This window comes from Pinus tabuliformis, chromosome 6 (assembly GCF_031772625.1).
Source record: "Pinus tabuliformis cultivar Carrire ecotype Pingquan chromosome 6, CPIR1, whole genome shotgun sequence".
NCBI classification, from domain to species: domain Eukaryota; kingdom Viridiplantae; phylum Streptophyta; class Pinopsida; order Pinales; family Pinaceae; genus Pinus; species Pinus tabuliformis.
This window is the reverse complement of record NC_142292.1, coordinates 750,586,828-750,731,006: the sequence shown is the minus strand read 5'-3', so window position 1 is coordinate 750,731,006 and position 144,179 is coordinate 750,586,828.

The following is a 144,179-nucleotide window of genomic DNA, read 5'->3' as shown; positions in this document are numbered from 1 at the left end:
AACTCGAGTGGCATCTCGAAACAAATAAAGCAAGTGTGAACAGGCAAGCAGCTGATCCGCTTGCCCAATTGCAACAGAGCGTGGAGGTCCTGAAGATAAGCCGTGAAGCCGATATATCAGCCAAAAACATGCAACTCCAAGAATTGCAGCAAGACATGGAAATACATAAGGAAGTTCCTACTACCGAGGAATTTGTTAAAGAGGCACTGGAACTGAATTCCCTCCTGATGAAACAACAAGAGCACTTCTACCAAAAGATATCACACAATACTCCTTATCTGATCACTAGCGACCAACTAACAGATAAGGCAATCGACTAGAGAACTGATTTTGCTGACCTAAACACCAGAAACTCAGAGTTCATTGAATGGCAGGAAACATAAGATAGAAGGAAAGCCAATCTGCCTAAGATTGGGGAGACACACAAAGACATTATTTTCATGGATTGGGAAGTGAGAACCAAACAAGCTGAGATAGCAGTGGCAAGGGAAGCTGGGGTGTCAAAGAATATAATCAAGGCGGTGAACCACACTTTGTTTGTCACCAACTTGGTAAAAGAAGGCAATCTAAAAGAAATGCCTGATTTAGGTGCTTTGCATAAAAGCTGGTAGGTAAAGGTAGAGACTCAAAGGGAAGCAATCGTAAAATTGACCAAGACTGACTCAGATTCATATTGGCAATACCTCGTCAAGCTGCACAGCCAAATCATGACCCTTAACTACTCACTTCATTCGACTCAGTAGATGTTGTCATCTCTCACCTATGCGATTTTCGCAAGACAAGTCAAGACACATTTTGGGGCACCTCCTCAACTCAAACCAATGACCGATATATGTGATTTGAAGGACAAGCTGGCAGACAAAAAATCATCATCTTAGCATTTGCTCGTCAAGCCATTGTTTATATTTAGAGTTAGTTAACCAGTTAAGAGGAGGTTGTTTGAAACCTCCTCAAAGTTTTGTATAATCTATTTTTTCACATTAGTTAGAATAGTATTTATACCCTTCTCATGCATTTAGAGAAGGGTCCATAATTTTATCAAAAACATTTTCAAAGAATGCACTTTTGTAATCTTGTGAATGCTTTGGTGAAATTATGGAACATGATCGTTTCTTTTAGATATCATACTACTTTCCTTTGTTGATGCACTATTGTGTTCTTGGGAGAAAATTTGATTTGAAGAAAGGATTTGATCCATGTCATTAGTCAAATGAGCAGAACTTCGCACATATGGTACTATTATCTTGTATGATTGATTCTTTTTTTTTTAATTAGTGACAACACTTTACTTTCATGAATTGTATGTGAGATTTATCCTTTCTGTTAAGCGTTAATTGCACTATTGTATGATGCCTAGTTGAAATTGTTGAGTTTCATATATAACTCATCATATATGCGATGTATTTTATAAATTTCCTTTACTAACTATTTAGTCAAAGAAATTATCTTTATACGTTATCATCTCTATTTATGCGTGATTGATTTTTATTATCACATGTTAAGCAGATATCTTTGTAGATCGCATACCACACAGAAATACCCGTGTTTATATTAGAATAAGTTAGTTAGAGATTTGCATGATAGAATAGGGCATTTAGATTATCATTATTCTATTGCAATCACTTGTGAAACACCCACTCTCATCTTAAAACCCACACTGGGAAACTGGTCCTATTATCCCCATTCATAGCCACCACTTTAAACAGAAAAGGAGTTGTCTTAAGGTCCGGATCGGGTGGTTATCCCCCATGTTGGGGCAGCATAATTCTAAGGCCGCAACATTTTGGCACTAGAAGGAGGGCCATCCAACTATGAATGGAATATAAACCTAAAGATCAATCGAAAAACATTCATAAGAGTCAAAACCCCTCCACAACTTCTACACCTTCTAGATCTCGTTCAGAATCTCCTGATCAGAAATCTGAAGTTATAGAAACATCTCCCTCGTCTCCTGAAGTAGTAAGACAACCACCTTCCCCAGATTACACTCCCGAGTCTCCTGAAGTCCATTCTTTGATATATAAATTGGAACAGATATCCATTTCTGTCGAGAAACCAGAGAGGCCCGAAGTTTCTAAAGAAAGTACTACTTCCTTATTACAACAAACTAGTGTATTAACTAGATTGCAAAGTGAAAGGCTTGGAGTAACCCCTTTTGAATTCCCCATCCCTCTCCGATGTAGGAAAGTTACCTCACCAAGATCTGAATCGGATACTAGTGAGATCACATCACCTTTCCATGCATGCACTTCCCCATTCACTTCTACTCAATCCACAACTTCTCAACTATCCACTTCACCAATTAGTACTGGTACTAGTAGTACTAACCAAGTAGTAAGTTCTTCACCATCTATACCTACTTATGGACTGACCTTCCCATCTTCTAAGTCTCCAAATCAAGTTATGTCCAATCAACCCACCCAACCTTGGACAAACCCCAGTGATGTCCTAGTTACAAATCCAAATGCACTCCCAGCAAACCTAGAAAAATGGCTACTGAAGTACAATCCCAATGATGGTCTTCCGGTCAAAGAACATCTAAATAACTTTATGTTAGCCATGAATCTTAATGGAGCTGCACATGAAGATTTTGTAATCACACTGTTCCCTTATACCTTCCAAGGATCTTCTGGATCTTGGTGCTTTTCCATTCCAGCAGGTTCAATTAGGGGTTGGGATACTTTTCAAGAGGCATTTCTTGAAAAATTTGGTGATGATAGGACCATAACATCCTTGATCAATGATCTTTCTAACTTAAAAGCTAATTTAGATGAAAGGATCAAAGACTTCAAGTCTAGATTTAACAAATTGCTAAATAAAATCCCAACAACCTCAAAGTAGTAGATGTACAAATAGAATGGTACATATCATCTTCCTTCTAATATTGCGATTTTCGTAGATAGAGCCAATAAGGCTACCCTTGTAGAAAACATGAAAGAAGCCCTTTCTGTAGAAAGAAGGATTATAGCTTTGGAAAAGAGATCACAAACAGACGAGAGGAAGTCAAATAAAGTAACATTTAAGGATGATTGTAAAAATAAATCTTTAGAGGACCCTTTCAATCTTGAAGGCCTTCAGAAAGTGTTAAAAACAATGTCTAATGAAATGGTTGAAATCAAGGAACAAGTTGCAGAATCCTCCGCTCCCAAGAAACCTTTTCACTCTTTTAAAAGGAAACTTTCTTCTACATCACAACCCCCAAACACCATTTCAAATGCTAAGTCTGATCAAGAAGCAGAAGAAGTCTCACAGACCGAAGAGGAAGCTGAAACGAAAGAAGAAGTTGAATTAAATGGAATGTAGGTTTTCATCCTCCCATCTGAACAAGAGGCACAAGCTATTCCCGTGACTACAAGAAGTAAAAACTCTCCTGACATGTCTATCACAAATCAAAAACAAAAAACTGCTACTCTTGTAAAGGAGAAAATAGTAAGTAAGAAATCTAAGACTAGTCAAACCGATCCTATTCCTCTTCATCCTCCAAATACTTCAAAAAAATTGGTAATCTCAGACACAGTGGAATACAATATAGTCGAAGACATGAAAAAGACTAGAGCAAACATTTCATTGCATGAACTCACTAAACTTAAGCAACAACATAAAATTTTATTAAGAGAGTTAAAAGCAGTTCCTATATCCCCTCTACCATCTGTTGTAGTTACCCAAGCTGCTTGTGATATGGGAAAACCTCCATCATCTTCCAACAAAGTAGATCCTTCAGATTTATTCCAAATCACTGATAGATCTATTTCTCATATTCCTCCATTTCTGCTTGCTTACGAAATTTTCAACAATAATTTTCATAACTGCCTTGTTGATTCAGGAGCCTCTTCAAATATTATGCCAAGAGCTATGTGCACCAAATTGAATATTACACCTCGAAAATCTACAGTACACATAGTTTAATTAAACAAGACAAAAGTAGAGGTACTTGAAGAAATAGAATCAATTTCGATTAGGCTTTCCTCTAAGCCAAAAGTTTCCCAAATAATTGATATTTTGGTGGCTGATATCCTTGAATTTTATGGTTTAATATTAAGTAGGGATTGGTCTAAAATGTTGCATGGTTACTTTGCAACTGATTGGTCTCACATGTGTTTTCCACATAATGGTAAACCAAACCAAATCAGGGTAGACAGAGAAAAGTTCATGAAATATGCAGTCACTAACCTTGAGGGAAGTAATGAACCTGTTGCCTTCACCAACAACATCATTGGAAATTACTCGGCTGAGTCATTTTTGGGATCTTTTAATGCTCAAAGGTCTCCCTTTCCAAATAATGCCATAGTGTCTCATATAGAAAAATTTTCACTAATAGATGATTCCAAGTGTGTATTTTTAGTAGATAAAATTTCAAATAATTTTTGTTCTGGACTCTCTATTTTGACGGTTCCAAATCTGAAGATGGTGCAGGTGCAGGATGCATTTTGATCAATATGCAAGGAGAGAAAACCATGTTAGCTTGCAGACTTTAATTTCAGTGCACCAATAATATCCTTGAATAAGAAGCATTGATCCAAGGATTGTATAAAGCCATTGGCCCTAATGTCAAATATCTGCAATTCTATGGTGATTCTGAAATAATTCTGAAGCAAGTAAGAAATACAATTCATTGTGTCTTTGGGCACCTTAAACATTATCAACCATTAGCCAATCTTACTTCTCACTTCTCTGCTTTTAACATTTCTTCAGTTCCTAGACTGCAAAACGCAAGTGCTAACTTGCTAATGTGGCATCCAAGCTTATACCCTTGGAAGATTTTAGTCTAGAAAGTTTTCAATAGAGTTAATATTTAGGCCATCTATTCCCGATAATGTAACAAATTGGAGAGTATTCAATAACGATGTGGATACAGTTAATTTCCTTACATCAGAAGGGTCCTATGAGGAACAGATCATAGATGAACAAAAGCATGATATGCAAATTAAAAATCATCAGAGTCAAAACCCAATCCCGAATTTTGTAGTTAAGATGGAATAGATTCAAGAAAGTTACTAAATCCAAAACTCAAAGTTCTACTTTGATATTTGAAGTAGTAAACGTAGGGTCAACCGATAAACCTAAAAATGTCAATTAAGGTCTCGGCCTATCATCAGAAGAAAGAATATCATTCATTAGGTTGTTGAAAACATACAAAGGTGTCTTTTCTTAGGATTAAGTAGATCTCAAAACCTATGATACCTTTGTGATTCAACATACCATACCTATGACTTCGAATGAAAAGCCAGTTCAATAGAAGCTTCACAAAATTCACCCATACCTTGAGAGTCAAATCAAATCCGAATTGAACAAGCTTTTGAAATCCAAAATAATATTCCCCGTTAGACACTCTAAGTGGGTATCAAATATGGTGCCTATAAGGAAAAACAATGGTGATATTAGGATTTGTATTGATTTTAGGAACCTGAATAATGCTTGTCAAAAAGCTAACTTTCCTTTGCCTACCATGGCGCAGATATTGCAATTAGTTGCAGGTTCCAAATTAATGTCTTTTCTAGATGGATTCTCAAGATATAACCAAATTCTTGTACATCCAGATGACATATTAAAGATAACATTCAGGACCAAGTGGGGAATATACGCCTATCAGAAGATGCCTTTCGGACTCATTAACGCAGGTGCTACATTTCAACGTGCTATGGATATTGCTTTTAAAGGTCAAATTAATAAAGCAGTTGTTATTTACTTAGATGAAATCATAGTATATTCTAAGGATAGGAACGATCATTTAAGTGACCTGAAGCACATTTTTGAAAGATGCAAGAAATATGGAATTTTCTTAAATCCAAAAAAAAATTATTTTGCTTTACCAGAAGGCAAACTCCTTGGGTTTATAGTGTCCAAAAAATGGATTTACATTGATCCCGATAGAGTCAAAGAGATCGAAAAGATTCCTCTCCCACATAACAAAAAAAATATGCAATCATTCCTAGGACAAATTAATTTTGCATAAATATTTGTTCCAGGCTTTTCACAGATCGTCTTACCCCTTTAGACAATGATACAAAAAAATGCAATTTTAAAATGGGGCAAACATGAAAGGGAGTCATTTAAGTTGATTAAAAAAGCCATTATTAATGCTCCTTCGCTGACAACTCCCAACTTTCTCAAACATTTTCTATTATATACTTTTTCATCCGATACATCATATGCAATAGTTTTAACATAGCTGAATGAGGAAAATTTCGACCCATCCATCTCTTTTTTCAGTTCTAACTTGCAAGGTGCCGAGTTAAATTATTCAGCTATGGAGAAACAAGCATTTGCTGTTTTTAAAACCTTAAAACATTTCAGACCTTTTCTTCTCAAAGGCCATACAAAGATAGTAGTACCTTACCCTGCAGTAAGACAATTATTAATCCAAAGAGAAGTAGGGGAGAAAAGAGCCAATTGGGTTACTGCGCTTCAAGAATATGATGTAGAAATCTAGCCAGCTAAAATTGTTAGGGGCCAAGGTTTTTGCAGGATTTAACAAGAGCTTCCTAGTTATCAACAAAAGAAGATCAAGGTAATGAAGTGAAAATATCATATGTAATCCTCAATGATACACAATCACAATATGCTGATTTGAAATTTTATTTGAAGAACAGATGTGATCCTATGCATCTTACTTATAAAACAAAGTGTGCCTTAAGGTTGAAATTAAATCAATATGAATTAGTCAATGGTTTATTGTTTAGAAAAACTTATGATTCAATATTGCTAAGATGCTTGGAGAAACCTCAAGCTGAAAAGGTCATGCAGGAATTACATGATGGACCAGCTAGAGGGCATTTCGGAGGAAATACCACAGCTCACAAAATCCTGCATGAAGGATATTATTGGCCAACAATATTTAAGGATTCACATGAATATGCAAGAAAGTGTAAAACTTGTCAAACAACAGCCAGAAGAGAAAGGAATCCAGCATTCCCTTTGCAACTAGTAAACATCCAACAACCATTCGAACAATGGGGAATAGACACAATTGGTGAGATTGTTCCTAACTCTTCCAAATAGCATAGATTCATACTTACAGCTACTGATTATTTACAAAATGGGTAGAATATATCCCCCTAAAGATAGCTAATAAAGAAAGCATTACAAAATTCATTGATCAATACATAATTACCAGGGTTGGCTTACCCTCAACTTTAATGTTTGACAATGCATCTTACTTTTCTGGAAATGCAATGGTAGAATTTGCTCTAAAGAGAGGTTTTAAATTAAAATATTCAGCCAACTATTATCCACAAGGTAATCGATTATTAGAATCAATGAGCTAAAACCTCATCAGAATTATCAAAAGGACTATTAACCAAAATCACAGGAATTGGCACAAAGCGTTAACATTTGCTCTATGAGCAGAAAAAATTACACAGAAGGCCTCTATCGGTTCTTATCCTTTTGATTTAGTTTATGGAAAAGAGTTTGTTCTTCCCACAAACATAGAAATCCCATCTCTTTCCCTAGTTCAATTCATCGATGAAAACCCTTCTTCTCTCCAAGCTAGATAATTTCAGATTCTTAGACTTGAAGAAGAACGAGAAAAGGCCAAAGAAACCCACTTCCATCATCAACATTTACTTAAAGCCTCTTTTGATACAATCTCTGCCAGCCAAAAAACTTTTGGAGTATGTGATTCGGTTTTGAAATGGGACAAAGCAGGCGAGGAAAAGGGTAAACATACCAAATTCCAAAGACTATGGCTTGGCCCTTTTCAAATCATTGAGAAAATTTGACAATCAACGTTTCTTCTACAAGACTTGTCCGGTAAGAAGGATTCTTTCCTATTAATGGGAAAATCTTGAAAAAAAGACTTTTCTTAGAAGATAGCCTCTTTCAATTTTGTATCATATCGCCTTTAATATTCTTAGGAAAATAAAGGTTAAGTAGTGTTTACTTTTCGCTTGTGAAAATAAAATCTTTGATAATTTTTTCGATTTTTCGCTTCTATAAGTAAGTAAAGGTTAAAAGAAATAATTAGGACATTTGAGTACCAAAGTAAACTTGATTTCTTTGGAAAAACTTGATCTTACTAAAAAACATTTATTCTATGAACAAACTCTTATCTTTTTAGAGTATGAATGTTTTGTTATTAGTCAAGAAAATAATGTTTAACCTAGTAAGGACTTTCTATAGATGAGTATCTTAAAACTCTTTCATTATCATCCAAAACTCTTAAAAGAGCCACTGATTCACCCCATCTTAGAAAATTTTCCTTTTTCAGAGTGTAATTATAAAATATGCAAAACTTAGAAGATAAAAAGTCTCATTACGAGCTTGTTTACCATGGTCATAGGGAAATAATTAAATTGATATTACCAATACTGCATATCAAAACAGGGTAATAGCCAATGATCTCATTGATCAGAAGACAAGGGGTCTCATAAAGAGCCAGCTTGTTCAGTTTAGTTACAACCAGTGAATGGCATTGTCATTATTAGGTTACCAAGCCTAGACGATGTCTTTTAAGAAACCTAAAAGAAAAGATTTTATTAAAAAGGAAAAAGGGACAAGATCCAAGTGAGATTCAAATCAAGTGAATATCATTTTGAAATTTTAAAATTTCTTCAGGTGGGACAATGAATAATTGTTGGTTAAAAGATAACCCTGTCGAGGCTATGAATGCCTGCTGGCAGCAGAGGCTCTATCTATGATAAATGAGTAAACACCAAAAACTAATATGTAGAAAACACCCGCTATATTACTTTAAATCTTATTATTGACTGATGTAAACATTTATATTTTTATCATTACAAGAGTAAAGTAATTTAATAAATAGATTGAGTAAGTGATTACGATTCTAGAGAAATCTTCTTTACTTTATAACTCATGTAATTATTATTCCTATAACTTTCATTACTTTGAATTGTTTAGAAATTTTAGAAAACTACTCAGAGATAACTGGTTCTCCCAAGTGAATCGCCAAATGTTGTACTGTGAAACAACCCCCCCATTTATGAATAACAATAGCTAAGGTTAGAGATATAAATGGGTACCCTTTTTAAATTTTTAGTCATAGGATAATGAAACCTAACTTTAAGAAATTTCCTTAAAAATATCCTGCAAAATAACTCAAGGATGTGATCCTCATCGCAAATCTCAAATCGCGCTTTTCCATGTGATGATCATAAAACACCTTTAAAAAATTGTGATGCGTGATCAAACCTCCTACTGCGATATCCCAATCAAAATCACCTTGTTATTTTGCAAATTGTAGTTCACAAAAATCACGAGTAATTAAGTTATGCCACTACGACATCCATGAACGATTTGCAAAATGCGATATTGCGACAATCACAATCATATTTCGCCTTATAGAGCAAACAATGCTATATTGCATCCTTTTAAAGATTGCGATGTGCGAATAAGAGCGGTGAGTGTGTGAAATAATTGTGTTTTAATATAAAAACAAACGAATTGACAGGTTAATAAATTTTTAGCGGCCCGAGGAAAGGTAATGATTTTCCAATATATGAGTAGTTAACATTGAGTATCTCATTTAAACCTTTCTCAAGATCTAAAGCCATTTTAGAAAAGCTTTCATTCTTAATTGCTCGACACCGTCTGCGCTAATATATCTTTTCCATTTTAGGAAAGCTACAAAAGACATGTCATTGAGGAAGGTGATGCAGAATCAGAAAAATCAGAGCATTGTTGAATCCAAGTTTACAAAGATGGCTCCTATATTCACTAATACAGTCTGCAGCGCGGACGGAGGAGCAATAGGTTGGGAGGTCACATACAATAGGTTTGAGGATGATCATCCCAAGATTACTGTCACAAGAGAAAAAATTGATTCAACAAGACCTTTGGGACTTCAATTTAAGGATGTTGCATCTTCTTTCCTTCATAGGATAGGAGCGAGGGCTAAAATCCTTTCATACACTGATATGATCAGGTGGATGGTCGAAAACCTCACCACTGAAGATAGGAAATTAAGGAATTCAAGAATGGAACCCATGGGGTCATTCAGAGTAGAGGACCTGAAGAAAATGTACCATATACCTAACCCTCAGGATATATATGACGAGACATACGTGGCCAACTTTGCAAAGAAGAACCAAGACCCCTTTAAGCTAATTCAAGGCTGGAGAGTATTGGAGAACAAATTCAAATTTGACAAATCTGGTATGTATGTTATAGCCTCTTTGGAAAAACCCTACAACTATGCAGCTTCTATGTTATGTAGACTATATGGGTTACCCAATAATTCTAAGTTTTCCATAGAATGGATTCCTCTGATTGATGTTTGCATTAATTTGCACATCATGAATTGGGCCACCATCCTATCTGATAACCTAGCCAGCATCATTACCGAATATCGATAGAAGAGATCCTCCTCTCTAGAGAACCTTCCTCCGTTCTATATTAGTTCCTACATTATGGACGCCATCTGCTTCTGCACTACATTTCCAACCATGAGTTGGAAATGGACCTTACAGGACCCCTACCCTATCCATCTCAGTCATAAGCAAATATGGGAATCCCATTATATAACCCATTTTTATAAAATATGTCATGCTATTATTTTTCCCCTACATCAAATAATTTTCAATAAGAAAGCCCCCAAGTTTTCCCAAGAAGCCGCTACAGACCTTCTAGCTGTCTACAAATATTTTATTGAAGAATGGTTCAGCTATATTAGGGTTTTTGGCAATATAGCCGACCCACATGTCCTTCCTTTGTATGTTTCTGATAAATTCCTGGCAAGGGAAATCGCCCACCAAACCATGGGAAAAGGCCTAACTAAAGTTCTCAAAGAAAGAAAGAAGTTATTATGGCCCTCTTTTCCTGTCAAGTGAGGTTCTTTTTCTTTAGCAAAATTTTAATCACACGATTAAGGAGTCAGTAAGCATGGAAGCCCTTAGGCTTCATACTTTTCCGAAAAGGCAATTTGATCCAAAGAAGGTAGCATATAACATCACTACTATGGTAAAGATCACCATAAAACCATGAGGATAACGATTTTGAAGACCTGTTACAGTCGACTGAATCCTTCGAACAAGTGTTCGAATGGGCTAAAGCCAACCTGAGTCCTGAAGATTTTGAAAAATTTTGGGAATTCAAAAATGAAAGGCTCGAAGTAATCCCAATGCACTTGTTGAAGATCGAAGATAAGCCTACGCCCAGTGTGACTATTAACAGTGAAGGACCTAGTTCTCGCATAGAATCTCAGGTGAATACTAAGAAGACACCAGTAACAAGGAAGGCCAAGACACAAATAATACAGTAGAGTCCAGCAGGAAGTTAGCCGAGAAACAAGTTATGAGCACCCCACCTAAAGAAATTAGTTCAGAGGTCAAAAGCAGCAGTTTGGAGTAGGAGTGGGATCATTTTAATCAAAAACTGCAAGACACTCCCAAAATGACAGATACCCAAGAAACAATGGAGTGTCAAACTCCTCTACATATTTAGGAGAATACAGAGTCCAAGTCTATGGATGAGTAGTCCAAATCCATGGATGAGTAGTCCAAGCCTATGGATGAGTAGGTGACAACATCTTAGCAGACTGAGATTATCCCTGCTCTGCCCACATCAATGATCATCTTGAAAGTGAATGAAATCCCTCCACTTGATGTTTTCTATGGCCCACTCCATAAGGTTGTAGTAAGAAGATAGAGGAAAAGGAAAAGGGTAGAAACACCCGAGCTCCCACCTGGAAATGAGCCAATGGACATAGTTTGGAGGGACATTCCTTTCAACTAGATGAGAACTTGACTAGATTGTCACAATTCACCGGAGCATATGCAATGGCCACCATGGACAAATCTACTGAAGTCTCTACTTTGTTGAGAGAAAAGGAGGAGAGGATTGTACAACTCAAGCAGCAGCTTGAAACAGAGAAATCAAGTGTGAATAGGCAATCAACTGAGAAACTTGCCCAATTGCAACAGAGGATGGAGGTCCTGAAGATAAGCCATGAAGCCGATATATCGGCCAAAAACATGCAACTCCAAGAATTGCAGCAAGCCATGGAAAGATATAAGGAAGATCCTACTACCAAGGAGTTCGTTAAAGAGGCACTGGAATTGAATTCCCTCCTCATGAAATAGAAAGAGAAATTCTGCCAAAGGATGTCACACATTACTCCTTATTTGATCACTAGCAACCAGCTAACAGATAAGGCGATCGACTTGTTAGTTCTAGTCTTTGCAGCCTGTCACCAGAGATCAACATGAGCTCTTACTATGTCTGGTTTTGTTAGATGTTTTGCACATGATGTTCAGCACAAAACATGTCACAAGTGTGTCCATCAGAAGAAGCTCAGAAAAATATTTCCAATGGTATATCACACTTCCATAACCAGTTTCTAGATTAGAAGATATGATCAAAATGAATGAGTGATTCTTGGTTATGCATGTTTTGAGGTCAGTTGTTGCGCACAATGACAAGTTTAGTACAAAATCAGTTTCTGAAAGAATGGTAAGGAATTTTTCAAAAGTGAAAGAGGTTTTTGTTCATCACATATCAAATAACAAAAACCTCCTTCAGTTTATGCACAAGTGCTACTATGTGGGAGATATACAGTGATATTTGGAGCCTACATTTAAACAAAGCAAAATTTTCATATTTTTTACTGTTTTAGTCATTTTAGTACGGGGCCATTTTACAACAGATGGAAATTAATTTTGAGAAACCCAAAGAGGTTTTTGTTAAGCTCAAGCCATATAACAAAAATGTTTTTTAGTTTATTCACAGGTGTCATGGATTGGGATATGTGACTAGATCTTTACAGCTCATTTTCACAGATTTAAATTTTTAATGATTTTCTGTTTTAGAGATGATTTTGTGGAACATATTGCGAGCATCTGGAAACGAATTTCCCAAATTTGAGATAGGTTTTTCTCCAGAATGATCTTATCTACAAAAAATTCTTTCCGTTTTGTAACAGGTGCATTGGTTTAGGAGGTACGAGCTCATCTTCAACACCTATTTTCAGAAATTCGGCCCAAGTTTAATGTAACTGATTCTATTTTGAAGAAAATGGTTGAGCTCAATCCCTTAGTACAAGGATGAGCAAATGTATATATTTTATGAATTTTATAGTGTAGGGGTTGGATTTTGGTAGAAGGTTGGACTCTTGAGAAAGTATTGAGCTTCATTGTACATTCATATTTTCATTTTGGCTAAGGAATTAAGACCAGGATTTGCAGCACTCTTTGGGATTCATGTGGCAATTTGTCTTGGTACAGTGCTTCTATTTGTAATTGTGATTTTTTTTATGTATGCCATTATCTATCTTATTTCTTCTGAACTAAACAAACAAGAGTGTAAGTAGAATTCATTGAAAGTGCAATGCTCTACTTGAAGTTTGCTTTAGTTATTTGATGTTTTCAGCTGTTTGGGGAGGATACATGATTGCTCTTGCCCTCTTCAACGCCTCACCTATCTATTCCTTCCATCTCACTAAAATTTTAGTGCCAAAACGATTTCTTACCTTACCCCATTGAGATCTTTGCAGAACTGAGCCTCAATCCCCGCAACCCCAAATGTGCCTTTCCTTTTGAGCCAACAAAACCCCATTTTATCAAATCAAACTCTTTGGCACAGATACCTACCCTAAAATTAGAAGATATTTCAGTCATCTCAAGCCCCATAGATCATTATTTGCTAAGATTGATCCGGAGAGAACCCTCTCCTGACCTGGTAGGGCTAGCTACCAGGCTGAGCGTGGTTTGATGTTGGTCTTGGATCGTACCTTTTTAGCCTGAGGTAAATCTAGGCACTAACATAGTGGCGAATCCATTGGGAAAGAAATTTTATTACCATTGTTTTGTTTTATAGACTACAGACGGAGTCTGAAGATTAGCCAGGTAGCCTTTGAAACGCTTTTGCTTTGCATCAGCGAAAGTAGATAAACGCCGCATCAGTCAATCTTCGGTCTAGTCTTATAAACTAAACATCTGACTTGAAAATTGCCCGAGTACCATGTATCATGTTCAGATTTGATTGTTGATGGTGGGCAACAGTCAGACACATATGAAGGCTGAAACATTCACCTGGTGACTCCAACTCAATCCAGAGATTCCAGTGCTCACTAATCCATTCATGCACTAAAATAAAATGGTAGGGTATGTGGCAGACCCTATGTTTTGTGAAGCTTTAAAAGAAGTTAGAGATCAGTTAGTGGATATTGAAATTGATGAAGTATTTTTCATTGCCATGCTTCAATGTTTGAGATCTCCGAAGTTTCCTCGTAAAGCTAAAATTGGTTTCTTTGAGTTAGTTGTTGAAAAAGTTGAGAAGGAGATTCAGTATTTAAATGGTCAGATCTAATCATATGAATTCTGAGATCCCAAAAAGTTCTTAGAAACTCTCCCTCCTTCAAAACAAGAAATAATAGAACTGCTCGTGGATGTTTGCATTGAGAGTTTGCAGTTGGCGGTATGCGTTGAGGAGTTAGGGTAGCAAACAGAGTCTGGCTTCTTTGATCCTATTGTCACATATATGGAGTATTTTTTCAGTTTGAATGATAAGTCAGATTGTCTTTTACATAACCAGACTTGTTATGTGCATGTATGGCTGTCAACATTTACATCTGTGTCCTGGTTGAAGCATTTTCAAGCAGCATCCTTGTCACAGTTACTTTATTGGTTGATATGGAATTACAACATTACTTGATCTATCAATTTTGCAGCAAAGTGGGTTAGATTTGTACATAAATAAGCTGCCCGAGGTAGCATTTCAATTTTCGGTATTTGTTTATGTACAGGTTGCAATATGTATATGTTTTTGGATTCATATGAGTTGTTTTGGGTTTGCAGTTGTTTGAATCCATGCCCAATGGATGAGACACTTGGTCAACAGTGTTCTTAACACCTCCAAGGAGCTGCCATCCCCAATGGAGCCGATGTTAGTTCCAGTCTTTGCAGCATGTCACCAGAGATCAACATGAGCTCTTACTATGTCTGGTTTTGTTAGATGTTTTTCACATGATGTTCAGCACAAAACATGTCACAAGTGTTTCCATCAGAAGAATCTTAGAAAAATATTTCCAACGGTATATCACGCTTCCATAACCGGTTTCTAGATTAGAAGATATGATCAAAATGAATAAGTGATTCTTGGTTATGCATGTTTTGAGGTTAGTTGTTGCGCATAATGACAAGTTTAGTACAAAATCAGTTTCTGAAATAATGGTAAGGAATTTTTCAAAAGTGAAAGAGGTTTTTGTTTATCACATATCAAATAACAAAAACATCCTTCCGTTTATGCACAGGTGCTACTATGTGGGAGATATACAGTGATATTTGGAGCTTACATTTAAACAAAGCAAAATTTTCATATTTTTTACTGTTTTAGTCATTTTAGTACGGGGCCATTTTACAACAGATGGAAAGTAATTTTGAGAAACACAAAGAGGTTTCTGTTAAGAATACGCCATATAACACAAACCTCTTTTATTTTATTCACAGGTGTCATGGATTGGGATATGTGACTAGATCTTTATAGCTCATTTTCACAGATTTAAATTTTTAATGATTTTCTGTTTTAGAGATGATGTTGTGGAACCGATTGCGAGCAACTGGAAACGAATTTCCAAAAATTGAGAGAGGTTTTTCTCCCGAATGACCTTATCTACAAAAAACTCTTTCATTTTTATAACAGGTGCATTGGTTTAGGAGATACGAGCTCATATTCAACACCTATTTTCAGAAATTCTACCCAAGTTTAATGTAACTGATTCTATTTTGAAGAAAATGGTTGAGCTCAATCCCTTAGTACAAGGATGAGAAAATGTATATTTTTTATGAATTTTATAGTGTAGGGGTTGGTTTTTAGTAGAAGTTTGGACTCTTGAGAAAGTATTGAGCTTCATTGTACATTCATATTTTCATTTTGGCTAAGGAATTGAGACCAGGATTTGCAGCACTCTTTGGGATTCATGTGGCAATTTGTCTTGGTATAGTGCTTCTCTTTGTAATTGTGATTTTGTTTATGTATGCCATTATCTATCTTATTTCTTCTGAACTAAACAAACAAGAGTGTAAGTAGAATTCATTGAAAGTGCAATGCTCTACTTGAAGTTTGCTTTAGTTATTTGATGTTTTCAGCTGTTTGGGGAGGATTCATGATTTCTCTTGCCTTGTTCAATGCCTCACCTGTCTATTCCTTCCATCTCACTAAAATTTCAGTGCCAAAACGATTGCTTACCTTGCCCCATTGAGATCTCTGCAGAACTGAGCCTCAATCCCTGCAACCCCAAATGTGCCTTTCCTTTTGAGCCAACAAAACCCCATTTTATCAAATCAAACTCTTTGGCATAGATACCTAGCCTAAAATCAGAAGATATTTCAGTCATCTCAAGCCCCATAGATCATTATTTGCTAAGATTGACCTAGAGAGAGCCCTCTCCTAACCTGGTAGGGCTAGCTACGAGGTTGAGCATGGTTTGATGTTGGCCCTGGATCCTACCTTTTTAGCCTGAGGTAAATCTAGGCACTAACATAGTGGTGACCATACTAGGGACTAAATTATTTGTTTGTTGGTATTCTTCATTTTGTAAACTACATACAGAGCCTAAAGATTAGCCAGGTAGCCTTCGAAATGCTTTTGCTTTGCATTAGCGCAAGTAGATAAACGCTACTTCAGTCAATCTCCGGTCTAGTCTTATAAACGGAGTATCTAACTTGCAGATCACCCCAATACATCTGAGAATTATAAGCTTTTGGATGATAAGTTTAGGATTTGATAGGTTGAACAAGTTGTTAATATCCTTTTGATTTCTTGGAAATAAAATCACACTGGCTTCCAGAAGACATACCAGAACAAATCCGGATCCTGATCCCCCTCCTATCTACGAAAATCCCAATATTATTCCAAGGATTCGCCAAGGAAGTTCTATCATTCCCGTGTTCAAAGCTCAATCGTGTCCTATTGATTTTGAGTATCTTGAGGATAAAGAATTTGATGAGCAGTTTGAGTTGTCTTTGTTTGAAACCAAATCTGAAAGTGTTGTTGCCTCGACTGCCTTAAATCCTGAGTTTGTTCGAAATCTTGAAACTGAGAGGGCCAATAAATCCATTGATGATTATATCTTGAATCGGCTCCAGACTTCAATTGTGGCTTCTAATATTGTTGATTTTCTAGAGACTACTTCTGCAACCCTTGGGTCATTCGCAATTGCGTCTAGTTCAAGAATTCCCACCGAACCTCCTTTCATTCCTACCCTTCCCCCATAACCTACTATCTTTGATCACAAATCTACAGTCATATCGCCTCCATCTACTCCTTCTACTCCTAAAATACCCAAGATTGCTTCACCACCGCATACACCTCCTCGTACTCCCCATACATCAGCTCCACTTACTCCCTGAGCATCACCAAGACCGATTGCCAATCCACCAAGAGCAATGGCTGCTCGTTTTTAACCTCTTGTGCTACCTCAAAATCTGGATGATATGCCGGCCGATTATCAAAGTAAAATTCCTTTGTTTGATGGCACTCTTCATGGTGTCATAGCTCAACAACATGTGGACGAAATGACATATTTCTGTGATCTTCATGAGATTGATGCAGAAAATAGCCATGAGGCTGTTTGTACAAACATTTGGTGGTGAAGGAAATGGTTCAGGGCCTTGCCGGTTGCAAGCGTCACTTCATTGGCCGATTTTCAAAGACAATTCTTAAACCGCTAGGAAGTGAAGAAAAATCCTTTGCGGATCCTTTCCGAGTATGAGCACATCAAGCGGAATGCTAGTGAGTCTGTTCAAGATTATTGCATTAGATTCAATTTAGTTTACAATGCAATCCCATATCACATAAAGCCACCCATGGGGCTCACCTTGACTAAGTTTCCACGGTTTTGACACTCATATGGCTTACCAATTATGAAAAAGGGATCCAGCTACTTTAGAAGACATGCAAAAGATTGTGGTCAGCGTTGAAGCAAATCTGCTAGCCAAGAGAGCTAGAGCAAGAGCTGAAAAGAAAGTCACAATTAAAGAAGAGTCTTCCTCGTCAGATCAAGTGCTTCGAAAGGTGGAACAAATGCTAGATAGAACGAAACTTGACAAGCCTGAACCACAGATCAGAAATCCTAACTTTCATGGCCAGCAACAACCCCAATATAGGATCAAACAAAGAGAGCAGCGAGCCCAAGATCAAACAGCACAGCAGCAAGTGCAGACACCTCTCCAACAGAATGTTGTACTTGGTCCGGAATCAGAAGAGGAGGAGAATGTGATTGGAGAAGAAAATCATTTCTTTACGCCCGATGACATGCCAATTTACATCACTGAAGATGAGGAGTATTCCGAGAATCCAGCTGAACGAGGGGATGAAAATTTTATTTTGGCAAATGAGACAGTGCTTGAGGAAGAGTCCGATGATTACCAAAGAGGATTATGAATGCTTTGTCGGCTCAGCAGCGGAAATATTCACTTCGAAACAGAGATGTGCCTGTAAATCCAATTCAGAAAAGGAAGGAGGCAGCAGCCTCAAAGAATGATCCTCCTAATGTGCAGAAAAAGGGAAAAGAGACAGTTGATCCTAGCAGCAGCAAATCGACATCAGCAAGTGAAAGACCAAATCAGCCCAATGTGTTAAAGGAGAAAACGGAAAAGAAATATGTTCCAGTAAAAGAGGTAGATAAAGTTTCAGTTTTTAACTTAGAAAATGAAATTGCTAAGTTGAAAATATCCATTCCTTTGACCGAGCTAATGAAGAACAACAATTATAAAAGTCAGGTGTCTAAAATTTTGAGCTTAGATCCATCTTCAGACATGGTAAATGTGGAGGATGACAGTCCCGAGTTTATCTTTAGGCCAGCGTTAGAAGGTCAGTCCCAAGATAGTGAGGTTGCTCTTTTCTATATCAGTCTCAGGGTGCATGACTTTGTTTTACATAATGCTATGTTTGATTCCGGGGCTTCTCATAATCTTATGCCGAAAGCCATCATGGAGAAATTGGGATTGGACATCACTAGAAAATACCATGACCTTTACTCTTTTGATTCTGGTAGAGTAAGGTGCATTGGTCTTATCAAAGATTTGGTGGTTAGTTTGGCTCAGATTCCGGCTAAAAATGTTTTGATGGGAGTGGTGGAGGCGGATATACCTCCTAGATTTGGCATGCTTCTTTCCAGATCTTGGGGAGCAAAGATTAAAGGGACAATGCAACTCGACTTCTCCTATTCTACGATTCTCGTGTTCGGTCAGATGAGGAAATTATACCGGGATCAGAAAATGAAGTATATGATCACTATCAAGGAGAAACCGGTAAATCATCCAATAAACTATGTACATACTAATCTAGAGTCATTTGTTTTGTATTCAAATAGTTTTAATGATGTAAATAATCAGCTAGTGGAAGTAGAAGACATACCTGAGATTACTGAAAATTTTAGAGAAGTCTTGAGACAAGAACGGAAAAGACTTGATGGCACCACTGAAAAATCAACAGTCCGACAACAGCAACAGAATGATGGACAACAAGGTAAAGAAAAAGAGTTTTAGCATTTGGAAGAGGATGAAACAGGCCTATGGAGTATGGACTTTGATGGCGCTGTAGGAAGGGAAGGTGTTGGAATTGGCATTTGGATACGTAGCCTAGTTTTTTCCCCAAACAAAGTGCCGAGTAATGTAAGGGTCTACACTTATAAATTAGCTTTTGACTGTTCAAACAATGAGGTTGAAAATGAAGCGTTGATTACTGGTTTGAAAGTGCTTAGAAAATTAAATGCTAAGAGGATTTCAGTGTATGGCGACTCCGAGTTAGTTATCAAGCAGGTGAAAGGCGAATATCAAGCTAAGAATCCTCAAATGCGGGCCTACCGCAATGCAGTGTTGGATATCTTGAAGGTATTTTCTGATTATACTATCACTTGTGTGCCCCGTGCTCAGAATGTCATTGCAGACTCACTTGCAACAACAACAAGCAATTTGAAGATTCCTATGAACTCAAACAACAAGTTTGAGATTCACGTAAAGCATCGCCCAATTTTCCTAGACAATCAAAGGTATTGGAAAGTGTTCCAAGATGATGATGAGATCGATGAATTTCTACAAAACAAAGGTAAATTCAAGGACATTTCTATTGACATGGAATATGATGATGGTGATGAGAATATGGAAGTCAATCAGATGGAAGTTTTGCAGCTCAAAGACAACATCAAATTCCCAAACCCTAATTATTGTCCCAAGAGCTTCATATCACCATTCGGCTGAGTGTGCCATTATTCAGAGGGTTGTCATCATCATGTTAGGTTCCAATGGGTCATTTTACACCTTGTTCATGCTTCAATTGCGCCTAGGTAAGGTTCATTTCCCTATCCTAGGGTTTTGAAGGAAATTTCTCTTGGATGGCCAAATCATCAACAAAACTTATATCCTAATGTTCCTACATCTTCCCCTATCCTTAATGTACCTTATTAAACACTTCCCATCACCGGGATCCCCCAAATTCCTCATTTTCGCACAAACCCTAGTTTCTTGCTACCCCTTGGCAATTTTCTAGGCTAGACCTGTGTTTTGCCCTTTTGCACCCCTTCCCCTCACTCAATATTTGAAATTCCACTTTCCCCTCCTTCCTAACATCTCTCCCTACTTCCCAAATTTTTCTCAAGAATTTAGAAGCCCCTTATCCCCTTCATTTCGACAAATCCCCTGTTCCACACATCGGGATAGGTTTTACTCCAATGATGTTTCTGAGCAATAAAAGATGAATTTGGGAAAACGAAGAGAGGTTTTTGTCCAAAATAGGCCAAGGAAGAAAAAAATCTTTTAGTTTATTCACAGGTGTCATGGATTGGGATATGTGACTAGATCTTTACAGCTCAATTTCACAGATTTAAACTTTTAATGATTTTCTGTTTTAGAGATTATTTTGTGGAACAGATTGCGAGCAACTGGAAATGAATTTACAAAATTTCAGAGAGGTTTTTCTCCAAAATGACCTTATATACAAAAACCTCTTTCAGTTTTGTAATAGGTGCATTGGCTTAGGAGATACGAGCTCATCTTCAACACCTATTTTCAGAAATTCGGCCCAAGTTTAATGTAACTAATTCTATTTTGAAGAAAATGGTTGAGCTCAATCCCTTAGTACAAGGATGAGAAAATGTATATATTTTATGAATTTTATAGCGTAGGGGTTGAATTTTGGTAGAAGGTTGCAATCTTGAGAAAGTATTGAGCTTCATTGTATGTTCATATTTTCATTTTGGCTAAGGAATTGAGACCAAGATTTGCAGCACTCTTTGGAATTCATGTGGCAATTTGTCTTAGTACAATGCTTCTCTTTGTAATTGTGATTTTGTTTGTGTATGCCATTATCTATCTTATTTCTTCTGAACTAAACAAACAAGAGTGTAAGTAGAATTCATTGAAAGTGCAATGCTCTACTTGAAGTTTGCTTTAGTTATTTGATGTTTTCAGCTGTTTGGGGAGGATTCATGATTTCTCTTGCCCTCCTCAATGCCTCACCTGTCTATTCCTTCCATCTCACTAAAATTTAAGTGCCAAAATGATTGCTTACCTTGCCCCATTGAGATCTCTACAGAATTGAGCCTCAATCCCCGCAACCCCAAATGTGCCTTTCCTTTTGAGCCAACAAAACCCCATTTTATCAAATCAAACTCTTTGGCACAGATACCTAGCCTAAAATCAGAAGATATTTCAGTCATCTCAAGCCCCATAGATCATTATTTGCTGAGATTGACTCGGAGAGAGCCCTCTCCTGACCTAGTAGGTCTAGCTACCAGGCTGAGCGTGATTTGATGTTGGCCCTGGATCCTACCTTTTCAGCCTGAGGTAAATCTAGACACTAACATAGTGGCGACTCCACTGGGGAAGAAATTTTATTATCATTGTTTTGTTTAATAGACTACAGATGGAGTCTGAAGATTAGACAGGTATCCTTCGAAACGCTTTTGCTTTGCATCAGCGAAAGTAGATAAACGTTGCTTCAGTCAATCTTCGGTCTAGTCTTATAAACGGAACATCTGACTTGAAAATTGCCCCAGTAACATGTATCATGTTCAGATATGATTGTTGATGGTGGACAGCAGTCAGACACATATGAAGGCTGAAACATTCACTTGGTGACTCCAACTCAATCCAGAGATTCCAGCACTCACTGATCCGTTCATGCACTAAAATAAAATGGTAGGGTATGTGGCAGACCCTATGTTTTGTGAAGCTTTAAAAGAAGTTAGAGATCAGTTAGTGGATATTGAAATTGATGAAGTATTTTTCATTGCCATGCTTTAATGTTTGAGATCTCTGAAGTTTCCTCCTAAAGCTAAAACTGGTTTCTTTGAGTTAGTTGTTGAAAAAGTTGAGAAGGAGATTCAATATTTAAATGGTCAGACCCAATCATATGAATTCCAAGATCCCAAAAAGTTTTTGGAAACTCTCCCTCCTTCAAAACAAGAAACAATAGAACTGCCCATGGATGTTTGCATTGACAGTTTGTAGTTGGCAGACTGCATTGAGGAGTTAGGGCAGCAAACAAAGTCTGGTTTCTTTGATCCTATTGTCGCATATATGGAGTATTTTTTCAGTTTGAATGATAAGTCAGATTGTCTTTTACATAACCAGACTCGTTATGTGCATGTATGGCTGTCAACATTTACATCTGTGTCCTGGTTGAAGCACTTTCAAGCAACATCCTTGTCACAGTTACTTGATTGGTTGATATGGCATTACAAAATTACTTGATCTATCAATTTTGCAGCAAAGTGGGTTAGATTTGTACATAAATAAGCTACCCGAGGTAGCATTTCAGTTTTCGGTATTTGTTTATGTACAGGTTGTAGTATGTATATTTTTTTGGATTCGTATGAGTTGTTTTGGGTTTGCAGTTGTTTGACTCCATGCCAAATGGATGAGGCACTTGGTCTACAGTGTTCTTGACACCTCTAAGGAGCTGCCATCCCCAATGGAGCCGATGTTAGTTCCAGTCTTTGCAGCCTGTCACCAGAGATCAACATGAGCTCTTACTATGTCTGGTTTTGTTAGATGTTTTGCACATGATGTTCAACACAAAACATGTCACAAGTATGTCCATCAGAAGAAGCTCGGAAAAATATTTCCAACGGTATATCATGCTTCCATAACCAGTTTCTAGATTAGAAGATATGATCAAAATGAATAAGTGATTCTTGGTTATGCGTGTTTTGAAGTCAGTTGCTGCGCATAATGACAAGTTTAGTACAAATTCAGTTTCTGAAAGAATGGTAAGGAATTTTTCAAAAGTGAAAGAGGTTTTTGTTCATCATATATCAAATAAAAAAAAGGTCCTTTAGTTTATGTACAGGTGCTACTATGTGGGAGATATATAGTGATATTTGGAGCCTACATTTAAACAAAGCAAAATTTTCATATTTTTTACTGTTTTAGTAATTTTACTACGGGGCCCTTTTACAACAGGTGGAAAGTAATTTTGAGAAACCCAAAAAGGTTTTTGTTAAAAGAAAGCCATATAACAAAAACCTCTTTTAGTTTATTCACAGGTGTCATGGATTGGGATATGTGACTAGATATTTACAGCTCATTTTCACAGATTTAAATTTTTAATGATTTTCTGTTTTAGAGATGATTTTGTGGAATAGATTGCGAGAAACTGGAAATGAATTTCCCAAATTTGAGAAAGGGTATTCTCCATAATGAACTTATATACAAAAACCTCTTTCAGTTTTGTAACAGGTGCATTGGTTTAGGAGATACGAGCTCATCTTCAACACCTATTTTCAGAAATTCGGCGCAAGTTTAATGTAACTGATTCTATTTTGAAGAAAATGGTTGAGCTCAATCCCTTAGTACAAGGATGAGAAAATGTATATATTTTATGAATTTTATAGTGTAGGGGTTGGATTTTGGTAGAAGGTTGGACTCTTGAGAAAGTATTGAGCTTCATTGTACATTCATATTTTCATTTTGGCTAAGGAATTGAGACTAGGATTTGCAGCACTCTTTGAGATTCATGTGGCAATTTGTATTGGTACAGTGCTTCTCTTTGTAATTGTGATTTTTTTTATGTATGACATTATCTATATTATTTCTTCTGAACTAAACAAACAAGAGTGTAAGTAGAATTCATTGAAAGTGCAATGCTCTACTTGAAGTTTGCTTTAGTTATTTGATGTTTTCAGCTATTTGGGGAGGATTCGTGATTGCTCTTGCCCTGTTCAATGCCTCACCTATCTATTCCTTCCATCTCACTAAAATTTTAGTGCCAAAACGATTTCTTACCTTTCCCCATTAAGATCTCTGCAGAACTGAGCCTCAATCCCCGCAACCCCAAATGTGCCTTTCCTTTTGAGCCAACAAAACCCCATTTTATCAAATCAAACTCTTTGGCACAGATACCTAGCCTAACATCAGAAGATATTTCAGTCATCTCAAGCCCCATAGATCATTATTTGCTGAGATTGACCTGGAGAGAGCCCTCTCCTGCTGAGCGTGGTTTGATGTTGGCCTTGGATCCTACCTTTTTAGCCTGAGGTAAATCTAGGCACTAACACGACCAAAGAACCGAGTTTACTGATCTGAACACTAGAATATCAGAGTTCATCGAATGGCAGGAAACATAAGATGAAAGGAAAGCCAATCTTCCTGAGATTGAGGAGACACACAAAGACATTCTTTTCATGGATTGGGACGTGAGAATCAAGCAAGATAAGCTAGAAGTGGCAAGGGAAGCTGGGGTATCAAAGAATATAATCAAGGTGGTGAACCACACTCTATTTGTCACCAACCTGGTAAAGGAAGGCAATCTAAAAGAAATGCCCGATTTAGGTGCTTTGCATAAAAGTTGGCAGGAAAAGGCAGAGACTCAAAGGGAATAAATCGCAAAATTGACCAAGACCGACTAGGATTCGTATTGGAAATACCTCATCAAGCTACACAGCCAAATCATGACCCTTAACTGCTCACTTCATTCAACTCAACGGATGCTGCCACCTCTCACTGATGCAATTTTCGCAGGACAGCTCAGGACACATTTTGGGGCACCTCCTCAACTCAAACCAATGACCACTATATGCAATTTGAAGGACAAGCTGGCAGACAAAAAATCATCATCTTAGCCTCTTTTCGTTAAGCCACAGTTTATTTTTAGAGTTAGTTAACTAGTTAGGAGGAAGGTTGATTGAAACCTCCTCAATTTTTTGTATAATCTATTTTTGGACATTAGTTAGAAAATATTTATACTCTTCTCATGCATTTAGAGAAGGGTCCAGAATTTTATCAAAAACATTTGCAAAGAATGCACTTTTGTAAGTTTGTGAATGCTTTGGTGAAATTATGGAACATGATCATTTCTTTTAGATATCAAAATACTTTCCTTTGTTGATGCACTATTGTGTTCTTGGGAGATAATTGGATTTGAAGAATGGAGTTGATCCATGTCATTAGTCAAATGAGCAGAACTTCGCACATATGGTACTATTATCTTGTATGATTGATTATATTTTTGTTTAATTAGTGACAACACTTTACTTTCATGAATTGTATGTGAGATTTATCCTTTTTGTTAAGCGTTAATTGCACTATTGTATGATGCCTAGCTTAAATTGTTGAGTTTCATATATAACTCATCATATATGCGATATATTTATAATTTTTTTTGATTAACTATTTAGTCAAAGAAATTATCTTTATACGTTATCATCTCTGTTTATGTGTGATTGATCTTTATTATCACATGTTAAGCAGATATCTTTGTAGATCACATACCACACAGAAATACCCGAGTTTATATTAGAATAAGTTAGTTAGAGATTTGCATGATAGAATAGGTCATTTAGATTATCATTATTCTATTGCAATCACTCGTGAACCACCCACTCTCATCTTAAAACCCACACTGGGAAACTGGTCCCATTATCCCCAGTCGGAGCCACCACTTTAAACGGAAAAGGAGTTGTCTTAAGGTCTGGACCATGTGGTTATGCCCCATGTTGGGGCAATAGAATTATGAGGACGCAAAACATTAATATATTTTATTTTCTGACTTGGACTCTTCTAGTTCTTTATCTAACTGATTTATTTTGATGTGAAAAAGCTTAGAGTCCTCAACTTTAGGTGCTTGGGAAGGGTTGAGGGCTTGATCGGTTGTAGCTTTATATTCTTCTAGAAGCTTGACATGGCATTCCTCTTTTTCACAAGATTCCTCCTTGAAAAAATCTACTTGTCTAAGTGCTTATTTAAACTCTTCCTCTTTAAGTCACAAGGATGTATCTATCTTCTGCAGGTGGGTCTTGACATCTTTCTTTTTTTCGAAATATTGGATTAAAACATGTGATTTGTGATATAGTATTTTTAGAATGGCTTGTAAGACTTTGATTTCGTTCTTTTTTTCTTCCAACAACTTTTTAATTGGCTCAATTTCTTTAGGCTGACCAGACTATCAAATCATTGTATCTTCTTATTGTTTAATCCAGTTGGTCTTGGTTCTTAGAGCAACTTGCGCTATATGTAACTAGTTGTACAGCTTTTCAGACATTGCTTACATATTCCTATTTCCTGTTGTTGAATCAAGCAATCTTCTAGCGATAATTTCTCTTGCTTTCCGATGCAGATTGATAACATCCATATCTAATACTTTTCCCAAATTAATGGGTAGGGAAGAAGTCTAGGCTCCTAGCATCTGTTGATTCTCTCTGATTTCTGGCTGAACAACTGTGAGGTTTAGAGTACTTGTTTCAAAATAAGTATTAGAGATAAATCTGAGTCCACCCATGGAAACTATGTCTTTAAGTGTTGTAGCTTTCGCTAATTGAGACTATTAAGATAATAAATCCAATTCTATACAAGTTTTCATTACCGGTCTCACTTGTGTGAAACTATGTTTGATGTGAAGGGCCTACAGTCCTGAATCCCTAGGCCTAATGGCATCGTTGGTGTTGCGCAATAAAAAGGGTATTTTTAACCTCTATTTACCCTACATTAATTATCAATCTAGGTACGATTTGTTATCTCAAGAGTGTACTTAGTTTGACGTGGTCACTTGTCAAGAGTAATGCTAGTAGTATAGTGCTTTTACAAAAGTAAATAAATGCTGGAAACAAACTCTAAATGTAATGGCAAGAAACTGAAATTCTTTGTAACTAAATCATGCATTTAAGAAACTATAGTGCTCATTAGTCAAGGATGTAGTGATGATAACTCTTTCCTTTGTAAACTGATGCAAATGAAAAGCAATCAAGGAGAAGATCTCCAATCTGGGAACTAGACAGCAATAGTCACTGTTCACTACATTTGTAGACCATTCTGTTCACACCAAAGAAATTACTTGAAACGACAATTCAATTAATAGAAAAAGGAATAGAAAATAATCTATTAAAAAGATCGAACAACAAAGCTTAACTTACAGGAATGAATTAAGCAGTAATCGTAATCTAAAGGTATTAAGCAGCAATCTTTAACTAGTAAATGAATTGAATAGCAAACCAAGAATGGAATAGCAAGATTAAGTAAGTCTATGAAATATTGAATATGAACTAAATCAAATGTAAGCACACAATGAATCTAGAATGATGGAATTAGTAATCTGAGTTTAGCATAATAAATATTAACCATAGTTATAAGGGAAAAGAAATTGTAGTTACAATGGGACGGTAATCCGAATGAACAACAATCACAATTAGAGGTAAACCATAGCTAAATGAACAACAATACCAATCTGTAAATGAACAGTAATGTTACACAATGACGTCAATCTATAAATGAATAGCATAACATTTCGGTTGCAAATGATAACCTTACTATTCAAATACAAATTAAATATAACAGAGCCAGTAAATGAAATGACAAGGAACATCATATTACTGAATGAAGCAAGTAAAAGAAATCAAACCACAAATGACTTGTAATCAGAAAATAATGGTACAGAAAGCAAGTGATCCACTAGGGCTAGGCGTTTAGCCACCAGGGATGCACTGTTGTGGTTACTCCAGAATCAAATACGGAAGAACAACGAAGTTTATATATTAATCATGAAAACAGAGTTACAGTAATTGCTCTTGAAAGAGAGTCGATGATCAAAGTTCAGTTTGCAATAGCAAATTCTATAAAACAATAATAGTCTACCCCTTGGGCTAGCAGCACTGCCCCTTTTTATAGTGGCTAGGTGGAAATACCAAAGATACAGATATTCTTAAGGTAGCGATCCCTCAGGATCAAAGGATCCTGAGGGATTCGCCATATCATTATCCTTCAGTTATCTTTGTCCTCTTGCACTGATATGGCGTTTCTTCTTCCTTTTCCTAGTCCATGCGCTTCGATCTCGATTGCCTCATCTAGATGTGGTTCCCTATCAAGGGGACAACAGTTGGTTTTGCCTTGTCTTTTCCTCTGAAATGGCGATATTCCATTTTCTTCATTTTCTGCATAGAAAAAGGTAATAATTAGTTATTTTACGTTAATCACAAATCTCTTTAACTTGATCATAATCCTTTATCCTATACCCATCTTAGAATGTAAAGAAGTTATGAATTAAAGGAAAAGATAAAGAAATAAGTGGCAATTACGTACCTTTTATAATGCTCAACACCCCCCCTGCTTACCCTTTTTCATGCCCTCATGAAAACATTGTAATTGACATGCAAGGCAGTTCAGGAATAGGCTGGAGAAGGATTTTCAGTTAGTGGTCTAAAACCATGATTTCTAGCTAAGACTTCAAAAATATGCCCTGTGTGACCTTCAGGAAGCTCATATAAGGCTCTATATCCTGGTGCAAGATACCAGATTATTGGACTTTGGAACCTACAGCCTAACCAAGACGGGCCTTCTCTCAAGATGAGGTCACCATAGATAACCAAGCGATCAACTGATGCAAATGAAAAGCAATCAAAGAGAAGATCTCCAATCTGTGAACCAAACAACAATAGTCACTATTCGCTACAGTTGCAAATCATTCTGTTCACACCAAAGCAATTACTTGAAACGACAATTCAATTAACAGAAAAAGGAATAACAACTAATCTATTAAAAAGATCAAACGACAAACCTTAACTTACAGGAATGAATTAAGCAGTAATCGTAATCTAAAGGAATTGAGAAACAATCTTTAACTAGTAAATGAATTGAACAACAAACCAAGAATGGAACAGCAAGCTTAAGTAAGTCTACGAAATATTGAACAACAAACTAAATCAAATGTAAACACACAGCAAATCTAGAATGATGGAATCAGTAATCTGAGTTTAGCATAATAAATATTAACCATAGTTATAAGGGAACAATAGTTGCAGTTACAATGGGATGGTAATCCGTATGAACAACAATCACAATTAGAGGTAAACTATAGCTAAATGAACAACAATACCAATCTGTAAATGAACAGCAATGTTACTCTGTAAACGAACAGTAATGTCAATATGTAAATGAACAACAATGTTACACAGTAATGTCAATCTGTAAATGAACAACAATGCGATATGATTTCAGAATGAACAACATAACATTTCAGTTGCAAATGATAACCTTACTATTCAAATACGAATTAAATATAACAGAGCCAGTAAATGAAATGACAAGGAACAACAGATTACTGAATGAAGCAAGTAAAAGAAATCAAACCACAAATGACTTGTAATCAGAAAATAATGGTACAGAAAGCAAGTGATCCACTAGGGTCGGGCCCTTAGCCACCAGGGATGCACTGCTGCAGTTACTCCAGAATCAAATACGGAACAACAACGAAGTTTATATATTAATCATGAAAACAGAGTTACAGTAATCGCTCTTTAAAGAGAGTTGATGATCAAAGTTCAGTTTGCAACAACAAATTCTATAAAAAAATAATAGTCCGCCCCTTGGGCTAGCAGCACTACCCCTTTTTATAGTGGCCAGGTGGAAACACCAAAGATACAGATATTCTTAAGGTAGCGATCCCTCAGGATCAAAGGATCCTGAGGGATTTTCCATATCGTTATCCTTCAATTATCTGTTCATCCTCTTGCACTGATATGGCGTTTGTTCTTCCTTTTCCTGGCCCATGTGCTCCGATCTTGATTGCCTCGTCTGGATGCGGTTCCCTGTCAAAGGGACAACAGTTGGTTTTGCCTTGTCTATTCCTCTGAAATGGCGATCTTCCATTTTCTTCATTTTTTGCATAGAAAAAAGGTAATAATTAGTCATTTTACGTTAATCACAAATCTCTTTAACTTTATCATAATCCTTTATTCTATACCCATCTTAGAATGTAAATAAGTTATGAATTAATGGAAAAGATAAAGAAATAAGTGGCAATTACATACCTTTTCTAATGCTCAACACGCCCCTCTACTGAGCCTTCTTCATGCCCTCATGAAAGCATTGTAATAGACATGCAAGGCACTTAGGGAATAGGTTGGAGAAGGAGTTTTAGTTAGTGGTCTAAAACCATGATTTCTAGCTAAGACTTCAAAAATATGCCCTATCTGACCTTCAGGCAGCTCATATAAGGCTCTATATCCTAGTGCAGGATACCAGATGATTGGACTTCAGAACCTACATCCTAACCAAGACGGGCCTTCTCTCAAGATGAGGTCACCATAGATAACCAAGTAGTGAGCAGCTAGCTTAAAATTCTCATAATTGAATGGCTCTCTATTTTGGATATTCTGATTAGAAGTCTGGTATCGGAATTTGGCTGCTACTATGGCAAGGTCTTTGATGGTTAGGAATTATTCTACCCCTCGCCGAATGACTGCTGTGTGAATAGGTCCCAATGTCTAGATCACACCCTCAGTTCTCATTAAGCTCCTATGTTTATTCCATAATTGCAATGGGTTTCTAGGTTCACCCCTTACCCACAGATCTAACCCATTCTGTTGTCTTTGGAATATATTGTAGGCTTTAAGCCACCTTATTTGATTGAGAACAAAAGAAATAAATGCCTGAAGCTGGATATCACCCCAAAAGGGGCTAGGGTTCTACTCTATTTCTCCATCTAACACAAGATTGTGAAAATAAAATCACATAACAATCGCTGAACTTTCACCCCGTAATGCTTACAACAGTTTATGAAATCATCAATGGTTTTTATCTCTATAGGCACTCCTGCCCTGACAGCCTTAATTTTCAATTGTAAATATATTTCCATAAAAAACAAAGCATAGTTTTTGGCGGGTGCTCTACACGCTAGAACATCAGTATACAAAGAGCATAAGGTATCCATTTGATGCATAACTATGTCTAGTCTATGGGTTACCTTTTTGAATTTTTCCTCTGCTCTTCACCATCCATCGAAGGCATGGCTTTCCGATGCATTAATGTTCTTTAGCTGCTATTGTAACTTCTAGTATTTTTCTTGAGGTATAGTTTCCTCTGTGAGTTTCTCTATCATTTGTTGGGCTTGTGACAAATATTTTTGCAAAGTTACTATCCTCGGGTCATTATACATTATGACAATTTTGGGCTGGACATCTACTTAGATATCCTTATTGCGACATATAGTTTTTATGGTCTAAGTTTCCTTCTCACGGACTGTTCGGTTGGTCATAATGCTAGAGGACAGTGCCTCTGTCTGGACTTCCTTATCACAGGCCGGTGTGTTGTCCGTTTGTGCTTTTGCATTTGCAACAGCCAAATGTTGTTCCTTGCAATTCTGAATAACAGGTTTGAATTGAGTCCTCTTGGTCTTTTTCTTATGGGGTTTTTCCTGGGCGGCTGCATGCTTTGCCCCAGGGGTTCCTTTTGAGTTCTTCCCCATTTTTAAGACTCTTATTTGTTGTTGAAGTTGCTTAATTATGTTAAGCAATCTCTGTTGTTCCATTCGAAACTTTTTAATTTCATCTGTTTTCTTAAAAGGAACAATCATTTATTTTCACAAGCATGTGCTTTGTACTTCAGGTATTGTACCTTCGCCTTGGCCGATTTCCATGTTTCCTTCTTGGACCACCTCTTCAGTGTTTAGCTGATCAGGTTTTTCAGGGGTAGAAACCCTAGTTTGTTCTGTTGTCTCCTAGGAAGCTTCTTCTTCTACCTCTTCTTCATCATGCAATTCTTTGGGTGTATTCTAACTGGGAACATATTGTTCTTCTTCTTGCTCCCCGTCACTCTTCTCCCTAGATACACTCTTATCATGAGCAGAGTGATCCTCTTCTTCTTCCTCCTTGTCACACATTTCCTCGGATGCACTTTTATCATGAGCAAAGTGTTCCAGCAGCCCTTCTTCGGTATGGGGGTTGAGTGGGCTATGAGGTTGGACATACTCGCCATATTGGCCAAAATTTGGGCCAATTCATCTTCTTGCAGAGGATTTTGCAGTGGAATTTTGCTGTGTTGCTCTGTTTCCTTCCCTTCTTCCTGATCAGATTGCTCAGTCTCCTCCTCCGGTTCTTCTTCTTCGTTTCCTTCTAATTCTTCTTCATTTTCCCCACCTTCAAGCTATGGGGGTTGCTCATCTTCTGAATCATGTATTTCCACAAGCTGGCTAATGTTTCCATGGGAATTTCCCAGCATTCCTCTGCTCCTTGCTAATCTGACAAATTGTCTTCGTTTTGGTGGTCTACTTGATGTGCTAGCAATATGCTTTCATTTTGGGGCTGGCAAGGCTAGTCCCCCATCTATCAAGAAAATCAATTCTTCCCAACTACTCTACTATTGCGCAAGACTGTAACTGACTATCAACTGAATTAAACCATGATGGCTTACTACTAACTCTACATGTTGAGATTTTCTCATACTTCGGGAAACATCATGTAATAAGAAATTTAAGAATGCAGGCAAATTCACAGCACATTTTTGCTTTAATACGGTTAATAGTTTGAGATGGCGTGGTCTTACCACGTCTTTTCTGCCATCGCAAGTGATGTAGCTTTGGATAATTCTCGCCAATTCTACCCAAGGCTCTCCCAGGATTGGCGGCAAGACTCCTTTTCCTTTAACAGTAAGGTTCTGCCCTTCGTCCCTGAAGATGGTTATGGCATCTCGCAGTCTCACCTTTCTCAGGATCCATACAGATCCAACGGCTGGCAGTCCTAAAACTTCAGCAATTATGTCATCTGTGACTGTTATCTGTCTCCCTCTCACCATGGAATGATTTTCCTGCAAATTCTGCAGAAATTCAATTGCCACCATCTCATTAGATTGTTGTAGACAGTTAAGGTAGGCTATCCATCCTGCCCTTGCTAAGATTTCTCGTGCAGCGTCAGAGACCATTAACACCTATGGCTCACTACGAATTGATCTTCCTCCCATCTTGTTCATGCTTAGCACACTGTAAAAACACAAAGACGACAATGGAACAGCAAGCTGTTTAAATTTTTAGCTCACGGTTAAAAAAAAAACACAGAGAAGATGATGGAATAGAAAGTTGTTCAGACTTTAACTCACTGCTAATTTTTGCAGAGAAAAACACGGAAATGGCATTGGAACAACAAGCCATGCATATTGGGAAACACAATACCGTTAGACTTGCTATTCTCGAGTTTTGGTGAAGTCATAATACCTCCGAATAATGAGCTGACACGTATGCCAGTGAATTATGGAGATCACCTGCGCCCCCCTGTAATGTGATAGGCCATCCTCGTCCGTCAAATAAAAGCACGCTAAACTGCAATCATATAGTGGAATAAAGGAACATCGTATAGATATATGACATGTTTACCAAAATGAGCAGATTATCAAAATTGTGGCGTATGATGGAAATCACTAATAAATATGGAAATGCCATGATATGATGTGAAAAATAAAGGATAGGACAACTGACGTGAATAAAAGTTCTTATGCAGTCATTATCCACTTTAACCATCATGATTGATTTGTAAATGATTTTCATGTATCAAAGGTTCAAAATGGTTATATGACATAATCTCATTTGAAATCACTATAAAGATATAAGAAGAAGGGTTTATAATGACTATTGGTGTATGAGAAATATGACTTCAATACCATCAACAGAGCTCTGTTGCCCACAGGTGTCCATAACCTTGACAGAGTTGCTTATTTCACCCTTGGAACCATAATCCTTTGTGTATGCCTAGGAAAGTGTTGTGCAATGTCAGAATGGAGGCCATTGTGCTGGCTTGGTAACCAGATGAATCACAATGCCATTCACCAGGAAGGAGTGAAAGGTGGACAAGCCGGCTCGTGATGAGACCTCCTGTTCCAAGGACTTTTTATTTTTCTGATGTGCCTCTTGGATCATATCCCTAGTGTGGTGGCCATAGTGGGAATGCCACTTCACTTTCTTCCTTATGATCATGGTAGGCTGGCTCTTGATGAGACCCCCTATCCTTCATCTGACAAATCATGTTAATAATAATATAGATATGTATCTTTTCTTTTTCTTCTTTTCTTTTATATAACACTTGCCTATTTATATACAAAGGGTGGCTCAACACTTCTTAAGAGTAGGGATGGTGGAAGAAGTTTGAACATCTCAATAGAGAAAAATATGCCCTTATTCTTATTCAATAATAATGATCAAAGAGAATTATGGGGATTTAGAAAGAACCATCATGATAAAAATAATCAATCACATTGGTATTAGTGAAAATAAAGACAACAAAGTGATATAAATAGTTGTGTCCTTTCCTCTTTTCTCTTATCAATTCAAAGCAATTTCTTTTAAAGATAACGATTTTTCTTTGGTTTGTTGATTTCAGTATCCTCTAGTTTTTGTATTCTTGCATAAATGTATAGTTGTGCCTTAAATGACCATCACTCACAAAAATCCTCTAAATGGTGAAACACACATACACACAAAAAGAAGAAAAATGCACTCAAAAAGTGTTGTTCTTTAGATGGAACAGCTGCTATTTCTTTAGAGGGACAACAAAATAATATTTGCACACAAAAACCACAATTCCTTTAAGAGAAACAACAAGCAAAAGGAAAAAAACATACTCAAAACTATTGTTCCTTGAGAGGAACAACAGCTGTTCCTTAATCGGAACAACAAATAAAGGAAGCGCAAGCAAAAAATGTGGAAATTTTGTTCCTTCGGAAAAGAACAAAAAAAAATTAAAGTGTTGTTCCTTCTGAAAGGAACAAAAAAAAAAAAAAGTGTTATTCCTTCAGAAAGGAACAACAGAAAATGAAAGTGTTGTTCCCTCGGAAAGGAACAACAGAAAATGAAAGTGTTGTTCCTTCGGAAAGGAACAGTGAAAAACGAAAGTGTTGTTCCTTCGGAAAGGAACAACAAAAATGTGGATGCACTGTTCGTTCAGAAAGGAACAACAAAATGTGAAAGTGTTGTTCCTTCGGAAAGGAACAACAAAAATCTGAAAGTTTTGTTCCTTTGGAAAGGAATAGAAAAACGTAAAAGTATTGTTCCTTTAGAAAGGAACAACAAAAAGGTGAAAATGTTGTTCCTTCGGAAAGGAACAACAAAATGCGAAAGTGCTGTTCCTTTGGACAGGAACAACAAAATGGCGAAAATGCTGTTCCTTCAGAAAGGAACAACACAATGCAAAAGTGTTGTTTCTTCGAAAAGGAACAACAAAATGAAGAAAATTTTGTTCCTTCAGAAAGGAACAACAAAATGCAAAAGTGTTGTTCCTTTGAAAAGGAACAGCAAAACGGCGAAAATGTTGTTCCTTTGAAAAGGAACAACAAAATGTAAAAAAATTGTAGAAATGTAGAAATCTGTACAGAAAGTAATTTACACAAACAGAATAGCAAAATTTATGTACAAAATTTAAAAGCAATCAAATTACTTATTGAACCAAAGGTGAGGAAGAATTCTCTTCCTCAGCCAAAATCTGCATGTCAGAATCTTCCTAGAGTTACTAGTAGAAGGATTCCCGAGTAAGCGGTTTATGGTACAGTCGCACTCAGTGGCCATTTGCTTTAAAGGTATGTCTAGATCTATCAATAGTAGTCAAACTAATGGTGCCATTGTCATGCACTTGCTAGATTTCATACAGTCCAAGCCAGTGAGTTTGAGGTTTTCTCGGAAAATCTTGAAACCTGGAATCGTATAGGAGTGCCCAATCTCCTTCGTGGAAGATTTTCTTTTTGATCAGGGTGTCGTGCCATTTTTCTCTCTGCTGTTGAATTAATGCAGTATGTTGAAGAGCCAAGAGCCTAATTTCATCTAGCTCGTTGATTTTCTGTACTCTATTAGTCTGGGCCTCATTTAATTCTATACTAACTTCTTATGCTATTCTTAGCGTTTGTATTTCAAACTATATTGGAAAGATGGGTTCCTTTCCAAATACTAGCTGATATGGTGAATAAACGGTGGTGTTTCTCCACGTTGTTCGATATGCCCACAAGGCTTCCGGCAATCTTGTAACCCAATCGCGTCTCTGTGACGCAATAGTTTTTGTTAATATTGCCTCTATCACTTTATTCGTGCTCTCTACTTGACCATTTGCCTGTGGATGATACAGAGTGGTAAGCTTGTGCTGAATATGATAGTTTTTTAATGTTTCAGCAATTTTATTACCTGCAAACTGTGGTCCTCCATCCGTGATTATGTCTCTTGGGAGGCCATATCACACAAATATTTGGAACAAGAAATGAATGACAGAGTCCTCTGTAGCTCTTGGAAGTGCCTCTGCTTCAACCCATTTGGTAACATACTCTGTTGCTACCAAAATATATGTTTTCTGGTTTGATGATGGGTTGATCAGACCAACAAAATTGAGTGCCCAATGCTCAAATGGTTCGATTACTAGCTGTGGGTTCAAAGGAATTTCGTTGGACTGTCCAGGGCGTCCTGCTCTTTGGAAACTATCACAGGCTTGAACAAATTTCTTCGCGTCTTTGAAGATTGTGGGCCAGTAATACCCTGTTTGCAGAACTTTGTGACTAGTTCTTCGATCTGCGAAATGTCTACCACATGGTCCATCATGACAGGCTTTCAGAATGTCAAATATTTCATCTTCATGGACGCATCTTCTGATGTGCATATCTGCCCCTGTATGAAATAGGTAGCCCCCAATCCAAGAAAATCGGGTACTATGTTGCACAATCTGTTTTCGTTCATTGGGGGTCAGATGTTTTGGTAATTTTCCTACCGCTAAATAATTTGCAACATCAGCATACTAGGGCGTCTTGACAGTAACAGCAAATAAATGTTCATCTGGAAATTGATCTTCGACTGCTGCTACGTCCACTGGCTTCGGCATTCGTGAGAGAAAATCAACTACATGATTCTCTTTCCCAGGTCAATCTTTTATTGTGATGTCAAATTTCTGCAATAAAATCAACCATCTTGTTACTCTACCATTTGTAATTTCTTTATTTGCTAAATATTTTATGGCAGTGATATGTATATAAAACAACAGGATATCAAGTGATATAGTGCCTAAATTTATTTATAGCAACATGTATTACAGCTAAAAATTCTTTTTGAGTAGTTACAGTATAATTTAGCTCAGCAGGAGACAAATTCTTGCTAATATAATATATTGCGTATGGTTTTTTGTCTTCTTCTTGCCCAAGGACTACTCCAATAGATGTGTCCAAAGCATCTGATGAAATTTGAAATGGCAGGTCCCAATTTTGGCCTCTGAGCACTGGGGCTGTTGACACAAGCTTTTTCAGATCCTCAAAAGCACGGTCACATTTATCTCTCCAAACAAAATCAACATTCCCTGTTAGTGCATATAGAGGTGCATCTATTTGAGAAAATGTTCTATAAATCTCCTATACTAACCAAAAAATCCAAGAAAACTGCTTACCCCTATTTTTGTGGTAGGAGTAGATATTAGCAAAAGTATTTGAATTTTGGCCGGATCTACCTATATTCCAGCTATGTTGATGCCTCGAAAATTGCTGCATCAACATTTCGGGAAAACCACCCAGTCCGGACCTTAGAGGCAGCTCCTTTTCTGTTTGGTGTGGTGGCTTCGACTGGATATAATGGGACCAGTTTCCAAATGGTTTGTAAATAGGATGGATGAGTGATTGATCTTCTATTATCTAATGATAATGATGGATGATTTATTCTAAAATGCAAAATTATAAACAACTAATCTATCCTGGGAAATTTCTACTTTAGTGAAACTTTTGATGATCCTTATCCACAAATAGGCATATAGATGACTCCACTTATAAGTAAAGACATTCATTCATATGATAATTACTTTGTTCAGGTAATTGAACTAATAATTAAAACATTATTACACTTTTCCTCATATATCATTGACATAAATACGATTGAAAGAATAACATTCCTTAAACATTCAATAGTGATAAGTAAAAGGACTGCTGTTAAACCACATACATATATCTAATGATAGCAATAATTGAGTAAATGTTGATTCATATAAAAGAATAGAACAAAGACATAGGTAATAGTACCATATTCAATTTGAATCCCCTCCAACATCAATCACATTCAGATCCATCTTTCAACTTAGAAATACTCTCACAAAAAGCAATAATGCGTATCTTATCAAAGCATTCTTCATTAAAATTCACAATATAGGCCCAATCTTTATTAAAAAAATATATTGGAAGCACAATAGTGCAACTCCCGTTTCAAGTTTTGATACAAAAATTGAGGACCCTTTCTAAATACATGAAAGGGTCTATAAATACTTATTAACTAACTAACTACGAAATAAAAATGCTGTGAGGTGGTATAACCAAATCATGAAAATATCCTTGAAATAGACATGCTTGCAGTCAGTAGAACGATTCACTGTTTCGACTGATTATCCTTTCGCTTGAGCTGGCATATAGCGAGCATTGGTTTCAATTCTGGAGGGTGACTCATAGGCGAATGCAGTTGGGCTGAATACGTAGCATCATTAATTTTAGGAATTATGTAACTGATTGCATCGGTTAAACATTTTATTGATGCCTTTCGACTATGGGGTTTAACCAGGAAGAACCAAAAGGTGTCCCAAGTTAAACTTTGGATGCCCGCGATTAATCTCTCCTTCTTTGCTAATTCCTGTTTGCATTTCTACTCCAATGCTTCAGCTGATAGCAGTTTACCTGGGGTACATTCTGAAATCAAATACGACAGATAAAGTGTACCATTGATTAATTCAATCAAATTACTAGTTGTTGATCTACATCTTGAAGCTGCCCGCTCTGCTTTCATCAATTGAGACTGTCATTCCAAGAAAAGAATTTCCTTGTGCGATTCTAGAATTTGAGGCAAATTTGTAGCTTGTCCCTATTTGGTTTCTTTCCAAGCAAGAAACCCTGTTAATGTCTCATTGGCCTGCTTCAAATGATTTATCAACCATTGATGAAGAAATCTCACAGAGGGGTTCAACAAGAGAAATATTATGACATAGTAAATTTAATTGATTAATCAATGATTTATTTGATCTGGAGCACTTCGGATTTGAATTATGCTATTTGAGGAAAGCCCTTGAACTTTTCTATTTGTTGTGACAGTTGAGCGATTTGATCATCTTTTGTTTTGCTCAATTGTTTGTTCATTGACTTCAGCTTGGCCAATGCTAAGGATAATTATTCTTTGTTTCTGAACTGCACTTTGGTCTATTCTCTGCTTCTCCTTGAGCAATTTCTCATTTAGCTGGTTGTTTAACTACTGTTGCACTGCTAATTGCTACTCTAACTACTCTATCCTCTGCTGCCTGTTGAATACCTGTGTCTCAAGTGAAACAATTGTTTGATCTTTTTCTTTGAGTAAATTGCTGACTGTTATAGCTCCAAATCTCACTCCTATGGTTTGTGATGTTGTACTCATGGCCTAGGGCAACCCCTCCTTCCAGACCTGGTCCTAAAATTTAAAAAATAGTGTTTTATCCCTTATACGCGACATTGCCCTGAGTTAAACGTGTGTATACGCGGGTCTGTGTATATCCAACCCACGTGTATGTATTAAAACACTTAAAAAAATATAAAATTCCTTCTTTTCGGGCGGAGATCACGGGTTTTACCTGCTGATCACCTGTTAGTGCCCGTGGCCCAACTGTTCCCAACCAACTCCTAACTAAAAAACTACTTTGGAGATGGTATAAAAAGACCTCAAAGGGAAGACCTAAGGGAGGAGAGAATAGAGAGAAAGGTTATTATGCTGAGATTTTCCCCTTGACCAGGTCTGAAGTCCCTTGTGCCTTCTGCACTTCCCCCATTTTGTACAGGAAACCTTTGTTTCCTTGTGTGTTGATGTTCATCCACCATTTATGACATCATGGAGAGAGTCATGGAAGGAGTTTTGTTAGAGGCTTGATGCTGGAACAGATCCGGAAGGAAGCTTTGCTTGGAGCCTGCTGAAGGTGACTCAGGTGAACATATTCCTTTTTATGTACTTTATTTGTCTATAATAAAAAGAAACACATGTCTTGGTTCCCGAATTGAATCTTCTTTATGTTAATGATATTCATGTTTTGAATTCGTGTGTAAATGGTTGTTTGGATTTCATAACTAACTACCTTTCTTTGTAACATGAAGATGGTTTCTTTATAAGTTTTTGTCCATGTACTGCTGTGTTCTTTGAATTGTTTGTTTTGCAGGACAAAAGAGAAGAAGGGAACTCCAAGAAGGGTTTGGACCCTAAAGGCCTTCTCAAACGTAGGACCGAAGGTACGTACCCTTATCATAGTATTTGCTTATAATGGCATAAGGGTTGTATGAATGCATGTTTCTTTGAATAGACAACTTTCAGTCTGCTAGGGTTTCACCCAAAAAGCCCTAGGGGAGTAATTCCCTCTACTAGAATTGGCGACTCCACTGGGGACAACACTCTTGTTGTTCCTAGTTTGGGTGTTTTTCAAGCCAATCAGGGCTCAGCTACCTTGTCTGCTTGTTGTTACTGTCTGGTCTGCTCTTGAACTTTAAGCTTTGCCAGTTTCTTCAGTTTGTCTTTTTTATTTTTCTTGAAGCTTTTCATATACGCTGTTTTTCTTAGATACAGAGGCATATATACGCTTGTTTCTTTGAGTGAACCCGCGTATACGCAGGTTTCCTCAAACACAGTCGCGTATACACGCAATCTGTACTATAGTACAGTCGCGTATATATTCCAAATTTCAAGATTTGTGAATCTTTTTGGCCTTTGAAGGTTTGTCTGGTGGTTTGAGTCAGTCTGAAACAGTCATTTTCCAGTATTAGTTATTTGTTTTACAACGAGCATCTCGTTCTGAATTCTCTCTGATTATAAGGAGTGTTGGTCTTGTTTTTTGTTGATTGTAAGCGTCATTGTTTTTGGCTAAAGCACGCAAGATTTCTTGCTAGGAATCTTGGCTGCTCTGTTTCATCAGGGTAGGAAGATTGTATTCAATCTTTGTGTTAATATTGCTTTTGGTGACTTTTTGTTTGCTTGACAAAATCGCTTTGTGACCATCTGCTTCTTTGTTTCATGAAAGTTGTTGTTTGACACTTTCTTGGAATTTGTCTTTTTGATCTTTTTGGTTTTCATTGCCAAGGCTTTCATTGCTGCTTTTGATTGTTAAGAGCGATTTCAAACACATTTATTTTTGTTGGGTTTTCATCTATTGAGTGGTGTTGATTCTCAAAAGTGTTTAATTGCCTATTCTTCAATCACAAGTTTCGGTGTTCTTGAGAGCATTTTTTGAAAAGACTTTTTGTTTGTTGCTTTGAAGAAAATCTTAGTTTTTCTTTCTTGAACTTGATTTTCATTTGGTTTCCTTTTAGAGAAGTGAAAGTGCTTTATGTTTGTCTTAGAACTTGTTTTTAGTGTTTAGACGAAATGAATGGAAACATTTCATATTCCATCTAGGCATCTTAAGTGGCAAGATAAAGTTTGATAAACAAGCAACTTTCATTTTTGTTTTTAGAGTAGTTTTGAATCTTGCATCCACATATAGTTGTTGCATTAGGATAGATTTGCATCCCTTTTAGGCATACATAGCTTTGTTAGCTTTTGTGAGTGTGAAGTGTGCATTAACGAAAAGAAAAGAAAAATTTGTTTTATTAGAAGTACCTCTGAACCCTATAGAAATTACTCTTCATCGAAAAACGAAAAAGTGCATGCGCATGTAGTTAAGTTTTTATTAATTTCTTTTGCGTCAAAAAACACCACTAGTTTCCTTCCGTTACCTTGTGACTTAAAGAACAGCCTAATAAAATCAAGTGCTAACTAAAATTCACTAGAAATTTTTGTTTTAGTCAGTTACACCAACAAGATTAGGATTTTAGGGCCTTGGATTAGGTGAGTGGAGAGTTAACTCTCCAAGGCCATATAAACATCAAACATAGGAGTCTGAATAACGAGAGAAAATCCAATAGCGTTAGCAAGACCAGGAAAGTTCCGGATCTGGGAGTTAAGAATGAGGGTCTGTGAAGATAGGGAAGAGAGATACCCCATCTCCTACTTGTCCGAACTTACCTCACGACTGTTCCGCCTGGCTTCTGCGACGAGTTGGTATCCATAGTTGCTTCTCCTAGGGAACTACATAGGTGGCTGCGGAGGGGAATCCCGTGGCACTTGAGGTTGACGTTGCATCACTCTCGACAGTACTACTGGAGGGCACCCTTGAGAAGCTTGGGGGCTTGCACCGGCGCAGGCTGTTGTTAGGAGGTCAGCGTAACTTCCTCTGATACCTTCCCTGATAGGACTGGGCCCTCATCATCCCAGACTATCTTCGGAAGGCCCCTTCTTTCACTTTCTCATATTTTGGTGTCCGGTCTTAATCACCCGGAGCGGAAATACTTAGAAGTTGTTTGACTGGCTTTATCTTTAGGGACTTTATCCATAGTAGCTTCCGAGTATGCCCCAGCATATTGAGAGAGTTTTGTGAGGTCTTCGGAAGGATTAACTTCCTCTCTCCATACCACATTAGCCATCTCCATTTGTGCAGGTAAAAGAGAAGGTTGATCAAGCTTTCTCCTTTTCCTTTGTATTTTTACTACAGCCCTGTGCTTAGGGCTATAGAAGACATCTAAAGGTGGTATTTCTTCTACATGTAGTATGATTTTATTAGATGGATTCTCTGGAATTATCTCCATATCCTTTTGAGTGATTGGTGGGCCACTGGTTCCTTCAGTTGGAACTGTATTAGTTGCTATTTTGTGACCAGTTGTCACTTTAGGTGTGCTAAATTCTTGTAAATTCTTAGTATTGCTTATAATGGAATCGAACTGCTACCATTCTTTAAGAAGCTTGGGATCAATCTGAGTATCTGTATCTGTGAATTGACTATCTTTTCCTTGTCTCTATTCATGTTCCTTTTCCTTTTCGGAGACCTCTTTGGAAACCTTTTCGGAGACCTTTTCGATATCAGAAGTCTTACCAGTAACTATTTGTTCAGTCTGAGTAGATGACTAGACTATAGGAGCTATGACTAAGAGCTCTAAAGGCAGATTTTGCAACCTCTGTTCTCTAAGCCTATTAAACACTTCCAGTCTTTCATCTTGATATTTGATTTTAGCCAATGCTTTGACATGAAATAGTGATTTAGATGAGGAAAATAGATCATCGAAGACATCATCTTCATGATCAAATTTGGCAAGCTTGGCTTGGTCAAGAACATTATAGGCCACCTTTCTGGGATCATATTGTCTATTAGGAATTGTGGCAAGCTTTAGTGTTAACAATTTCTCTGTCTCCTTCTCTGTGTGCTTGTAATCATGAAGAGTGAAAATGTCGCACCGTAATGGGAATGTAGGCCATACTTGTTTCTTATAATTCTTAAGGGTTTTGGATGTCCCATCTACTGTTATCTAATAAGCCACTTCCCGAGTTAACAATTTATCGGGCACATACAGGGGAAGGACATGGGGTTTTGTATTGCTACCAAAAAGCCTTATATAAGTGAATTTGTCCTCCCCAAACCAACTTCCCACTGCTTTCAAATCTGTCTCTGTTTCTAGAGATATCCGAGGAGCAGGCTTATAAAAAATAGAGTAATAAATAGGCAAAATAAAACCATTGCATATTTTATACAGGTGATTTTTGTAATTGGCCTTCCATAACTACTCATGATAGATATGTATTGCTTTGCGGTCTACGAGGGTCCATCTCCACCCAAGCAATGGAAATTCAAAATTAAAACAAATAATGTCCATAATGAATGCACTATAATAGAATGGGGGAATGGTCCTAGTAGTATGATATGCATTTGCCCTATACTCTAGAATTGTTGTGGCTAGTTTATTAGATAAAATATTGGCCCAATCCATCACATAGCCATTGATTGCAGCCTCCATTAGAGGGACCATTTCTATAGTAAATTTAGCGGAGTCATGTATTCCCCACATTCTACACATCATAGCTCTGGCGTAACAATAAGGAGAAGCCAATGAGTCTACAGAGTACTTACCTGATGATTCATGCTTGTGCTTTTCAGAAAAGTTTCTCCACTGCTTAATCGGGGCTGATTCTGACTCGTTTTCCTTTGCAAAAGCTTCTAAGAATGCTTTATTGTATCGCTTCTCAGGCTCAAGTAAGTGATACATTTTCCTTAGATCCTCTGGCTGAAACGAGCCAAATATCCTCCCGTCAGTTGTGCAAAAGGTTCTGTTTGTAACTGGAATTTTTTCCACCACCCATCTCACGACATCAGTATATGGGAGGACTTTAGCTCGCACTGCTATTCTGTGAAGAAAGGAGCATGCCAACTCTTTAAGAGTTCCTTCAGACTTATTAGTTGAATCAGCCGTGGCTTCTTTGGATAATTCTTCAGGCTCTTCAACTTCAATCAGATTATAGATACTCTCCCAGCTAGTGTTTCCTAGTCCGAGACACGTTGTGTCTGATATCAATCCCTTTTTACTCGGTCCTGGATCTTTTGCTGGAGGAGCTGCTGTTGCAGACTTCTTAGATTTCTTTCCCATTTTCTTCAGATTTTTGGTTTCAGCGGAATTCTACACAAGTGATTAAAAAACCGTGATACAGAGAAATGCTGCTATAGACCAATATGATAATGAAAAAGAGTTACATCAATTGGCAGGTGATAATGGAATATAGTTAAAGTTTGTCGTGTATGAAATCTAAATAAAAGATATACCCTTAACTGCTTCATTGAATAGCCGTTTAACCTGTCAATCATGGTAAATACAGTTTTAAATGCCCATCATGTCGTTTATATGCCAAATGATTAATTCAAGCGTGCCTTAGATTTCTTTGATGGATGATCAATGATCGACAATTGGGAATGTCAAGGGGCAAGTTATAATATTTGCTTTAAATATCTCCGATCACCAAAAGGTGATATAAGGCATGCAAACCATTTTAAATATGTCTTCGAGATGTGCGCCTAATTAATATATTGCAATCGGGAATGGGCTCAAGCTTTCTTGTTTTGTCACTGTGATTTCGCCAATTGCCGATTGCGATATGCTTTATCGCATCGGAGGTTTTGAGCATTCCTTTGTTTATGTGTTGAATTGTTGTTGTCATCATCGATTTGCCGATTGTGATATGATTTATCGCATCAGAGGAACGAAGGGGCTTGAATATATTGCACTTGGCGTTTGGCTTCTCTGATTCCCGATTGCGATTGCCTTTTTGGATCGGAGAGAATGGATAAGGGACTTCGTGGCTTTTGCATATGTTTCCTTTGTTATTGCGATATGCGATCTTTCGATCGCTTTATCGCAATAACGAAGAGTTTTATAATATTTTTAAAAGTCACGCTTTATTTTCATTCAAAAGGCTTTTATAATAATTATTTACCTTAAGCCTTTTCATAAGGGTTTTTTCTTATGATGGGTTAATACCAATTTTATTTATTAACACACAAATCTTACCTAAGTTGATTTAAAGGGACCCATTTCTTATTTAAAATTTTATATAAGGATTTTATAAGAAATGGGGGTTGTTGTTTAGCACAATAATTGATGATTTACTGGGAGAAACAATTATCTCTGAGAAAGTAATATAATACTTTAACTTTCTTGATCTGAAAACCTTAACTGATAGAGAAAATCTAATATAACTAGATAATCATAAATTTTGAACATAATGATAAATATTTTTGCTATCTCTTTCTTTAATTAAAACTAAATACATTCTAAGCTTTAAATAAACCTTAATTGGTTGATAATGATAAAACAAAATACTTTCCCAACTTAGCTTTTATAATGACTCCTTTATCATAGGTAGAGCCTCTGCTGCCAGCAAACGTCTATAGTCTCGACAGGGTTACCTTTTAACCATTAGATCATTCATTATTCCATCCATTTCAAAGTATAATTAAAAAGAATGAATTCAAAAGATATGTTTCCACATTTTTTGTATTGCATTTTCTTTTTCCTTATTTTGTAAGATAAAAATCCATTGTCCTGGTTTGGTGGCCAGCTATTGACAATGCCATTCACTGGTTGTAATTTAACTGAACAAGCTGGCTCGTGATGAGACTCCTTGTCTTATAATAATAAGCCATTACCGTGTTTTAGTATGCAGTATTGGTAATGTCAGTTCAACTATTCCCCCATGATCATGGCAAGCAGGCTTGTAATAAGACCCCTTATCTTTTATATCAAATATATTTTAGAATTACACTATGAGTAATTATAAACTTTGATGAATGGGATGAACAATTTTCTCCTTAAGAGAATATGAATGATAGGAATAGTTGAATATGCTAAGATTGAATCAATCTCTATTTTGTATTGATAACCATTTTTAGGCTTCTAAAACTTTAAAATGATTTACAGTATTTCTAAGTTTTGAGAAGATTTCACAAAAATAAAATGGGGTTTTCAGAATCTAATTATACCTAATTTTCCTAGAATCTTCTTTTTCCTTCACGGCTTCCATTTCTTAAAAGTAAATATTAAAACTATTTTCTTTTGATTAACTTTTTCCATATAGCAAAGACCAATGGAAGGCTTTTTTACCACTTTATTTTAAACAAACTAATTTATTCACACAAATCTTGTTGAAAATTGAATATTTGTAAAGGGAGAAGGGGTTACCTCCTCAATTGAAGAATTTTTTCAGAATAAGGTCGTTGATAGGAAGAGAATCTCTCTTTCCTGATAGATCTTGAAATATGAATGTAGAAGGGCCTATCTTCTCGCTGATTTGGAATGGTCCAAGCCACATTTTCTGAAACTTAGTGTGTTTTCCTTTATCCTCATGGGCTTTGTCCTACTTCAAAACTAGATCACCAACTTGTAAATGTTTTGAACTCGTTGAAGTTGCATCAAAAGATGACTTAATAATCTGTTGATGTTTTGCATGTATAATTCAGGCTTTCTCCCTTTCTTCCTCTAGTTTCAGGATCTGATCATGTCTCACTTGGAGAGAAGATGGGGGAGTTTCCTCAATAAATTGTACTAAGGCTAGTGATGGAAGTACTAAATTTGCTGGCATGACAGCTTCCTTTCCATACACTAGATTAAATGGAGAAGTGCCTATTGAGGCCTTTTGTGTTATTTGGTCAGCCCATAGTGCAAACGTCAAAGATTTATGCTAGCTTTTATGATGTTGCTCGATAGTTCTCTTAATGATTCTGATGAGATTTTTATTGGTAGATTCTCCTAAACCATTACCCTGAGGGTAGTAGTTTGCAGAATATTTCAACTTAAATCCCATTTTGATAGAAAAGTCAAATATAGAAATACCAGAGAAGTAAGATGCATTATCAAAAATAAGAGCGTTTGAGACACCAAACTTGGTAATGATGAACTGATCTATAAATTCTGTTGATTGCCTAAGAGTTTGCTGTCTTTAAAGGAATTGCTTCAACCCACTTAGTAAAGTAATCAGTGGCTTTAAGGATATACCTATGTTGTTTGGAAAAATGTGGCATGATTTTTCCAATGATATCCAATCCCCATTGTTCAAAAGGTTGTTCAACGTTGACTGGTTGCAAAGGGAACGCTGGCTTCCTTTTTCTTCCACTATTAGTTTGACAACTTTAACATTTCCTTACATATTCATGAGTATCTCTGAACAAGGTGGGCCAGTAATACCCAGCACGAATGATTTTGTGGGCTATTGTATCAACTCCAAAATGTCCTCCTGCTGGCCCATTGTGTAGCTCCTGCAAGACCTTTTGCGCTTCAGGTTTTTCTAAGTATCTTAACAGAATTGAATCATAATTCCATCTAAACAATACATCATATACAATTATGAAGTTTTTTTCTTTCGGTCTTATAGCATGTTTGTTTTTATTGGAAAGATTAGAAGGATCATATCCATTTTTCAAATAGAAAATCAAATCTTCATATTGGGATTCAGGATTAGAGGTACTTATCTGATTGATTTCCTCAGTATCTTTTGTACCTTCAGGTTCCTGAATGTTAGAAGCTCCTGCCAACAACCTGCAAAAACCTTGGCCTTTGACAATCTTTGCTGGTTTTATTTCCAAGTCATATTCTTGTAGTGTTGTGACCCAATTCACTCTCTTTTCTCCTAATTCCCTTTGAACTAGTAATTGTCTTACTGCTGAAAAAGGGACTATAACTTTTGTGTGAGCTTTTAAGAGAAAGGGTCTATAGTGTTTGATGGCTTTATATACATCAAAGGCTTGTTTTTCAACTTCCGAGTAATTAAGTTCAGCACCTTGAAGGATTGAACTATAAAATGAGATTGGTGCTTCCAAGTTTTGATCGTTAATTTGCATGAGTACTGCTGTGTAAGATGAATCAGATGCAAAAGTATATAATATGAAATGATTTGAAAAATTAGGAGTGCATAAAGCAGGGGAATTTATGATTGATTGTTTAATGGAATCAAATGCCTCTTTTTCTACAGGTCCCTATTTAAACACTGAATTTTTCTTAATCGTGGTTTGTAATGGTAAAACAATCTGTGAAAAATCTGGTACAAATATTTTTACAAAGTTGATTTGACCTAAAAATGATTGTATGGATTTTTTATTATGAGGAAATGGAATATCAAAAATCTCTTTAATTCTATCTGGATCAATATAAATCCCATCTTTTGAAACAATGAAGCCCAAGAGTTTACCTTGGTCAAGAGCGAAAAAGGATTTCTTAGGATTGAGTGAAATACCATACCTTTTGCAACGTTCAAAGATTTGTTTCAGATCATGTAAATGACTTGATATTTTCTTAGAGAATATAGTAATATCATCTAAATAGACAACTACTGATTTATTGATCAATCCTTTGAATGCTATGTCCATCGCTCTTTGGAATGTAGCTCCAGCATTGATTAACCTGAAAGGCATTTTTTGGTAGGCATAAGTTCCCCACTTAGTTCTGAAAGTAGTCTTAAGTTTGTCATCAGGGTGTACCAAAATTTGGTTATACCCTAAAAAACCATCTAAGAAGGACATCAATTCAGAACCAACTACTGAATGGAGAGTTTGCTCCATTGTTGGTAGAGGGAAGTTATCCTTTTGACTTGCTTTGTTAAGATTTCTAAAATCAATACAAATTCTAATGTCACCATTTTTCTTCCTAACTCACACCATATTGGATACCCAATTTGAATGTCTAACAGGAAAAATTATCTTAGCTTTCAAGAGTTTGTTTAATTCAACTTTTATTTGACTCTCTAAGTTAGGATGAATCTTCCTTAATTTTTGTTGTACTGGTTTTTGTTCAGAAAGCATTGGAATTGTATGCTGTATGATAGATGTATCATATGTTTTCAAATCATCATATTTCCAAGCGAAGACATTTTTATATTTATGCAATAATCTAATGAATGTAATTCTTTCTTCTGAAGAAAGTCTTAATCCCAAATTGATGTTTTGTGGATTGTCCTCAGTACCAAGGTTTATTAATTCAAATCTCAAAGTTGAACTTTGAAGATTTGAATTAGTAACCTGTTTAAACTTGTATTTGATGTCATAAAGATCTTCAAGCTTGACCACTGGTCTAGGTATTGAGTTTTCTTCAAGATTTTCCTGCATTTGAAGGTCATGGTCATTCTCATCAATAATTTGATCATCATAGGATTTGTCAGACGATAAGAAATTTAAGATGTCTTCATCATGATTGAACACTCACCAGTTAGTGACATTATCAGGAATTGATGGCCTAAAAATTATTTCTACTGAGAATCTATCGGGACTGTAATCTTCAGATGGAAGGAGCTTAGAAGCAACATTAGCTAGCAAATCTGCTACTGCATTCTGGGATCTAGGGATGGGAGAAATATTAAATGCCAAAAATTGAGATATTAGGTCTTTTACCAAGGACTGATAGTGTTTAAGGTGACTAGAGAGGCAATGAAGAGTATTGTTAGATTTTAAGCTTCTGTGGTAGTTTTTTGCAGTGGCATGATCCGAATTATCCACAGTTTGGTGCTCATTCTGTCGACGTTTCAAACCCCAAAGGGGTCCATCATCAGGACTAAATTAGATAGAATATGAATGAAAGCTTATTGAGAGAAGAGTCTTCTGACCTGGGTATAAATAAACCTAGATCCCTAATTTTTATAAAGAAACCGACATTTATATATATGATTTCTTATTTATTTTATTTTTATTTTTATATAATAGTTCTATAAAAAAAAAATATTAATTAATTTATTTCTTCCTATTGTTTTACCTCGAACCTAAAAATATTTTAATTGATAAGTTTAATTCATAAATAGGATTAATTAATTTATTTTATAATTCCTTTTAATTGTTTTTATTTTTATTTTTATTTTATTTAATTAATTTGAAATTAATTGATTAATTAATTAATTTAATTTTAATTAATTGTATCCAACTTTCTTTATTATTAACTTTATTTATTGTTATTTACCAATTTTTCTATCTAGCCCTAATTTTTAATTAATTAATTAATTAATTTATAATCTTTTATTTATTTATTAATCAAATGTTAATCTTAGGTTATTATTAATTGTTTTAGTTTATAAATTGACTAATTTTATTAATTTTTATTTAGAATTAATTAAAATCAATATAATTAAACAATTAAATTAAATTAATTAATTTTGATTTAATTAATCTAATTAAATTTAATTTTAAAATTAATTAAGTAATAAATTTATAATTCTTTCTATCGTTTTATTTTTATTAATTAATTTAAATTTAATTGATTAATTGATTAATTATTTAATTTTTATTTTATTATTGTTATTTATCATTTTTCATTCTTTAACTTATAAAGCCTTATTTGTCTAATTAATTAATTAATTAATAATCTTTATTTTATTTTAGTTAATTTTCTAGCTTATTATTATTTATTTGAGTACTTTTATTTAATTTCTATTTTTATTTAGAATTAATTAAAATTAATTTAATTAATATAATTAATCAAATTAAAATTAATTTAATTTTAATTTAATTTAATTAATGTTGACTTAATTAATTTAATTTTAATTTAATTCCTCTAGATGAAGCTGTTCATGTTATAAAGATGGCCACCGATCCTGAAACAACAAAGCTTGCAGAAATTTGTTTACGGTCCACTTTTTTCAGTTTTCAAGATCACTATTATGAACAAATATCTGGAGTCGCCATGGGTTCCCCACTCTCACCTATTGTCGCCAACTTATACATGGAGTACTTCGAAAGAAAAGCCCTTGACTCATACCCTTTGAAGCCAGCTTGGTGGAAAAGATTTGTTGACGACACTAACCTGAATTGGACTCATGGTAAGGCGGAACTGGAGAGGTTTTTCAATCATCTTAACTCTATATCTTCCGAAATCAAATTTACTATGGAGCTTGAAGAGAACGGTAAGATCCCCTTTCTTGATGTTCTGATCAGTAGAAAAGAGGATGGTACTTTGGGACACCAGGTCTATAGAAAGAAAACTCATACTGATAGCTATCTTCATGCTGACTCTTACCATCATCCTTCCCAAAAATCTGGCGTCTTAAACACTCTAGCTGTTAGGGCTTTCAGAATTTCTGACCCGGATCACCTAAAAGAAGAGATTGAACACTTAACCTCTGTCTTCAAAAGCCTTGGATACAAGGAGTGGAGTATCAGGAAAGCTATAAGAAGAGCTCAGGATAAGGTCCTCTCCAAGCGTCCTCCTGAAGACAAGAAAGAAAATCATGGGAAAGTTTACCTTCCATTCATCCAAGGGATTACAGATAAGATTGCAAAATTTTTAAGGAAGAATAACATAAACACTCAATTTACAACATGTGGAACTATAAGGCAAATGATGAGGTCGGTTAAGGATAACATTGATCGTCAACAACTCAAGGGTGTGTACAAGATTGATTGCTCTTGTGGCAAGAGTTATATTGGGGAAACAGGTCGGTCTCTGAAGATAAGACTAAAAGAGCACGCAGCTGATATAAAGAATGAGAGGTCCCGTACATCAGCCCTTGCAGAACACTCGTCCAAAACCAAACATCATATGTGTTTGGAAGACGCTAAAATTATTGCAAGAGAGGATAATTATCATAAAAGAAAAATCAGAGAGGCCATCGAAATCATGAAATTTCCTCAGAACCTCAACAGGGACAATGGGAGTGAAATCAGTGGAAATTGGCTTCCCCTGATCAGACAAATAAACCCCTCCATGGAGTATCAAGGATTTTCATATTAATAAATTTAATGAATTAATTTAATTAATTAAATCAAAATTAATTAAATTAAATTAAAATTAAATTAATTAAATCAAAATTAAATTAAATTAAAATTAAATTAATTTTAATTTGATTAATTATATTAATTAAATTAATTTTAATTAATTCTAAATAAAAATAGAAATTAAATAAAATTACTCAAATAAATAATAATAACCTAGAAAATTAACTGAAATAAAATAAAGATTATAAATTAATTAATTAATTGATTAATTAGACAAATAAGGCTTTATAAGTTAAACAATGAAAATTGATAAATAACAATAATAAAATAAAAATTAAATAAAAATTAATTAATTAATCAATTAAATTTAAATTAATTAATAAAAATAAAACAATAGAAAGAATTATAAATTTATTACTTAATTAATTTTAAAATTAAATTTAATTTGATTAATTAAATCAAAATTAATTAATTTAATTTAATTATTTAATTATATTGATTTTAATTAATTCTAAATAAAAATTAATAAAATTAGTCAATTTATAAACTAAAACAATTAATAATAACCTAAGATTAACATTTGATTAATAAATAAATAAAAGATTATAAATTAATTAATTTAATTAATTAATTAATTGAAAATTAGGGCTAGATAGAAAAATTGGTAAATAACAATAAATAAAGTTAATAATAAAGAAATTTGGATAGAATTAATTAAAATTAAATTAATTAATTAATCAATTAATTTCAAATTAATTAAATAAAAATATAAATAAAAATAAAAACAATTAAAAGGAATTATAAAATAAATAAATTAAACCTATTTATGAATTAAACTTATGAATTAAAATATTTTTAGGTTTGAGGTAAAACAATAGGAATAAACAAATTAATTAATAAATTTTTTTTATAGAACTATTATATAAAAATAAAAATAAAATAAATAAGAAATCATATATATAAATGCCGACTTCTTTATAAAAATTAGGGATCTAGGTTTATTTATACCCAGGTCAGAAGACTCTTCTCTCAATAATATTTCATTCATATTCTATCTAATTTAGTCCTGATGATGGACCCCCTTTGGGGTTTGAAACGTCGACAGAATGAGCACCAAACTGTGGATAATCCGGATCATGCCACTGCAATGAATAATATTTCTGACTTGTTTTATAACAATCTCCGAATCACCGAACACTTTCAAATATTGAACTTTAAGACCAATTGCTTTATAAAGTCCTTGAACCAAGGCTTCATATTTAGTCGTATTGTTTGTGCATTCAAATTCCATCCTACATGATAACATGGTCTTTTCTCCCTCGGGACTCACTAAAATACATCCTGCTCCTGCACTTTCACTAGATTTAGACCCATCAAAATATAATGATCAAAACAAAGATTTATCTACAGTTTTATTTACAGTTTCCTCAGCAATTTTAACACACCTTGATGTATCTGTTTGAGAAATTTTTTCAATTTGAGATGTGAAATTATTAACTGAGAAGGGTGATGGTTGAGCAGTAAAATTGCCAAAGAATGATTCAGATGAGTAATTCCCCAAAATGTTATTATTGAATGCTATTGGTTGATTTTCTTGTTCAAACTCAATAATGACCAATCGGTGGAAATATGCCCATGAAGTTTCTCAGACCAGTCTCTACTCAAAATCAATCCATAGAATTAAGGTATATCAATGATTAAAATATCAATTCTCTGAACCACTCGTGGATCAGCTGATAACCTGATAGTAACTGAGTTGATTTCTCCTAAAACCTGGACCTTAGTTCTATCCAACTGAACAATATGAATTGCAGACTTTTGGGGTTCTATGTTTAGTTTGGAACAAACCGAAGTTGGCATTCTGTTCGAAGAAGCCCCTGAGTCAATCAAACAATTGTGTAGATTTCTATTATAGATCTCGTAGGTTAAGAGAAAAGGAGGAGTATGGGAATTTGATCTGTCTCCAATTAAAACAACATCAATAGCTTCTACTCTACCAGGATGTGGTTTACCTGATTCATTGGCAGCTTTGGATAGTACAGCATTAGGAAGAGGAGAAGATGGTACCGCATCTAACTCCTTAAGCAGCAACTTTTGTTGGTGTTTGAGTTTACTGAGTTCAAACATTGTAATATTTGCTTTTGTTTTCTTCATGTCTTCAATAATGTTATAGTCCATAGAGTCTGTAACCACTAATGTTTTAGCTGTTGTAGGTGGATTTGAAACTGATGGCTGATTTTGAGAAGGTGGGGTTGGAGATTTCTTTGTGGGAGTTTTCTCTTTTGTAGGAGTACCTGTGTTTCTTTTCTTTTGATTTATTTGAATAGGTTCAGAAGTACCTTTACTCCTGGTAGTAACTGGGAAAGCTTCCTGTTCATTTTCTGTATCGAAATTAGGTAAAATGAAATCCCACATCCCATGGCATTCAGCAGTTACTTCTTCTTCAGTTTCTTCAGATGACAAGACAGTCTCCTCTTCTTCATCTTCTTCTGGATCTGAGTCTACATTGGATATAGCATTTGGTGGCTTTGATTCAAGTTTCTTAAAGTTCCTAAATGGCCTTTTTGTTGAAGTTTCAGCTACCTGCTTTTTGATTTCTACCATTTCATTTGACATAGTTTTAAGAACTTTTTGAAGACCCTCCATATCATATGGATCTTTAGCCATTTTCTTCTTTGAATCATCTTTGAAAGAAACCTTTTTAGATTTTCTGTCTTCAAGAGCAGCTTTCTTTTCTAAAGCGGTAATATGTTTTTCAACAACAATTGCCTCTTTCATGTTTTCTGCTAGAGTAGGTTTTCCAGCTCTATCTACAAAGATAGCTATGTTTGAAGGTAAAGTTGTTATATACCATTCACTTCTAACTTGTTCGCTAGGTTTGGAGGCAGTTGGGATCTTATTCAAGAGTTTATTAAACCTAAAATTGAATTCCTTTATAGTTTCTTTGGATTCTGTCCTAAGATTTGAAAGATCATTGATTAATGTCACTACAGATCTATCATCACCGTATTTAGTCAAGAATTGTTCTTGAAAAATATTCCAACTAGTAATGGATCCTGATGGTAAAGAAAAGTACTAAGACCCAGTTGATCCTTGTAGGGTATAAGGGAAAAGCCTAACAACCACATCTTCCTCTGCAACTCCCTTTAGATTGACTAATAACATAAAGTTGTTAATATGTTCATCTGTTGGTATTCCTGCATCTGGATTAAATTTTGGCAACTATTTTCAGGGTGTGCTGGCAATGGATGCAAAGGTGGCTGCACCAGGACTGCTCCATGGGTTTTGTGCCATTGTCAAGATAGTAGATGATAATGCCGATGAAGTTCTAGATGGTTGGGAAAGGGCAAATATTGAGATTCTAGAAAGTTGTGAAGCTGATGTTGAAGTTCATATTCCCTGTTGAACAAAAATTTGTAATGGAGGAGTGGATGGTTGACTTTGCAATGGAGAAGATGAAATGGAGGACGATGATGAGATTGTTTCACTATCAGATCTTTTAGTTGTTTTCCTTGCCCTTTTCCTTTTAGGTAAAGGTAACTCAGTAGGTTCAATACCAAGCTTTTCACTCTGAAGTCTAGTGAGGGGGTCAAAGGGAATGAATTGCGAAGTCACACTACCTTGAGATACCTCAGATTTCTGTGGGGATATTGAGAAGCCTTGAAGTTTATGGATAAGAGACTGTACTTCAGGTGATTCAGTCCTTAATTTATCTGAGATATGTTGGGGTTGAGCAATGGTAGTTGTCTCCTCTTCTTCTTGTTTGAAGACTGGAGTTCCAGCATGCAAAGGAGAAGTTGGAGGTGAGGTTGAGGGAGATTTACTCTCGGAATGGGTTGTAGGTTTGTTTTGGGAAAACCACCCGGTCTAGACCTTAAAGGCAGCTCCTTTTCCGTTTGGTGTGGTGGCTCCGACTGGATATAATGGGACCAGTTTCCCAATGGTTTGTAAATAGGATGGATGAGTGATTGATCTTCTATTATCTAACGATAATTATGAATGATTTATTCTAAAATGAAAAATTATAAACAACTAATCTATCCTGGGAAATTTCTACTTTAGTGCAACTTTTGATGATCCTTATCCACAAATAGGCATATAGATGACTCCACTTATAAATAAAGACATTCATTCATATGATAATTACTTTGTTCAAGTAGTTGAACAAAGTAATAATTAAAACATTATTACACTTTTCCTCATATATCATTGACATAAATACGATTGAAAGAATAACATTCCTTAAACATTCAATAGTGATAAGTAAAAGGACTGTTGTTAAAACACATACATATATCTAATGATAGCAATAATTGAATAAATGTTGATTCATATAAAATAATGGAACAAAGACATAGATAATAGTACCATATGTAATTTGAATCCCCTCCAATATCAATCGCATTCAAATCCCATCTTTCAACTTAGAAATACTCTCACAAAAAGCAATAGTGCATATCTTATCAAAGCATTCTTCATTAAAATTCAGAATATAGGCTCAGTCTTTATAAAAGAATATATATCGGAAGCACAATAGTGAAACTCCTGATTCAAGTTTTGATACAAAAATTGAGGACCCTTTCTAAATACATGAAAGGGTCTATAAATACTTATTAACTAACTAACTACGAAATAAGAATGTTGTGAGGTGGTATAACCAAATCATGAAAATCTCCTTGAAATAGACATGCTTGTAGTCGGTAGAATGATTCACTGTTTTGACTGATTATCCTTTGGCTTGAGCTGGCATATAGCAAGCATTGGTTGCAATTCTGGAGGGTGACTCATATGTGAATGCAGTTGGGCTGAATACGTAGCATCATTAATTTCAGGAATTATGTAACCGATTGCATCGATTAAACATTTTATTGTTGTCTTTTGACTATGGGGTTTAACTAGGAAGAACCAAAAGGTGTCCCAAGTTAAACTTTGGATGCCCGCGATTAATCTCTCCTTCTTTGCTAATTCCTGTTTGCATTTATGCTCCAATGCTTTAGCTGATGGCAGTTTACCTGGGGTACATTCTGAAATAAAATTAGACAGATAAAGTGTATCATTGATTAATTCAATCAAATTACTAGTTGTTGATCTACATCTTGAAGTTGCCTGCTCTGCTTTCATCAATTGAGACTGCCATTCCAGGAAAAGAATTTCCTTGTGTGATTCCAGAATTTGAGGCAGATTTGCAGCTTGTCCCTCTTTGGTTTCTTGCCAAGCAAGAAAGTCTGTTAATGTCTCATCGGCCTGCTCCAAATTCTGTCTTGCTTCAACTGATTTATCAACCATTGATGAAGAAATCTCACAGAGGGGTTCAACAAAAGAAATATTATGACATAGTAAATTTAATTGATTAATCAACGCTTTATTGATATGGAGCGCTTTAGATTTGAATTCTGTTGTTTGAAGAAAGACCTTGAACTTTTCTATTTGTTGCAACAGTTGAGCGATTTGCTCATCTTTTGTTTTTCTCAATTGTTCATTCATTGACTTCAGCTTGGCCAATGCTAAGGATAATTCTTTTTGTTTCTGAACTGCACTTTGGTCTATTCTATACTTCTCCTTGAGAAATTGCTCATTTATCTGGTTGTTTAATTGCTGTTGCGCTACTAATTGCCGCTCTAACTACTCTATCCTCTGCTGCCTGTCATATACCTGTGCTCAAGTGAAACAATTGTTTGATCTTTTTCTTTGAGTAAATTGCTAACCTCCAATGCTTTATCCATAGTAGCTTCTGAGTATGCCCTAGCATATTGAGAGAGTTTTGTGAGGTCTCAGAAGGATTAACTTCCTCTCTCCGTACCACATTAGCCATCTCCATTTGTGCAGGTAAAAGAGAAGGTTGATCAAGCTTTCTCCTTTTCCTTTGTCTTTTTACTACAACCCTGTGCTTAGGGTTGTAGAAGACATCTAAAGGTGGTATTTCTTCTACATGTAGTATGATTTCATCAGATGGTTTCTCTAGAATTATCTCCATATCGTTTTGAGTGATTGGTGAGCCACTGGTTCCTTCAGTTGGAACCATATTAGTTGATGTCTTGTGACCAGTTGTCACTTCAGGTGTGATAAATTCCTGTAAATTCTCAGTATTGCTTATAATGGAGTCGAACTGCTACCATTCTTTAAGAAGGTTGGGATGAATCTGAGTATCTGTATCTGTGAATTGTCTATTTTTTCCCTGTCTCTATTCCTGTTCCTTTTCCTTTTCGGAGACCTCTTCAGAAACCTTTTCGATATCAGAAGTCTTACCAGTAACTATTTTTTCAGTCTGAGCAGATGACTAGACTGTAGGAGCTGTGACTAAGAGGTCTAAAGGCAGAGTTTGCAACCTCTGTTCTCTAAGCCTATTAAACACTTCCAGTCTTTCATCTTGATATTTGATTTTAGCCAATGCTTTGACATGGAATAGTGATTTAGATGAGGCAAATAGATCATCAAAGACATCATCTTCATGATCAAATTTGGCAAGTTGGGCTTGGTCAAGAACATTATAGGCCACGTTTTTAGGATCATACTGTCTATTAGGAATTGTGGCAAGCTTTAGTGTTAACAATTTCTCTGTCTCCTTCTTTGTGTGCTTGTAATCATGAAGAGTGAAAATCCTGCACTGTAATGGGAATGTAGGCCATACTTGTTTCTTGGAATTCTTAAGGGTTTTGGATGTCCCATCTACTATTATCTGATAAGCTAATTCCCGAGCTAACAGTTTATCGGGCACATACAGGGGAAGGACATGGGGTTTTGTATTGCTGCCAAAAAGCCTTATATAAGTGAATTTTTCATCCCCAAACCAACTGCCCACTGCTGTCAAATCTGTCTCTGCTTCTAGAGATATCCGGGGAGCAGGCTTATCAAAAATAGAATAATAAATAGGCAAAATAAAACCATTGCAGATTTTATACATGTGATTTTGGTAATTGGCCTTCCATAACTACTCATGATAGATATGTATTGGTTTGGGGTCTGCGAGGGTCCATCTCCACCCGAGCAATGGAAATTCAGAATTAAAACAAATAGTGTCCATAATGAATGCACTATAATAGAATGGGGGAATGGTCCTAGTAGTATGATATGCATTTGCCCTATACTCTAGAATTGTTGTGGCTAGTTTATCAGATAAAATATTGGCCCAATCCATCACATAGCCATTGATTGCAGCCTCCATTAGAGGGACCATTTCTATAGTAAATTTAGCGGAGTCATGTATTCCCCACATTCTACACATCATAGCTCCAACGTAACAGTAAGGAGAAGCCAATGAGTCTACAGAGTACTTACCCGATGATTCATGCTTGTGCTTCTCAGGAAAGTGTCTCCACTGCTTAATCGGGGCTGATTCTGACTCGTTTTCCTTTGCAAAAGCTTCTAGGAATGCTTTATTGTACCGCTTCTCAGGCTCAAGTAAGTGATACATTTTCCTTAGATCCTCTGGCTGAAATGAGCCGAATATCCTCCCGTCAGTTGTGAAAAAGGTTCTGTTTGTAACTGGAATTTTTTCCACCACCCATCTCACAACATCAGTATATGGGAGGACTTTAGCTTGCGCTACTATTCTGTGAAGAAAGGAGCATGCCAACTCTTTAAGAGTTCCTTCAGACTTATTAGTTGAATCAACCATGGCTTCTTCAGATAATTCTTCAGGCTCTTCAACTTCAATCATATTATAGATACTCTCCCAGCTAGTGTTTCCTAGTCCAAGACACGTTGTGTCTGATATCAATCCCTTTTTACTTAGTCCTAGATCTTTTGCTGGAGGAGTTGTTGTTGCAGACTTCTTAGATTTCTTTCCCATTTTCTTCAGATTTCTAGTTTCAGTGGAATTCTGTGCAAGTGATTGAAAAACTGTGATACAGAGAAATGCTGCTATAGACCAATATGATAATGAAAAAGAGTTACGTCGATTGGTAGGTGATAATGGAATATAGTTAAAGTTTGTCGCGGATGAAATCTAAAGAAAAGATCTACCCTTAACTGCTTCATTGAATAGCCATTTAACCTGTCAATCATGGTAAAGATGGTTTTAAATGCCCATCATTTCGTTTATATGCCGAATGATTAATTCAAGCGTGCCTTAGATTTCTTTGATGGATGATCAATGATAAATCGCAAATCGGCGATCGGGAATGTCAAGGGGCAGGCTTTAATATTTGCTTTAAATATCTCTGATCACCGAAAGGTGATATAAGGCATGCAAACCATTTTAAATACGTTTTCGAGATGTGCACCTAATTAATATATCGCAATCGGGAATGGGCTTGGGCTTTCTTGTTTTGTCACTGTGATTTCGCCGATTACCGATTGCGATATGCTTTATCGCATCAGAGGTTTTGAGCATTCCTTTGTTTATGTGTTGGCTTGTTGTTTTCATCGCCGATTTGCTGATTGCGATATGCTTTATCGCATCGGAGGAATTAAGGGGCTTGATTATATTGCACTTGGCTTTTGGCTTCTCCGATTCCCGATTGTGATTGCCTTTTCAGATCGGAGAGAATGGATAAGGGACTTCATGGCTTTTGCATATGTTTCCTTTGTTATTGCGATATGCAATCTTCTAATCACTTTATCGCAATAACGAAGAGTTTTATGATATTTTTAAAAGTTACACTTTATTTTCATTCAAAAGGATTTTATACTAATTATTTACCCTAAGCCTTTTCATAAGGGTTTTTTCTTATGATGGGTTAATACCAATTTTATTTATTAACACACAAATATTACCTAAGTTGATTTAAAGGGACCCATTTCTTATTTAAAATTTTATATAAGGATTGTATAAGAAATGGGGGGGTTGTTGTTAAGCACAACAAGCCGCTGAGATATAATGACCTAGGATAAGTCCTTCTGTCGTCATCATATAACACTTTTCATGGTTCAAGCAGAGCCTTGTGGCAATACATTGTTGCAACACCTTTTCCAATGTGTCTAGTGCTGGGTCGAAATCATCTCCGTATGGTGTGAAATCATCCATGTATACTTCGAGCCCTTCATTTATTAAATCTGAAGAGATGTTGAGGATGGCCCTTTGAAATGTGGCATGGGCATTGCATAGGCCAAGGGGTAGGACTCTGTAGGCAAATGTTCCCCAGGTATAGGTAAAAATAGTTTTGTCGTGGTCTTTAGGGACACTTTGAATCTGATTGTACCCACTGAAGCCATCTAAGAAAGAAAAGAATTTCTTTCTTGCTAATGTATCTAATACCTGGTCAATGAATGGAAGGGGAAAGTGGTCTTTCTGGGTTGCTTTGTTTAATTCTCTATAATCTACACAAATCCTCCACTTTCCATTCTTCTTTGGAACCACTACTAGCAGAGAGACCCATTTTCTATCGGAGATTGGATAATTAAAGTTTACATCCAAAAGATTTTGTAATTCAACTTTCATAATGTCTTTTAGGTGAGGGTTGAGTCCCTGTTGGGGTTGGCGAACAGGTCTCGCATCCTTTTCTGTATAAATGTGGTGCATACATAGCTAGGGATTGATTCCCTTCATGTCCAGATAATCCCATGCAAAAGCCTCCTTGTATTTTCTTAGTAGTTGGACCAACTTTTCTTCTTGTTCAGGAGTCAAGTTATTATTGATGTTTAAGGTTTTTCCTAGCTCAATCTCTATAGTTTTGCTATTTGAAACAGAGGTAGTGGGTATTTTTTGATAATGAGTGTCTTTGAGAGGATCTTATTTTAGTTCATTGTCAAATGTTGCCTCTATCATGCGACATTGTACGTGGGATCTTGATTCAGCTTGGTTAATGAAGTTGTTAATAACATCGTCCTCTATTTGATCTTTAAAATCGAGGGCATCTTCTATGGTTAATGGGGATCTAATGTTTTCTGTGAGGTATGATACATGATGTTTGTTAGTTTTTATTATTGTTACACTTGGCTGGGCCAGAGGGTATAGGGCTAGATTCTTGATATTACTCCCTCTAGTTATGGTCATACTGCCTTATCGGTAGCCAATGTAAGCATCAATGGTCGCAAGCCAAGGTCTGCCTAAAATTAACGGATGTTCATCGAGTTAGTTTTCAGGGTTTATTATTAGAAAGTCGGCAAGATATTCCCAAGAATCAACGGATACCATGACATCATGTAGTGTACCTTTTGGCCTAACTACTGATTGGTCAGCCAGTTCTAATAAGGTGGAGGTTGGTTCTACTGATGTAATGCCTAGTTTTTGACAAGTGGTGGTTGTTAAGATATTAATTGTAGCCCCTAAATCAACTAAGGAATTTGAGAAGGTTTGTCCATTGATTTGCACTGTCACTATTGGATTTCCTGGGTCTTCATATTTGACAGGTGCTTCTCTTCCTAATAACAGATCAGATAGGGTGCCAACTACTTGGACTGTTGGGTTATTTGTTATTCTCCTCCTTGGTTTTTTTATACATAGCTCTTTGATGGTCTTTTCATATATTGGGATATCTTGGATAGCTTGGAGGAGTGGGATTTTTATGTACAAATTCTTTAGTTCTCCCAGAATATCAAAGTCAGGATGTTCTATAGGGCACGATATGATTAATCATTCTGGGAATGGATGAGAAGATGTGGTTGCTTGTTCATGAGTATGTTGTCTGACCACATCTTCTTCCTGTAATGATTGTTCTGCGGGTAACTGATTTTTAACTTGAACATTTTTATCTCCCTCGATTTCTATAATGTGCCCAGACCTTAATTGAAGGTCGTTACACTCCCTTAGATTGGTTTCTAGTTCTGGTGTTTTAATTATTTGAACGGATTGAACTGGTCTGTTATTTGGGTTCAGGTTGGGTTGGGCTGGGAGTTGCAATCTTAAGTTGGACTAGGGATTTTTTTATAGTGATGGCAGTGTAGGTTGAGGGAGTGGAATGGTTCCTACTGGCTGATTCATCGATCTTTTCTAGTTCGTCTGCCAGGCTTGACTCTGGGAAGTGGGAGGGGACCATTATGTTGGATATGCATTGTTTTGCCAATATGAGGGAACGTAGGGAAAATTTGGCCAATTAGATTGGCTTGCTTGATTTGGCCATGGTGATGATGAAGGAAATGGTTGTTGTGACCAGTTTGAGAAGGGAGGTTGATTTTCCCACATTGTATTGTATTGCTACGCATGATATTGCAGGGGCTGGAAAGAAGAAGATGGATTGGGGAACATACCTGATTGACACGGCTGCCATTGACGGCGCTGATTAAGTAGGTACACTAGTTCTGGTTCTTCTTCCACTTCTTTGTATATTGCTTTCAAACCAGGAAGTGAGGGGCAGTTCTCTGTAGAGTGGTATTTTGTACAGATAGCGCAAACTTGGACTGCATCTAGCGGGCACTCTTTGTGGCTGTGTTTCTTTCTGCATCTAGGACAGAATATTGCTAGATTTTACTCTGCTTCTGCTTGTTTCTGTTTTCTTGCATAATATCGAGCTACGTTGTCAGAGTCCCCAATATATCAGTTTTGAAATTCTCCAGTAAATTTTCGATTTCTATGCGAGTTACTCCTTCTCCAGAGATCTTGTTGTCCCTTGTAAAATTGTCATGTTCCGCTGGTTTTAGCCTTGTGTTGCCTCGTGAGCTCTTGATACATAAATCAATGATGTTATCAAAATCTTCTTGATAGATGTCTCATTTTCCCATAATATTTAGTGTTTCAATCCATTATCCTTCATGCCTTTAATTAATGTTGTTTTTAATACATTGCCAGGTAAGGGTAATGATGCATAAGGAGATCTTTGAAGATTATACTGAAAATGTTCAACATATTCTTCCAGTGTCTCATTAGGTCTAGCTACCATCTGAAATATTTCATCCTTTAATTCTCTAGACCTACAATAATCCTGATATTTCTTCAGGAAGGCACCTTTCATTTGATCCTAGTCATTTATAACACCTCCACCTAACCACATAAACCATTGTAAAGCAGCTCCTTTTAATGTAGAGGGAAATAATTTCAGCTTTTGGGGATAGGTGGTATAGTCATATCCCCTACACAGCACATCGAATTCAAACAAAAATGCATCTAGATATTCCGATGTTAGGCCATGGAATGCGGGGATGTGCTGGAGAGGAATGGCCTTCATAGGTGCATTAACTACAGTATCTACACTGGGATATTACAGTGTGGAGGTTTGGGGGGTTTGCTAGTTCTGGGCCATTTGGTCAAATATGTGCCAGTAACCTTCTGGGATTTCTAGGAGGTAATTCCTAGGCTGGCTAGAAGGAGCAGGAATGGCCTTAACAACACTTCCTTTGTCTGGGATGATGAGAGTTCCTAATGTCTGGGGGGATTTTAACTCTTGAAGTTCTTCAACTTCGTTCTGGATGATTTTTACAGCACTTCTCTTATCTAGGCTGCTTAATGGCTTAATTATTCCAAGAGGAGATCTTGGTTCTTCAGTTTCCCCTGTTTCTCCTCTCCCTTCGCAGAGATTACTAAAGTTCCCTTCTTGTAATGATTTTGGGCTAGAATTCTCAATTTCTTGAGAATCTTGCTCCTCTGTTTAGCTGTGCACCTCAGCAAAGGCTACAGATGGTGATTTTGTGGTCTGAAGGGAACTAGTAGGTTGTCTAGAAGCAGCTTTTCTAGGTCCTACTGAAGGCTGAGATTCTACTTTTTTAAGGATTTCGTCTATAAAGGTCGATCAGCCAAGGGTCACCGGCCCCTTAGATTTATCAGGCTTGGGTAGTGGTTTATGATTCTTTTCAGGCTTTTTCTGCTTAGTCATGCACACAAATGAAATGTTGATTTCTACTAAAAATAACAAAAAATCTGTAGGAAAGCGGGCTGGGGAGCAGGGCTGTTACATGCTCTGTATGCAGGTTCTTAGCTTCCATTTTTAAAACCCAATTCTCTCCTAGAAGGTACTTACACTACTCTCAAAAGAAACAAATGGCTATACTCTTCCCCAACAACGGTGCCAAAATGTTGAGCAGTAAAAAGGGCCTTTTTAACCTCTATTTATCCTACATTAATTATCAATCTAGGTATGATTTGTTATCTCAAGAGTGTACTCAGTCTGAGGCCGTCACTTTTCAAGAGTAATGCTAGTAGTATAGTGCTTTTACAATAGTAAATAAATGTTGGAAACTAACTCTAAATGTAATGGAAAGAAACTGAAATGCTTTGTAACTAAATCATTCATTTAAGAAACTACAACAATCATCAGTCAAGGGTGCAGTAATAATAACTCTTTCCTTTGTAAACTGATGCAAATGAAAAGCAATCAAAGAGAAGATCCCCAATCTAGGAACTAGATAGCAATAGTCATTGTTCACTACAGTTGTAGATCGTTCTATTCACACCAAAGAAATTACTTGAAACGACAATTCAATTAACAGAAAAAGGAACGGCAACTAATCTATTAAAAATATCAAACATCAAAGATTAACTTACAGGAATGAATTAAGCAGTAATCATAATCTAAAGGAATTGAGCAGTAATCTTTAACTTGTAAATGAATTGAATAGAAAACCAAGAATGGAAAAGCAATCTTAAGTAAGTCTACGAAATATTGAACAACGAACTAAATCAAATGTAAACACACAGCGAATCTAGAATGATGGGATCAGTAATCTGAGTTTAGCATAATAAATATTAACCACAGTTATAAGGGAACAACAATTGTAGTTACAATGGGATGGTAATCCAAATGAACAACAATCACAATTAGAGGTAAACCGTAGCTAAATGAACAACAATACCAATCTATAAATGAATAGCAATGTTACTCTGTAAACGAACAGTAATGTAAATCTGTAAATGAACAAAAATGTTACACAGTGATGTCAATCTATAAATGAATAGCAACATGATATGATTTCAGAATGAACAGCATAACATTTCAGTTGCAAATGATAACCTTACTATTCAAACACGAATTAAATATAACAAAGCCAGTAAATGAAATGACAAGAAACATCAGATTACTGAATGAAGCAAGTAAAAGAAATCAAACCACAAATCACTTGTAATCGGAAAATAATGGTACAGAAAGCAAGTGATCCACTAGGGCTGGGCCCTTAGCCACCAGGGATGCACTACTGTGGCTACTCCAGAAAAAAAAAAAAAAAAAACGGAACAGCAACGAAGTTTATATATTAATCATGAAAACAAAGTTATAGTAATCGCTCTTTAAAGAGAGTTGATGATCAAAGTTCATTTTGCAACAACAAATTCTATAAAAAAAACAATAGTTCGCCCCTTGGGCTAGCAGCACTGCCCCTTTTTATAGTGGCTAGGTGGAAATACCAAAGATATAGATATTCTTAAGGTAGTGATCCCTCAGGATCAAAGGATCCTGAGGGATTCGCCATATTGTTATCCATCAGTTATCTCTTCATCCTCTTGCGTTGATATGGAATTTCTTCTTCCTTTTCCTGGCCCATGCGCTCGGATCTCAATTGCCTCGTCTGGATGCGATTCCCTGTCAAAGGGACAATAGTTGGTTTTGCCTTGTCTTTTCCTCTAAAATGGCAATCTTCCATTTTCTTCATTTTCTGCATAGAAAAAGGTAATGATTAGTCATTTTACGTTAATCACAAATCTCTTTAACTTTATCATAATCCTTTATCCTATACCCATCCTAGAATGTAAAGAAGTTATGAATTAAAGGAAAAGATAAAGAAATAAGTGGCAATTACATACCTTTTCTAATGCTCAACATATGGCTTGTTGCATCTCTTTACTCAACTATTCTATTTCTCTCTCAAACATCTCAGTATCAACATCATCCTCTTTTCATTTCACCCATCGTGGTACTTCAATTGGAACTTTTTCCGACTTCCTTTTGTTGTGGAGACTAAAGGGCCATGAGTTGATAACTTCATACACTTTTCCTACATGTGTATTTTAGTGCATATTGGAGAATTGAAAGTTTTTCCTTTATTCTCTGTAGGCGCAGGTGATACTTCTTGTGCGAGATCATACATAAGCGATAATACATTTACCATCTTTTATGATTTAGGCGTACTTTCATGTATATAGGCTGAAAACCTTGCTTTTTTCTTCAATCCTAAGATAATTCCCAGGGCATCGTAATGCCAAATGTTGTCATGCAATAATCTAAACGATACCATTTCCATTTCCAAGGAATTTATAACATTCTTACTTTTGGAAATTAAAGGTGTAATAACATAGGGATAACTGAATAACACTCCTTTTTTCTTAGAGATGAAATGCAACTCATTTACAACAATTTTCTGTCTGAGTACTTCAAAAGAAAACAACAAGGGTGAAACATATTTTGGTAATTGAAAAGGCTGCTTTTCAAAGCCATATAGACAAATTAAAGTGAAGTTATGGCACAAGAACCAACTTCCTATACTTTTTTCTTTAGTAATTTTGAGTGTTCTTCTTTGTTATTCTGAAATTATGTCTACGTTTGCTTCAGTCAGATTAATTTTCAAATGATAAGTGAAACAATCTATATATTGAGCACATGAATTAGGAATATGCTCCAAATAGATTATATTTTTCCACTTATAAACTTCCTTTTCTTTATTATTTAAGTCTGTAACACTCAAGAGGAGCTTGGTAGACAAAAAGTAAGAAGGGTAATTGAACAAGACTAAATGAATCAAATATGTGCAATGAAGGCAAGAGCTAAATGGAATGGCAGTAGAAAGGTCAACCATGATGGATTAGATCAGGTATTTTGGAAAATTAATCACCTAATAGTATGTTTGGAGAGTGACAAGTCGAATGGCTAAGAAAACATATTCATCCATTTTCGAGTCATCTACCAACCCAAAAATAATAGAAAAAAGAGAAATCGATGTCTGATAAAATGGTTTCAATGAATTGATCAGGATGGGAAATTGCAATTTTAACTTTGGGTCAGGGATTTCAAACAAACCCTTCAATTTTTATTTTTTTTCTTCCTTAGACCAAATAATGAACTCTTAGCCTAACCCTTTATCCGTTATATCAATTCCTTGGGCAAGAATGCCGAGAATTTTGGAAATTATTTCTTTGTTTAGTCTCAAGAAGGTCTCGTGGTTCAACTGAGAGAAAATAGCTTGTTGCTCAATCTCGAAGTGCTCGACAAGAAATAAAATTGATTGTGGGTTAAAATGAATCGAAGGAAGCATAGTGTCTAGAACCCCAGAATTTATCATACATAAATCGTCATTTGATGCACTCGAGGAAGAAGTTAAGGTTCTTTTAAGTGTAATAACATCCATCAGATAGACCTTAGTATCCTAGACTCCAGCTAATTCATTAACCAGAGCTTCTCTAAAGGATGACTCAGAAATTATAAACACTTGCAACCAAATTACCAATCAGATGAAAAGCAAAGAAGGTGAAGAAAACTTACCAGATTGATAGAAAAAAAAATCTAGGTCCTGAGCTTGCCTAAACGTTAGATTTCACCACTAACGAGCTCTTCAAATGACACACAGAAGCAAAAGGAAAAGACGAATGAATTAGGGAAGGTTGGAGGCATTAGGATTAAATTAAGTTACAAAATTAATTAATTCCATGCAACACCCGTCATGCAGTGATTAGAGGATCCGATGACCGAAAAGGTGGGTCCCACCCATTTGCCATAGGAGTATGATTAAAAATCGAGCAAGTACGAAACTGACGACTATAGATGATATACAAGTGGGACGACTGAGATCGCATCAGTTCCGAGGGAGGTGTTATCTCCCTCACATATTTGGACCCAATGTGAATAAAAAATCGTCAGATCGGCTCAATTTTAATAGTGGTGATCTATCAGGTGGGAGGCTAGCTCTTAACTTCTACACATATTCAAATGTGATAGAATGAATCGAGGTGTTGATTTCACATTGAACAACTAAGGAGTTAAAAATTAATTTAGGCTTACGTCAATCATGGATTGAGGAAAGATTAAAACCCATGTGTAATTTAACCCAATGAATTACTTTTTGTCATTGATCTCAAAAGGGAGTAAACTAAACAAACACATCTATGAGCTTGATACTATCTGCCCTGATCACACCGAATTTAAAGGTCTTTTCAGCTAAGTCCATCATTATTATCTTAGGGGGTTTAGAAAGGGGTGAATTTCATGTATAACACAGGCTCCATCTAGGGATGATACTTCCTCACGGAGAATCAAGAATGAAGATCAGGTGCCTTCAAATTGGGTTATGGAGTTTGAAAGGAAATGACGACAAAGAGATTTCTGATGAGATAGATCTGTACTAAAACGAACTCCATATGGTCGTGGCACGAACAAAATTTTGGATATGTGATATTAAAAAGATGAGGAATCAATGCAAGAATGATGTGAAATAATTACACGGGATGTAACAAAACTGTCATCCTAAGTACAAGCCATTATCTATGACTCTTTGCAGTAAGTTAGTTTTGCTCCATAATGGTTGATATTGTAGGAGGAAGCGGGGGGAGGCAGAGACTCTTCATGAAAAATTGGATAGGATACTATGTTTTCTAGCAGAAATGGATGAGTGTGTGATGTGAATTGAGGACAAGATGGATCTCCTTCCTAGAATTTACAATACCGTCCAGGAAGTGCACGTAGGGGAGGCTATTGGAAGCACACCTCTTGTAGATTCTAATAACTTTGGAAAAGGCATAATCCATGTTTTGGATGGATATTTTATTTTATGTGACATTAAGTAGCTCTGCATAAGAAACTACATTATGATATCAATTTTTGTACAAATTATAAATATGATGGACCTATATGACTTGGATTTTGTTGGTTTAATGGATTATGAATTTTGAGCCCACACCATATTATATACATCGACTCGTTAAAATATAATTTGATCATGATTTGTTTCAAAAAACATTTTTGCTTTAAATAATTTAATGTTTTAATGATTTATTGATGTAAGTGGAGAGTTTTGCATGGTTAAAGGAAATGAATTTCCCTCCTATTCTCGTTAGTAACTTAAATGTGATATTTCCTTTATATTTTGCATTGGTTACTTTTACATATATGTGTGTGTGTTAAGATAATAACTCTACAATTTATTAATTGTGAAATAGCTCATAAGGAAATTCACATAGGTTGAGCAACGAAGCACCAAGACAGGGCTATGCAAGTTAATAATTGAGACATAATTATTGTCGACTGGAGATATGATATAGGTTACGTGATTCATATATCCATGATACTACTCATGTGTTGTGGCAAAGAATTTATGAACTGAAAAAATATATAAATCATAAAACTTTTAGAACACCCCTTCACGGTAATTGTCAAAGAACATTGCTCCGTTGACAACGAGAGTCCATAGCCCCAACAGAGTCATTCACTGTTTCACAATTAAGGTCCCCCCCGACTTATTTATTCTTGCAATTGTGCTTTCTAGCGAGCTTCAACTTTTAAATTTCCATTCCTTTGTAAGCATAGTGATAAGAAATCACATTTGGTAATCCCAATGCCACTAGTGTCGCTTCGCTACTAGCGAGCATCCATAGCCCTGACGAAATCACTAACATACCCCACAAAAATCACAACACAAGGGAGTGGGTAGATTACGCACTAGATAACTAGTACCACTGACTTTTATCCACTTCCAAAGAGCATCCATAGCTTCGACAAAGGTTCTCAACATACCCCACTCTAAGAAGGGTAGGTTATAGATTGTGAAGAATAGTCTGGTGGTGGAACTATACATGAAGGAGGAAGAAAATTCATTTTATAGCCCCAAGATGAAAAGTCACAAAAACCTGAGAGATCTAATAGGATTTTAAAAGACACGTAGTTGTATAGGTGTCCTCAAGGGACTATAGGTAGTGTTCATAGGGCGTTAGATATAAATCTTGACTGCTAAGCTGCAAAACCGAAAGGTTCAACCCTTAAAACTATACATGATTAAATGTTTGCAAAGTAATTGTATAAATATTGCTCATGATTCAAGTTTCATTATATGAATATAATAATCTTATATACAATATTATATAAATTTTATTATTTATTTTTTGTTTATTTATTTATATATAATTGTTTGGTCAATTTAGTGATGTCTAAATTGCAACTTTTAAATGTCAACCCGGGGCTCGTAAGCTGATGAAGTGAGGTGTACTATATGTACTTAGGTAACCGTTTTCTTAGTCTTTTGCCGTTTTTAGCATTTTTAAGTTTGTTTTCGAATATATCTTTCCTACTGTGATGTGATGGAAATATAATAAAGCAAGTGAAATGTGGATGATTGTGGTGATCTCTAAATGATTTCTCAAAACTTAAAAAGTATTCTACAAGAAAGCTTGAACAACAACTGCAATAAAATCAACTCTTAAAGGAAAATAAAGACATCAAATAAAGGACTAATGACATCGGCCCAGTATCTCTGCTATTGAATGAAAATGAAAATGAAATCTATATTAAATTCAACTAAAAGTAAGAACAACTATCTCACACTATTTCAACTCTTCAACTTAATCTTCTCTATGAAAAGATATCATGAAATGTTAAGCAATGTGAAATCTAAGTGAAACTACATAAAAGAGACTAGTCACAATACTTTAACTTTCTCTTAACCTTTTGCCTTTTAGCTGAATTTATCATGTAAGAAACAGTTATGGATAAGTCAAGTAATGTGAGTTCTAAAGCAAACTAAATCAAGCTATACTAAGTGATATTTTGGCTCCCAATAAAGTTATTTGATTATGGAAAAGGAACCATCAATAGATGAACAACTTGATATCTAAGAGCAGAAAGTAAATTTGCAAGTTAAAGAAATGACAGTAAGGAAAATCAAAACTGCAAAACAATGAAGGTCAGCAACATAGACAAGATGATCACGCATGCCACTAGTTATGAAAAGAAAAGAAGGAAAACTGTCCCGGGCTTGCCTAAGAAACCTGCATAACACACTGATCAGTCATGAACATAAAAGTGCAGAAATGTAAATCAACAGAAATCAAAGTTTATGTACAGCTAATATACATGTTGAAAAGAAATAAAAACGTAGCAATTTAAAAGACATCTGTACAGCTAATATACAGGAAACAAGAAAAAGAAATGCAAGAAATTAAAGGTTACTGTACAGGGCTTCAGCAAACAGGGGCCCTCTGCCTACTTCAGCCGGTTCAAGGAGCAGTTATACGCTTAAATGCAAAACAGTCTTCTCATGTATTGACAGCAAATGTAAAAGTACAGTGGGGAGCTCAAAATTACATTAAAAACGATTACAAAACGATTAACTCTACAGCATTCAAGGATGCTTTATTTATAAGGAGAAAGCAAACTACTTTAACGAGATCTATGTTATTCAACCAGCTGTTTAAAAACACGTGAATCCTCTGTGTCCCCGGATCTAGGTAACTGTCATCGTGTTCATTCAATCTGGAGAATATGGCTGTTGGATTCGTGCTTCTAGATTGTCTCCGTGGCTGAGGATGATGCCACCTAGCTTCACGTGCCCAAAAATAGAGCAACGCAGAGCCGTGCCACCGCTGAACACTTCTGTTGACCGGTATTTGCCTCCTCGTTGATCGCGGGCTTTTATGGATGTTCTGGGTGATCTGGAGGGACACGTGCCATGTCCTTGACCCCTGGAACTTGCCCATGTGGCTCATCTTCTCAGAGGACACCTGTAACATATCGTTTAATAAAACAACTGTGGAATCCTGTGCTGGCTGCAGAAACCTGGATCAGCTGCGGAAACCTGTGTTGGCTGCGGAAACGTAGCACTCTGAACCAAAATTCTAAACCAAACAACAGTCATTAGCATAGTTAGAAAACCATGTAAAAAATCCTAAAATACAATGATTTAATCAACTTGGTGGATGAAATGAGTGGGAAAAGGAGGCTGAGAGGTGTATGGGAAGGTATAGGTTCAAGGCTCTACATACCCCCACTGTGAAGGTGTTGCATGTCCTCATGCAACCAAAACTTAGTTCTTTTCCTCAATCCATGTGCTCTGATGCTTCTGCAAGAACATCTAGCCTTCTTCTCTTTCTCCTTGATGCCAAAATGGTCCTTGGTTTCTTAACTAGACACCTGAACTTCAAATTAATCAATGCCCTGCTCAGCTTCTTACACTTTTTCTTCAACTTTCTCTTCTTCTTCTGCCACAGTCCTAAGTGAAGCATGGTATTGTCATGGACAATCTTGTCCACTTTACTTTGCTCTTTTAATGCTTCATTTTCTTGTTTAATGTGCCTGTTTAGGACTTCTAGCTCAAACACTTCCTATTTTAAAGACTTCACTTGTGCATCAAGTGGCAAGGTAGTGCTTGTTCCTGCAGCTGATTGTTCCAAGGACTCTAAGTAGTTATATGCTTCTTGCTGGGTGGAATCTACCTCAGGCGTTTTTCTCGGCCTGAACTCAAATTCTGGTAAAGGAGGACCGTTTTCTCTTTCCAGCTGAAAAGGACTTTCCTCACGTGGAGGACTTGCCTCAATGTCTTGCTGAGCTGGACCTTTTTCAGGTGTTCCTTCACCTAAATCAATAAAGTGTGATTGTTTTTCTTGGGTTACACTTTTCTTTCCTTTGAGCCTACTGCTCCTCCTCACATGTGGACTAGTGCTCTTTTTCTGTGCACTCTGTTTTTCTTTTTGTTTCTTTGTTGAGGCAGCAGCTTGAAGATGTGCTAACCTTTCTGCCAAAGTTTGAGATTCTTCATCTATGGATGGTTCAGTGGATGGATAGGTGTTTTGAATGATTACTTTGCCCTTATCCTTCTTTTGTTTCTTGTTTTTAGCTCCCTCCTCTTCTTCCTCCTGAACAGTTTCCTGAGTGTCTACTATAGGAAGGTCCTGGGCTGTAACATTTCTTTCTTTCCTCCTACTTCTTTTTGGGATTTTTGGGAAACTGCTGGCAGAGGCTTCAGTCACTTCTTGGAAGTGATTTCTGATCAAAAACTTTTCCCAAGTATCGTTATTATTTTTCAATTGATCTTCAATGAGAATTCTGATGAGCCCGTGATGGTAAAGGTGGGATTCAATATGGCCTACATGTTTCTGAACAGTAGAGCTCATTTTCTTCAGGCTTGCTAACAGAAAGTAAGGTAAATTAAGGGCATGGCCTTCCATAAAATTCATCATAATCCTTGCATGATACATGTACATGGTGCCAAAACGACCCTCGCATGTAATAAACTTCTGAACAAGTAATAACAGCGTAGACCATTCTTCTTTGATTACATGCACAAGAATTCCTTTAGTAAATATAGAAGTATCCATACCTGGGTTTTTGAGCATGACTTTCCATCCTTGATCATCCAGACCTCTGTTTTTAAACCATCTGTCTCCCTCTTGTGGTAAACTGGTTGCTGCTGCTATTGTGGCCTCTGTTATTGTAAATTTCAAGTCCCCTACCTCCACTACGTGTCCATTAAAGGACCGAGCAAAGGTTTTAGTGACTTCCTTATTATAACCTCTGAACTTTTGAATAAATTTCAGCCACTTTTCTTTCTTCAATGACTCCTTCATCTGCAGATACCCCTCCAGGTATTTTGGGCCCTCAGATTCAACTCTAAGTAACTTTCCCATTCTCGGCTTTCAACCCCGGCTGAAGATGTTACTGTGTGTGGACGTTCGAGGGAAAAACGAGCTAATTACGGAATTCTTAAGGTAAGTGGAGTGGCCGTAATCGAAATGCAAAGCGTATGCAGTGACTGTAATCAGGGTTTAGAGCAAAGCTATGGAGGTTGCAGCGGAAATGGAGAGCAGAGAATGGTATGAGCACCGAGGTAAGTAACAGTCACGGGTTTAGCATCAAATGCATGCGGGAGTGAAGTGATAAATGGGCAGTATAATGGCTGAGTCCTTTTGAATCGGTTGGCTTGCGTACACGTCTCAACGTTGGCTGCGGAAATTATGGTGGAGGAGAGCCGTAGTACAGTAGGTCACTTCTTCCACGGACGGCCAATAAATGAAAGAGCAACCCCATTTCAAGTTTGAATTAATAGTGATTATGGGACCGTTAGAAAGGAATGAGGTGGATGGATTATCATCGTGGAAGAGGAGTGATATGGATCTTGTCGTATCAAATCATTGTATTTAGTGGAATTTGCATGATCTAATAACTATGCATACAATGACATTAAATTGTTATTTGGTAGAGATTTTGATCATACCTTTGGAAGTTTGCCATTTGTTGATTAAGGCTTCTGACCCATTATTGCTCTTTGATCTTGCAGATGCCTCATATCTTTGCTGCCTTTGGTGATGATGATGCTAACCTTTGACTGTGATTTTTTTTTTTTTGAAAACAGAGTGCTGCTGGTTGTAGAGACAGAGTGATGCTGGCTGCGGAAATCGTTTCGAGCTGCGGAAACTGGTTCTAGCTATGGAAACGGTTTCCAGCTGCAGAAACTAAGACAACACCCCTTTAACTGCACAAAGATAGTTAGAAAAAGAACTAACTGAATGAAATAGTCCTGAGAGGGACTTTTATTGATGGAGTGGAATGAAATGAGTGGAATGAGATGGAAATGAAGTGGAGTGAAGTGGAATGGAGATGAAGATGAGATGGAGGTGAAGATGGAAATAACAAGTGAGATTTTTTTTGGAAAATATAGAGTGTCAGGTGTCCCTGATTTTCACTCTACATTTTCTGTATAAGACTGCCAATCTATGATTGGTTTTCAGGCTTATACAAAAGATTTTTTTTCTCTCTTTTTTATTTTTTGTTTTGTTTTGTTTTGTTTTGTTTTTTTTTTTTTTTTTTTTTTTTTTTTTTTTCGACTGAAAGAAACAAAGACTAGGCTGATGGAGGAGAAGGATTCTTCTCCACCAGCCTCATTGCAGAATTTTCTTGAAGCATTTTAACAAATTCCTCCTTTGAGAGTGGCTTGTGGTAGACTTTCAATCGGTGGCCATTCACAATGAGAGGAGTTTGAAACTCATCAATAGTCTTGACTCGAACTGCTCCATTGCTAAAGACTTCATCAATCTCATATGGTCCAAGCCAATGAGTCTGAAATTTCCCTTTGAAGTCTTTAAACTTGGAATCAAACAGTAACGCCCAATCTCCCTTTTGAAACTCTCTCTTTGATATATCTGTCATGCCACTTAGTTCTTTGGTGCTGAACTAGATCAGCCCTTAAAATTGCATCTTGTCTTATTTCATCTAGCTCATTCAGCTGCTCCATTCTGTGCTTTTGGGCTTCTGATAGATTCATCCCCAACTGAACTGCCATCTTGAAGGTCTTGACTTGAAACTCAATGGGGAGCAGGACTTCTTTCCCATAAACAAGTTCATAGGGAGAATGTCCTGTTGTATTCCTCCATGTAGTTCTATAGGCCCATAAGGCTTCAGGAAGCCTTTCTGCCCAATCTCTTCTGTGGAGATGAACAGTTTTGGTGATGATGCTCTCAAGAACTTTGTTTGTGGATTCCACTTGACCATTTGCTTGCGGATGGTACGGAGTAGATTTTCTATGCTTGACTTTGTATTCTTCCATCAGCTTTTCCATCAAGTTAGATGTAAATTGACTTCCCTGATCTGTCACAATTTCTCTTGGGACACCAAAACGAGTAAAAATATCCTCAAAAAGAAATTGAACAACCGAATTTTTAGTGGCAGAAGGCAATGCCTTGGCTTCTACCCATTTAGTAACATAATCAGTGCAAACCAATATATACTTCTTTTGTCTAGATGGTGGATTAATAGGTCCAATGAAATCTAAAGCCCATTTTTCAAAGGGTTCGATGAGTACCTGTGGCTGTAATGGCATTTCATTTGAAAGAGTTGGTCTCCCAACTCTTTGGCAGCTGTCACACCTTCTAACATATTGTTTTGCATCTTTGAAGAGAAAAGACCAATAATATCCTAAAGAAAGGATTTTATAGGCCGTCCTCTTGTCAGCAAAGTGTCCACCGCACGGTTCATCATGACATGCCTTAAGGATGTCAGGCATTTCATCTTCCCGAACACATCTTCTGATCACATAATCTAGCCCTATTTTGAACAATTCATTAGAAATCCATGAATAATTTGAACTCTCCTGAATAATTTTCCTTTTCTCATTAGGAAATAAGTGTGGAGGTAGCTTCCCTGTAACCAAATAGTTAGCAATATTTGCATACCAAGGAGTTTTAGTAGTTACTGCAAACAAATATTCATCTGGAAACTTATCCTCTACAGGAGAATCTTCGTTAGTATTTTGGATTCTAGACAAGAAATCAGCTACTGTATTTTGTTTCCCTGGTCTATCTAACACAATAATATTGAATTCTTGTAAAAGTAAAAGCCATCTTGTAACTCTTCCATTAGTAACATGTTTGTTCATGAGATATCTAATTGCAGAATGATCAGTATGGACAAAAGTTTCATAACCTGTTATATAATGTCTAAACTTGTTGATTGCATGCACAACAGCTAAGAACTCTTTTTCAGTCACAGTATAATTTAATTAAGTGGGAGTCAAATTTTTACTGGTGTAGTAAATGGCATAAGGAACTAAATCCTTTTGACCCAACACAGCTCCTAGAGCTGTATCTGAAGCATCTGTAGAAATATGGAAAGGAATTCCAATTTGGCCCTCTCAAAATGGGTGCTTCAGATATTCTTGTTTTTAAAGTTTCAAATGCAGATTGACAGTCAGGATCCCAATTGAATTCACAGTCTTTTGTAAGTAATTTGAAAAGCGGAGATGCTATCTTAGTGAAGTTTTCAATAAATCTTCTATAATATCCAGTAAATCCAAGAAAACTTCTAACATCTTTTTGACAATTTGGAATAGGTAACTTGGAGATGACTTCAACTTTTGATCTATCAACTTTAATTCCATCTCCTGAAATATGATGTCCTAAAACAATCCCTTCAGTAAACATCATAAAACATTTTTCATGACTTAATGAAAGATTTGTTTCTTTACATCTTATAAGGACTTTTTCCAAATTTTCTAATGCCTCTTCAAATGAATTACCATAAACTGTAAAATCATCCATATAGAACTCTACACAATCATGAATTAGATCAGAAAAGATTCCCAGTACTGCCCTTTGAAATGTTGCGGGTGCATTACATAATCCAAAAGGAAGTACTCGGTAAGCAAAAGTTCCCCATGGACAGGTAAATGTGGTATTGTCCTGATCTTCAGGTGCTACCTGAATTTGATTGTAACCACTAAAACCATCCAAAAATGAGAAATACTTTTTGCCTGCTAAAGTATCTAACACTTGATCAATAAAGGGCAAAGGAAAGTGATCCTTCAAAGTTGCTTTGTTCAATTCCCTGTAATCAATGCAAACCCTCCATTTACCATTCTTTTTAGGTACTATAACCAAAGGAGAAACCCACCGGCTATCTGAAATGGGGTAAATGAAGTTTACATTAAGTAACTTTTGGAGCTCTTCTTTCACTATCTCCCTAAGGTTTGGATTCATCCTTCTTTGAGGTTGTCTGATTGGCCTACTATTTTCCTCAATGTAGATGTGATGAATGCAAGTCTTCGGGTCAATACCTTTCATATCGGTATACTCCCATGCAAATGCAGTAGAATGTTTTTGCAAGACTTTGGTTAGCTCTTCCTGTTGTGATTTTTCCAAGTTTTTGTTGATATTCAATGTTTTTCCTGGAAAAATGTCAATGGCAGAACTACCAAATTCTTCCATAGAGAAAAGAGACATTTGTCTAGATGATAGACACTCAATGTCAGAATCCAACTGAAATTGTGTGTGGTCATATTCTGAAGATGGTTCAAAGTTTTCTAATGTGTTCAGAATTTGACTATCTTCACTGATCTCAGAAATGGTAAAGATAGGTTGTATAGTATCTTCATCATCAACCCACTCATTATCTCCTATTTCTGTAATTTCTTTTGCTGGAGGATACAGATTGAACTTCTTTGTCGAATTACCATCAGAAATATACATATCCCCAGACCTACAACTTATGAAAGCATCAGCTGTGGCTAGCCAAGGTCTTCCTAAAATAAGAGGATGTCCTCCTAGATTACTCTTGGGAGTTAAAATCATGAAATCCACTCAATATTCCCAAGAGTCTAGGGAGACTGGAATGTCTTCTAATACACCATCTGGTTTAATAATTGATCGATCTGCAAGTTGCAATAAAGTAGGTGTAAAAAGAAGGTTAGGAAGTTTTAGCTGTTCCATAGTTTGTCTACTCATGATGTTGATAGCAGCCCCTAAATCAATCAAAGTATTTGGTATTTCTACCCCATTGATATGTGTTTTGACAATTGGACTACCGGGATCTACATATTTCTGCATAGTAATTTTTCCCATCATGATATCTGCAATTTTCCCTACCAGGTGGATTCTTCTAGTATCTCTTGGTTTCCTTCCTGGTCTTTTAAGACTCAACTCCTTTATTGTTTTTGCTAGAATAGGAATCTCTTTAATGGCTTGTAACAAGGGAATATTAATACAGACATTCTTCAATTCATCTAGAAAATTATAGTCAGGCAACCAAATCTGTTTTTCCACTCCTTTGTCAATTTGTAATCTTTCAGGAAAAGGAGGCGTGGATAAAGATGCAGGTTGCTCAACTATGGGAGTTGTGGGGGTTAATTCTTTTTCTTTTTCTTTTTGAGTGTTTGGGTTTTGAAGAGATGCTTCAGAACCCTTATTGGCTTCAAGAGACTCTTCCTCAAAAATGCTTTGCTTTTGAGCATTTATAGAAGGTTTATCTAGGACTCTACCTGATCTGAGTTGTACTTCATTGAGAGGAACAATCATATAGGTAGGAAATTGTTGACCTTCCATCATGTAAGCATTTTGAGGGTTTTTATTATTGGGGTTTGGCAATGGCTGAGAAGGAAGTTGGTTTGACTTCTGTTGGAATGGAAGCAAGAGTTGAGAATTTGGATTCTGTTGAGAAGGTTGTTGTTTTTTTTGTTGTGGAAATGGCAATGATAGTTGTGGATTTTGATTTGGAAGTTGTGGAGCTTGTTGGTTTTGAAAAGATGGGGGATATTGATAAAATTGAGCAAATCTCCCATAAGGATTTTGCATACCTTGTACCCATGATTGAAAAGGATTTTGAGGTTGGGACCAAGGTTGTTGCCAAGGATTCCAATTTGGTGGGGGTTGCAAATTCATAGAGTTGCTAAACCCTTGATTTTGTTGCCCCTGCCAAGGTATCCTTGCAACAAAACAGAGAGATTCGATTGTATTTGGATCTTCTTGAAAGACAGCTTTGAGCCCAGGAATTGAAGGACAATCCTTGGTCTCATGATTCTCTGAACAAATTACACATGTTTCTACAACTTTTGCATCCAAGGGAAATTCCCTTAGAGCATGTTTCTTCCTACACTTTGGGCGAAAGATGGCCAAAGCCTCAGCTTCTGCTTTCTGCTTATTGTGAATCTTAAGGGTGTCTAGTTGCTCACTAATACTCCCTAAGATATCAGTTTTGAATTCATCAAGCATGTTGCCAATCTCAGCCCTACTTACCGATCCAGTTGTAGATTTATTTGCTCTGATGAGAGAAGGATCTCTAGGCCCTTTTTGAGTTTTAGATTTCCCCCTTGAGAGATGGACACATAATTCTGCTATATCAGAAAGTGGAAGTTGAGATATATCTCCCTTTCCCATCATGTTCAAAATATCTATCCATTCATCTCTAATGGCTTTTAATAAAAGGGCTTTCAAGGTCTCCTCATCCAAGTTACTCATTTTTGCTCTTTTCAGGTTATATTGAAATCTTTCAAGTAACTCCTCCAAGTTTTCATCTTCTTTTTGCATCATTTTGAATACCTCATCCTTGTGATTAGTGGGCATACAATAGTCCAGGTACCTATCCAAAAATTCTTGTTTCATATCATTCCAAGACCTAATGGATTGAGTGAGTAATCCCATGAACCATTTCAAGGCTGCTCCTTTCAATGTTGAAGGAAACAATTTGAGTTTTTGAGAGTCTTCCAAATAATCATAAGTTCGACACACTACCTCAAACTTAAATAGAAATGTTTTAGGGTCCTCATTCCTGAACCCATGGAAGTTTGGGAGGACAGATGGTGAGATGTTTTTCATTGTGGCTCGGGAGTCCTCATCGACTATAGGAAACCTGAATGAGTTATCCCCATCCCTATTTCCCCCAATGTTACCTCTACCTCCTCCATTGTTTCCTCCTCCTCCTCTACCTCTACCTCTACCAAATCCAGTTGCTCCTTCCTCTGTCATGGTAGTTTCCCTGGAGACTTCAGAGTCTTTTGGTTCTTCTACTAAGGGTGTATGAGAAGGAATTTCTCCCTCTTCTTCAGATGATTCTACTTCTTCAATTACAGTTTGTCTCTCTGTAGAAGGAAGGAAAGGATCTCTTTCTAGTTCAGATTCGATGGAAGGTGTAGGAGAGTCGACTCCTGCCTCTTGAATTCCAGGAATCCTAGGGCTAGGAGTGTAAGTTGGAGATGATGGAGGTGTCTCTTGTCTATTCCTTGAAGTAGATGGAGTTGTAAAAATTGAACTTTTGGCTCTAGCTAAAAACCTTCCCCTAGAATCTCTTGCTCTATGCATGTCATTTTTTTTTTATTTTTTCTTCAAGTCGGGCTAATAATTCTCTTTCTGATCTTCCAGGTCACTCTAGGTGCAAGAAGAGAGCATACTCAAGAAACTATTAAACTAATAACTTTCTCTTTTCTGATCCTCCAGATCACATTAAGTGCAAGAGGAGATCATACTTTGAGATGTTATCAATTTTCCTTCCTTGAAATTTTCTTGTTTTTTTTTTTAAGAATTTGGCTACCTAATTTCACTTCCCCGGCAACGGCGCCAAAATGTTTGGTCAATTTAGTGATGTCTAAATTGAAACTTTTAAATGTCAACTCGGGGCTCGTAAGCTGATGAAGTGAGGTGTACTATATGTACTTAGGTAACCGTTTTCTTAGTCTTTTGTCGTTTTTAGCTTTTTTAAGTTTGTTTTCGAATATATCTTTCCTACTGTGATGTGATGGAAATGTAATAAAGCAAGTGAAATGTGGATGATTGTGGTGATCTCTAAATGATTTCTCAAAACTTAAAAAGTATTCTACAAGAAAGCTTGAACAACAACTGCAATAAAATCAACTCTTAAAGGAAAATAAAGACATCAAATAAAGGACTAATGACATCGGCCCAATATCTCTGCTGCTGAATGAAAACGAAAATGAAATCTATATTAAATCCAACTAAAAGTAAGAACAACTATCTCACACTATTTCAACTCTTCAACTTAATCTTCTCTATGAAAAGATATCATGAAATGTTAAGCAATGTGAAATCTAAGTGAAACTACATAAAAGAGACTAGTCACAATACTTTAACTTTCTCTTAACCTTTTGCCTTTCAACTGAATTTATCATGTAAGAAACAGTTATGGATAAGTCAAGTAATGTGAGTTCTAAAGCAAACTAAATCAAGCTATACTAAGTGATATTTTGGCTCCCAATAAAGTTATTTGATTATGGAAAAGGAACCATCAATAGATGAACAACTTGATATCTAAGAGCAGAAAGTAAATTTGCAAGTTAAAGAAATGACAGTAAGGAAAATCAAAACTGCAAAACAATGAAGGTCAGCAACATAGACAAGATGATCACGCATGCCACTAGTTATGAAAAGAAAAGAAGGAAAACTGTCCCGGGCTTGCCTAAGAAACCTGCATAACACACTGATCAGTCATGAACATAAAAGTGTAGAAATGTAAATCAACAGAAATCAAAGTTTATGTACAGCTAATATACATGTTGAAAAGAAATAAAAACGCAACAATTTAAAAGACATATGTACAACTAATATACATGAAACAAGAAAAATAAATGCAAGAAATTAAAGGTTACTGTACAGGGCTTCAACAAACAAGGGCCCTCTGCCTACTTCAGCCGGTTCAAGGAGCAGTTATACGCTTAAATGCAAAACAGTCTTCTCATGTATTGACAGCAAATGTAAAAGTACAGTGGGGAGCTCAAAATTACATTAAAAACGATTACAAAACGATTAACTCTACAGCGTTCAAGGACGCTTTATTTATAAGGAGAAAGCAAACTACTTTAACGAGATCTATGCTATTCAACCAGCTGTTTAAAAGCACGTGAATCCTCTGCGTCCCCGAATCTAGGTAACTGTCATCGTGTTCATTCAATCTGGAGAATATGGCTGTTGGATTAATGCTTCTAGATTGTCTCCGCGGCTGAAGATGATGCCACCTAGCTTCACGTGCCCAAAAACAGAGCAACGCAGAGCCGTGCCATCGCTGAACACTTCTTTTGGACGGTATTTGCCTCCTCGTTGACTGCGGGCTTTTATGGCTGTTCTGGGTGATCTGGAGGGACACATGACATGTCCTTGACCCCTGGAACTTGCCCATGTGGCTCATCTTCTCAGAGGACACCTGTAACATATCGTTTAATAAAACAGCTGCAGAATCCTGTGCTGGCTGCAGAAACCTGGATCAGCTGCGGAAACCTGTGTTGGTTGCGGAAACGCAGCACTCTGAACCAAAATTCTAAACCAAACAACAGTCATTAGCATAGTTAGAAAACCATGTAAAAAGTCCTAAAATACAATGATTTAATCAACTTGGTGGATGAAATGAGTGGGAAAAGGAGGCTGAGAGGTGTATGGGAAGGTACAGGTTCAAGGCTCTACAATAATATATATATATATATATATATATATATATATATATATATATATATATATATTATATATATATATATATATATATATATATATATATATATATATATACAGGGAATGAGTAAGTAATATAATGCTTAAGAAATTGGCCAATTACGACATGACTAACTTCTTCTCCTTCAATTTTTTTAAGGGAAAATGAATTTTCCCCTTCTAGCCGATCAATAACAAAAGGGACCAACCATAAGGTGTTTAATTTTCCATGTTTACCAGGATCCTCATTCTTTTTATCCCATTTTAAGACCCAATCACTGGGAAGGAAAGTTTTATCTTCGCATGTTTGTCAAATATTTATTTAAATTTGGTTTGATGCTTGTTAATCCTTTCGTATGATTGTTATGTTTCTTGTTGTAATTGAATCATATGATTAATTCATCTTTGAAAATCATTAGGTTCTTCATTTATTCCTTGCAAATTCATCATGACTTTCATTCCTAGATAAAGCAAAAAGACAACATCTATCCCATAAACTAACTGAAAAAGTGAAGTGCTAATATAACTTTTCATGCTAATCCTATCTACCCATATGACATATTTCAATGCCACATTCCAATTACGCTTTTTAGAGTGTAAGGATTTATTTAAAGTTTTAATAATGTTTTTATTTGTGGATTCGGCAAGCCCATTTCCTTGAGGATAATAGGTTATAGAATGACCAAGCTTGACTTCATAATTGTCGCAAAAATTTTGGAAGGATGCTAAGAAGAATGGTTTAGCATTATCGACTATAATATTTTGAGGGAAACCGAAACGTGAGAATATGTTATCCGTCAAGAAATCCATTACTTCCTTATCATTAATGTTCCTACAGGGACAACCTCAACCCATTTGGTGACATAGTTTATGGTCGTAACTATCCAACAATGTTGACCACTGGAAGGAGGGTGGATTTCTCCAATAAATATAAACTCCATTACTGAAAAGGAGAATTAGTTAGATTATTCATGGGCTTCGCAGGTTACTACAGGAGTTTCATTAAGAACTTCTCACACATTTCATATCCTATTACATCATTGCAAAGGAAAAGTAAGAAGTTTGAATTTATAGAGGAGTGTGCAACCAATTTTGAGCAGTTGAAGAAGTTTCTAACAAATGCTCTACTGTTCAAGATTGCAGATCTGTACAAAGAGTTTGTAGTGTGTACAAATTCTTGCAAGAGAGGACTTGGTGGAGTCTTGATGCAGAAGGGAAAAGTGATATACTATGAGTCTAGGAAATTGAATGAGCACAAGAAGAACTACATGACTCATGATCTTGATTTGGTAACTATTATTCATGCCTTGAAGATGTGGAGACATTATAGAGCGATCACAGTGGGTTGAGATATTTGCTTGATGAGCTAAATTTGAACACCAGGAAAGCCATATGGTTGGCTAATCTTAGTGAGTTTGAATTTGATATTAGGTACATTAAGGGAAAGGAGAACAGGGTTGTAGATTCTCTCAGCAGGAAATTGTAGTTGAACCATGTTATAACAATGAGCTCATATGGGACAAATTTACAATATCATATCTTACAAGCATGACAATAGGATAAAAGGTACATGGACTAGCTTATGCATAGGTTATAATAAGGTATAGGTGATTAGGATTTGGATTATCATCTTACAGTAGATGGATTGGTGAGATTTAGGGACATGATCTATGTGTTAGATGACAGTGAACTGAAGAAGCTTATCTTGAGGGACTTTCATGTAAAACCATATTTAGGCCACTTAGGATACCAGAAGACGTTAACAATAGTTAAGAAGTTCTACTACTCACCAGATATGAATAAGGAAGTGGTAGAGTTCATGGATAGATGTTTGGACTGTCAGCAGGTTAAAGCAAAGTGTAGGCTTCCAAGTGGATTGCTTCAGTCTATTTTGATTCTAGAGTGGAAATGGGAGGTCATTTCCATGGATTTTATTGCAGGTCTTCCAAGGATTTCAAGGAAACATGATTCTATCATGGTTGTGGTAGATAGGTTGAGCAAGGTATCTCACTTCATTCCAGTAAAGACTACTTATTTAGCTAGTGAGGTAGCATATTTCGTCATTAGGTAGATCGTGAAATTACATGGTGTTCCAGAGAAGATTTTTTCGGACAGGGATGCAAAGTTCAATTCCAAGTTTTGGAAGGAGTTTTTTGTAGGATTGGGGATAGATTTGAACTTCAACATAGCGTATCATCCATAGATAGATGGACAGATAGATAGGGTCAACATGATATTGGAGGATATGTTGAGGATATATGTCATGCATCAGCGGATGAGATGGGAGGAGTACCTTCCATTGGTTGAGTTTGCATACAAAAACAATTATCAAGAGTCACTGAGGATGAGTCTATTTCAGGAACTATATGGGTGGAGTTGTAACACTCCCATCAGCTAGAGTGATCCAGTGAAAAAGGTAATTACTGGACCAAACATGTTGGCAGATGTGGAATAGGAAATGCAAGTTATAAAGAAGAATTTAACATGAGCACAAGATAGGAAAAAACGTTATGCATACTAGCATAGGGAATTTAAGGAATTTCAGGTGGGGGAGCATGTGTATTTGTGCATTAATCCCAAGAAGAGCTCCTTGATGATGGGATCATGTGCCAAGTTGGCACCACGATATTGCAGATTTTTTGAGATCCTTAAGAGGATTGAACCAGTGGCCTACAAACTTTCACTGTCTCTGACATTAAAATTCCATGATGTTTTTCATGTTTCATTGCTTAAAAGATATTTAAAGTATGTTGACCATGTTATTGATTGGTCTATATTACAGGTGGAGAAAGAAGGAGAATTCTAGTTGGAACCCCAATGAATATTGCAATGGAAACATCTTGTGCTCCAGAATAGAGCACTTAAGTAGGTTAAAGTGTAGTGGAATCACTTTGGGCTCGATGAAGCTAAATGGGAGATGGTTTATCAGATGCAGGATATGTATCCTTCATTGTTTTCTAGTGAAGGCAAATGAGTCTTGCCACAATGAAATAATTTATAAAGCTGCAATAAGTGGTATGGTTGTTATATTGTCATCATGATGGTTTTTCTTTTGAGTAGGATGTTATTGTTAATATTGCAATGATCTCGATTATAAAGCTCCATAGGAAATATATTTTTTCTCTTCAGTGGTTTTTTTGGGTATAGGTGTGGTTTAACACTGAGGGTGATGTTCCTTTAAGGGGGATGGGTCTGTAACAACCCCGGGTTAAAATTTCATGTAAAAAAAGTTAATGAAGGTAAAATAAGACCACGAGTAAGGGACACTGGTTCCAAGTTGAATGTTGGGAAAAATATCCTAGTGGGCATCACCTGATGTGTTTATGGCTAAGGGAAATTGGAAAATGCAATGGTTAAGGCTTTGGAAAGGAAAAAGTTATTTTTGGCACATTATTTATGAAAATAATGTAAATTAGGAGAAAAGTAAGGTGAAAGGTCACAGGCTGCATGTGAGGAGGAAATGAAGGAAAATAATGGAAAATTGAAGAAAATAGAGGCCTCATTAATAAAAAGGATTTTGTGCATCAATTGGTACCTTTTTTCGGTTCAATTTTTGAATTAGCTTCAGAGAGGAGAAGAGCACCAAGAGGAGAAGGAACGTAAGCAAGCAAGGAAAGGAAAGGAAAAACAAGGAAAGGAATGGAAAGAAATTAAGGACAAGGAAATCAAAGGAATGCAAGGATCAAGAAGATTCAACGGGAATACATGCAGGTAACATATCACATGTGTGATTTCCTAGCTAGTTTTGACATGCATGGTATGTGCATGTTGGTATATGGTTTTTTTATGTCGTTGGCATGGATTTTTCCAGGAATGACAGTGGTTTTTAGCCTAGCATTGCCATTTTAAAATAGGCATGGTGTAATGGGATTGTTCTCGGTTTGAGCTTTAGATTTCTAGAAGGTTTTGGAATATGGGGTGAGGTGGTCTTAGGAAAATTCCTAAAGGCTAGGAGTCCCTCGATTGGTAATGGTAGGATACACGATAAAGTGTCAGGGTGGAGACATGAAAATTCCTCAAGGACGGTGAAGAAATTCTGAGGCATCGAAACAATTTCTTCGCCATCCAAACTTGGTTCAATTTTTTTATCTTGACATGGGTTTAGGTGTGATCATGGTATAGAGAGGGTGGAGGTGGTTTAACCTCTAAATTCCCTTGGTTGTATTTGGATTGGTTATTCCCATGAGATCCCACATTCATGCTTGGAATATGGCACGATGGTGATTGGATGAAAGAAAGATATGGTTCAACCAATCTATGGTCATGTGGAACATGGGAGTCCAAAACCTGGTTGGTAATTGATTATGGTTAATAAAAGCTAAGTTTCTCTTTATTTTGGTAAATAAATGTACTGGTTATTATATGGCTTTAATGGTTGTTCTCTTATGGTTATTTATCTGATTGTATGTTGGTTATAAGCATGGTTATATGATAGTTCTAATTCATGGCTCTATTCATGTTTTTAATCGTAACTAAATAAATAGTGAATGCAAGACCTAATTGATGATATGATAGCTAATGTGAGAAGGTAGGGACCCTTCTTGTTAAAACTCAGTTAAGTTTTTAGTCCTTTATGTTTAGACTTGCATTCATGACCCGTAGGTTGTATATCTACCAAGTGTTTGACCAAATTCCAGTCCTGCTTGGGGAAGGTCAAGTCAATTCCTAGTTCCAGTTTTGGTTTGTAAGCATTTTCTTCATGTCTTTTATGAGTTCTACAAGTTTAGTGGATTTCTGGGTAGAGGCTTAGCCCCAACCCTGAAAAGTTGTTACACTTCATTTTGTCACCATGACAAATAATCATCAAAATTGGATCTCTTACCATGCATCCAAGTGCCATGAAACACTCAGTTGCAAGTAATCAACTTATATACCTTGAATAAAGTGAAATTTCTAGATATCATGGTACAAAACCCTGCTTTTGAGCATCTACATAATTTTTTTGAACAAAACTGCACATGTGCAATTTCTTCCAATGTAAACTGCGCACAACTGTTCTCTATTTCTTAACAAAAACTGTGCAGGTCAATCAATAAAAATTAAGAATAAAAAGTGAGATCTAGAAGCATTGTTGGGTGAATCATTCCTAATAGAAAGCCTCGAACTCATGTTTATTCAAGCCTAACCTCATTTTTTATGGAACTAATTCCCATTCTTTAAGGAGCCCTCATCCCTCTTTTAGTGGATCTCATCCTTGAACTAAGGATCTCAAACTACTTCCTTTTGGCCTATTAATCAAGCCATAGGTTGGGGGATTGAGGGAGGTTGTTGAGAGTAAGTTTACACTGGAGTAATTAGGTTGGGGAGCTTATCATTCTTGGAGAGGATTAAGATCAATGGGAGGAGCTTCATAACATAAAGGCACATTTTTTGTAGCTTCTTTATGTTTATGAAATTAATATAAATAGGAATTTCTTCTCACTTCATTGTTTAATGGATTAATTGATCAATTCCATGGAATGATATTATTTATATTTGTCCATTGGAATGATGTTTTTACTAGTCTCATTGATCACTAGTTTGAATTATTAAATCATTTATGATGCATATGACTTTGATCCTTTGTTGTTTCCATGTGTGTAGGTCTAGATTCAAGCATGGAGAAGATGCACTGAAGCACAAATAGGAATCTTCATCAACCATGTTGTAATAAGGTATGAATTTCCATTTATCACCTTTTTAGCTTATGATTCAAGGAAAGATAGATTCAAGGAAAGAATTATCTTGATTGTCAAGTTGTTTCTAGTTTCCTTTTAGGATCTAGGGAGATTTCTCTTGTCAACAATAAGAATTAATCCGCCCAACAAATCAACTACTCCACTAGGGAACTTTTCTCTTCATTTCCATCTCTTTATTTTTTATTCTCGAACCTATTTTCATAGTTTTATTTGAGTCTTGACAAGTTAATGATCTTCCAGATTTTGTGATTTGTTTGGATACTTTTTTATTTTATTTTTTCTTTAAGTTTCTTGACTTGCATGGTTTCTATTTAGAAACAAAGCACAGATTTGTGCATATTACCTTTAGCCATAGTGTGCATGCACACTGTACTATACTGTCTACTTGCACATACTCTGAGAATTTTTTGAAAAAATAGCTTTTCCTCTCATTAAAATATGATTTTTTTCTTTTTTAATATTTCATTACATTTGTTTATGACCCTAGTCAATATCTGTGTGTTTGATCGAGTGTTGTGAAGGAATTTTCTTGAGATTTGTCCATTTTCAAGGATTGAAAGGTAGGTTTTATCAAGAATTAGTGTTTTGATGAGATGTGCTTCTTGTGCTACATTGAAAACATAAGTCATTTTTATTCCAGTACTGAATTTTAATCAAAATTGCACTTTAAACGTTGATGTCATAATATTCATTCAAGCATTTTTCATTTTAAGGATTTCATTGGGTGTTTTGTATTTTGATTTCCTTTGGTCATTGCTCAAAGGTTTGTCTCAATTTCTTAACAATTTTTTCATGTTTTTTCTTTCATTTTTGCAAAAACATTTGTGTCTGAGTGTTAATTACCTTTGAGTGTTATTATTTTTTATCTTTGGAATTTTCATCCAATTTCCTTTAGTTACATTCAATTGGTTCTTTAGTTGTATTAGTGAAGGGAAATAGTCTTGTTGTTCTTTCGCTGCTTTGGAATCATCTTGTGTTTGTTTTGAAGAATTCTCTTGCATAGATTACATTTGCATGGTTAGAATTCTCATTTCATGAATGAAAATTGTGCATAGATTACATTTGCATAGTGTTCATGGAAATTGTGCATAGATTACATTTGCATAGTTTTTAGGCAAATTGTGCATAGATTACATTGCGTGGTTTGCAACTTAGAGCTTTGAATTGCATTGAAAAATTAGAAGTGGTACATTTTGGAGTTAATATTTTAAAGAAGAACATCTTTACTTACTCTAGATAGAATTCATCGAAATGAAAAGATTACAAATTTCATATTTGATGCATTAGAGTTTTGAGTCAAGTCATAATACCATCAGTTTCACGCCCATTTATCCTTTGAGTAAATAACAACTTAATAACACAACGTTAATAAAATTCATCTAGATTTTTTACTATTTTTTAGGGCTCTTGCCACCTACAACAGCTTTAGTGTAGGGCTTTGGAATAGGGAAGGAAGTAAACTTTCCAAATCTACAAACAAACATAAAATCTTGAGTTAGGGGGAGAAAATCAAATAATTTTAGTTTTTCTCTAGGAAGCTCTTATTATACATGAGTTAAGAACGAGATCATGTCGGATCAGGTGAAGTGAATGTACCCACTTCATTGGCTATGACAGAGTGATTTTCACATATTACAATGGTACCGAAAGGTACTTGGGGTCACTTGAAAGTAAACCTCCAATTGATCATGTGGATGAGCCTTTAAGGGGATTGAGCTTGTTACTCTGCCCTTGCGTGTACATCCAATCTACGACTGTCATCCCATGTAAAATTTTTGTATTTGGTAAAATTAGTGACCATAATCATAGGGCTCTACCTAAGGTGATGACTGAAGGAAGGTCCCTCTATACCTGGAACAGACGTTGACTAGACTCACTTGGAATTTTTGGAGGGTAATCTTTGCTCGAGATGGTTTATATCAAAGTTACTTTACCACACTATTTCATTAAGTAGGTTGTCAAGGTAACTGTTTCTAATGCTCATATCTATAAAACTTTTCACTTTGATCTCTGTGATGTTGGATTTCATCACCAACTAGTAAATATTGATCTCTGTGAAAGGTGAGTTTGTATGGTTTGAATCCATAGACCTTTTAGCATGTGTTACCTTGTTTGTTTTTACTTTATACAAGACCTTAGGTGTGGATTGTGATTTTTTAATTATTAATATTAAAAAGTAAACTTATTTGGATTGAATCTAATGGAAACAATTCCGGAAGTTACTGATAAAAACCTCCCTGTTAATGGGAACCCTAATTCTTTTCCTGATTTTGCAAATGTCGGTCCTCCTTTTATGGCTACATTGTCACTTGTTGGATTCACGATAGGTTTACCTATATGGATGTTCTCAACTTATTTAATTCCAAATACTCCAATTGTACTAGCTCAACTGAGATTTTCACCTCAACCGAGTTCACCATCTCAACATCACCAACCTACTGTTGACCCTTCACCTTCTTCATCCAACACGTCCTCCTCCCTTTCTTCTTATTCTCTTGGTAAAAGCCTTGATGCTAGTAACCAAGTGACTAAGAAGAAGAAGAAAGGGAAGAAGAAGAAGAAGAAGAAAGATAATAAAGTAGTCAACCAACCAACCATGGCTGTATGTATTGGTAATGTTGAGGGAACTTCTACAATGCATCGTAAGCCAAAATACCCTTGCAAAATTTATAAGGGTGACCACTTCCTTATGAAATGTCCTGGCGTTCCTAAGGTTTTGGAAGTATGGTAAAATAATTCTTATCAACTTATTGTTGATTCATCAACCCGTGATTCTCAGGTTCTAGGGAAAAAGGTTAAAGTTAGGTTTCCTTGTAGGTTATGTAAAGGGATTCATCATAGTCACCTTTGGCCTCACATGGATGAAGCCTCAAAATTGTTGGAAAAAATTATTGTTTCACGAAAACAACTTCCAAGTAATTACTGTAAACTTTCTCCCCATCTACCGTGAGTTGACAAAGTGATTGATCTAAATCCAAGTACACTCAATCCTACTCTTTCATTGGAGGTTGAAACATGTATCACTTGAGTTAATGGACTATTTGTTGATCAAGTGGTTTAATAGATTCCATCTTCTATCTATCCCACTATCCCTTTAGAGAGTGAACTTCATACCACTTATGTTCTTCATGTTACCTCAGATTATTATACACATGGGGGCATTTCATCTATTTCTTTTGAACCCCATCCAAGTAATGAGGCAATCTATTTTGATTGGAGTAGACTGATAGAACCGCTTCTTCATTCTTCTAACCCTTTCCAAATCATTGTGAAGGTTTATGGTAAGAATGTGTGTCACACAAATGTAGATGAAGGTACTTCTATCATTATTTTATCCTCAACTACTTGGTAAGCTTTAGGTTCCCCTCAGCTTGTGCCTGCTACACAAAATTTGTTAGCTTTTAACATAACTGTTAGTGAACCTTTAGGGATCATTCCTATGTTACCTATTACCTTGAAAGGTAAAACTATATGTATTGATCTTATGGTAGTCCAGGGTCCCTTAGATTTCAATTTTATCCTTGGGTGAGACTATGTCTATGCCATGAAACTTGTCGTATCGACACTCTTTCACGTGATTTCCTTCCCTCATAATGGAAACATTGTGATGGTTGATCAGCTTTCATACGTTGATATTTCTTCGAATACCAGTCATACGACACCCTTAAATGTTCCCTATATGGAAGTGGTACCTACCCTGCCACGGGTTAATTATGTGGCAACCTATCCCATGTTTTCTGTTACCAATGCAAGTGAACCTCTCACTGTCTTCTCAACTTCTTTTGACTTAGATTCGGTAGCTGACATGGTCAAAATGTCAATGGAGGAATTTGAATATGATTTTCTTATCCCTATTGATCCCCTTGACATGTGTTCCTTCTAGAGGACTATTCTTCCATCTGATGAAGACCTTACAGAAGCCATTATCAAGGGGTGTCCCTTGTCATGTGTTTCTTCCATGTGGAAGCCATGAAAAAGGTTCCATGAGGATAGTTCTTTTACTATGTCAACCTCGTTAAAAAATGAAACAGATCCTTATGAGGATGGTTCTTTTATTGCGTCAACCTCATTAAAAAATGAAACAAGTGCACGACGATAGTTCTTTTCTTGTGTCAACCTCATTAAAAAATGAAACATGTTATTATGAGCATAGTTCATTTTCTTGTGTCAAGCTCGTTAAAAAATGAAACAAGGTTCCATGAGGATGGTTCTTTTACTGTTTCAACCTCGTTAAGAAATGAAATAGTACCCATGAGCATAGTTCTTTACCTATGTCAAGCTCATTAAAAAATGAAATAAATCCTCCCCTATTTGAGTTGAGTCTTTAATTAGATCGCATAAATGTTAAGTCGAGTATTTCTAATCTCGTAAACAAGCCTTCATTTCATCCACCTATTAATAATTTATAGTCTACGTAGGTGAATGAAATGAAGTTTGTGGGGCATGTGCCCTTGCAGTCATTATGCTGGGGACATGAAAACTCATCTTAAGCACAGTTTTCTCTGTTTCAATATTGTGTAAAAATGAAACCACCCTCAAGCACAATTTTCTCTTTTTCAAGCTTGTGTAAAAATGAAACCACCCTCAAGCACAATTTTTCTTTGTTTCAAGCTTGTGTAAAAATTAAACTTATCTCAAGTCCATTTCAGTTATCATTTTCAAAACTCGTTAAACTCATGAAAATCCCAAGCTTCTGTTTCTATCTTTTCATGCTTGTAAAACAAATATGAAAATGTTGAGTTCTTTCTGTCTTTTCCTACTCGTTAATTAAATTAAAAGTGAGTAAGATGAGTATATTTTTATCACTTTTTCAAACTTGTTAAAACTTACGAAAAGGAGAAACCATAGAGTCCTCTTTTAAGCCCTTTTCAGACTCTTGAAATATGAAAATATCACCAAGTACTTTATTGTTTGAACTCATAAAAGTAAATGAACAACCATCCACTCAGTATAAGCTTACCCATTTTACGGATCGAGCTAGGATTGTTTACGAAAAAGGTATACATTGATCAAACATGGTCAATAAAGTTCTCTCTTGTATTATATTATCCTTTTTCAGACCTAAGAGACTAAACTTACGAAAAATAACCTGGTGGAGTCTACTTATGTTTTTCTTCTCACTCTCTAAAATTGAAAAACTTCGAGCTTTACTTTCTCCGGGATCGTTAAAAAATTACGGTAAAAGACTGGATAAGTTTCCTTTTTGTGTCTTTTTCAAACTCTTAAAAGGAAACAACATCGAGTTATTCCTTTACTAGACTCGTAAAAATTAAATAGTACATGACTCGTTAAGAATGGCGAGACTGAACCACTCCTTCCTAGTGTTCGTTAAAAATACTATGATGGACTCATCCAAAGGATGATCTTACAGGACAAGCATATGTTATCCTCCTCAAAGATTGTGAAAAATAAAGAGTTGCTTGCTAAGTAATGGTGGGGGAAAATTGAGAAGAAAAGTTTATTTCTTGTATTTAAGGTAGTATGTCACTCTTGAACATGACACTCTGTCACATATCTATTTGGGTTGGGGAATCCATTTGTCTCACAGTTAATCAAACCTTATTGAAAGTCTTCAGCTGGTTTTGGGTATTATCATTGAGTCAAATGATACCAAGTCATTTTGTTGTGTTGCTAATATGTTTAAGAGAAGTCTAAACCTCAGTTCAAATTACCTTGCAAATTATAGCCTTCAATTGCGTTAGCCATTCCTGAGCTAGTCCTTGCAAAATGTTCTTCAAAACTTGACATGAGTTTCGTATCGTAGGCTTTCTTGCAATGAGTCACTTCCTATCAACTTTAGCTCATTATCTAGGAAGCTGATCTAGAAACCTTTAGTACCTTGAGGCCTGCATGCCTTAATGGAAGTTTTCTCACCTTCGACGACATGTTGTCATCATTGGGTTTTGATTGAACGATTCTATGAGTGTTCGACTTCAGATCACCCATTCACACTTCATATATTATACTGGTTGTACATTGAGATCTATTGTCATTATTGATGGTTTCTCTCGCACTTCACATCATTGATCGGTAATCAAGTGGTTCCTACCATGTTCAACTTCAAGACATTTACTCGCATGGATATATTTGTATTATGGATCGAGAGATGGAGATCAAGACCCTGGATCTAGTTTCATCCATCTAGGTTGCGAGGAGTTTTGTATTCATGATTATACATAAAGTTTTATGTTTGATGGCTGCATCCATCCTATATCTACTTTGACATTATGTATTTTCATACTGTGATTTAAGACTTTTACATTCTGATTATGGGAATGCTTACCTCAGTAATGATTATTATATTGCATTGTAATCATTGATTGATTGTTGTAGGTTTCCAACCATGACCTCTGATCCAATCCTTGATATGATAAATTACTTCAGTTCTCAAACCTTTTTGACTTCGTACTTTAGGGGGAAATCTGTTACACTTCATTTTGTCACCATGACAAATAATCATCAAAATTGGATCTCTTACCATCCATCCAACTGTCATGAAACACTCCCTTTCAAGTCAAAAACTTATATACCTTGAATAAAGTATCATTCTTGATCTCATGGTACCAAACCCTACTTTTGAGCATCTGCGTAGTTTTTCTGAACAAAAACCGCACATGTGCAGTTTCTTCCACTCTAAATTGTGCAGAACTACGCTCTGTTTCTGAAAAAAAACTACATAGGTCAATCAATAAAAAGTAAAAATAAAAAGTGAGATCTAGAAGCATTATTGGGCAAATCATTCCCAACAAAAATCCTCGAACTCATTTTTATTCGAGCCTCAGCTCATTTTTTATGGAACTAATTCCCATTCTCCATGGAGCCCTCATCCCTCTTTTAGCGGATCTCATCCTTGGACTAAGGATCTCAAATTACTTCCTTTTGGCCTATTAATCAAGCCATCGGTTGGGGGATTGAGGGAGGCTGATGAGAGTAAGTTTATGATGGAGTAATTATGTTAGAGCTTGGAGAGGATTGAGATCAATGGGAGGAGCTTCACAACATCAAGGCACAACTTTTGTAGCTCCTTTATGTTCCTGAAATTAATACAAACAAGAATTTCTTCTCACTTCATTATTTAATGGATTAATTGATCACTTCCATGGAATGATGTTATTTATATTTGTCCATTGGAATGATGTTTGTTACTAGTCTCCTTGATCACTAGTTTGAATTATTGAATCATTTATGCTACATATGCCTTTAATCCATTGTTGTTTCCATGTGTGCAAGTCTAGATTCAAGCATGGAGAAGCTATACTAAATCACAAAGAGGTATCTTCATCAAGCATGTTGTAATAAGGTATGAATTTCCATTTCTCACCTTGTTAGTTTATGATTCAAGGAAAGATAGATTCAGGGAAGGAATTTTCTTGATTGTCTATTTGTTCGTAGTTTCCTTTTAGGATATAGGGATATTTATCTTGTCAACAAGAGGAATTAATCCACCTAAAAAAGTATCCTTAATTATCATAGTCGTTGGGACAACACTGACAGAAAAAGGCCACGGTCGCACTCTTGTAGGCCTATGGAAGCGAGTGGGAACCCATAGTCACATGGAGGCCTTGGCAAGGGAGCGACTATGGTTCAAGGTAAGGAAAAAAGTGATATATCTTAAGGGTTGGACACCTAGAGGGTTTGGGTCACTCCTAGAGGTCTTGTGTCACTTGAGGGAAGTCAGTATGGTCTTCAGTTGTTGACTCCATTTCCTTAAGGTCACATAGGAGGTTGAGTCATATCACAGTGACCCTTAGCTCATGTTTACCCCTAGAAAGCCGATGAAAGTGGGTAAATGCGGGAGGAGGAGGTTACAGTTAAGTGCCTCCAAAGTCCAAATTGAAAAGCTAATTATGGAGAAGGGTCAAGTGGTGACCCGGTTTGGTTTATTTTTCCTAATGTGGGGGGGTTTCAAGCAAAGGTGCTAATGCAGAGTCAAATAGATATGGGTAGAATAGAGTAACAATGAAGGGATTTTTGCTTGGTTGGTGCATTAGAGGAATTTTGAGGTCTAAAATGGACCTCCTAAGGAAATTATAAAATAATAGTGGAAATAATAAAACAAGATTACATTACATCATCAAAGTTTAGAGGGGAGAAAGAAAAAAATAAATTTTCAACTCATATTTTCAACTTATCTCCCTTTGGGTTTACTCAAATTTTGAGAAGCAACACTGGTTGGATGGAGAATTTGATTCCTCATCCGAGGATTACCCATCTTGCATACTCTTGAGAAACCTTACTACATGAAAAATGTGATTGCAATCATGTTTTTCATGTATTTCTTATTTTTAATGTAGCAGGGTCCATCTAAACTATACAACATGGGTACTCCTTGGATGAAGAATCAAAATTTTCATCCAAAGAGTAATCCCACTCGAAATTTGAGAAAAAAATATGGAGATAAGTTGAAAAGGTACTTTTATTATTTTATTATTTTTTTAACTTTTTACTTTTTTACTCCATAAATGGTGAATCACCTCCCATGGTTGACATCATCATCTTGAATCCTATTGGTTCTTATAAAGTTTATTTTGGTTGTACATTTTTCTTAGGAGGCCCATTTTAGACTTCAAAATTTCCTTAATGGAAGGTCCTTCTTCACAACTCAGCCCAAAGAATTTACCCCGATTGGTTCAATGAGTGCACAAAGGAGGAGGCCTAGGTTGGAAGTGTCAGGCTCATGTGGTAGAGAGAAAACATTGGCCCAATAAAAAGGAATATGAGCCAACATGGTAGAGAATTTTAGGAGTTAAATGAGTCGGGACCCTTAGAAAATTAACAAATGGTTTTACTACAAAATGCAAGACTCGGGACCCTTTTCTCTCTTCTCATGGCAGGAATGTGGTAGAATTTTGATGGTTTAAGTGACATCAACATGACACTACTTAAAGGGACATGTGGCAAGAATATTCAAAACTTTTGATTGGCCTAATGGGCCAAATCTAGGTGACACGTGTCACCACTACAGAGGTGCCATATGGCATTAATGATGACAACATGATGTCATCCTGTTGGCAAGAGCCCAAAGTGTTTTGAGTAGCGCACAAAGGAACTAGTGGGCTGAGTGGGCGTCGGGTGGTCGTGTTAGAGTGAACTTAACTCGGGTAGGCTTTTGATTGGATGGTGTAGGCATCGGGTAGACCCCACAGGATATTTAAGCCCATAATACTTATCCTAGTGGTAAATAAAGGCGCACTGAGAGATACTATCGGGTTGACAAGGAACCTGGCTAGTGTGACGGGAAAAGACATTACATAGAATCAATAATATTAAGGTATGACAATCCCATGAGAAAATTAAGCACACTGGAAGGACCCTAGAGGTTTTTAAGGGATTCAAAAAAAAATCTTCAGGTTTGAGGGCTATGGACTTGGCACTGGAATGAAGTCATATTTAGTGATTATGACCAAGGGAATGAAGTTAAAAGAAAAAGGCACCAAGATAGGAAGGCATAACATGTCATCCCGACATATTTTTGATTAGCCAATTCATGTAGCAGGTAGTCCCATGTTGAAATGTAATCCTGGAGGAGAAGGTTGGAGGCTAAGCCTAGCCCAAGGCTTGTTCCTGAGGGCTCCAGGTGATAGAGGGCATAGAAGGAATAATTTTGATGTTTAAGCCCTTTGAATTAATTCTCAGTATGGGAGGAACTGAAGTGGCCATTCTTTGCATTAATTGAGCTGCAGTGGCCATGTAATAAGTGTTGGGATAGGGTCCCCTAAGGTCAATTTTGGGGCAAAAGCCCAAGTTTTGTATAAAGTCTCCACAAATTGTGGTCGCAGAGCACATAGATGTAAAGTGTCATAAAAGGGATTTCCCCTTCCTTTATGTAAGTTGTGCCGGCTTTAGAAGATCTACCCATGGTCTGCAGACCATGGGATTGTATAAAAGGGAGAGTTTTAGAAGAGCCTAAGGAAGTTCTAAGATTGTAGAAGTTTGTAATGGGTCAATAGGAGATAATAGCGAAGAGTCTTAGAATAGAAGAGAGGCTCTATAGCTGTGTACGTAGAGGCCTAGAGTAGAGTTCGCAGCTGAGTGCGTGCACCCCTGCAGCTGAGTGCGCGGGGTAGTTTAAGTCTGTAAGCAAATTTGAAGTATCAATAAAGAGACTATTATGGAGATATCTGTGTTTTATCCATTTACTCTGTTATGAATGAATGTGTTTATGTATGATGAATATTGGGTTTATGATTTAATATTGTATTTATGTGCGACTCTACATGGTTTACATTGTTATGTGAGCGCAAGTAATAATCTCTGTTTGTGCGAAGAATATCTTAATGCATGCTAAACATATTAGGCACATAAATTGATCTGAGTAATAACGGACTTAGGAGTGATTACAGAAGCGTGTAAGTGGCTGAGTCACTTATTTATGGTATGTGAAAGACAGTCATAGACCTTCGCGAAGGTTGAGAGACTGGTAAGAGGATGTTATATCAATAAGCCTCGAGGACTTATCGATCTGTGCAAAGGAAGATAAAGGGTACAAAATGACATCATAACCATCTATGGGTGTGGGAACTTGGTTCCAGCATCCCCCCATACTACTTCGGCTAAGACTTCAGTCCGTGCTCCACGGATTGATTCCAAAAGGGCTAGTGGTGTAGGGATTTGTTTGGCTAACTTGACGTTGAACCTGGGTCAAGGTCCCCTAAGCCAACAAATGGTTCCGTTGTCGGGACCAGGATCTACATAAAGAGACGTGTGATGTCGCATCACTGGAATCCAACTAAGAAGGAAATTAAAGAATACTCGGATAGAAATATACAAGAATTTGTGGCAAAAGAAAACAGAAATCCATGATTGATGAAAGAATAGTGGTTGGACAAATATTTGTACACAGAGATACACAAAAGTTTCTTTTGTTCCTTCCCGGTTGAATTATAGGTGTGGATCACTAAATTTGCAGACGACCAATGAAGGTAAGATCGCACACGTTGTCAATCGCTGGCTTGATCATGTCATAGGAGGATTTGTGACAAAGTTTGTAGTTGATACTTCGATCAGTTATAGTGAAGAAGAGCACCGCTTCTTCAAGGGATCGTGATGTAAGTATTTGAGGTATTTGAATACTTGGATTAAGATGCTCTTGTGTGGAAAGTGGGTTATGTAATTACCTTGATGTTTGGAGCTACGCAAAGTGGAAAGTTATTCAGGGATAGAAAAGGAACATGACCTAAATATAGCCCACTGATTGAGCCTCCTCTAAGTGACGATGAAGAAGCAACACCGGGTTCTCCGCAGAGCACTGCCCATTTAATAAGGTGAGGGTTCCCGCGAATACCACATCCACCCACACCACCTCCATCTTCGCCTCCACCACATACACCTTCGCCCACACCACCACCACCTCCACCACCGTTCAATATGGTGAATTCAGTAAAATTGCCCATTTTTAAGGGTTTGGGGAATGAGGACCTGGACTAGTTTTGGTTCATCATGAAGGCTATGTGGGAAGCCTGGGGCATTACAGATGATCAGATGAAGAAAGCTACGTTGGTTACCAGTTTACAAGAACGCGTGCTAACATGGTACATTAAGTACTGTAATGATAACTCGATGGTTGTGTTGACAAACATTCAAACTACGCTGAATAAGGAATCCAGTTGGCCCAAATCTGAAGCGAAATTGATCATTGGATTCAAAGAAATCATGATGAAGCCTAGCAAGACACCTTGGGAGCTAGATCATAGATTGAAGTGAAAAATCCACGAAGCTAACATGAACCTTACAGATGGGCAACACGCGAATGGTTTGTGGCTTCTCTCTTGCCTCATCTGAGGGTTTCTTTATCACAACAAAAGATTGGGACCCAGGCGGAGGCCCTAGAGATTGAAATGAGACTTCACGACACACCAATTCAAGATGATGCTTTGGGAGTGCAGTAGATTCACACGGATTTTTAGAACCTTTGCTTATAATTCCAAAGTTTGAATAAGGATAGAATGGCTCAGCCAGAGGTGCATGAAGACGTTTGGTGTTTGAAATGTAAGAGTCAAGGGCATGATAAGGATCATTGCCATTACTTCAAAAATTTGTTGCAGTAGGAGGGCCGATGCCTTTGAGTCCGGAAGCTCAAGCTGGGCCAGGTGTAGGGCCCGCGCTGTGGTGTGCTACCTGTCTGGTAGCTTGAAAACATGCAATAGTTAATTGCCACTTGCTGCAGAAATTTGTACAGACACCACAACAAATATTCTAAAACTTCTACCAATTGATAGGTCACGATGAGTGAAATTGCCATAGTTATGAGTTAATGATGGAGAGAACGCTGCATATTGGATGCAAATAGAAACCCGACCTCTGGATCAAGGTGTTGGGGGGCCACAAGGAGGATATCAGGGGTGTAGATGAGGCCGAGGCAGAGGAGGACCTATGAGAGGTCGGGGGCAAGTTATTTGCTACAATTGTGGAGGTCCAAGACACTATGTGTGAGAATTCACAAACCCTATGCACCTTTCGTGCTGATATTGCACTTAGTTTGACCAAGACTACCTTGTACTAATAGCTAAGATGCACAAAAAGGGGATGCATCCTACACAGAACCTGTAGATGATGAGGACTGAACCCCGCGAAGAGGATCCTAATGTGAATATTGTGCTGTGAAGTGGAGTGACAACTGGCGAACATAAGGGAAAGTGACCTCAAGAAGGTGAGTGGGTCCGCAAAGCTTTAGAAAAGGAGGTTGGCTCTTATTTGCAGTGCACAAAGGAAACCTTCATGGAAGCAAATAAAATTTTCGCTAAGGCTTCTACCTCAGGAAGTCATGATAAGAAGTCCAAAGAAATGGACCCATCCATGCTTACTACCTTTCTGGAGATCTGTATGAAGTTGCTACATGATAGCAAGGCCATAAAGGGATTACAGGAGCTGATCAATAAATGTACTAGTAATGCTCCTAAGGGACCGCACATGGTCAAGAAAATTGGTAAGAATAAGGCAAGAATAAGGTGTGAGATGAGGCTCACCACGCAAATAGGAGAGTATGAAATGGACCAAGTTATTCTGGATCTTGGGTCAAATGCAAATGTTTTGCCGAAACAGACATGGGAGAGAATGGGGAGACCTATTCTGCAGTGGTCTCCTATTCAATTGAGGATGGCGAATTAGAAAAATATTATCCCCATGGGAAGATTACAGGGGGTGACAGTCGATATTAAAGGTGCAAGCACATTGGCGGATTTTGAAGTAATAGAGATTGTCGATGAAAGAAATCCCTACCCCGTGCTCCTTGGGATCGACTGGGCTATCGACATGAACGGGGTGATGAATTTGAAGAAGTGTACGATGTCATTTGAAAGAAAATAACACCGAGTAGTAGTACCTTTGGACCCTACAGAAGGACCTCGCTATACTGAATTGGTCCGTGATTATGAAAGTGACAATGATTTGGACCAAATTTATAAGATAACAGCACAAGATCAAGACTGGGTGAATCCGACAGTTGATGGACATATTGCATGGGACTGTGAGAGCTCCTACACAAAATTTAGATGAGGAATTCGAGCACTGGCAGAATATATTGCACGAAGTGCCTACGCTATGATGTAACATGATGACCAAATTTCCACACTGCGTATCGTCGGAGGTAAGAAGTCTACCTTATTATGATGGTTTAACTGACGTTGATAAATTTTTGGATGCATTTGAAAGGGAAGTTCCAGAGAAGCATCGCTTCCAAGCCTTGGACTTGGCGCTGCGCGCTATGCTTGCAAGATGGTGGGGTATGCATAAAGACAATTTCAATGGATGGCGCGAATATAGAAGAATGATGAGGGTGTGTTTTGGTCGCCCAAAGGTACGATTGACAGAGAAATATGATGGAAGGAGTGATCCACGTGATCACTTAGAAAAATGGATCAATGCTTATGGAGCAGAACTGCAACTAGAGTGGGTGCATCTATTCTGTCACACCTTGGATGTAATACCTATGAATTGGTACTTGAAAACAGAGCTCTACCATGGCACGAACAAATGGGATATTTTGAGACAGGGGTTCTTAATGACATTCAACTTTGAAGATGGATTTGAGTGCATTGATGAAGCACTGCAGGAGATCAAAGCAACGATCTTCTGATTCCTACAGGATCCCTTGGATTTGATTCAACTAGATTGGACCACCCAGCTCTGCCGTGCGTTGGAGTGTTACAATGTGACTGCTGAAGAAGAAGAGGAGGATCCAAGGAGCATTACTTTCCCAGAGATAGAAGGTCACCGCAAAGTTGAAGGGTTGCAGATAGAGAATCCACATATCACTGAGCCGCTGAAAACGAGACAAGTGAACATTGGGACAGAGGCAAAGCTGAAGTTTGCGAAGATAGGGGACTACTGGGATGATTCTATGGTGGATAAGGTTACTGATTTGCTCTGCGAGTATCAGGATTTGTTCCCTACAAAATTTTCAGACCTAAAAGGGATTATAGGCAATTTAGGGGTGATGAGGATAACATTGAAACCAGATGCGAAGCCTGTGAAATAGAGGCCATATTGCCTCAATCCTAAGTACAAAGAAAGGGTCCGCTTAGAATTGGACAAAATGTTGGCAACGGGAATTATTGAACCAGTAGAAGAATCTGATTGGGTGAGCCCAATGGTAGTTCAGGAAAAGAAGCAAAAGGATGAAATAAGGATATGCGTAGATCTTAGGAAGTTGAATGACGCCTGCGTGCACGATCCCTTCCCAATGTCATTCACAGACGAAGTGCTGGATAATGTAGGAGGAATTGAAGCATATTCAGTCACTAATGGGTTCTTTGGGTACCATCATATCAAGATCGCGCTGGAAGATAGCAGTTAGATGACCTTTGCAACTGAATGGGGATGCTTTCAGTATACTGTAATGCCTTTTGGATTGAAGAACATGCCATTGATATTTTCGCGCGCAGTCATCACGGCATTCAAGGACTTCATTCACAAGTTCTTGGAGGTATACTTTGACAATTGGACAGTGTTTGGGCTAGTAAAACGCCATGTAGCTAGTCTATGCTTGATGTTGGATATATGTCGGAGGTACCAGATTGTGCTAAATTTGAAGAAATGTTGAATCTGTTTTCCCTTCGAAATCTTGCTGGGTCATGTAGTATGCATACAAGGATTAATGGTGGACCCAGCTAAGATTGTCGTTATAATCAATTTGGAGGTGACAAGAAGTGTCAAACAGCTGCACGCAACACTAGGGCATATTGGTTATTACCGAAAGTTCATAAAGAGTTATGCCCAGATTACCATGCCGATGGAAAAAATACTAAAGAAGGATGCTACATTCTGTTGGAATGAATAATGTTAGTGAAGCTTGGGTGTGTTAAAAGAGAAGATGGTCACCGCGCTGATCCTAGTCTTCCCAGATTGGAAGAAGGAATTTCATGTGCATGTGGATGTGTCATGTATTGCGCTAGGAGTAGTACTGACATAGGACGGTGAGGGAGAGTTGGATCACCCTATCGCATTTGCAAGCAGGAAGTTATCTAAGGCTGAGAAGAATTATTCGACGACAGAGCGCGAAGGGTTGGCTATGGTGTACGTGCTCCAAAAGTTCAGACACTACCTGCTGGGTGGACACTTTAAGATGTATAGAGACCATTCTACATTAAAGTACCTAGTCAACAAGCCTGTGTTGGGGGGGGGATATACAGATGGCTGATATTGTTTCAAGAGTACGATAGAAGTAATTATGAAGCCAGGACGATTGAATGCAAGTCCAGATCATCTATCGCACATTGAAATAGGAGAGGATCCTACTAATTTGGAGGAAGTACTACCTGACCCACAGCTCTTCGCGGTACATGTAGTTGACAATTACTTTGCAGATATTATACACTTCCTAACTACAGGAACGACTCCAGAAGGATATACTAGTCAACAAAAGAAGGAATTGGTGGTGCGCGCGACAAAATTTTCTGTCATTGCAGGACATTTGTATAAAATGGGGTTGGATGAAATACTGTGATGCTATGTGCCTGAGTTTGAACGAAACAACATCCTAGCTGAAGCTCATGGAGGGGCTGCGGGAGGCCACTATGCAAGCAAAGCAACAACACAGAAGATTTTACGCGCTGGGTTGTGGTGGCTGACACTGCATAAGGATTCCAAATCTTATTGTAGGGCATGTGATGCATGTCAAAGGACGGGCATGCCATAGTGGAGGGATGAGCTGCCTCTGAATCCACAAGTGTCGTTGCAGCCATTTGAAAATTTGGCAATTGATTTTGTAGGACTGATTCAACCCCTAGGAAAGAAGACAAGTGCGCGATACATCATCACCGCGACTGAGTATTTGACCAGATGGGTGGAGGCACAACCTATGAAAGACTGTATAGGGGCAACAACAATAAAGTTCCTATTTGAATATGTGCTGACCAGGTTTGGTTGCCCAAAGGTTTTGATGAGTGATCATAGTGCGCATTTCCTTAATGAAACGATTAATGCGTTGACAGAGGAATTCCACGTTTATCATCAGAAGAGTATGCCATACCACCCTCAGGCTAATGGTATTGTTGAAGCATTCAACAAAATATTGGAGAACGTGCCGACAAAGGTTTGCAATGCATAGAGGAATGATTGGGACGTTCATGTACCAACGATGCTATGGGCTTATAGAACCACTTGTAAGAAGCTGGCTGGACAGACACCCTTTAGGTTGGTCTATTGCGTAGAAGCTGTGGTGCAAATGGAGTACATTGTGCCTAGTCTACACATAGCGGTGTTCACAATAATGGCAGACCATGGAACCCTATAAGAAAGGCTCGTGCAACTCACTGAGCTGGAGGAAGATAGATTCTTGGCTGGATTCAATCAATAAGTTCAAAAGGAGCGCGAAAAGGCATGGCACGTTCGACACATCAAACTGTGCACCTTCAAGGTAAACGATTTGGTTTTATTATATGACAGCAAGTTTGACAAATTTCCAAGAAAATTTCAGATGCATTGGTTGGGGCCATATGTGATCAAGGAAATTACCAATGGTGGAGTAGTTCAGTTGGTGAAATTGAATGGAGATCCATTTCCAGGAAAGGTAAATGACTATATGACGGGAGCACAGTCTTAGTGCTCCAGGTAGCTGCAAGGAGGTGTGGGACTATAAAATACATTTCCTGGGTTGTAGAGATGTGCGTCTGGGGGACTGCGTAGAATGGAAGAGTGTCACAGCATCAGCAAACATGCGAGGGGAGTTGTGATATAGGATGAGAGACCATGCAACACGGCCAAAAAGTGATCGTTATTGTCACTGTTTATGATTTAACAGTAAGAAAACGACTAAGAGGAGTGGGGGGGGAGGGGGGTGGAATATAAGGTTGAATTTAAGAGCGAGATATTTGAAAATCTATCGCCAATCTAGTGTTTATGAGCGGATTTTGGGGGGAATGTTTGGATCTGAATTTGCAATTTCCTATAAATTACAGATGGCTTCCCAACGAGAGACACTTTGCATTCTAAGAGCTTATGTGTCGTGCTATCGGCTGCGCATGAACCCTATGTTTTTTAAGGATTTGGTGGCCAATTCAGTGTTTTACAGGTTACCTAAGGAAACCCAGGAGCTCCTTAATAGCCTCATGTTTGCACCCATAGAAACCGCAAGCATGGAAGGCACTATGGCCTCTGAAGGGGGTGCCCCTGAGGTTGTGACTATGGAGGTGCCCGCAATAATTCCAAAATCGTTGAGGTCTCCTAGGCTGAAGCCTATGCCGCCAAGAGAGGTTCCCAAGACAAAGAAAGATAAATAGAAGCAGACATTGCCAGTGCGTGAGTCGCCAAGGAAGCATCAGAGAAAAGAAAAGCCAACCGCACAGGAAAAAGGAAAAGTGGTCGATCTAGAGGCCGATCAGGGCACATAGGACACTAATATGGGCGCAGAGGACATTGATATTGAGGGGGTAGACCCTATATTGAAGCTTCTGGAATACATCCCTCTACACCAGGGCAAGGTGAAGGTTCGAAAGGACCCCGTCGAGGGAAAGTTTCTCCTTTATACACCCTTGCTACCAGATAATATCACATTTGAAGGTCCGCGCTTGGTGCGCATCCCATATCTAAAGCTTGAATATTGGGACTTGGGGGACACTGAGCGGTTCCCCCACCTGGCTACTGATAATTTCATGTAGAGAGTATTCTACAAGGACTCTGGTGTCACCGTGCTAGAGCCAGTGAAGTGGATTTGTGGGGTAGAAAAGGCAGGATTTTTGAATCTGCTATGGGTGCCACATTACCATTGTGCTCCCATAAATTTGATTGTTATCAAATAGTTGTTGTGCCTGGTGCACGACGGGTGCCTGTGGTTGGAAGAGCTGATCCCTATAACCGACATGCTGATCCATAGGATCACCTTACTACCACATTCAAGACTTAATCTAGCCAAGGCATTTGGTGAAAAGATGGGCAAGTGCGACCTCACCGAGCAGATGAAGGACAAGATTAAGCTTGTCAAGAAGCCGTGCAAGTATTCCATCTCAAGCATAACCGACCCTGCTGTGAAGGTGGCCGCCCAAATCTTGGCTAGCAAGGTGATGAGGAAGTGTCACGGAGATGAGGTGCCGACACCAGTTTGTTCACTAGCGGCACAATGCGCGGAGGGCGTACAATTCAATGGGGCACACTACTTATGCAGTGAGTTCCTCATGAACTGTAGGGAGGCACAGGACCAGAGCAAGACATTTCACTACTCATGGATCTTACTTTTGATTGTGCTGGTCGCATGGAAGTTTTTGGAGGACAACCAATTTCCTCCAATTGCGCCAGATTTGCCAAAAGCATCGAAGTTTTCTTCACCATGGGCCACGAAGGACGCTGAGTGGGTTCGGGAGAGCAAGGTGTTTTGGGTATTGATGGAAATGAGCATTAATATGGCCATCAATTGGAAGCCATGGTTGTCACCAAATGTTTTTGAGTAGTTATCTGGGTACACGGAATTCAAAGCAAACTTCCACCAAATTTCCATTCATGTGCAAAAGGACCCAGAACAGAAGTGGTATGATTTACCATACCTCGCGACGAATGATTCAATTGTAGCGGTCCTTGAGCGTTGGATGGTAGATTGTCACACAACATCTGATTTGTCTACCCGGTTCAGTAAGTCCGTAAAAAAAAAAGAAAAAGGAAGCAACCGGATTGAAAGTTCAGTAGTTGGCTGAAAAGAGAAAGAAGAAGACTGAGGAGAAGGCAGGAACAGAAGCAGAGCATGCTACCAAGGAACAGGAGGAGGAGCGTGACTCTGACAGAAGTCATAAATCTCCTTCACCACAGATAGAGGAAGAGGAGCAATCAAAACTGGGCGGTGGAGATCTAGAAAGCACTCCCTTCTGGGTGAAGCAGAATAGGGAACAGGAAAAAGAAGGACTGCGGAAGAAGATCAAGGCCACTAAGTCATCTCTAGACCTGATCACCTTAATAGAGGGAAACTTGGATGACATTGGGGACAAGGTAAGGGATAGAACAACGGAAATGCTGTAATAGTTTGAGCAACAACAATAGTAGGCATTAAGTGCCATTCAGACGGGTCTGTGTGAGCTGCAGATCCAAACAACTAGACTATAGATAGGAGCAGGGTAGAGTAGCACGACCTCAACTAGTTTAGCGCTGAGAATAATGGTAGTGGTGGAGTTGGTTCACTCTTTGGATCTTTGAGCAATCATGTTGCTTGATGGAGCCTTGAGCGCGGAGGCGAATGCTAACAAGGCTACTCTCAGCACTTTGAGGAATGTTGGACTAAACTTGGCCGCGCTCCCTAGCGAATTCCTTCACACACTGCAAGCAGGTGTGATTGAAGAGCTTAAATCCCAAGAGTAGTGCATGCTACGCACGATCAATGAGCAAAAAATCAACAATGAATATATATTCATTGAAAAGACAACTGCACTAGAAACCTGGAAGAAGGTGTAGGAGAAGAATGAGTAGACTGTTGTGATAGTAGCCGAAGCATGCAAAACTATTCTGGAACAGCATATCCCAGAAGAAGCACTAGTGGAAACCAAGATTCAGAAATTGGCTGCAGGTCTGCACGACACAAAAAGCAAGATGGCAAAGGTTCAATGTGAACTGAACTTGAAAATCATAGAGCTTGAGTTGAAGTCACAACCTTCAACTCCACTAGAGGTCAGAGAACAATGCGAGGCAGCTGTCAAGGATGCAATCGTTGTAGTAGATGTCGCGGTGGCAGAATGCACTGCGATCTTCGAGCAATCGATGGAGGTAATTAAAAGTCTGCAGGAAGATCCCAACCTACAGATATTAAATACCGAGGCAAGGGAATTGTAGTAGTAGTACAACGAAGCAAGAGCAACGATGTGCACCATCGCTATCACGCAGAGGTTGGCAAAGCTGCAAGAGCTAAAGCAACTTAAAGAATAGGCGGAAGCAGTGCAATGGAAAGAGGCAGAACTCAAGGCTAGATTGGGGCCTTGGTTAGATGAGGCCTATGTGATCTCCGCCACCATTAGGAGAAGTTGGCCAGCCTGCAAAGATCACAACAGAAGATCCAGAAAGATAGGGCAAGACTAGCAACCGAGTAGTTGGTGGAGCAGGTCAAGTAGGCAGCTACGCAGTGCACCACTGAAGTTGCAGTAGTGCAAGTGGAGTTGGGAGGTCTTCACAATAAGGTATTCGAGCTAGTAGGGTGACTCGGGGGCGAGTCACGATATTTGTGTTGGGGGCCTGTTGGCACAGGGTCCCCTAAGGTCAATTTTGGGGCAAAAGCCCGAGTTTTGTATAAAGTCTCTGCAAATTGTGGTCACGAAGCGTGTAGATATAAAGTGTCATAAAAGGGATTTCCCCTTCTTTTATGTAAGTTGTGTTGGCTTTAGAATATCTACCCATGGTCCGTGAACCTTGGGATTGTATAAAAAGGAGAGTCTTAGAAGAGTCTAAGGTAGTTATAAGCTTGAAGAAATTTGTAATGGGTCAATAGGAGCTAAGAGCGAAGAGTCTTAGAATAGAAGATAGGCTCTACAACTGTGTGCGTAGAGGCCTAGAGTAGAGTCCACAGCTGAGTGCGCAGACTCCTGCAGATGAGTGCATAGGGTAGTTTGAGTCTGTAAGTAAATCTGAAGTATTAATAAAGAGACTATTCTATAGATACCTATGTTTTATCCATTTATCATATTATGAATGAATGCGTTTATGTATGATGAATATTTGGTTTATGATTTACTACTGTATTGATGTGTGATTCTACATGGTTTACATTGTTATGTGAGCGCAAGTAATAATATATGTTTACGCGAAGAATATCTTAATGCATGTTAAACATATTAGGCACTTAAATTGATCTGAGTAATAATGGACTTAAGAATGATTACAAAAGTGTGTAAGTGGTTGAGTCGCTTGTTTAGGGTTCGCCAAAGACAGTCATAGACCTTTGTGAAAGTCTAGAGACTGGTAAGAGGAAGTTATATAGATAAGCCCCGAGGAAATATCGATTTGCACGAAGGTAGATAAAGGGTACAGAATGACATCATAACAATCTCTGGGTGTGGAAACTTGGTTCCAACATCCCCCCATACTACTTCGAGTGAGACTTCAGTCCACGCTCTGTGGATTGATGCCGAAAGGGCAAGTGGTGTAGGGATTGTTTGGCTAACTTAATGCTGAACTTGGGTCAAGGCCCCCTAATCCAACAATAAGACACAACAACAAGTTGGATTTCCATGCTAAGAGTACACTGGGGAAGTGTGATTGACTACATATTAACTGATAACTGAGTTAGCGTGGAAAAGAACCATGTTCCCATTACTTCAATTTATTTTAGCTGTAGTGGCCAAGTAATCTAGAGTAACATCAGCATGGAAAACCATGCATTTGAGTATACTCTCAAGCAATGTGATTGATAGCAGAGACAACCTCATTCCCTGTGTTACAGATGAACAAAACCCAGGTTTAAAATTGAGAAAATGGGGGGAATGAGGCATAGTTAAGAGAGCCGTGAGGAGAGATCTATGGGTGAGCTTTGTTAAGAAGAGGCCAAGTTTTCCTGGGCCGCAAAGAGAGGATCAGAGTTCCTATGCTGAAGAGAGAGGTCCAAGTGTGCTTGGGCCACTGAGAAGAGGCTGAGAGTGACGATATAGAATAAGAGGGATGAGAGCAGAGAGATCTGTGTGAGATTGTATGTTGCTGCAAAGTGGATAGGGTGTTGCATGGTGTTACACAGTACTTTATCACTGCCTTCCTGTCAGTCACCCTGCTGTGCCAAGAATTCACAATCACTAAGTGCTTGATCCCTGAACTGGCTTAAAAACCCTTTTTTCCAAAGTTTTGTTCATCAGCGCGTCTGTTCCTAAAATAACCGCGATGACAGGCGCCTTCTAGTGTATGCTGTGCGCTGCCAGCGCGGAAGAACATCACTTTTCCGCGATGGTCCACAGCGCGCCTTTCCCGTGTGCTTCCGTGCTGACATGACTTCTTCAGTTATGGAGATGCGCCGACAACGCGGCAGTTTCTCTATAATCCGCGCTGATCCAGTTTGGGCGAATTTGTTCAAACAACCTGCCTTCCAGATCTCTCCAGGCTTGGTTTTTAGCTTTGTGAATGTGGACTCCCTTCTATGGCATGTCTGTTCGACCCTTTCCAACAACTTCCCTTGAAGATAAGCTCATCCTTCCACCTTTTTAGGAGACTCCTTCTCCTATATAAACTCTCACCATTACCATGAGCAGCTAGTTAGACTTAGCTTGGAATAGCTTGGATTGTACAGAGCTTGCAGTGCTTAGATTGCTGCTATAGGTTTGGTGTGCTAGGTGTGGAAGTGATTGATTGCTTAGGGAAGGTTGTTTGTGACATTTGTGTGAGAGAGAGAGAGTTGTTTGTCTTGGGAGAACCATCCTCAAAGGTGAATGCTTGAGATACATGCTGACTGGCCCCTCCTGAGAAGGTTACCGACGTCAGAACATTTGGTTGTACTCTTCTCTATTCTGATTAATAATAGATGACTGCTATTATTGTTCCATTCTCGTTTGTCTATGCAATGGGTAAATGTGAATTATGTCTTTTCTGACTGACATATGGTTGCTTTTACTAGATTTCACGCTTGCGTTTGCTTTCTCTTCGTGTGTGCAGGTGTCCATTCGCGGGGATCGCGGAGGATTGTGACCAGCTGAAGCGAAGGAGCGAAGGCAACATCTCTTCGCCAAACGACAGCGCAGGAATCCAAGTAGGTGCTCTTTACTTCTTGTTTAATTGTAACTAGGAACATGCGTGGCAGCATTGTGTGATTGTTGCTAGACCCTTGCTGGGCTAGTAGGGATCGCCTCTATCCGTAGAGGGGATTTACCTCTCCAACAATTTGGCGACTCCACTGGGGATCAGCCTTATTGTCTCTTGAGTCCACTTTTGTGTTTGGTTTTGATTGACCTCTTTCCGAGTTTTTGGGATTGTCTTTGTTGCTTATGAACTTTCTGGGTGTTTCTGGGAAGCATTTTTATTGTTGAAAAGCTCCTGCCTGTGGTTTTGGAAGTTTTTATTTTGGTTTTCCTTGTTTTTTGCTCTCAGCGCGTTTTATTTCGGAACAGTCGCGCTGACATCGCGACCCTGTTCTTTGGTTTTCTCTTCATCGCGCCTGTACGTCTAACAGTCGCGCTGACCTCGTTTTCAAGGGCAGCGCGCTTTATTCGTGTCCTTCCGCGCTGACATCGCGCCCCCGCTTCTTTGTGGTTTTCGTCATCGCGTCTGTGTGTTTTATTTCCGCGCTGACCTCGTTTTTTTGAGACAGCGCGCTTTATCCCTGTCCTTCCGCGCTGACGTCGCAAAGTTGCTACAGGCCTCTCCCTGTCAGCGCCGAGTTGCTGAAGGCTACCCGCGCTGAGCCTGAAAAATCCATTTTTGACCAAATTGGCCTCCTAAACCTCTTGCTGTGACTTTCCCTTCTTCTCTCCACCTGTCTAATGACTTGTTTTTCACTGTCTGAACTTTGAACTGTTTGATTACGGAGCTTAGCTTCATAGGGTTTCGTTTTGCTCAGTTTTGAGTTTGCAAATACCTTCCCTTCTTTTGCTTTCGCTGCTTGGTTCGTGTTTCCATCCTCACTTTTGCAATTGCTGGATTGTGTTGAGTCTCTAATTGACTGGTCGTGACTCTAGTCCGTCGGGTGTTTGCTTTTCTCTATTGATTTCGCACTCTGAGCCCTAGGACATCTAGTGGCCGTGTGTGTGTCAAGCCTACCGTAAGGATCTCTGTTTGCTTGATTGACCAGCTGGTTCTAGACTTGTTTTCGCGTTTGTTCAGTGATTGTTAGAGTGTTTTGGATTGTGTTTCCAAGTGGTCTCTTTTCGCTTCCTCCTTTCTTGCAATCCTTGCTTGTTTTGCAGAGCTTAGATCACATAGCTCGTGCATTGCTTTGTTTCTTTTGATTTCGAAGCTTTGGTTGAGCGTTTTGGGAACTTTGTGTGCTCTCATTAAGTAGTTTACTTGGTGTTCAGGTTCCTCCAAATTCCTTTAGATGCTTTATGTCGTTGAAAAGAAATCAAATTGGTAGCTTGCTTTAAAAATTCGAAAAGGAAAAGAACATTTCGTTGGCTTGCATTTTCAAAAGAAAAGTTTCCTTTCCTCGCTTTAGTTGCATTTAGCTACTTGTTTGTTTGTGTTCATTTGGTTTGATTTAAAATTCTTTGCTCTCTCATAGCTAGAATTCATCGAACAGAACGGAACTCTTTTGCATATAGATTGCATCTAAGTAATTGTGAGTGAACATACGATAGAGCTTGAAATCGAAACTTAATCTCAAGATCAACTGTAAAATGAACCAAATGAATCTAAAAACGCATTGGAACTAAACGCAAATATCTAGAGGTCTAGGTTAGAGACGTGTTCCGGCGTCTTAAAACATAGTCACTGTTGTTTCACATTAGGTTGGGTGATTCCTCCTTCTGTGACTCGATAGTGGTCTAATACGGACTGCGCTCCCACGTACCGTCGAGTATATAGGGAGACCCCACTAGGCTTTTATCCTTTATCCATAGGAAGCCGAGTCGGCCGCCCTACGATTCGCAATGCAGTGAACACAGCATTCACGAAGATTGACCACCCGTACCCTAAAAAGTATTCCGTGGTTTTGCGAAAAGTTTGGCACACCTTCTACCTAGAGTTCCAGAGCAGTCGCTTTTGATCCTTTTCGGACTCCCTAAACGAAAAGGTGCCTGTGAGCATCTTGTCACTTCGTGCTCATTAAACATTCGAAGGAGATTGGAGTCATCTTTTGTCCTTTTCTCGACTCCTGAAATATGAAAAGGTAAAGTTTGGTCCTTGCGTCTTAAAATTAATTTGGCCACGATAACATTACCCTTTCTAGATCTTGTGTGCGATAGTTTTGAGTAGGGTTTTATCGGTAGTTTCCTTTAGGAGTTCTAAGGGGTCTGGTCATCCTAGCTGACCCATCAACCCCTGGTCTAAGTGATCAAGGTTCTCCGTCCTCTGTTGCTCCCGAGGTACCAGTTGTAAGCGGTACTCTTCCCATTGTTCCGAGTATCCAGCCTATCAACGTACGTGCCCCAGGCAACCCAGATTACATAGAGGATTGGAATCCCGTCTGGGAGCCGGAACATACCCCCCGTACCCCTCTAAGTATGTCATCTCCAATGGAGGGGACAGCTTCCAGTACAGGTGAGACACCCGCGGTCACAGACATCGAGACACCCGCGGTCACAGACATCGAGACCCCAATCCCGGCTTCCTCTCCCGTCCCTTCACAGTATCAATCACTGAGGGATAGGTATGCCGCTAGAACAACTTCTACCACTATATGGGATCCTAGTCTCGCTGCCTCCATCGGCCCTTTTGTTTCGCAGCCCCTTTTTCCACCCCTCACGACAGAACTCAACCCGCCCGTCACCTCAGTTCCCACTCAACCTACTGTTTGTATAGCGCGCTCGACTCCGGTCATCAGTGCTGTACCGGTTTCCTCGTCTGAAATCCCTCAAGCTGGTTCTTTTGTTGGAGGAGTTCCAGGATCAGGACCGTATGATGCTTATGGGGAACCTATAACGGACCCGGATTACGAAGGTCCTTTCTTCTACTATGATGAAAATGGTGAGTTTCTTGAGGACATCTCAAATCTCCCTCGTCGCCCTTTTGAAGAAAACGAGGAACCTTTGAACGTCATGTATGATGACACTACTGTGTTCTTTGGAAACCGAGATCCTCCCCGGCAGCCCATAGGACCACCCAATCAAGGCCCGCCATTCCATGTGCAAAACCCCCAGGGGCAACCACTGTATGGCCCGCCCGACCCAGGACAATCTGGGCACCCACAAGGTCAACCTTACCAGGAACAACCTATGGGCATTGGAGGTCCGCCATATCCATATCAAAATCAACCTATTGGGCAACCAGAGCAACCGTCTTTTCAACAAGACCAACTTGGTTTCCAGCAAGGGTACCCCTCTGGACAAACTGGCTCAGTTTACAATCCTTCAAATCAACCAGCCGTCCAGCAAGGGTATCCCCTTAGGCAGGGTGGACAACCCTATGTTCAACAGGGCCAACCTACCCCTCAAATCACGAATCCTTCTGGGCGAGGGGGGAAACCTGCTATACAGCAGGGCCAACCCTCTGCTCAGCCCATATACCAAGGAGGGCAGCCTGCCGTACAGCAAGCCCAGCCCTCTTCCCAACCCGGTTATGGCGGGGGACAAACGGGCCAACCATCTATACAGCCAAATCAACCCATTGTCTACCCTCATCGTCAACCAGCTATCCAGCCAATTCGACCACCCGTTCCGCGAAGACAACCCTTGGTGGCACATGGACAACCTGGCGTCCAGCAAGGCTATCCTGCTAGCCAACCAGGTCCATCTCGAATCCGACCAAGTCAACCTTCGGGACGTATGGCTCAACCTCAGCCGGTTCAAGGACACTACTCTGGGCCTCAGACTCAAACAGGTTATCAACCCTCATACCAAACGCAGCCTGCCTACCAGGCTCCGTATGGGACCCAGCAGTCACATGGCTACCAGCAACCCCAGGGGCAAAATCAGTATGCTCCTTATCAAAATTATCAGCAACCACAGGTCACTCCCTATCAAAATTATCAATATGGTCAACCTGCCGGGCAAGCTTCTAACACATAGGGAGCTGGGGGGCAGACACAGGGACAGTCGTCCGCATATGGACAAAACTCCCACGGACAAACTCCCTATGCGCCAGGTCCTTTTGGGCCAGGTCCATCAGGGCAAAATTCCTACGCGCCAGGTCCTTTTGGGCCGGGCCCGTCCGGACAAAGTTCGTGGGGGCAACCCCAATCTGGGTGGAACCCTAATACCGCCTCGAACCCTCAGCCACAGATGTCCTTCAACCCGCAGCTACCATTTTTGGCTACGTTGGAACTACCCGATGTGTCCAAGTTAACAAACGATCCTATTTTGCATAACTCATATTGGCCACCGGTTCCGACCAAGATACCAGGTGACTGTCCAAAGTTCGACGGCAAAGCCGGAGAGGATCCTCAGGCCCATGTAATGACTTATCACCTTTGGTGTTCATCTAACTCATGGCTTGATGATTCTATCCGACTTCGCCTCTTCCAGAGGACTCTCACTGGTTCAGCTGCAAAATGGTACATCGAACTTAACCGCGGCATGTTTTCAGACTTTAACTCGTTGGCTATGGCCTTTCTGACTCATTTTCAGTTACCCATTCGGTACGAGACTGGGACCAATTTGCTCACGTCTCTGAAACAGGATACGACAATGCACATCTCCGATCATATACATGAATGGAGAAGGCGCCGTCGTTTGATTAAATTTTGGATTCCCGACCAACTCCTGACCGACTGGTTTACCACATCCTTTGTCCCTAAAATTGCCAAAGATATTGCAATGGGGGCGTGTGTAACTGAGGAGCAAGCAATCGCGCGAGCTCAATACCTTGACTTAGTGTATTCTCAGTCAGGTACTTTGTATGAGTATTTGCCAGATGCCCCGAGGCACGGACAAACCAAAGCTCCACCAAAGCCTTCCGTTGATGGGGTTATTGGCTCCGTGAATTCATCAAGTAAGAAATCGACCGCGAACTCTGGGAAGCAGAAACAAAACGCCTCTAACGAGAATGCTTCTCAGAACCCATCCATTCCTGGGAATACCTCTGAGGTAAATGCCGTTCAGTCCACCGCGGCAGACAAATCCTCAAAAGGCAAAAAGAAAGGAAAGGCCAAAGAGAAATCCGGACAACCTAAGCAGAACCCTCCTAAACCTCCCTCCGAGGAAGGAGCCAAACGGAAGCCTAAGTATCCTTGTCTCATTTGCGAGGAGGATCACTACACCAAAGATTGCCCCAGGCGGTCCGAGGTTAGTCGGCTTTTGAAAGGTGCTTCAGGGTCCCCCGCCATGCTTAAAGAGCCTTTCCCATCCCAGCAGACGCATCAGGTGGCAGACCCCTCTCAAACCTCTTCCTCGTTCGGTTCTCAAGTGTTCATGGCTGGAACCATCCCCATCCATGTCACAACTCGAGCGAAAGATTATCCATCTTCAGCTGGGAAAGAGCCGGAGGTCCCCTCCAGCGCTCCTACGTCCAGTTCTGGCCCTCTTCACATTGAACGGCCCAGCACTGAGACGATCCCCCGACCCCCTCCCAAAGGTGTACTCAGGAAGTCATCTTATAACCCCAATGCTCGTGCTGCCCAGCATTATAGCATTGTCGAGGACTTAGCTCAGGCTCCGTCTGCTATGTCCGCGTTAGAAGTCCTCCAGAGCTGCCCCTCCCAGAGGAAGTCTCTGCTATCAGCAATTGGTGGCATAGACCCGGCAGATTCGGATTTAATTTCTTTTGATCGCGAAGGTTTCATGCAGAGACTGCCTCATCAGGTGGCTTTCCTTATACAAGTTCTCATCAAAGGCAAGACGATTCACCGTACTGTCATTGACGAAGGAGCCTCAACCTGCATCATGTCGGTTGCTTGTTGGAAGGCTATTGGTTCGCCTGCTCTGAGCCAGTCTCCCACCACCCTTGAGGCTTTCGATGGAAGAGAATCTCGTCCATATGGTATCCTCCCACGTTTACCTATCTCTTTAGAAGGGAAAACGGTCGAAGTGGAGGTTGAAGTCGTTGACGCTAATCTCACTTACAACCTCCTCCTAGGACGAAGCTGGACTTATGCCATGCAAGCCGTGGCCTCCTCCTTATTCCATGTCGTTCGTTTCCCCCATCAAGGGAAAATCGTCACGGTGGACCAGCTGTCCTTTTTTGCTTCCTCTTCTGAAGGGAATGTACCATTCGTGGAGCATACCTCCAAATCGCTAGTGAGTGTGGGTGCCGGATTATTTAAAGATCCCTCCTTAATGGGAGTCTTCCCCCTCCCGCCTCCAAATCTCGCCTCTGTTAACATGATCACAGTACGTTCTGATCCATGGGTTCTCCCTCCCTTGAGTCAGGAAGACTCTTGGGGCGAGATGATGCCGTTGAGCCCTGCCGTGCTCAACTACATCGAGATAGTCGCTGCATCGGCTTCAACCCCTGAACCTGCTCTTCCAAGAGCGTTCCCGATTCACCTGACCCCTTCCCTTGGTTGGGAGAGAAGGCCACTTCAGACCCCTTGAAGGAATCATTTCCCTCCGACGAGGCTATCATCGAGACTATGTCTCCCGAAGAGCTCCCTTGGTCAGATCACCACCATCGCTCTTCGTTTCTCCCTCCTCATTCGGAAATGGCCACATGTCTCGGACGGTTTGCTTCATGTCTCCCATATATTCCTCTCCAAACGCCCATTCAGTTATATCAAGTGTCTTCGGAAGGAAACATGGGTAACATTACGCAGACTCTGGCTATCGACATCTCTGTCAAAACAGGGGTTGTCGAGAATATTTACATTGGAGTCACATGCACTCCTGAGGAAATTCAACTTTATACAGATCTATTTCGTGAATTTTGTGATGTTTTCGCGTGGTCTTACGAGGAAATGCCCGGCATTGACCCCAGTATCGTGGAGCACGAAATCCCTACCTATCCCGGCGCTAAGCCTGTTCGTCAGCGTTTAGGCCCAGTGCACCCTCGAAAGGCTGCAGCCATCAAGGCCGAAGTTGAAAAACTCCTTAGAGCTGGTTTCATTTATGCCATTCCCCTCACGGAGTGGGTGTCTAATATAGTTCCTGTCAATAAAAAACAGGGCACTATTCGGGTTTGTGTTGACTATCGCGATATCAATCGCGCCTGTCCAAAAGATAATTTTCCTACGCCTTTTATTGATCAGCTTATCGACGATTGCGCAGGAAGCGAAATTTATTCATTTATGGACGGCTTCTCTGGTTACAACCAGATCAACATAGCCCCCGCAGACCAGCACAAGACCGCTTTCATTTGTCCTTGGGGCACCTTCGCTTACAAGAAGCTACCTTTCGGTCTTAAAAATGCCGGCGCCACTTTCTAGCGTGCGATGTCGTATGCTTTTCATGATATCCGACACATCGTACAGCCTTACCTGGATGACCTACCCGCTCATTCAGCCAAACGCCAAGACCATCCATCTCATTTACGCGAAATCTTTCTCCGCTGTCGACACTACCGTATTCGACTCAATCCGCATATGTGTGTCTTCTGCGTGGAATCCGGCCGACTAATCGGGTTTATCGTCTCCCGGGAGGGCATCCGCCTGGATCCCCTTAAGGTCGAGGCCATTTTGAAGCTTCCTCCCCCTGCCACTCTACAGCAGTTACAAAGCTTGCAGGGAAAAGCTAATTTTCTTAGACGATTCATCCCAAATTATGCCAAGGTGGCCAAGGGTTTCACACGATTACTAAAGCGAGACACGCCCTTTCGTTGGGACGCTATCGCTCAACAATCTTTTGAGCGTCTTAAAGACCTTCTAGTCTCAGCTCCGCTCCTAAGACCTCCGAATTACCACCGTGACTACACCCTTTATCTGGCCGCTGCCGATACCACCATCGGCATGGTTTTAGTGCAAGACGACGACGATGGCACTTAACACGTTGTATACTATCTCAGTCGCAACCTTCTGGATACGGAGACTCGCTATGCATGTGTCGAGAAGTTGGCATTGGCCGCTGTCTGTGCCGTCCAACGTTTCCATCATTACATCCTGTTGCGCACAACGACCGTGGTCTCTGATTGCAACCCCATGACCTATATCTTGTCACGTCAGTTGCTGGGGGGCAAATACTCGAAGTGGATCGTAATCCTCCAAGAGTTCGACTTGGAATTCACTGCCGCCAATTCTAAGAAATCACTGGTCTTTGCTGAACTGCTCTGTTCCTTACCATCTCAGTCTGCACCATCTCATTCAGAGGAGCATATTCCAGATGAAACACTATTTCTCATCAGCACTCTCGACCCGTGGTACGGGGACATCATAGTATATTTACAAACGTCTTCATTTCGTCCCAATACATCGAAAGATGCTCGACGACGAATTCGTCACCAAGCTCAACCACATCGCATTTTGGGCGACACCCTGTACCACCTCGGCGTCGATTCTATCCTTCGCCGATGCTTAACCCTCGAGGAAGCTGAGCGAGTCTTGAATGACTGCCACTCCGGCGCTTGTGGCGGCCATATGTCCGGATACGCTATCGCTCAAAAGATCCTCCGTGCTGGTTATTTCTGGCCTTCTATATTCAAAGATTGCATCCTTGCTGTACGCGCATGCCACGAGTGCCAGGTTTACCACCGGAAGATGCGTGCACCTGTTGCACCACTGCACCCTGTCGTAACCGTAGGTCCATTTGCAAAATGGGGCATCGATTATACGTCCTGTAACCCTCGTTCGGCCGGGGGGCATGGGTACATTATCGTTGCTGTGGATTATTTCACCAAGTGGGCCGAAGCGATGCCTACATTAAACGAAGACGGTCACACAGCGGCGCAGTTTTTATTCAATCATATCATCACTCGCTTCGGAGTCCCTTAGGCTATTGTTACAGATCACGGAAAGCATTTCCGAAATCATATGATGACAGAATTAACGACCCAGCTAGGCTTGCGTCAAGATAGTTCGTCACCGTACTATCCCCAATCTAACGGTCAAGTCGAAGCCGTGAACAAAGTTTTGATCACCATGCTTCAACGCACCGTCAATACACACAAGTCAAACTGGCATCTAATGCTTTTCCCGGCCTTGTGGGCCTACCGGACTTCTGTGAAGGATGCCACCAGTTTCACCCCGTTTCAACTGGTCTATGGACTGGAGGCTACCCTTCCCGTCGAATGTGAGATTCCTTCATTAAAATTAGCTGTCGAGTTGCTTCCTAACACCACTCCGGTGGAGGAACGGCTTCTTTACCTAGAACGGTTAGACGAGACTCGTCGTTTGGCTTCTCTGGCCATCGAAGCACAGAAGAAGAGAGTCAAAGCTCACTTCGATCAGAATATTCATCCTCGTTCCTTTGTTGAGGGAGACTTAGTACTGCTCTACGATCAAGCTAAGGATAAGCTGGGGGCAGGAAAACTCGAATCCATGTGGTTAGGTCCCTACATCATCAAACGTGTTTTACAAAAGGGCGCATATGAGTTGATTGACTATGAAGGAAATCCTCTTGACAAGCCCCGTAATGGGCTGTATCTGAAGAAATACTATGCATAGCTGCTCACATTCACTTTGTATATACGTGTGTTTTTGAGTTTTTAGTGCATGAGTTTCATTTTGCTTTGGTATGAAGGCGTGTTTTGCCCCTTATTATGCTTTCTCTTTCCTGCGCAGATGTCCAGTACCCCTTATGTTGGTTTCGCTGATGGTGCCTGCCGTAGCACTTGTAATTTGTCTTCGGCAGCGTGGGTGATCTACGATCCTCACGGAGAGTTGTTAGACCTTCAGGGTGTCTTCCTAGGTCGTACCACTAACAACGTTGCCGAGTACAGCGCTGTAATCGAATTACTTGCCGAAGCAGTTGATCTCGGCATCCGAGAGCTAGTGGTGAACCTGGACTCCCAGCTGGTTGTCCATCAACTCAATGGACGATATTCCGTCAGAGACCAGCGCATATTAAGGCTGTACCTACATGTAAGATTGTTAGAACGGAATTTTGATTACATTACTTATCAGCACATTCCGAGACGATTAAATACGTTGACTGATGCATTGGCAAATCATGTATTAGATAGACATTTGCGTAACAGATAAACATCATACAGGAAAGCATAGATAGCATAGTAAGACAATAAGCATGTGTAAATAAATCATTTCAAACATAGTTTGCATGTGTGTGCTTTTAAGCTTGCATAAAAAATATATAAAATCCGTGGGTCAAGTGTCGTGCAAATTCATACATAAGATCACAAATTGTACTGAATAAACGCATAACATAAAGAACACATCATCACATGTAACAATGACCCATCCAAAAATCGGTATGTATATATATATATCGTATGGCGCACTAAGGCGCTCAAAAATAGGTGTGCATGTCCGAAAATCTCAATACATCTGAGTCATATGTCTCAAAATCGCAGTGGAAATAAAACCTAGACAACTAATCAGCTGGATGATGCTCTCTGTAGTACACAGCTGCTCGTGCTACCCGCCTCAAAAGACGGTGTACCCTGGGTTCCACCCCCACTGTGTTGATCTGATGCTCTAAGGGGACCTCTTCGACCCCCTGGTAGTCAGGCACCCCCTCCAGCAACCCCTCAAGGTTGCGAGCCACAGTCTCCGACGCGTTAACCCCTGGAGGGGCTAAGGCCAAAGCTCCGGCTCCCTGGCCCTCTCTCCGTGCCGTGGCAGCCAGGCCAATCGGTCTAGTAGGCCCCACATCTGCATGACAAGACATTTATTAGGACATGTACATAAAAAATTAAAAAACATTACAAAACTCAAAAGTCAAAAGTGTCATACCTGCATCATCCCACTGTTCACCTGGGGGCAGTGCCAAATCAGGGTCATTGCGGAAATCCATACCCGCATATGGCCAATCCTGCACAAAGATCTCCTGCTGATCCAGCCAGTCTCTGAAGAATGCTCCCCAGCTATGTGGCCGGCCGCCACCCCCACGTGGCATGATACGAGCCCATCGTGAGGCCCTCGTCTCTCGAGGATCCTTGGGGGCATCCACGGCCATCGACTGCAGCCGCATGGCTGGCACTCGCTCCAGAATGAGCGGGACCAGGATCGATCCATAGCCGAACTGCTTCGTCTCCCCGCGACGGCAGTTACTCAATTGCCTCTTCATGTTGTTGGACACTGCCGTGCACCAATCAAACACTGTAGGCTCGAGGCAATCAAGAGCTAGTAGGAGATGAGTCTTGGAAGCCTCATGGTTAGCCATGCTACCCGCTGCCCGGGTTACCATGAACAGGATGGTGCGCAACACTATGTCTCTCACTGTGGGGATTGCTACTTTCCCACTTCGCGTCTTTACTGCCTCCGGGCAAACCCGAGCCATCAGGTCATCCAAAGTGCCGCCGCTAGGTCGCTGCCCCTCCAAGATGGGCCTCGCACCTCGGCGCGATAACCCAGTCAAGAAGAAGATATCCATGTGATCGAACTCAATATCGTGACCACGGATGGTGAATTTCATATCCACCGGATTCCATGCTCTAATCAGCAACTCCAGAAGATCATGCTGAGCTCTCAGACGTGGCGTGAGAAAGAATTTCATGAAACCGCAAGCCCACATGGCATTGCAACAATTCACATCCCCCCAAGCGGCTATATCTTCCACATCGTGAACTCTCTCCTGCCATTGGAAAGCCATGATGTCCTGCACAAGCCATAAAAAACAAGTTAGAAGTGCTGGCATGTAAAAATTCACGTTCATTTTCAAAAACAAAATTTTTTCCGCGCCAGCGCGGCTGTTTTAGAAACAGCCGCGCTGGCCATGGCAGCCCTTTGTAAAATTTCGAGGTCAGCGCGGAAGAACACGGGTTTTCCGCGCTGACCCGAAGTTGGCCACGTTTTGTCCTAATTCGGTCAGCGCGACCCCGTGGGGGATATCCGCGCTGACCGAGGGCGCATCCATGCACTAAGAACTTGCCCAATTGGGCAAATTCAACCGTTAAAATCCTACTAAAATTAACCGAAATGCAGGGCAAGGGAACGAGAACCTACCTGGAAGAAGCGGATCGGAAAACGGTGTCTGTACGGGCTGGAAATCACTCCGTCAACTTTCTGGCTCCTCCACGTCCTTCACGTTCCAAATAGTAAAATGGTAAAAATGACTTATTACTCCCCCCTATTTATAGTAAAAACTCCTAAATTGCCATATTTCTGGGTTTTTACCATTTTTAACCATAACTCTAGCCCTGAATTTGTTAAATGCATGTTTTAATGTGTTTTTTACGCATATCGAATGGATTTATGCGGGTAGTGCCCTTGTGCAGGTGCAGGTACAGCAGCTTGGTCATGACGGTCCACCATTCATGTGATCCCCAAAAGTGTCGTCTCTAAGCTCTTTTCCGACGTTAAACAAGAGAAGATAGCCGAGCTTCCTTTCAGCTCGTTAAAAGGAATGAAAGGCGGTCGTTTTTAAGCTCTTTTTCCGACCGTTGAACCAAAAAGATTGCCGGGTGTTTGTCATTTCGCGCTCGATATTGGCTCTAAAACGACGTGTTTTCGACCGCTTTTTTACTTTTTCAGGTCGAAGACACTATCCATGAAAAGTACTCCTCGGTTGTAATGGCCGGGCGGTTCTTTCGAGCATAGTTTTATACTTTTTTGGGCTCGAGAGACACAACCGTACGAAAAAGGACCCTCCTGGAGTCTCCTTTTCCGCATTCTTTTCAGACTCTCGAAACAAGAAAAGAAGCCGAGTTTTTCCTTTGTCAGGCTCGTTAAACACTCAATGACATCGGATATTGTCAAAATGACACACATCAAGCATATGTTATCCCCGTCAAGCTTGTCATCCAAAAATAATCGGGGTACCTGCCTGCAAAGGTGGGGAAAATGGAACTATGATTACAGTCGTCTCGGCAGTACGTCGCTCTCGAACATGGCACTCCGCTGCTTCGTGTCTGGGTGGGGTCATCTCATTTTGTTTTCACTAGCCTCCATGGGTTTGGGATATCCTGTTTGACCTCTCATCTGCTCATTGCCATCATCACCTTATCCTCTGCTCATTTGATGTCAAGTACTGCCGAACCCGTCACAGTGTCGTTATATGTCCGAGAGAAGTTGTCCTCTGCCACAATGCAACCTTGTTCGCTATCTCACACAAACTATTATACCTCTGTCTCCTGTCGATGATGTGGGAATCATCATGGCCCACCTTCGATAAAGGTCCTTTCTCGTCGACTCCAACTCATTATCCGAGAAAGTGACTTAGAGACTCCTTCCAGGTGCCTTGGAGCCTGCATGCCTCAATAGCAGGTTCTTCGTGTTCGACGCAAGGTTTACATCATTGGCCTTCGATCGAACGATTCCGTGGGTGTTCGACACCAGCTCATTGATTCACACGCCACGGACTGTACCTATAGTACCTTGAGGGCCATTGTCATTATTGGTGGTACCTCTCGCGTCTGTTAACAGTTTTCATCATTGACTGGTAATCAGACGATGTTCATGCATGTTCGACTTCAATTCATATATTCACATGCTTGGACTTGTACTCTGTTCGGGTCGAGATGGAGCGCAAGACCCTGGACCCCTGTCTCTTTATGGTCCAGGCTGTGATTTTGTGGATGATCATTACATGACTCATTGATGGATGGTTGCGCCCATACCTGAGTCTTCATGGATGGCTGCGACCATACCTTATCAGTTTTTGGTCTCTTTGACTGGGTGGCTGCGTCCATTCCACAGACCATTCTCGCATGTCTTTTGGATGGCTGCGCCCATGCCTAGACTGCATGTACTTGATTGTCAGAGATCTTCGGGCCTTCTTGGTGGTGTTCCAGTTCAGCGTGTGTTGTAAAGCATTTCACCCCTCCCACTCTCTCGGTCTTCATGCTTTAGGGGGCATCTGTTACACAGTACTTTATCACTGCCTTCCTGTCAGTCACCCTGCTGTGCCCAGAATTCACAATCACTAAGTGCTTGATCCCTGAACTGGCTTAAAAACCCTTTTTTCCAAAGTTTTGTTCATCAGCGCGTCTGTTCCTAAAATAACCGCGATGACAGGCGCCTTCCAGTGTATGCTGTGCGCTGCCAGCGCGGAAGAACATCACTTTTCCGCGATGGTCCACAGCGCGCCTTTCCCGTGTGCTTCCGCGCTGACATGACTTCTTCAGTTATGGAGATGCGCCGACAGCGCGGCAGTTTCTCTATAATCCGCGCTGATCCAGTTTGGGCAAATTTGTTCAAACAACCTGCCTTCCAGATCTCTCCAGGCTTGGTTGTTAGCTTTGTGAATGTCGACTCCCTTCTATGGCATGTCTGTTCGACCCTTTCCAACAACTTCCCTTGAAGATAAGCTCATCCTTCCACCTTTTTAGGAGACTCCTTCTCCTATATAAACTCTCACCATTACCATGAGCAGCTAGTTAGACTTAGCTTGGAATAGCTTGGATTGTACAGAGCTTGTAGTGCTCAGATTGCTGCTATAGGTTTGGTGTGCTAGGTGTGGAAGTGATTGATTGCTTAGGGAAGGTTGTTTGTGACATTTGTGTGAGAAAGAGAGAGTTGTTTGTCTTGGGAGAACCATCCTCAAAGGTGAATGCTTGAGATACATGCTGACTGGCCCCTCCTGAGAAGGTTACCGACGTCAGAACATTTGGTTGTACTCTTCTCTATTCTGATTAATAATAGATGACTGCTATTATTGTTCCATTGTCGTTTGTCTATGCAATGGGTAAATATGAATTATGTCTTTTCTGACTGACATATGGTTGCTTTACTAGATTTCACACTTGCGTTTGCTTTCTCTTCATGTGTGCAGGTGTCCATTCGCGGGGATCGCGGAGGATTGTGACGAGCTGAAGCGAAGGAGCGAAGGCAACATCTCTTCGCCAAATGACAGCACAGGAATCCAAGTAGGTGCTCTTTACTTCTTGTTTAATTGTAACTAGGAACATGCGTGGCAGCATTGTGTGATTGTTGCTAGACCCTTGCTGGGCTAGTAGGGATCGCCTCTATCTGTAGAGGGGATTTACCTCTCCAACACATGGGATGAGTATGAGCAAAGGATGTTGAGAAAAACATGGGGTCAAATGTAGAAGGGAACAGAGGGCCAAGTGGATGAAAGTAGTGCTAAAAATAGGTAGAGAAGTTGTTAATTACAATGAGAAGTAAGTTCCTTATTGAGTGTGGGTTGGAGCTTACAAAATAGGGGGTTAGTGCTTCCATCTTAGTGGATGTATGAGAATAGATTGGGGGTTGGTGCCTTCTACAAGTTGGTTCTTGCATAAATCCATGAAGTTGAAAGTTGGTGCTTGTAACAAATCCAAGAAGTCAGTGCTTCATTTGGTGCTTCTGGTAAGAATATTAGGTGTCTACAAAATAAGGGAGTTGGTGCTTCCTGCTATTGTATGCTAGTAAACAATCAAAGGGAGTTGGTGCTTCCTATGAGTGGTGGCTCATAAACAATTTGATGTAATAGAGTAGGAGCTTTTATTTTTACATCAAGTAAATAACAAGTTTTGGTGGTTTTTCTCCTCAAAGGGTTTCCACATTAAACCTCTATGTCCCATGTGTATGTTGCTCATGATGTGTGTACTTGTGTTGATTCATATGGCTATTGTTATGTTTTGTTAATGGTTTCTCACATAATGGACACCGAGTTTGAGTGTGAAAAGATAAATTGGCATAAAATTTAAATTATCCTTGATACTGATTCAACCCCCTAATTATCTCAGTATCAACATTGTTTCCAACAATTGGTATCAAAGTTTTCTTCCTTTAGGAACAACTTAGTCACTCGAAGGTAGATAACAAGGAAAAAATGGATCAGACTATGAGCTCTGGAGGATTGGAATGGGAGCCCATTTGATGGTCAAAAATGAAAATATTTGGTTGTATGTAGATTATGGAGAGAAGAATGAATTCAATATAGAAGCTAAGGAGATGATCATCAAAGGGATATGAATTCCAGATGCTGATTGGATAAGGCATTGTGAGATAAAAAAGGAAATGTTGGTCAAACTGCGATGTCTATTTGGAGGAGAAAGCTACACAATAACAAAGGAGGTTGATAAACCTTGTTGTTGAAGCAATGAACCTGAATTGGTGAATGTTGTTGATAATGAGAAGAAGAGGAGGAAGAAGAATAATAAAATGTCATCTCAGAGGAAATATGCTCAAAATATGGAAGATATCTATCCCATTGAGGAAGTTTCTACTCATCACTCTCAAGTTGATGATGTTGAAGAATTAGAAGAAAGGCCATGTTACGTGGGAGGTATGTTATTTCTCTATGTTAGATGTATAGAGATAGGTCAATATATTCTTGATGTTTATGTGAACTTTCTGAAGATAGAGATAGCCATACATCTAGTGTTGGTAAAGATAAACCTACATTTGTAGCAATATCAAATGGGGGATCCTCTGAAGAAGAAGAGAGTATATCCTATGAAGATAATAGGAGTATCCCTGGTAGTGATAAATATGGAATACTCCTTGGACCTGTGCATTATAAAATATTTACGATCGCAGACAAAAATATCTCCTCTAGACCTAGTGGAGTGGCCTAGAACAACAGAAAGAAAAGAGCATAATTTTTTCCTTGGGGAAATCAAAAGATGGAAAGAGGCTTACTTGGTATCTATCACAATATTTACTTTCCTCCTGTCTTGTAAGCTCCAAACATAGCTCTGATCGCTATAATTAGAACCTGCACATTCAACCAAAACAAGCCAATGATATACAACATCTACATAGCATAATTCATTTACTCTATTCAATGGATCAGTAAAGCATTGAAATATATGAATGTAAACATAACATAACACATATAGGAAAATGGTATAATTTTTGTATTAATATAAATAGGAGAGAGTTTACAACCAAAAATAGTGTTGGTCTTGTAGAGATCTCCCCAAGTTGACGTGTCCTTGCTTTTCACAAATTACACCTCAATGTCACCCTAATGCGTCAAGATGATGTATCCTTTAGATTCAAGGTAGCAGGATGAGGGCATGATCAATATCCAAAAACCAACCCTGATTTTGTGGGTGGAAGTAAATATATAGAACAATGTGGTAGTTTAGGTATTCTTATCCATTTATCAATCTAGGCTTGAGATCCACTTGAGATGGGAGGATGAGATCAAGGGATAATATGTGAAATATCCAAGGTAGGATTAGACATTTCTTGAGCTTCTTATGTAAGGCCCATAGATAAAACAACTCCTAGAAGTTTCTGGGAGAGGAAGCTTCAAGATTCTTTTTAATTTTCCCAAATTTATAGAATCAGCACACCCCCAGCAAGGGTCAACTTGTTGGTGATCAAGGCAGGTGCATAATGAAGCAACCTACTATTGAATGTAGGTCTCTAAAGGGATAGGGTACACTTGGCCTTAAAATAACGAAAATGAAGTAGTCAAACCCAGAAACTCAAGGATTTAGAAGAGTCATACTTAGGTATTTGTGTATGGATGATGACAAGGTGTTCACAAATGTGGATTGATCTCGTTTGTAGGCCTATTGACCAGATGCGACAAAATGGCCTATAATAGAGTGCCCCCTAAAGCGTAAAGTAAAAATGGTAGCTGATGACTAAAGTGCTTTACCTTGTGACAAGTTTGGATCAAGAAAAATTGGTTGACATCATCATTTGTTACAATATATTTACATCATGATATCTCTATTGAGGGATGCATAGCCATGCTCAACACATAAGACAACATTACATGTTCAATGATTAATAGGTCAATTCCATTGATGACAAAGTGTGGACCCATAATCATATCACTATTTGTATGATAATAGCGATCATACTTTTGTGATCTTTTATTAATCCTAAAATAACAGCCCGGATGGATGGAACCAGATCCATGGCTTTCTATCTTGTTCACTCAATCATCCAATGTATGAGTCTAACCATGTGAATAAATGAGTTGGAGTCGAACATGGTAGACACCATCTGATTACCGACCAATGATGTAAGTCGTTAACAGATGCAAGAGAAACCACCGATGATGTTAATGGCTCTCAAGGTACTACAATACAATCTATATGGTGTGAATGAATGAGTTGAAGTCGAACACCACACAAAATATTTCTGTTGAAAACCAATGATGTAAACATATCACTGAGAGAAAGTAAACTTGTAATTGATGTATACAAGTCCTAAGGTACGGAAGGAATATTTTCTAATTCAACTTCCTTGATAATGATTTGATGCTGATATGAAGCAACCCATCCCAAGAGGGCCTTGATGTATCCCCCATCAACGACATGAAATAGGTATCAAGATTTGAGACAGAATGATGTTGACGTGGAAATTGTTAAGGAATGACAGACATGAATGTAGGCTTAAGAGCATCATAGCATATATCAACTAAATGACTTATCTTGAACACATCGGTGACACTGAATGGATTTGGCAGCATTGACCCAAAACCAAAAGCGAAGGCTTTGATATGGTGTGATGAACCAAAAGACATTTATATTTTCCAACCCAAGAGTTACAAAGATGAAGTGAAAGAGTGTCATGTTCAAGAGTGACTCACTCCTAATAATAGGTAGAGGATCTCATTTTCCCAATTTTCCCAACCATTGTTGGTCAGTACCTCTTTATTTTTTAACAAGCTTGAGGAGGATAACATTTGCTTGATCTGTAATTTCATCCTTCAGATGAATACCTCTAAGTATCTTTAATGAACCCTGAGAAGGAGGGGTTTGGTCCCATCATATTCGATAAGTCCATTGTTGTTTGATGTTTTTATGACTCCAACAAAAGTGTAACTCAACTCCTTTTTCATGTTTAGAGAGTTTGAAAAAGAGGCAAAAAAGAAAAATCCAAGGGTTCCTTTTCATAAACTTTTCTCTTGATTTGAAAAAGGCATAAAATGATACTCAGGAAAACCTCTTAGCCATGTTCATCTAAGGTATTCCTTTTTCGTAAGCAGACTATCTCAGTTCGGAAAAGGGTTAAACTTATACTGAGTAGCATATTTTCATTTATTTTAACAAGTTCAAATATACAAGTGCTCAACAATTTTTTCATGTTTAGGGGGGCTGAAAAGAGATGAAAATGGACTCCTCTTAATGGAACAAGTGGTATAAAGGGCAACAACTAGTTCCAATGATGATGGAACTTCTCAAAACATGTGTAGGTCAAGAGACTAGCTAATAATACTACTCATCACAGTTGTTCCTCAGGAAAGGGTAAAACAACCAATTGAAATTGTATGATCGTCCAAGCATATGGTGACAATGGAATGAGAAACCAAGGCACATCTAGCAAAAATAGGTTGATAAAAATGGAAATCATGAGAATAGGATGAGAATGGTTTCTTTTTTACAAAAGCTTGAAACATGGGAAACTATGATTGAGATATGTTTACATGTCCCCAAAATAATGACTCAATTCGAGGGACATGCCCCCTAAGTTTCATTTCATTCACCTAAGTATAATATTGGATACTAACATGTGGATGGAATGAAGGTTCATTTACGAGATCAAGTGAATGATTCAACTGGGAATTTATGAGATCTAATCAAAGACTTGAATTGGAAGAGGATCTATGTAATTTTTTAATGAGCTTGACGTAAGAGAAGAACTATGCTCATGACAACTTGTTTCATTTATTAATGAGATTGACACAAGAAAAGGAAAATTTCTCAGGGAACCCTAATCATGACCATCAAGAGGCCATGGATTTCAAGAGGTCCTAATTATATGGAAGAACAATTCTCTGAAAGGTTTCAAGGGAACCAATTGAAATATCAGACTCTAATGACCCCAATAAATGTTGCACTACATCACCTACTAGATCATAAGTAGATGCAGGTATGGAACAGGTTGCCACATAATTAATCTGTTGTGGGGAAGTTACCACTTTAATATAAGGACCATTTAGGGATGTTGGTTGATTTTCAGACAAATTAGGACCAACAAATGAAATATGATCGATAGTCACAATTCTTCCATCATGCGGGAAACACATCACATGAAAGAGTGAAGAGACAAGAGTTCCCATGGCATAAACATAGTTACACCCAAGGAGTAAATTAAAATCCAAAGGGCCTTGGACTACCATCATGTCGATATAGACAGTCTTTCCTCCGAAAGTAATAAGCAACTGAGAAAGGATCCGTAACGACTGATTGGTTCCTCGATTAAAATCCAATAGATTTTGGGTACGAGCATAAGTTGTAGAGAACCGAAAGCTTTCCAAGTAGTTGAGGATAAAATGCTAACAAAATCACCTTCGTCTATGACTGTGATAGGTATAAGTATATTATAATATTATTCTATGATATGGAAGGGAACGTAAGGAGGAAGATATCCTTCTAGTCGAATCCAATCAAAGGAAGTGACCATACTAATTGGAGGGGGTTTCATGGGAATGATAGAACTACCCCCTTGTGCAATGGGAACAAGAGAAATTCTCTCCTATGCCATGGGAATGGGAGAATTTCCTCCCAGTTCATTGGAACCTAAAGAAACAAGAAAAACTTGAACGATATGAGACTCACTCTCTAAGGGAAAGGTACGATCAATTAAAGGTGGAATTGAGTCAAACATTTTCTAAACCAATGGTTTTTTGGGAATAGACTCATGGGATTCATGTTCAGAGAGACTGGGATTAACTACAAATGGATTATGATCAATCACTTCATCAACTAGTGGAGGATTGGGATAGATCTTTTGATAAATAGCCATAAGACGAGGTTGAGAAGTTGTAAGGTGTTTCAACACTTTTGAGGCTTCATTCATATAAGGACAAAGGTTAATAGGATGATTCCCTTCACATAAATTATAGGGAAACTTGAAATTATCCTTTTTCCCATGGACCTTACTATCAATAGTTGATGGTTTATCATGAGCATGATCTCCAAAGGCTGATGACAAAGGTTGATGTGAACCTATGGACCACACTTCTAATACCTGGGGAATACCAAGACAACATCTAAGAAGGTGATCACCCTTACATAACTTGCAAAGGAATTTAACTTTGTGGGGTTGATTGGAAATTTGTCCATACTAGTTTCATTGGTAGAAATGGTTGCTTGGTTTCCCCCCTACTTATTTTTCTTCTTCTTCTTCATCCTTTTCTTCTTCTTCTTAGCTTCCTAGTTACTATAATCAAGACATTCACCAGGCAAGGAGGAAGTAAGGGATGAACAAACAATAGGTGAAGAAGGAAAAGGGTGAATTTTAGGATCAACTTGAGATTGAAGTCATTTAGGTGGAGGAGAACATAGTTGATAAGAATTTTGTACATTCAGAACCAAGGAGGTCGAAAAAAACCAAACTAATAAACCAATGGTAAATCCTAGAAGGGACAACATTTCCATATAAGGAGCATCAATATTTCCAAAATAAGGAAATGGAACAAGTTCACACTAGAGGGGTTTCCTTGATTGGTAGACTCATGAACTATTGTCATTAGTCTCAACCTAAGATCCACTAAGGAGGTGTCCCACAATAAGGATGTTGTTCCATAGTCAATTAATTGATTTTAGAAATTAACATAAAAAATAAACAAAAAAAGGGGTAGCTAGGAAAATGGGTTTACCAAGTCGATGTAAACTGTAATATACCACCTTGGTGAACCAAGGATTTATGTAAGAGTAGGAAACCTCCCTGAATGTTGTGTTTGGTGTATCATAGTGTACAAGGCAGTTAACTCGGTTACCTAAGGTGAGGATAGAAACCTAGTGTGGACTTCCAAAATATACTCAATGGTACGTGGAAGTTCAGTCTGTGGTAGTGTTTTCTAATGCATAAATGTATGATGAGAGCATTCCCATATAATTTTCATGCATGGAGCAACATCCAATAAACCCAGAGATACGTGGAGAATGATCTGATACACTTATGTATGTGGAACGAGATATCACCCCCGAAATGCAACGCTGGAAAAAATAGCAACTCATACATTTAAAGATGTTGGAACACATTTCTAGCCTAGACCTATAGATGTTTGCGTTAATGTGACAAGTGCTCCATAGCTTTTGATTCAATAAATTTAAAATTTTATCTTGAATTATGTTTCAGTTTTCAAAGCTCACCACGAATTTCACCTGAATATCCTAAAGATGCAATCTAGCATGACAAAATGAAGCTTTGTTTTCAATGAAAATATATGTATGGGAGGGAAGAGAACAAAGAGTGATGCATCGCACAAGATGCAACAAACAAGTTTGTTAAATGAAATTCCCCTAATGCAATTTTTCCAATTCAGATTCCACACACAAAACCCTATATTCAATGCAAGGTGCATGAGATTTTTCTTTTCAATTCCACTTAATTTTCATATGAAAACTAAGATGTTGGCCTAATCGCTGATCAAAGAAACTATTCATAATGGTGACTAAAATGCCAATTCTTTCAACAAATCAATGATTAAGAAATCAATTTGCTAATGACCTAATTGACAAGAACAAAGAAAAAACAAAAAAAAATCTTATCAAAGGAACTCAAAACCAAAAGAAGACAAGATGAAGGCTTCTGAGAGATCAAGACACACTCAGGGACACAAGGAAAACCATCTAGAACAAAGCAATTTAGAGATCAAATGCATCAAAAGGGAATTTGTTTTCATCAAACAGGGGTCATGCTAGTGTTGAAAGGGCACCAATGCTCTGTAGCACAGGTGGAGAGAAAGTTGGGGAGCGTTGCAATGCCCTGTCTCTAGGACAAGGGGAGCATTGATCAGGATTGTCCAAGTTACATCATAAAAAATCAAATGAGGCTCAATGAAATGTCTTCCTAGGGTCAATTGAGAGCTAAGTGAGGAAATGAAGGTTTGTTCAAGAGGTGAAACAAATACTAGATACAAGGAAACCACTAAGGGAATGAAACGATCCCCAGTATCGTCACCAATTATTTATACAAGATTTACGATTGTAGACAAAAGTATCTCCCCTAGACCTCGTGGACTAGCCTAAAACAATAGAAACAAAAGAACTTAAAATTTTACCTAGAGAAATCAAAAGATGAAAATAGGCCTACTTGGGATCTGTTGCAAGGTTTACTTTCCTCCCAACTTGTAATCTCCAATCATAGCTCCGATTACTATAATTAGAACCTGCACATTAAACCAAAACAAACCAAGGATCTACAACATCTAGATAGCATAATTCAATTACTCTATTCAATGGATCATCAAAGCATCGAAATATATGAATGTAAACATAATATAACACATATAGGAAAACAATATACTCTTTGTATTAATATAAATAGGAGAGAGTTTACAACCAAAAATGGTGTTGATCTTGTAGAGATCTACCTAAGTTTACTTTTCCTTCCCTATCAGAAAGCACACTTTAATGTCACCCTAATGCATGAAGATGATGTCTCCTTTAGATTCAAGGCAACAACATGAGGGAATGACCAATCTCCAAAAGCCAACATTGATGTTGTAGATGGAAGTAAATATATAAGAGAGTGTGGTAGTTTAGAGATTCTTAATAATTTACCAATATAGTCTTGAGATGGGAGGATGGGGTCAAGGGATAAGAGATGAAATCTTCAAGGTAGTATTAGATAGGTCTCGAGCTTCTTATCCAAGGTAAATGGTTAAAACAACTCCTAGAAGCTTCTGGAAGAGGAATCTTTGGGATTATTTTTAATTTTCCCAAATTTCTAGAATCAGCACACCCCAAACAATGGTCAACCTTCTCCTAATTAGCATAGGTGAAAAATGGAGCAAATTAATGTTGAACGCAACTCCCTAAAGGGCCAAGGTGCATTAGGCCTTAAAAGCACTAAAATGAAGTAGTCAGACCCAGAAAATCAGGGATTTGGAAGAGTTGTGCTTAGGGATTTGTGAAGGGATTATGATAAGGTGGTCATGGATGATTTTGAACAACAAAATTGAATACCTATCTTGATTAGTTTTCTAGGGTTTGAGCACTCTCCATGGCCTCCCCTAGCACCCATGGTTTAGGCCTTCGGTGCCTTGTCTGCCATGGCGGACCCGCAATAGCATCCTGGTGGCCACTCCTTCAAGGATATTGTCTCATGTCAGCTACCAGACCATGCATCCTTCTTCACAAAGTTTTCCTCTAGCTCCGTCTTTTTCGCACCTCCAGGAGGAAATTCTGACAAAGAAGGAACAATACACCCATAAAAAAAAGAGTTGCCTTAGAGGAATGAAGATACAACGAAAATGATAACCAAGGATACTCATGCAGAAAAAGGTAAGGCCGTAGACACGCCCTTCCCTACTAATGTAAATCCTTCAAAAGCTTAGGAGCAACCGCAGGATCAGGGGAAAAAGACTAAGAATAACTGTAACCCCAAAGCCAATAAAATCCCAGAACTAGAAATCCAAGACCCCGAGGTAGCAGTATATAGGGAATACATGAAAGAACACACAGTAATATGAAATTTCATGGGCATCTAACTAACTAAAAGAGCCTTGAACTGATGGATTCAAAGCAAATGGACACCCAAAGGGGATATTAGACTTCAGTTGGGGTCCAAAGGATTATTTACAATCATCTTTGACCTCCTAGAAGATAGAGAAAAAATATTTGAAGGAGGACCCTATTTCTATAATTCAGCCAGTTTATACATGAGATTTTGGAGGGACAACTTCACACCAAAAAAGGAGGATTTTACGAGGGTTCTAGTCTGGGTATACCTCTACTCCTTACCAACTGATTACTGGGCTCCTTCAGTCTTAAAAGGTATAGGAGACTAGCTGGGGGAGTACATCAAAATGTTTTAAGGCACCAGAATGGGTCACTATGTTTCCTACGCCCGAATTTACGTATATATAGACGTCTCTAGTGCCCTGGCAGAAGCAATTAAATTAATCTTCAGGGAGGAAGTTTGGCTGCAAAGTATAGACTATGAACATATTCCCTTTCGATGCAGAAAGTGTCATGAGCATGGGCATCTCTTCCTAGACTATCCAATGAATAAAACCCCTCAATCGCAAGAGCAAGCAAGTAAAAGAAAAGATAGTGAAGGATTTACTAAAGTCATCTCCAGGAACAAGAACAACAGGAAAAATGCTATCCCCAAGAAGAACCAATTTAAAGAAGTAGGCCAAAACTAGTTCAATGCATTGAACAACACCCAGGAGCAAATGGATCCTAACGAACTGATAGGAGATGAAGCAGGAGAAGAAGAAATGATCCCAATAGACAATGAATACGATGAGAGGGACATAGGTTATACCAACAGAGGAAAGGAGTATACGCAAGAGGATATAGAAATGGAGAAAATAGAAATAGAGGAAACACTAGAGGAAAGCACCATAGAGGAAGATCTGGAGGGGGTAGACCTTGCAACAATTGCATAGGAATGGAAACAAAATGGAATAATTCCATATCAGAACACCAACTACAAAAAATCGAAGGAGATTATCTCCTCTAGGAATACCTAAAACTCAAAGATCACCATACAGCACAACATCAAAGGGCATATTAGCAAATGATCCAGTAGAAAGACTCAACCTCAAAGGCTCAAGCCGAAAGAGAGGTCGAAAGACCACCAGTCAACTCCTCCAAGAACTAGGTGCCAAATTAATCAACAAAGGAAAGGTAAAGGCTCTGGCTCTATACCCATCTCCATGTCAATGAATATTAGAGGACTGAACAGTCCTGGGAAGAAATGTATCTTAAAAAATAGAATCATATCTGATCATCTTGACATCCTGCTAATTCAATAAACTAAACTAGAGTCGACTCACCCCCCTCCTTCTCAACTCTTTCTTCAAGCCATACATCTCCTTAGCCAACATGACTACCAATATGACGGAGGGTATAATGACCTTTAGGAAAAACTCCAAATTCGACCTCATATTCTCTCTGGCCACTCACCATTCCATAACAGTGATCCTGAGAATCATAAGTACCAATGCTAGAATTTGCATAACAAATATTTACGCCCCGCACAAGGTGACAAACCGAATCAAAATGCTCCAAAGGATATCCAATCTCCTAGACCCACTACACCGTCTTCTCAAAATCATAGCAGGGGATTTTAATATGATAACAAACTTGTCTGAGAAGAAAGGAGGTATCCGAAAGCTTGATAAGGACTCTGAGGCTTTCCTCACCACCATTGAAAACCTCAACCTCATTGACATTCCCACCAACAATGGCATTTTCACCTGGAATAATAGAAGAGGAGGAGAATTTCAAATTGCCTCCCATTTAGACTGCTTCCTTTTATTTGAGGCAACTTATCTTACCTCTTGGGAAACGGAGGTGAGAATCCTACTGCAAGAAAGCTCTGATCATTTGGCTAATCTCTCTCAAGATTCAAATTTCCAATGGTCTGAAAAATAAGCCTTTCAGATTCAAAGCCTTCTGGTTGGATCACCAAGACTTCATGGAAAAAATGAAACAATGGTGGACTTACACTCCCATCAGAACTGGAAACAAAATGTACACTTTCCAACAAAAGTTAAAACATATCAAAGAGGAAATAAAAAAATGGAACAAAGAAACATTTGGCAACATCATCATGGATAAAAAAAACTTGGAGCATCAATTGGAACTTCTCCAACAAAACATAATTGAAGAAGGGCTAATTGAGAATAGTAAGCAAGAGGAACACAAATTACAACAAAGTTGGGAAGAAAGATCCATCCTGGAAGAAAAGTTGTGGCAACAAAATTCTAGAATAAATTGGCTGAAATGTGGGGAAAGGAACACGGCTTTTTTCCATAAAACAATGATACAACATAGGAAAAACAACATAATTCTGGAATTGAAGAACCAATATGGTCATTTCATTCACTCTCAATACGAGTTGGAAACAAATCTCAATCACTATTTCAGCTCTCTTCTCAAAGAGCCAAGGAATGACCAGGATCAGGACATTAAAAAAATCGCGAAGCATATCCCCCAAATCCTCACTGAGGAACATAACAAAATGCTCCCAAGGAAAGTCTCCCTCCAGGAAGTGGAAGATGTGGTCATGGGAATGCCCAATGGAAAAGCACCGGGTCTGGATGGTTTCACCATTGATTTCTACAAAGCTTGCTGGCCTATCCTCAATTTGGATGTGCATGCCCTTGTGGAAGAATCTCGAATTTAGAAGTTTGTCCTTAAAGCCCTTAATTCAACCTTCATAAATTTCATTCCCAAGGGAAATTTTGTTGATTCCATGGGCAAATTTAGGCCCATAGCCCTCTACAATGTCATCTAGAAAATAATCTCCAAAGTTCTCGTCAATCGAATTAAAGTCATTCTCCCTCTCCTCATCTCCCATCAATAATCTGGCTATGTGGAAAGAAGGAAAATCATGGATAATATCATCCTCTATCATGAGCTTATCCACTCTCTTATATCCTCAAAAAAACCTGGTATGATTATTCAGCTAGATATTTCCAAAGCCTTTCATAAAATTAGCTGGGACTATATGAGATAGGTCTTGGCAGCATTTGGGTTCCATAAAGACAACATAAAGTGGATCATGGCTATGGCGTTGAGATATTTTTCTCCATCCTCGTGAGTGGTTCCCCTTCGAAATCCTTTAATCCTTCCAAGGGTATCAGGCAAGGGGGTCCAATCTCTCCCTTCCTCTTTGTCATAATGGCTGAAGGGCTAAGCCACTCAATCTCTATTGCCTTGCAAGATAATAAGCTCACTGGTCTTCAGCCCCATGCCTCAGTTCCCCCCTCCATGCACCAAAAATTTGTGGATGAAACCCTTCTCATGGGCCTCCCATCTATCAAAGAAGCTTCCTCTTCCATGTCCATTTTGTCCAACTTCTCTGTTGCATCTAGAACCTCCATCAACCCCAAGAAATCCAAATTGTTCTTCTTTAACACTCTGCTGTCCATTCGAAGGAACATCACCAGACTCCTAGCCATTCCCATTAGTACCCTCCCCTCCACTTACCTTGGTGTTCCCCTTACATATAGGCCTCTCTCCCAGGCCACTTGGGAGGACCTGATTAACAAGTTGGAGAAAAGAATTTCCAATTGGACCTTAGAATCTCTCAATCTGGAAAGTCATCTTATCCTGGTCATATCTATTTTACAGGCCATCCCACTCTACTTGTACTTGGCTCTGGCAACCCCAAAAGTGATTTCAAACAAGATCAAAAACCTACAAAGGAACTTCTTACGGAGAGGCATAGAGATAAAATAGAAATTGGCTCTAGTGGTATGGGAAAAAATTTGCAAGCCCAAAAAAGATGGTGGCCTTGGTCCTAAAGACATAGACCTCATGGGAAAAGCCCTAGGAGCCAAAATCTTATGGAGATGGATTGCAAACCCCGAATCCCCCAGAGGAATCCAATGGACAGCAAATTATACTCCCTCCTTCTCACAAGAGCAAAGGCTAAATGGAAATACCAAATTTTTGGTCATCTAGAACCAAGCGTGGGAGAACAGGGATATCATTCAAAATCATAGTTTCTAGGAAATAGGCAATGGAAATAAGGCTCCATTCTGGGAGGACGACTGGAAACAAAGGTCGGAACTTGATCAATATCATTATCACCAAATCAAGGCTAATATGCAAAATAGAGGGAAGATCAAAGTCAACCAGTACTGGAAAACGAGTGACGAAAAGGACAGATGAGGAATTTGGATGGAACAAGAGGGTTGGACTCCCCATATGAATCCCCAAGCCTGGTCGGACCTCACATCAGAACTTCAAAAAATACAAATCCTCTTTGACTCTACCAAGGATCAACTGATATGGGGGAAAAACTTAGCAAGTAATTTCAATTTAAAAGAAGCCTACAGATACATCACCAAGCTTGATCAACTTTAACCAGACCCGAAGTGGAACTCAATTTAGGACCTTAAGCACTAATCGAAAATATCTATCTTTCTATGGTTATTCATGCATAGAAGGATTTTAATGTGGGACAACCTAAGAAGAAAAGTATTTATTGGCCCATCGAGATGTCCTCTCTACCAGTAAGAAGAAGAAACCCCCAATCATCTACTAAATTTATGCCCATACTCATCCAATGTATGGGATTGTATTTTACTGGTTTTCAACATCTCTAATCGGGACCCCTCCTTCATTCAAAGCACCATTGCGAACTAGAGATCTGTCTTCTCCTCACATCCTCTAGTTAACCACACATGGAATTTAACTCCTAGTCTGATTTGCTAGGATTTGTGGAAGGAGCGCAACGCAAGAATCTTTCATGGCATCTCCACCCAGGAGGAAATCATAATCTCAAAGATCAAAAGTGCGATCTGGGAAACAGTGACCTCTCTACCCACTTAGACTGTCAAAGCCCCTCCCACCATCTTCGAAGAGAGAATTCTCTCAATGCTGGATCTCCTTCAGATCAAGGTCCATGAAGTCACCCCCCTCTCCAGGCTTGAAAATAAAAAAAAGCATCTGGAGGCCACCAGAGAAGGTGACTTTCAAGATCAACTATGACGACGCAGTTAAAGGGAATCGAGGGCAAGCCAATTTTGGAGGAGTCTTCAGAAATTCCAAATGAGAGATAATCTGGATATATGAGGGCAATATAGGTTCAACCACAAACAATGTCGCAGAACTTCATACCCTAGAAAATGACATCACCACAACATACAACCTAAAGCTCAATCAACTAATTGTTGAAGGAGATTCCATGCTGGCCACTGAGATCGGAAAAAAACTTCAGTAGGGCATCGAGGTGGACAAAATTTTGGAAATCTGGCACCTAAACAAAATAATACAGGAGATCAAGCAGAGAATTGACAACATGGCAGACCTCCACTTTTAAGCCATCAAAAGGAAGGGCAATAAACTCATGGACAGACTGGCGAATGAGGGTATGGTTGGTACCCTACGCTTGAAGACCCGAGCATGGCAAGATTTGGAGGAAGCTGAACTCCGTCAGAAATGCACATCAATCAATGACAAAGATAGCCATTCCATCAAACAATAACTATTCACATCCCCTTCATCATTTCAAGGTCGATTCTATGTTCTGTAGGAAGGATAGATGGATGGCGCACGCGCACAGACTCATCCTTGGCTTGCGTGATACTAGAACCCATGATTTCACCTCCCCTCTCCCTTTTGTGACCATCACCTCCCAACCACATCCTCTTTGCTCAGACATTCTACCACTGCCTCACATGCTTCCCCCTCCTGCCCCTTTTCCCTACTCCCGACCTCCTACCATCCCCCAACTTCTATATATTCCCCCCTTCCCCTTCTCCCCCTCATTCTTCTCTCTACCTTCATAACTCTCTGTTGGTACTTAGCTCTTTGGTTTCCCTCACTACCTAACCCTTCTGCTTCTCTCATGACCCTAAAGGATTTCTCCACCCCTGGTTCCATTCGTCAAGGTGTGCGCAGTCGCGCAACCTCTCATTGGCAGTCCCTGGGTTCAGCACCCACCACTCACGCAGAGACCTCTGTAAGGCGCAAAACTATGTCCTACGCGGCGGTGGTAAATCCTGAAACTCAACAACGCATTTTGAATAGGAAGCCTAAACAAATGATCTCCGTAGAGAGGTCACTACTAAGGAAGTCGATGTCAACTTTTCTTGGATTCTAGACCCTGTCTTTACCCGAGCACGCGAAAACCTATACAAGTGAACTATCGAAATATGGTAGCAAAGGAAGACCATCATGGGGTTAGCTATGTAGGAGCAGGAGGAGCGCACCAAGGCACTGGAAGAAAATATTGACCAGTTGACTGAGAAGTTTGTGATTTATGTCGAATCCATCCATCATTGTAGATTCATTACTCGGGATGCACTGTAATACACTGTTATCAAGAAGAAGTCAATGACGAAGGTCCATTCGATTGCAGAAGGTTCCCCAAGCATTAAGAAATAGGCCGTTGGGGCCTCCACAAGTCAACAGAACACCACTGCACAACAGGAGGGAAGCTCTTAGGAGATGCCCATTCGTCTGGACAAGGATCTAGTAACCATCAAACAGGAGTCTTTGTCAACCTCCTTTTTGTTTTTCTTCCTCCGCGGAGGTCGGTCTGTCGCGGAGGAAAAATAGTCTTGCCTTGTTGGCCTCGCTAAGGTTTTCTTCTATTCTCTCGGTTTCTATACTCTCAATTTTGAGAATGATGTAAAGAGGGTTCTTCTCAGTTTCCACCTTTGGACTCAAAACCCACTTTTGACATGGCTACACTGTAAAAAAGACAAATCCATGGCCATTTCAGGGATTTCTGTTGGGTCTTGTGTCAGGCTCTCTCTCCCACACAACCCAAATTATGTAATATGTTAGTTTCAACAGTAATATATTTTATCTTATACACTAAAGATAAGGTGTTCACGGATGTGGATTGATCTGGTTTGCAGGCCTATTAACCAAATTCAGAAAAATGGCCCATAACACTATGGAAGACTCCATGGACACAAAGAGGAATTTAGATCTCTATGAGGGACCACTGATAGGATTTCCCATATCCTTAGGTAGAATAATGTTTCCTCTTTGTTCAAACCTATAATGACCATTAGAAATTCTCTTGGTTCGGTTAAAGACCCTATTGACCCGAAGGACATGAAAGGTGTTTACCTAGTTCCATATTACTGCAATATTCCATATATTGGAGAAACAGGTCGATCGATTAACCAGAGGACCCATGAATACACTACATACATAAGGCACAATCATTGCCGCTCATTGGCTCTGGTTGAGCATGCAGAGAAATCCAAGCACCATGTCTGTATTGAGGATTCTAGATTCATTACCAAGGTTGATCATTTCCACCATAGGAAGCTTAGGGAGACTATTGAGATTGAGAGGTGTGCTAGGAATCTCAACATAGATGATGGTTGGAAATTGAGTAAGAGTTGGATTCCATCCCTCTCCTTATGATCCTCTTGTCTCTTTCTCCTTTTTAATTTCCCTCTTTTCCCTTTTTTATATATTTATATCATATTATTTTTAACATAATTACAATACTTTCTCTATCTCCTGTGTACTTCCCTCCTCTCTGGGTCTTTACATATTTATATCATATATTTTTACTTTTATCCTTATTTTGTTT